Source organism: Heteronotia binoei, chromosome 1, assembly GCF_032191835.1.
Source record: "Heteronotia binoei isolate CCM8104 ecotype False Entrance Well chromosome 1, APGP_CSIRO_Hbin_v1, whole genome shotgun sequence".
Taxonomy (NCBI): Eukaryota; Metazoa; Chordata; class Lepidosauria; order Squamata; family Gekkonidae; genus Heteronotia; species Heteronotia binoei.
In genome coordinates, this window is record NC_083223.1 from 177,959,392 (window position 1) to 178,064,492 (window position 105,101).

Below are 105,101 nucleotides of genomic sequence, written 5' to 3' on the forward strand. Positions count from 1 at the left end.
TTGGCCAGTCCCGGCACATGTGCCGTGGCTCATGACAGTCAGGGATGGGGAGAGGCAGCCCCAAAGAGGCTGATAGCCATCCCCAACCTGCCCCCAAACATAGAACAGATGGCCCACCAACACGGGGAGGGAACAGGAGTGAGGCTGGGCATGCGCTCCAGACACCTGGCTTGGTGGCGGGGTGGGGGTGAGACAGGCCCACATGGGACCACAGAGAAGCCATCAATCCCCGCACACCCTCCCGCTGTCTGAGACTCTGCCAATGGCAGAGGTACCAAGCAGGAAATACCAAGTGCAGGAGCTCACTGTCATAGACAGAGGCTGGAATGTGTGTCTGGGAGTGAGCAGCCCAGCAGCAGACACCCCCCCATCCAGAGACCCCCTGTGTTGCCCTGACGCCCCCTGCCATGTGCACGGAACACCTCCCCCGGGGGCCACGGAACTCAGAGTGCGAGTGCATCAGCCGCAGAACTCTGAGTCTACTTCATCAGCTTCCCCCCTTAGTGCCCTATGCACAACAGCTTTTTGGGGTCGGGTAGGCTGTCAATCCGGGCAGGCTGAGGGGCGGCACTCCCCCTGCCCTGTCCAGCCACATAGGGGACAGCGTGGCGGCTCATAGACCCAACCAAGTACCCCCCCCCAACCAAGTCTGCCCACCCTCCCAGGCATTCCCTCAGAGAGGTCACTGATGGGGGGGGGGGGGGTTGCCCAGGGAACGTGCAGCAGATGCTAAGCAGGAGAGAGAACAGAGGGAACAGCTCAGACTTTATTTTTCCCGGAACAGAGTGCAACAGTCTCCCTGGTGCGCACTGGGCAGTCTCGCCGTGGGCGGGGCTCCATTCCAAGCGGTGGGCAGAAACAGCTGAGTTGGGGGGGGTGGAGTGGCACACGCAGAAGCCTCTGTGTTGGAGTCCCACCTGCAAAACGGAGATAGAGATCAGGAGCACCTTTGGGAGCGGCAGCTGGAAGAGCAAGCTGCGTTTCAGCCGGGCACTCTCTTAAAGGGACAGTCTCTGACCCACCTCCCCGCAACGGAGCAGCCGTCACACACACACACCCCGTGCCCTGCCAGGAGTTGGGAACGCGGCAGAGGACAAACCAAGGGCAGGGAGCAGGCGGCAGCACAGGGGAGTGGGGTCAGCAAATGCCCCCTGCCGGAGCCCACTGCCTGGTTCAAGTGCCAGTGACTCTCGCACACGAGTGGTCAAGAGCGAGGGGAGGGGGAGGCTGGGGGGGCAGTGGAACTTACCCAGCCATGGGCGACAGTCCTCGCATGCAGAGCCTCCAGGAGCCCAGAACCTGTGGAGACCTGGAAACAAGAGCAGTTAGCCCCGGGGGAGAGACCTCTCTCTCCCCCTTGCAAGGCAAAGATACTGTCAAAGCAACCGCGAGGTGCAAAATGCGTCACCAACGTGCCTGCCTGTTTCTCACTCTAAGTCTATATGGCCGGGAGCTTGCCGGCAGAACTTCCCTCCATGCGCTCCTTTCCCAAACAACTGAGTTGTGCGAGGCCAGAACAGAAGTATTTCTAGGAGAGGAGAGACCGTGATTGGGTGATGGGGAGGGAGCTCATCAGCCCGAAGCGCAAGAGAATTGGTGAGGTAATCACGCTGCTTCCTAAGGGGTTTGTGAGCTTCTGCAGCGGTGGCGCTGACCTTTGTTTTTGGTTTCAACGAGTGCCTATGGGGCATGCCGCTGTTTTTGCGGGCGTCAAGTTGCGCCTCTCGGGGGGGGTCGTGTCATGGGCCAAATTGCTCAGGAAGCCGCCTAAGCTCTGCCGCACTTCTGCCCACGCTTGGGCACAGCCCTCAGGCGGTGCTGCCCTCGGGTGGGGCGCCGCTCAGGCGGCCCCCTGTTCACGTACCTCCCCTCTGCTCTGGCGGTGCATGTCGTACGTCGGCGCAAAACTTCCTGCACCCATGTACCGGCTCGTCTGCTTCCAAAAGACTTTCCTCCCTCCCCCTCTGGATTGTGCTCTAAATAAGTTTTCAGAAGACTGATAGGGGGGAAATGAAGGGGTAGCCCCTGAATAATTAATTAATACCCCCAATAATAATAATAATATTTGTCATATTGAGTAAAAATGTGCTTTGTCTTCAAACTAAGGGGTCTGTTGTAAAATTGCCATTAGAAACTGACTCTACTGCCCAGTGGGTGTGAGCTCCAGCTGTAGATTAGATAAGGGAACAGCCTCCTACAGGCAACTTGCTGTAAATAGATAGCATAGAGGCATCGTCTCATGGAATTTTACCAGGGGGAATTTAGTGGAGGCGGGGCTCTTTGAAATTAGATAAGGTTGTGTGCCTGCCTGCTGCTTTTCTGTGTGAATAAAACTGTCTGTATGTAGAATGATTTTAACTCAGTCATTTTGGGGGCCCATGCTTGACTGGGTTCTGCTTATGGTACCATAAAGTAAACCTCACTTCAAACCAGTAAGTCTGTCCAGACCTCGTTATTTCTCTGCTTCACCCCCATCCTAATTACTACTACTAGAGTGATAATAATAACTTTGATCATTATATTTTCTTGATCTTTGATGGTTTACATATACCCTGATGATTATTTCTCCTAGGATATCTTACCTTGTGATAATAGATTTGCCAGATTTCAATAGAACCACATTCTTATAGTGGTAATACTAGCTGGTGGAACAAGCCCACAGTGGAGATCAGGGCCCTGCAGAATTCCGCAGGGTCTGTAAAACAGAGCAGTTCCACCAGGTTTAAGGTGGTGGACACCACACTATCTGGCCTCCCTGCTCAAAACAGCCCCTCTCTTTGCCCACAGTACCATTAAGATCATGCAGAAGCAATTTTATCTGAGCTGCCTTTTCCAGCTGTGAGGTCTTATGTGGGATAACAGTTTGTCATCATGATAATTTAAACTGATATTTTAATATATATTCTAATTGATAATTAATTTTATTGTTAAATGGTTTAAGTTTTTGGTTTCCCCCCCTACTTGTTGTTACTTGCCCTGAGCCCATTTGTGGGGAAGGCAGGATAGAAATAGAAGAAAATAAATAAATAAAATCCCTGACAGAATACAAGTGCTCATGGCAGTGTTTATACAGGTATATTTTGTATTCAGAAGGCAAGCATTAATTGTAGTAGGTTAATTATATTAACAGCTTATTTGAAAAGGAAAACTAGGGTCAGCATGAAGTGGTTAACCTAAGAAAAGGAGAGCGGAGGGGGCTGCAGTTTAAGTGTGCCTGGCCAGATTTTTGTAGTTCTTGGTGCCAAGGGAAGTGCCAGCTATACATGCTCAAGTGCAAGCTGTGCCAAGGCTGACCTATGATCTTGGAATCAAGTTTTAGGACTGAGTCCACATTTCAATTTAAATTACTTAAACTCACATTGCCAAGGCTGAGACCACAGGTGAGGTTTTTTTGGGGGGGGGGGGGGGAAGGGGGAGGGTGAAGTTTGAAGAGCCATGTCAAAATAACCCCTAACAGCAAGGCAAGAACATAGACAACAGAATATAAAAGAGAGCTTGTTTCTCAGCTGTTTTAAAGATGCTGCCAATGCCACTCAAATTTCTGCAATAATAAATAAATCTTGGCATCTCCTCTTGCCAGTTTAGCAAGCACTGGGAGAGGCCCCATGGTTTATGAAAGCAGGGGAAAGGTCTTTGTGCCTGACAGGAGGCTCCAGAATCATTTTAAGATTCAACCCCATGCCTGGCTTGTGTTTGCAAGTACCAATGACCCACTTTGTAGTCTGGGATCCTGAGTGGCAGTAGTGACCCTGGCGCAGGAATCTAGAGCACTTTGAGGGGGAAGCAAAGAAGTGCCAGGCAGATAAATGAGATGAGAAATTGTGCCAAGGAGGGTGGGGGGATCTTCCTTGGAAGGACAGGAGCGCCCAGAGGGCGTCAAGAAGACTCCGATGCTGCAGTATCAGTCACGCCTCTATGCATGGGACCTGCTTCCAGAAAGACATTTACGACTGAGGTACAAGGTAGCGTGGAGATGACCAGTGGGATCCCAGGCATTTTATTCAAAAGCAAAGAAAGTCCCAAGTTCTCACGTGTGCGTGTAGCCTTACTTTCAGTCCAGCTCAATCAGGGAATACGTGCCAAATGCTCCTGCGCGGCTACACAATGCGCTTCTTTGCTGGCGTCTACCCACAACCCGAAATAGTAGGCGGGGCCTCAGAGCTGTCCCGGGCACGCGAGAAGGCCGGTTGCCAAGTAAGGGCTGGGAGGCGGAGGCGGCTGCTTCCTGACTAAGCCAAGCTGCATGAATGGTCGGCGAGACAGGCAGTGGGAGGGGCCATGCGGCTGCGGGGCGGGAAGGTGGAGCTGACTCGGCACCGGGCGTTGTAAATGAATGCCCACGAGGCAGTTGTGAAACCGGAGAAGGAAAAGCTGCTCGTGGGGGCAACGGCACAGAAGCAGGCGGAGCAGGTGGGTGAGGCTGGCGCCGGGCATGGGAGTACTGCTGAAGGTTTTCGAGGGGGGGGGGCGCGCTGGAAGACAGCGGAGCGGCCGGGCAGAGAGCAAAGTGGTTATGAGCAATGTTCCCTCTAAGCTGTAGAGTATTGTGAGCAAAAATTCTACTTTGTGAGCTACTGGGCATTAAAGTTGTGAGCTACTGCATAAATTATTGTGCTCTGGGACCATTTTTCCTGTGCTAAGACAAAAATGTGTGAACTGGAGGCTAAAAAAATGTACGCTAGCTCACGCTAACTCAGCTTAGAGGGAACACTGGTTATGAGCCATGTGCTGTTGAGAGCAGCTTTCCTCTCTGTGCTGACAAAGGGAGAGCGTGTCTTGCGGAGCAAATAGCCGACCCGGCGGCTTGTCGGGACGGTTCCCGCGCGCGGGAGGACTTGCGGGGGGAGGGAGAGGCTTCCCTTTTGGCGCCTTCCTGTGCCTGGAGTTCTGATGCCAGCTGGCGCCCCAGCCCTTGGTGCGTCTCCAACCTCTCTGGTAGGCAGGTCGAGTGGCCTGCCTGAGGATGCGCTGTGCCTGAGGATGCTGCGGCCAAGCGGACTTTCTGCAAGTCGACCTTAAATGCGGCTGGGGAGCATCGGGCCGCTGGTCGTTTGTGAGCGGGCGGTTGTTGCCTACACCAAGAAGAGGGGATAGAGTTTCAGCTATTTTTGCAGGCGGTTTTCATTTCTGAATTTATAACTTGGCGCCTAGCGATGCCAGAGTGTGACTGTTGGTTGAAAGCCAGAGGGCAGGCGGCTCCGGAAGAGGGAGGTGCAGCTCTGGCTTTGTTTTGGGGGTTTTGCTCCTCTTTTAGAACAGTGGAGGCAAAGCCTCCCTCCACTACCACTTGCATTGTGGAAATTTAAGAGCATCAACTAACGAAAAAGGGTCGTTTCTCCTGTTATGCATTCCCTTATTGTAAGTTACTCAGGTGTAAGAAATAGCCTGAAACCACCATGTGAAATGTGTGTGAGCTGCCTACTGTAGAAAATTCTACAAGTATATCAAATAGATCCAGGTGGGCAGCCGTGTTGGTCTGAAGCAATAGAACAGAGTTGGAGTCCAGTAGCACTCAAAACCTTACATTCTCAATAAAACTTTGTTGTTCTTAAAGGTGCTACTGAACTCCAACTTCGTATATAGAATAGTTGCCACACAACAGTATTATTTTGGGAGGTATCTGATGAAGGGAGCTTTGATTGGAAAGCTTACACCTTGAAAATCTTGGTGGTACTGGACTCAAATCTGGTTCTGAAAAATACTGTATCAGAAGAAGTATTTTATGAAATTTCCAGTGCTGTTAAATTGATGGTTGCAGATTTACACATGCAGATTGTAACTTGATCTAGCAGTTGTCACACAGAATGCTTGTATAATTTTGAGTGTCATTCAGTTTTCTCAGGAAATGAGTAACTTGAAAAGTTTACTGAAAATGCTGAATGACTAGGTGACATTCATTAGGACACTGCTCTCTCATTTCTAAGACCTCTATATCAGCTTCTTTAACAGCTTTTCTTTATATCCATGAGGAGAAATCTCAGAGGGCGAGCTGTGTTATTTGATTTTATTTCTATTTAAAGTCTGTCTTCCTCAGTGAAACTCAAGGCAGATTACACAGTGTAGCTCCATATAATCAACAAAACATGCCATCCTGTTGCATGGGCAATGCAATATGATTAGCTCTGCAGAAATCTGAGGAAGCAGTAATCTGAAACAGAGTTGAAACAAAACTTAAGTATTTACATGACTTGTTTAGCAGTGTAGAAATTATGTAGAATCATATGTACAGCAAGAGATAGTACATACTATACACAGTAGTACAGTTCATATACCCTGGAAAATGTCAGTCTTTAAGATGCTGCTGAACTAGAATGTGTTATAGCAAAAACCAAAAGAAGTTGTGAGGCACCTTACATTTCTTTCCATGCACATTAGACATGTTATAAATAAATACACTTGCCTTCCTACTAAAACTGATTCTCCATTTTTGAGGTCTCTGCTTTTATTAGCTTTTGAGCAACCCCCCCTCCTTTTTGTAGATGTATATTTTCTCTACCCTTGTAACACGTGGTGCTAAATATAGCAAAATGGAATAGAACAATTATTTGTCTTGTGCTTTTGCAGTTGCTCATAAACCTCTGGGCAGCAAGCTTTGGGAGTGTTCCAGTAGTGAAACTCGAGTAGGTAAAAGAGTGAAGGAAGTGAAGACTGAGAATAAGGAAGTAACATACTGAGAATAAGGCCCATTGTGGGGGGAAATATAGTGGGCTCTAGAAAGAGGCTCCAGGCGAGTGAAAAAGAAGAGATTGGATTTATACTCTGCCCTTCACTACTTGAAGGTGTCTCAGAGTGTCTTACAATCTCCTTCCCTTCCCCACAAAAGACACCCTGTGAGGTAGGTGGGGCTGAGAGAGCTCTCACAGAACTGCTCTTGAGCAGAACAGCTCTGAGGGAATTTGTGGCTGATCCAAGGTCACATCAGCAGGTGCATGTGGAGGTGTGGGGAATCAAACCTGATTCTCCCCAGATAAGAGTCAGTGCACTTAACCATTACATCAAACCTGGCTCACACCCTTGCTGTCTTCCCACCAACTCCACAGCTGAAGCATGCTGGCTTCCCCCACCCACGTGTGTATGTGTCGTCTCTGTGTCTGTGGTGGCTCAAAGCCTTGAAATAGGCACAGAATTGAGAGAAGGAAGAATAATTATTGGGGGTTCTGGGGGGAGCATGATGACAGTCACACAGATGCTGAAGTGCGGTATTCCTTTTGTTTGCACTGGATTGTTGCCACCTTTTCCAGTCATATTCAGACCTTGTGGTGTTTAGCATCAGTGTGAGTTTATGGCATGATCTGTCTTTTTTTGGCCTGGCATGGTTGTGTTATGGTATACCATAGAGTTGCACCCCGAAGGCATTTTCACCAGGGGAGCTGATCTCTGCCATCTGGAGAACTGTTGCAATTCTGAGTGATCTCCAGCCCTCACCTGGAGACTGGCAAACATGGTTCTCCAGGGAGAAATGGCTGGTTTGGAGGGTGGAGTCTATTGTACCTATTTAAGGCCCTCCACCCCCTCCTCAGGCTCCACTCCTCAAATCTCCAGTAATTTCCCAATCTGGGGTTGGCAACCTTATCTCCTTTTCAGGCAGATAAGGCTTTTCAGGCTATCAACCAACATTTGTTGACCATCTCCCCCCCCCCCCCCCCCCCCCGAGTTCAGCTTCCCAGTGGTTCTACCTAGGAAAAGTGCAGTCTTTCTCAAAAGTGGGGACCAAAACAGCTGACATCATTCTCTTCTCTCCCTTTTGATCTTCACAGCAAACCTGTGAGGTAGGTTAGGCTAAATCTCTGTGACTTGTCCAAATCAGCCAGCCAGCTTCCACAGCAAAAATCTGGGTCTGGCAGACCCTGCTCTTAAGCACTAACTGGTATGTCACACTGGCTGTTATAGGGGGGTTGCTGCTGAACAGTAGGAAGCAGCTAGGTCTAGAGTAGCCAACCTCCAGGTGGAGCCTGACAATCTCCTGGTATCACAACTGAACTCCAGACAACAGATCTGTCTTCCCCTGGAGAAAACAACTGCACTGGAGGGTGGACTCTGTGGCATTATATTCAACTGAGGCCTTTTCCTTCTCCAAATTCAGGCTGTCTTAGACTCCACCACAAAAACTTCAAGAATTTCTCACTAACCTGAGCTGGCAGCCCTAGGCAGAGGACTGGGCCCAATGAGATCTCCTTTAAAGGCCCTGTTACTGACAAAACCTAGCTGGCTTCTATTGACAGAAGCAATCTTGGTTGCCTAGGAACAGGCACTGCCTAACAGCTTCCCCAGTGGCCCTGCAGGCGGGAGAGAGGAACAAACTGAACCAATGGGAGGTAAGTAGAGTTGACTGGCGGAAGACGTACGAAAGGCTGTTGTGATACACACCACAGCCAATGGGAGAGCTGGAAAATGGCAGCACTCAAGGCTTTTATATAGATAGGATAGGATGCGTCCCTCTCCCCCCCTCTTCCTACTAGGCTTCTTTGGAAACCTGATTTTACTGTCAGTTCTGACCCTTCTGGTGACACTATTTCTCTTCCATAAGCATGAGAAATCATAGCTCCAGTGCAATGTCATGACTAATGAAAAAACCCACACTGTATATTCAGTAAGACAGTATGGAAAATATTGCATGTGAAATGGATGTTCTATCTAATTTCCTCTGAGAAGATGTAGCTGTTACTTTGAATCTTGAAATTATCCTATTAAAAGCTAATTTCTTTGAGATGTGCAGAAATAACGCTGTATCCTTTAAAGCAACTAAATTAAATCCAGTCCAGCAGTAAAGAGCAAATTCTATAGCAACAGAAACATATCTGAGGTCCATTTTATGGATATTTTAATACCCCTGGCTTGTATAATGGTGTCACAAGCAGGGGACCCTGGAGGGCCTTCCACTGACTGCCACCACTCTGGCAAGGGTCTGTTGGAAAGGCCCAGAGCACCCACCCCCAACCCCTGTCTTCTTTCTTAACAAAGCACCTATCCGGACCGTGACTGAAGAGAGGACCCAGGCAGTATAACAACAACAGGTTTATTATATGTGCTCAAAAAGAAACAAGTGGGATGTAGAAACTTTTAATACAAGAGTGAATATGAAAACAGTAAAGGTGGCACAAACCAGAAATAAAAGCTCTGATGCAACTAGCTATACGCTCCTTTCATCAATGCCAGCAGACTCACCACTCCTTGGGTGTGGGAACCCTCCTGCTGCAGCCTTTCCAAAGAGAACCCTCCTGACTGCAGGCTCCCCAGAGAGAACATTTCCCTGTCTCTGGCTTGGCCTTTTCTTCTTTCTTCTCCAGTCCACCCCTCTGCACTTCATGGGGCAAGTTTTCCCTCCTAAACTTTTGCCCAACCAGTCAGAGGAACAGAAGGGATCCTGGGAAATGTGGGCCCTGTAGCTACTTTAATGAGGCTTTCCTGGAGCCTGTAGGTGTCACTTGGCCTAGGATCATGACAAATGGGTTCTTTTGTTTTTTATCAATAATTTATATTGATTTTATTTATGAGCCACCTCAAGCAGGACTCTGGATAGGCAGCATAAAAACATTCTAAATGACCAATTCGGCAGTGGAGTGTGACAACCAAAATACAGCTCTTTTCCTCTGGCAGCTTACAGTATAAATTTAAAGAAAGGCAGAGAGGATCCTTGCTCCATTCTCAGCTCAGTAGAAAATCTCCCATTTTTGAGGATAGGAAGTTCTTCTGTCTCTTACAATAAAAACAGACATGCAGGTAATTCTGCTGGCAACCCAGTTACAATGTTCAGGTATCCTTTTCATCATAAGAACACTGGAAATGCATACTACAGGAAAGTGTAGTTGATCTCAGCTGCCTAGTGTGTGTTCCTGTATCAGGTATACCTGATGTGTGAAAGTGTAGTTGCGTATAATGTGTGACAAGCAGCAATTTGTTCTGCACGTACTACAGTAACATTTAAGACTTGGGCAACCACTGCTCTTTTCTGTCAATTTGTGCATTTTGGAGTTGTGGCCAGTTGCTCTGTGCCAGTCTTGAGTTTCCTGCTGCCAGAGCTGTACTACTCTCTCCTCCTACTCATTATTTGCCGCATAATAGTTTTGCCACTAGTGTGCCAGGCAGGCTTGGAAACAGCAGCCACAGAAGATGAGGGGGCTGGGGGTAGAAAAAGAACAAGATGTTACAGAGATATTGAAATCCATGAGTCACAGGTTCCCTGGAACACGTATTTCCATGTGGTGACTGTTCAGCTCTCTCATAGCTTTTCACAATCTGAAAAGTGATCAGCTGGAATAACTACAGAGAAGGAAACTAGTGGTCATTTTATGAGAAACCTGAGATCCAGCTTGAAACTGCGTCTTTGTTATCTACAGTCATATTGTGATGATGTAATGCTAGGGAATTACTGAACCAAGGGATTCCTAGGGATTTGTCATTACTATTGTTTTCTTGGGGCTGTGCGCAATATAGAAATAGCTCTGCCCTCCAAGCAGCATTCTTAAAATGTTTTTCTGATTTTTATCTCTCACAGTTGACTTCATGTATCTCCAGTTCCTCCAAATAGAAAGGCATACTTCCCACTAAAGTAACACCAGATTTGCACCATCATACTTATTCTCATACTTTTTTTGTTTGTTGTTAATTTGAATTCCACCCTTTCCCGCAAGCGGGCTCAGGGTGGATAGCAACAAAAGTTAAAATAATTAAAACTACAAGTTAAACCATAAAATACAATAAAACAAATAGCATATATGTCACAGGTGGTGGTTTCCATTGGGTGCATTCTATATATCAGTACAGCAGTAGGCCCAAAGATGGAATAATAGATTAAGATAAGATAATATAGTTTCATGACAAGTAAGGGAGGCCAAGCAGGAAATAAGGATGTTCACTGCCTCAATCGAAGGCCTGGTGGAATAGCTCCATCTTGCAGGCCTTATGAAATGGCATCAAATCGGGTAGGGCCCGGATATCCACAGGGAGCTGATTCCACCAGGCTGGGGCCAAGGCCAAAAAGGCCCTGGCCCTGGTCAAGGCAAGTTGAACATCCTTCGGGTCAGGGACAGTCACTTCGGGCTGCGAAGTGGAATGCAGTGATCTCTGGGGCACATACTGGGAGAGGCAGTCCTGCAGGTATGTCAGTCCAAGGCTGTGTAAGGCATCAGATGTAGTGTGCCCCAAACAAGGAGAAAGAAGAAAGGATAATAAAGTAGCCAGGATTAGCTTTAGCAGGAAATGAAAGAGGAATTTAATTAATTTTCAGTCATCATAAGTGATGTTTGAGAACCTGTTACACATTCTGAAGGATAAAATGTTAATGCTTTTCTTGGAATATGGTTTAATTTGTATATTGCACATTCAAATATTCTCCCATAAAACCACATTTCCATATAGAACACGAGCCTATCAAGGAGCAAGTACATTGAACCCTTCTCCCTAACAAATTATTTTCTAGTGCAGACACTTTAAAATGGTGGACAATTCACATACAATCCCCATCTTCCCCAGTGCACCTGAACAGGTTCATTTAATTACCACGCAGTTCTGCCAATTATATAAATTGGAGGAAGAAGTCAGCCCACCTGGAAAACAAGTTTTTAAAAAGTGGGGCATGTTCAGTGCTCTGGCTCTACTTGAGAAGCATGTCAGCATCTTCAGATCCTTGTTCAGCAGGTCAGTGTTTTTAAGTGTTGGTTTCCCACTCTTCAAAAAGGGTGGCATACAATGGCATCTGTAATCCTGGTGAATACAGGGATTCTTAGTATTTCTATTGGAATGAACATGTGTTTTCACTTGTGCATGAGAGCTGTTACGTTCAGGAACACGATTTAAATGATTATAAAATGGGATACTTCTAAATGCAAAGTTTTTATTGAGTGATATTACCCCTAAAGTTCCTACAAATTTACAAGATTTGATATATAAGAATTATGGGCATGATGGTGTATGCTAAATATTGCAAAATGCCTTACAAACAATAATTGTTTTATAAAATCTGGGATTTTTATCACAGGCCTTGAAAAATTTATATGGCTCCAAAAGCCAGCTCAGAAATTCAGGAGTCAAATTCTTATGTTAGCCATCCGGGTTATATATGATAATAATTTCTAATTATTGTTACCACAAAAAAATACTTGGCACTACAATGACATTTCTAGGCACTGTGGTGATCTGGTGCCTGGAATTTGTAGAGCCTTTAGTTGACCCTTGACTTTCAATGAGCAAGGAGGAGGAAGCAAATTTTGATAGTCTGATAACACTCTGAGGTTGTCTGCTCTGGATCCCTTGATATAATTTATTTATCTCTCAACATATTTTAACATCAGTGTTTGTATTAAAATCAAACTAATTCAACTGTTGATTCTAGATCAAACTAATTTAAATGTTGATTCTAGCTCAAACTAATTCAAATGTTGATTCTAGATTATCTCTTTCTCCAAGACCCAAGGGATCCAAAGCAGCTTACAAAAATGCCAAAATATAGTTTAAATAAACAATTGTAACCTGCAAAAGACCATTTAAGTAAGCAAATAAAAAAAACCCACCATGAAACTATATTCTGGCAAGGTCCTGATTCACAGAACTGGATCATGCTTGCCAGGGTGTGAGCTAAGAGCCAAGAACCAAGAGTACTTTGGCTTTTGCCAAAAGGCTCCCACTTATGGCTACACCCTGGTTGAAGACCTGCAGACAGAACTACAACAAACTAAGCCCAGCTGTTATTCAATTTCTGCTAACATGTTGTTCCCACTCCCTCCCTTCTGCTCAACATATAGGTAGATTGTTAACTACCTGACTGATGTGTAGATGTCAGCAATTTCTACAATAAAAACACTTTCTGTGTTAATTGGTATAGAATAAAAAGGCATGATCTTAAAGGGCCTCCATTATAGAAGATCATAGGTGTACAGATGGGCCATAGGTTTGGTTATAACCTAGAGTTAGGTTCTTCTTCTGCAATACTGCACTGCTGCCTGACCCCCAGTACTGTAATGTGTGTAAGAATTTGTGCTTGGTTTTTTGCATGTTTGTCCAAAAGATTGGCCATTATTGTATGATATAATGCACATTGTTATAGCTACAACTGGACATTAGCATTGGAGCCAAAACTATGTATACCAGAGCCACATGTGCCTCTTTCACACATATTATGTGGCTCTCGAAGTCCCCTACCAGTCAGCCAGCTTGGAGAAGGCATTTGTCTCGTGAAATCACTTCTCAAAACCAACTGGCAGCTTGAAGAATGCATTTAAAGTTGCTTTCTTTCTACCTCCCATCTATTTGCTTTCTTTCCACCTTTCCATCCTTCCTTTCTTGTAGCTGTCAAATATCTGATGTTCATGTCTTGTGACTCTCAAACATCTGACATTTATTCTATGTGACTCTTATGTTAGGCAAGTTTGACCACCCCTGGTGTATACATAGACTTTGGTGCTGCAGGTCTTTTCAACATAAGGGTTGGTCACCCTAGAACAGTAATCAGTGTGTTTTCTAGTGCCCCCTTCTTCTCCATAGCAAAGAGCCATTCCTGGCTTTCCTCTTACCTCATTGGAGTAAGAGGCCAGAATGCTTCAGAAGAGCCCAGGAAGCATCATCATTGTGTGTGCAAGGAAAACCCATTCAGAAATAGATACTTAAACTTAGAATCTCCTAACATTTTGTGGTTGGCTCCAACACCTAATGGCAGTCATTTTAAGGTGGTGTCCATTTCCTTTTCTCAATATTCCAAAAGCATACACAGACTCAACTAATCTGGGAATCCCTGCTCCAGGTGGCAGAGAAGTGCAGTAAGCTAGATAATATTAACCTGGGATGGGTTACCTACATGCAGCAGCATCTTAAATAAGCCTTCTCATGTGCTACAACATGTACTAGCCTGCAAGATGTACAGACTCTACCTGGATACATATGGGGAATGCTGATAATTTGATATATTGGCAGATGTCCCTAGAATGCTGATTGTGATTAGTATTTTGTCCAGATCCTCATCTTCCCTGGCCTGTTTCCTTGCTGAATCCCATGCAATAAATCTGAGGACATGTCAGAGCTTTTTGCATGCAACTAATTGTTCCTAATGTCTTTTGTTAATCTTTTAAAAAGGTAAAGGTAGTCCTCTGTGCAAGCACCAGTCGTTTACAACTCTGGGGTGACGTAGCTTTCACAGCATTTTCACGGCAGACTTTTTATGGGGTGGTTTGCCTTTGCCTTCCCCAGTCATCTACATTTCCCCCCCAGCAAGCTGGGTACTCATTTTACCAACCTCAGAAGGATGGAAGGCTGAGTCAACCTGGAGCTGGCTACCTGAACCCAGCTTCTGCTGAAATCAAACTCGGGTCGTGAGCATAGGGCTCCGACTGCAGTACTGCAGCTTTACCACTCTGCGCCGCGGGGCTCTTTTGTTAACCTTACATGAAAACTAATCTACATGATCAAATTCAGAGGAAGAACGTGTAGACCAGCGGTGACGAACATTACGTCCATGGGATGGAAGTGGCCCATGCAGGACTCAAATTTGTGTGTTCCCCCCCGCCCGAGCAACTTCCTTCTCCTGCATCCTCTTCCAGGGCTGCTGCTGCATGCTAGCTTGCTTTTCCCACCAGCTCCCTAGTGACTCTTTGCTTCCTTCCTCTTGCTTCCCTTTCCCTCCCTCCCTCACACACACATGCACACAGAGAGTTCCATGGCTGCTTCCTGCAGGAGAGATGCAAAGACAAGCCTCTTTCTCTCTCCCTCTTCTGCTTCCTTCTCTGGGGTTGCACCTCATCTTTTGGAGAGGAAGTGAGGGGGAGAAAAGAGAAAAGTTGGAGTCTTTGGCAGCTTCCAGACCAACGTTTTATTCTGGGTATAAGCTTTTGTGTACAAGCGCACTTCTTCAGAGGGTGGGTATATTGAGAAATGTACATTGAGGAAATTATTTTGGCTTATTCTGAAAAGTTTTTTAAAAATTGGATTTTTCTGTTCCTATCTGAATTTATTTTCTTTCAAAAAGACCCTGATTAGGAATTGGACCATCTTGGAGAGTGGGGTGATTTCAGAAGCCAAATTATTAAAGCACGCATTGGTAAGGAGACAGGAAAACTAGCTCTCAGTTTAGTCCTGGAGAATGCGTTGTCTTGAGCTTCATTATCAATTGCAATTCAGCAGTCTCTCTTTCTATTCCCCCTTAGAAATTCCTTTGTAAGAGCACTGCCGCTCTTAGGACAGCAACTGAATGTTGTGGTTTCTAATGTCCATTTATTCTTTGTACCCTCCTGGAATCTTTCTGGATGGAATTTGAGACTTAGGTTTCCTGTCTCATTACCAGTGCTGGTATCTCCACGCCTAGTACCCCTCTGCATATCACATCTAATCCAATCAAATCTGCTATTATCATTCACCTGTTATTGCTATTTGACATCTGAAATCACCTTTATAAAGTTTATATCTCTGGTACCTTGTGTTATGGCATGCATGGCCCGGCCCAACAAAGTGGCATTTATGTCAGATCCAGCCCTTGTAACAAATGAGTTTGACACCTCTAATAGACTATAGTATAGGTGAAATAAAAGCTATTTGAATGGGAAGAATTAGGATCTACAACAGGTGTAGCTCCCAACAAAATCTGGTCACAAACCTCTTGTCAGTGCTTTATTTAAAAAATGAAGAGTGCCTGATCTTAGTTCTGGCATGAATTCCCTTATCTCCAGTTCTAGGTATATGGAGTAGGTTGTGTTCACTCAGTTATAACAGAAAAAAAATCTTTGTCTAAGTGTGCTTAAATATACCTAGTCAGTGTTGTGCTCTGTGGACTACTTTCCTCATATTGACCTTATGCCTAAGATAGTCATATCTCCACTCCTGAACAAAAGACAGTTCCTGGACTGCTGGGGCCCATGCTGGGGCAGACCAATAGCTAATCTAGTTCAGTATCCTGCTTCCAGCAGTAGCCAGTGACATGCTGTGGACTGCTTGGTAGCAGCATCAAAGCACAAGGCAGCCAGTGATACAGATACCTCAAGTGGCACAGGTACAAGGGATTGTTGCTATCCTGGATGACAGGAGGAAGATCTATGAACTTGATAGTTTGTACTGTAATACAGGAATGGTAACATCTTATACTTGACCTATGGCATCCTTGCCAGATACAGATATTCTTTTGGATCTTTATATTTTGACATGCTGTTCCAGTTAAATCTAGGCAGCTGCACCCAACACTGAAATCCTCTTAGCATCAAAGTTCTTCATCTCCATAGGGATCCCATGCTGCAGACATTCCAATTAATGGTACCTAGCCAGCTTTTAAGATCACACCTACACCAAAAGTTTCTGGGAGGAGCCGGTTTCTGAGGATGGTTGCGGGAACAAGTTCTTGGTCCAACAAGCTTTGCTTCCTTTTGGAATTACTGAAAGGAGAGCCAGTCTATAATCTTGAGACAAAGCAAGAGAAGAAGTTGATCATTGTCAACTTTGATAAAAAGAGCAGTGATTTCTCTGGTCAGTGGAGTTTTGAGACTCAAGGATTATGATGAGTGGATAGCCTCCCCAATAGCCTCATCTTGTTCTAGCTGTAGAATCATGTTACTTTGGAGATGAGTTTCTGCCATTTCTTGCATCTGAAACCAAGACTAGGTTTATCCCAGTTTGTGTTACATCCAGTTGATGAGCTGCCTATCCGTTGTAAATTACATGAAAACTGTCTTTGGAAATTTACTCCCACTTAAATTATATTATCTCATAAGCACCTGTAATAAATTTTACTGCTGTTGATTGTTAGAGTTCATGGGTGGGGGGGGGAGGCCTTATTTACAAAAGAGACAATACATGGACACAAGAGTGTTAAACTGTCAGGATGTTGCAAGAGCTGGCTGTGGAAATCTGTTAAAGCTGGCTTTCCTCCCAATTCATAACGTGTTGTCCTGCCCTGCTTTGATACTGAGGGAAAAATTCACTGGCAGTTCTTTTCCAGATAGTTTGTTGAGCTGATTGAGTATCCAAGCCACATATACTCATTGAAAATCCAAAAGCAATTTGTGCAAGTGCTTGAATCTCAGCCGTACTGCAATTTTATGTTGCTTCCTTTTTTAAAACAAAACTGGAGCTGTTTCAGTAGAAACTTGATTATAATTACCAGCTGTTCAGCTGTTGGTCTTTGCTTATATACTGTTTGAAGAACAGTCAGGCTCCACTCCAAAGGTGGCTGAGTTAACTAATCAGCAAAAGGATGAACAGATTTCTGATTACACAGCTGGAAATGTATCATTTTTAATGAGCACCCTTCTAGTATTTCTGGATGCAGACACGACCTTAGTTTGTAGACTCAGAGGCTTTCAGCTTTCACCCAGGTATTTCTGGGCTAGTACACCATATTGTTTTCTAGCTCTGGAGTACTCACATAATGGTACTTATCTTTAACAAATATTGCCTTTTGTATAGATAATTGAATTGAAACCATATTAAGAGCAAAAGAGAAGGAAGGATTTATGTATGTCCACTGATTCCTTACTTGTGTTTTATTTGTCATTTTAACACTATTGTTACTACTACTGATAAATCTTTGAAGTGTGTTTGCAGTACAGATGTTTAAATTTGTTGTACTACCCTAGAATTTTGGTAAATACTTGTGAGGAATTCTCTAATAGATAGCACTGTTACAAAGCTACAATTCTTAAGGTTGTTTCAGAGATGCTACCACAGGGAAACAGTTTAAATTTGTAACGTGTGTATATTCAGCCCACATTTACTTCACCAGCAACTGTAAACCAGCTTTACATCATTTTAAACCTTATATTCCTACATGAATTTTTGCATTGTCTATTTGTTATAGTGGTGACGATTTTGTCCTCTGCCTTCATGGACCTATCATTCTACAGATATCCTGAGCTGCAAACAATGACAAATCAGTTTTGCGTCTGCAGTACAGAAGTACTCTTAAAGAAGCCTTTCCTGAGAATCATTCGAGGATTTGGATGGTTAAAAGAAGTTTGCATGTAGCTAGAGAGTAGAAAGCAGTTTTCACACTGTCAGTTGATGAAAATATTCCCCCCCCCCCAATCATCTTGTTGTAAAGCTTTCAATATTGGCGGTACAGGCCTGTCAAACTCTTGTGTGGTCAATTTCGCCAGTGTAGCATATTTTGATAGGTGATCTTATTGAGGACGAATATTTTTCTGGGCCTTCCTCTGAGGATTGCAGGATTCTTCCAGATTGTGCAGCTAAGCAAGGTGTAACAACAATTTCTGTGTATCCAGTCAGGTAACTCTAAGATACACCTGATGCAACAATAGGCTCTATCTGCCTCTTGTTGTGTACAAATTCACCACACCCTCAGTGCTTTGGCACTGCTGCCAGCTGAAGACTTGCATGGGCAGGGTTGCAGGGCGACATGCAGTTAGATGCTGACACTTAACTCTTGCTTTTCTCACAGGCTTGTATATAACAAATACTGGGGGTGGGGGTGGGGAGAAAAGATCCGGGCAGATGGGGCTTGTATGAGGAGATATGCCAGTCTGGTGTATTGGATAGATTGGGTTTGGGAAGATCTTAAGATTCAAATTCCTACTCACCATGAAAAGTTTACTGCATGAACTTGAGCCTAACCTACCTTTATAGGATTGTTGTGAGGATAAAAAGAGTGAGACATGAATGTTTCTGAGGATTCTCAAGAGTAGGATAAAAATAAAATAATAAATAGCTTCAAGGTAAGTAGCGTACAGAGTGCCACTTCGATTCTTCAGTTGTGGTGTGCTGCTAGTGGCTCTGAGTTTAATTTACTTTTGATGAGAGAGACTTTTGACATTTTTGTAATATTTGTTGTTTACAGATATACAAACAGAGCATAAGTGGAGGCAAAGAGGCCCTCCAACAAGGCAGCGTATTTCCAGTGAGAGGATTTTCCTGTCAGCCAACTCACAGCTATCAAGATGTGTGTCTGTCTCTCTCTGAGCTGAAAAGCTGTTCTTTTCCACAAACATCTACTAGGCAGGTATCTGAGGCTCCACCCCTGCAGGTGAATTGCCCATTGAGGGAAACATGGCCCACTATTAAACAATAACAACAGCTATGTCAGAGGCCCAACTCCAATTAGAATGGGGGTGGGGAGAAAAGATCCAGGCAGATGGGGCTTGTATGAGGAGATATGCCAGTCTGGTGTATTGGATAGATTAGGTTTGGGAAGATCTTAAGATTCAAATTCCTACTCACCATGAAAAGTTTACTGCATGAACTTGAGCCTAACCTACCTTTATAGGATTGTTGTTTCATAAAAATTGCAGGGAGAAACTTATTGACAGTAATCATGGAAAACTTGCCATATAATGAAATGAGAAGAAATTAGCCTGAAGTAATTACAGGATTTTATGAAAAGGCAAGAGTCATCAGAAAAGACAATAATAATACTAGACAATAATAATACTAGAAAGACCTGAAGGCAGCAAGAAAAGAGGAAGATCTAACATGAGATTCAGTAACTCAATAAAGGAAGCCATGGCCCTCATTTTGCAAGACCCGAGCAAAGCTGTTAATGAAAAGACGTTTTGGAGATCATTAATTCATAGAGTCACCATAAAATGAAAGTGACTTGACAGCACTTAACACACCCACAATTACAGGATTATACCTTTGGGACAAACATTAGGGAGGAAGGAGTGAATTTACCATCTCTTAACTTATAATAGTCCCCTCCAAAAGTTCCCACTTCCTGATTCACAGAGTTCCTTTGGCAGGAAGGGAGTTATGTTTGGAAACTGCAAGAAGAGGATGCAGAACAACATGATCAAACATTTTAAAGCACAGAAATTTGCCAACAATCAGCAACTAATTTTAACATTACTTAGTTCACTATACTTGTGTTGCATAAAACAGACATGGAAGGAGATTTCAGTTAAAGTTCCTATTCTTTCAAAACAAATATCATTCCATAGTTATTCTGGTATGAAATAAATTAGCACGTGATATATTCACATTGTCAGCTTCCTGAATAGTTCCAGGACTATATACCTAGGACTACATATCTCCCTGTTCAACCTACATGCAAACTGTGGACTTCAAAACAGTTCCTTTTTGTGGGGTTTGCCCACTTATGTGGCATGTTCTACCTCCATCTGTTCCCAGATTTTTAGATTGCTGCCCTGTATTGAGGAACGGTCAACATTCCTCTAACCGCTATACCAAACTGTATAGTTAATTCCATGGTTTGTAGCAGATTCTCCATTAAGTTGGAAAGAAGGGTCTGTACAGATTACAGAAAAATCCTGCTGCACTCAAGGCTCTCAGTCCTATTACAATTTAGCTCTTCCAGCGCTATCAGTTATTTGTAAATATTGCCTCCTGATTTTAGGAAACTTACCGTGTCATATGATGAAAGAAGAGTCCTGCTCTAGTTGTAGAAGACTTTAATATGTGCATGAAATGTTTGCTAAGAACTGGAGGTATTTTCGATTTATTTACTGATCTGATGGAGTTGAGTAGCTAGTCTGGTACCTCTGTTTCTTAGTTGGATAGCACATTCTGTCATTGAAGGTGGGTCCCCAGCAAGACACAGTTGCAATGGTACATTGTAGTGCATATATATCTTTTCTTTTTCACTTGCATTTCTGTACCTTCTGTCATCGGTAGGAGAGCTTTACTCTCTTCTCCTTTATGACTCAGCTTTTTATCAGTTGTTCCTGGCCTCCAGAATTGACTATTCCACTCCCCCAGTCTCTTTTTAACTGTTCCTGTACCACTGTCTGCGCCACCCTCATCATATGCCAGTCCATGGCATCGTCTGTATTCCTCTCTTGGTTGTCTGTAATAACAACGTGCCATCTGTAATCAAACCTTTCCCATATTCTATAGTGTGTATTGCCTACCATTGAGCCTGAGAAGCATCACTAGGACTCTGGTTCCCAACATTTCTCTTGACAAGCTCCTTTGGTCAGAACCATCTGAACCTACCCTTACTTATCAAGCGGTGGTGAAAGAAAGCTCAGCGAGGATATACTATAGTCTCCCAGCCTTCATCACTTAATTGTCATTCAAACACATTGTTGGTATTGCAGTAATGCTAGATAGTGGCTTTATTTTTTACCATTCCCTTCTTTTTCCTGTTTCTCTCTCCTTTCTGGTCAGACATGTTGCTTTGACTCATTCTACTTTGGGGTTACACCACTATAAAGTTTTTTGTTATCTATCACTAGTGCAGTTCAATGCTGTTTTGTCCATTCCTTTACTTTTTTTAGGACTGTTCTGCTATATACATAGAGCATATTATTTTAGTTTGACCGGAGAAGCAGAAGTGTTAAAGCAAAGACTGAGGGTGATCATCAGGTATTTCCAGCCCTCTCAAAACCATGGAGTGGGTGGGAGGGGACAGTAATCTCTTATATTGTTTGTATAAATTATGCTTCCCTGTAGGTCTTGCCTCTGTGGCTGAAAGAAGCTTTCACTAAGACAAAATGCAGTCCTACTAAATCTTTCCACTGTCTAAACACACACAAAACTTGTTCTGTGGTGCTTTTTATGTGCCAGAGAGCCATTAATTAAGCAGGGCTCAGCTAGCAGACCCTTCATCTCATCTCAGCTGGTAAACATGCATGCAAATACAAAGGCTTCAGAGACACTGTTGGGGGAACTGAATGGCAGCCAGTCTTGAGGAGGGAGAATCTGGCTTTCTGTCGTGCCCAGAGAACAGCTTACTATATTTCTCATCTCTGCCATTAAGGAGGTTGAAGCCAACTGGTACCAAAAATGCTGCTGTGCATATTGTTTTGAACTCCTTGGAAGAAGAGAGCAGGATTAGATACCAGGGTAACAAGAAAACAAACATTATACATGGAAATACAATTTACTGCAGGATCATGAATAGCCTTTCGCCCATTTTTTATGGTCAGGTCAGAATTACCTGCCTGACCTGGATGACCCAGGTTAGCCTGATCTTGTCAGATTTTGGAAGCTAAGCAGGTTCAGCCCTGGTTAGTACTAGGGTGGGATACCACCAGTAAATTCCAGGGTTGCTATGCAGAGACAAACATTGGTAAACCACCTGTGTTAGTCTCTTGCCTTGAAAACCCTATGGGACCGTCATAACGGCTGCTACTTGATGGCACTTTACATCACCAAGAATTACTTCCATATGGCCAGGTGTGGAAGCACAAGTGCAAATTGGAAGAAAGTTGGTACTTTTTCTTGCTTTTGTTTTAAAATTAATTTCAAGCTACCAATGATTCAAACTGGCTATGTAGGTGTACAGGCTAGTAGTGTTTGTGAATTTACTTGCTGATTTAGCTTCCATGAGGAGCCTCAGTTTTTATACCCACAAAACACTAGTAAGGTAGAACAAAGTTTGAGTCCTTTTAAGACCAACAAAATTTAGTTCTGGGTATAAGCTTTTGTGTGCATGCACACTTCATCAGATACCTGAACTATGCATGCACATGAAAGCTTATACCCAGAATTAAACTTTGTGGTCTTAAAGGTGCCATTGGACTCAAACTTTGTTCTGTTGCTTCAGACCAACATGGTTACCCATCTGAAACCTAGCAAGGTAAGTTACTAAGAGAGAGCTGCGGACAGCTGTTGCTAAGGAAGAGAAGTAGTGTCCCTGGAAAGGTCAGAACTGACAGTAAAATGAGGTTTCCAAAGCAGCCTAGTATGGAGAGAGGGGAAGAGGACACATCCTATATATATATTATATATATATATATAATATAGCCTTGCATGCTGGCATTTTCCAGCTCTCCCATTGGCTGTGGTACATACCACATCAGCAACTGCCATGTCATCCACCAAACAATTGTACTTTCCTCCCATTGGTTCAGTCTGTTCCTCTCTCCCACTTGTTGGGCCACTGAGAAAGTTGTTAGGCAGTAGCTGTTCCTAGGCAACCAAGTTTGTTTCTGTGAGTAAAAGCCAACTAAATTTGGTTTTGACAGTAGCGGGGGGAGGCCCTTTCTAGGCCTTTTTTGGCCTTTGAGGGAGAACTCATTGGGCCAAGTCTTCCTGAGTAGGGCTGCCAGCTCCAAGTCGGTGGGAAATTCCTGAAGATTTTGTGGTGGAGTTTAAGGAAGCCTGAGTTTGGGGAGGTGAGCCCTCAGCTGAATATAATGCCATAGAGTCCACCCTCCAGTGCAGTTGTTTTCTCCAGGGGAAGACAGATCTGTTGTCTGGAGTTCAGTTGTGATACCAGGAGATCTTCAGGCTCCACTTGGAGGTTGGCTACCCTATGCCCAGCTGCTTGCTACTACTGAGGAGATAGAGTTGCCAACTCTAGGTTGGAAACTCCTGGAGATTTGAGGGATGGAGCCTGGAGAGGATGGGGTGTGAGGAGGGGTGGGACCTTAGGTAGGTACAATGTCATAGACTCCACCCTCCAAACCTGCCATTTCCTCCTGGAGAACCATTGCTGCCAATTTCCAGGTGAGGGCTGGAGATAACTCAGAATTACTTCTCCAGATGGCAGATATCAGGTCCCCTGGAGAAAATGGCTGCTTTGCAGGGTGGACTCTGTGTCATTATACCCTGCTGAGATCGCTTCCCTTGTGTTTTAGTCCATGCTGTGATTTTGAAAACCAACAGAGAATTGCGGAAAAATGGAGCAGCAAAAAGGTAAACCAGCCTCGAAAATAATTACAAATTATATCAGTGCTTTATGAATAGAAACAAAACAAAAGTATAAAGTGAAATCAATCACTACAGACAAGCAACAACCACACCCGGCCCAAGACTCTCAAAAGGCAAATCAACGCCAAATGTATCCAATCATGTAGTCCAGGTTGTTGTAGAGGTAGGTTATTCTTTTTAGGAGTCCAACGTCCCAAGATGTCTTCACAGATATTTGGATGAAACAGTTCTGTGCAGCAAGGCACATAAAACGTGACGGCTGTACTAGATTCCCTGTTTCACAAACAAGCTTCATAATACCATCATACATTCTTGAGAAGAGCATAGCTTCAGAGTTCTTAGTAACAAAGAACTACCGTAAGTTACCTTTTTGCTGCTCTGTGATTTTGAAGACAACAAGGGTGGGAGGGCACTTGTTCACAGTCTCTTTCTAGAACCCATTGTATTTTCCACCACAATGGGCCTTATTCCTAGTTTGGTATAACTCCTTTAGCATTCTCTCATGTTGCTGCTTGATTATGGTTCTGTGTGAAATATTTTTCTAGTGATTTGTATCTCTTCGTCAGGGGTGACTGCTGATTGACCTGGCTATATTCTGTCCCCTGGTCCAATGCAGTGTGGATGGATAACTAGGCAAATTGATCTGAAATAGACCTAATATTTTAATAGCCCAAGGATAGAATGAAGAGGGTTTTTTAAACCAAAGAAAGTGGTTGACATTCAATACATGCAATGTTTTGTGCTGAATATTGGCTTTGGCTGGATTCCCTCTAAATTGGAACAAGCTGCAAGTTTTGCTTAGACTCCTAAGTTGAGAAGACCAGATGTCACCTAAATATAGCTGAATTGGAGCAGATGGGCAATGAAAATAGCTTCCATAAAATGGAGTGGAGACATTTGTATGTGTGGCACATAGCAAGTCTCTTTGCACCAAAGTTTCTTTATATCAGAGTTCAGAACTACTTTCATGTTGTATTATCTCCAAATCATGTTATCAACCAGCTTTTGATAGCTGTTTGGATGAATAATTTTCTGAGCCATTCTAGGAGTATCTGTATGCAGCACCTGAGAAGTAATAACTTAAGCATTTCTGGTGTCAAAGAGCCACTCAGTTGAACAACCCGAGTAAGTAAAACTTACCTCACAGTCCTAAAGCAAGTCTTTCTTCTCTAGTTTTAAAAAACTAGTGATACACAGAACCATAGATTCATAAAATTGGAATGGGCCATATAGGCCATCTAGTCCAACTCCTGCTCAATGCAGGATCAGCCTAGAGCATCTCTGACCAGTGTTCATCCAGCCACTGCTTAAAGATTGCCAGTGAGGGGGGAGCTCACCACCTCCCTCGGTAGCTGATTCCACTGTCGAACAACTCTTACTGTAAAACATTTTTTCCTGATATCCTTCCCACCCTTAATTTAAACCCATTATTATGAGTTCTCTCTGCTGCCAACAGGAACAGCTCCCTGCCCTTCTCTGACAACCCTTCAAAGACTTAAAGAGAGCAATCGTCCCCCTTCAGCCTCCTCTTCTCCAGACTGAACATTTCCAAGTCCCTCAGCCTTTCCTCATAGGCTTTGGTCTCCAGGTCCGATTATCCTCGTTGCTCTCCTCTGCACCTGCTCCAATCTGTCCACATCCTTCTCAAAGAGTAGAAGTTAACACACAGCTGCATTCACAGACTCTTCCTTTGTTACTGGAAAGTAGTAACATAGGAATAGAACATTGGGCTGAGGTGGCCTGTGTTCAGGTCTTCGTTCAGCCAAGAAGCTCAGTGAGTGACTGTAACCATATCTTCAGCATAGTCTTCTTGTGATGAGTACCATATCAGCTCTTTGGAGGAAGGGCAGAACAAGTTATTATTCAGTACCTCCAATTAGCAGCAACTTATCTACTGTTTAGTGTGGTCACATGCTTGCCAACAAGATTGTTAATTGCTTAACAGTGTCTATAACTGTAAGATAACATTTAAGTAAATTGCTGCTGCATAGGTCATACATGAACAGGGTTTTTTTTTCCCTAGGGGAACACGGAATGGAGTTCTGGAACCTCTTTGTGGAAACAATATTCTCAAAAAATGTTTAAAAGTTCATGAAGGGCACCCATGTGTTTCTCTTCACTTTCCTCTTGAGAGTTTCAGCACCTCTTTTTCCAGAAAGAAAAGCCCTGTACATGAGAGCCAGGTGGTGTAGGAGCTAAAGTGAATTAGGATCTATTGGTATTTGGCCATCTGTATCAAGTTCTTCAATAAGTAATACCTTTTGTTAGGCCATCCCAGTGACACAAAACAGTGGGAAAAGTTTCCAGTTCACTAGAACGCTTTATCTGCCAGATGTTACAAAATAAAAAAGTTATGGTGGATCTTCTGACTGGCAAAGAAAAAGCAGACTTCAAGTTGCTGTAGGCCAGGGGCCACAAAAACAAGAGGTAGTAAATCAACTAAACTCCCTCTTTGAGAATCCAAGTGCCTTTTGGGAACAGACGACAGAATTCCTTTGGAGGTCCTTGTAAACTCAAGAGACAAGTTTATGATGTTGCAAGGTAAATGAAGCCAAATTACCTCACATTGCATTTTCTGCTTCTGAAGAAGTAAAACATCTTGCAAAGCTAACAAAACTGAATAGGTTTGAAGAATATTCTGTATGGTTTATATACTTGTCACATGCAAGATAGTTCCTGTGGCCCTTTGCCTCTACTCCAGGGATGATCGGATCTTGAAGCAAAGTTTTGGGCTCTGGGTTTGAGTCCAGCAGTGAACAAACAGACAAAAAAACAGAACAAAAAACCCAAAATAAAACTATTGAAACTACTTATGCATCCTCAGTAACCTTGTTCACCCCATGTTAGATAGGCGAAATCTAAGAGCTGCAGGCAAGCACTGCTTGAGGATGATAAGGGACGGTGGAACTCTGCCCTCATTGCATGTGTAGTACTAGAGCAGAAAAGCTGCCATGATGATGGAAAGTAGAATTCTTCTCTTGATTGGAAAATAGAACTCTCCTTGACAAGTCAAACCCTTCCCTTCCCTGTTCCTCCTCTCTCTCTCATCTTTATAGGGCTGGTGATATAATGCTCTTGGAGACCCTTATCTGCTGTGTCTTCACTTCTCTAGTCCTTCCCCCTTAGACTCCAAAATGTAGGTGCATGCAGTTCTTGCTAGTTATCAGATTTAGAAGCAGACATATACGCATTTACTGAAGCATTTCATAGAGCACAATCTATTAGCAACCATATGAGACATGCAAGCTGTATTCTATATCTGACACACCAGCCTCTTTTAAACCCTTCTGTGTTTTCTCTCCATTCTAACCATAGCGTTCTGAGAGAGTCCTGGAGAATTATGGGAAATGGCATATGTCCAAGGAGCTTTTGTTATTCACATATGGCCTCTTGATTCTGCATTGTTTTTAGCTTTGTCCTTTTCCAAAACAGCAAGAAGAAAATGTCAGAACCTGTAATGTGTGATAGGATTTCTGGGCATTGCAAGTGGTACCTTTGAAAAACTGTAACTGGACAATGTTTCCTTAGAAACCTTTTTGTTGCATAATGTTGCAATGGTAACATGAATTTTTTTAATCCACTGTCCTCCCCAGTGTTTTGGGCTTGGTGGGAGTTGTGAATATTTGACATGAGTTATAGAAGTTTTTCTAGACACAATTGTATTCCAGATTTGCTCACAGTCTATAATTTAAACAACCAAAAGTCCTGTGGCATCTTAAAGACTAAAATTTATTGTGGCTTAAGCTTTAATAGACTGGAGCCTCCATTGTCAGATTAACAAGGTGGTATATTTAGTGGGCAGACATGGGTATTAAGAAAAAAAAATTGTGAGGCCAAAAATATCATGAGATGGAAAAAGACTTTTGCCTTCCCTGTTTACAAGCTTTTCCCCCTCTGTACCCATGTGTATATATGCCGGTCAAGTTAAGATAACACTTCATGCATCTTATGAAGTGGGCTGTAGTCCATGAATGCTTTTGTCACAAGAAATCTGTTTGTCTTTAAGGTACCCCTGGACTTTTTGGGTTTGTAAAAACAGGATAACATAGTTATTCCTCTGAAAAAACAAATAACCAAGGAGTTCAGAAAATAACAAAGGAAAGACTCAGAAACTTAAGTACACGCACACACAGACATATTGTAAACCACAAACATCCAACTTGCAGCAAGAATAGTTTTGACAAATGTGGCCAGGAGAAGTGTGAGTTGTTGGACCTGGATTTGGCAGAATCTGAGCTAGTTCTGATACACAATGCTGTTGTCTGCTTTCCAGCTCAGTAGACGATGTAAATCCGTACTAAGACCCATATGTACTATAGCGTGCTCTAGAGTAACAGTTCAGTCTTTAGATTTTATGGCATAAATTCTTGCCAAGAAAAAAATTATAAGTATTGAGTCTTAATTTTGTTAACAGCCAAGCCTCCTAAGCTTCTGTCTGTGACCACACACCAGACTCTTTTGTCGAGAGCTATAAGATACAGAATACTCTCTAGTCATTTTCGGTTGTTGTATTTTACCAAACACACAGAGAGAGCACACTACACACAACCCTCCTGATAGCATGATCACTATGTTGTCCTGAAGACTAAATGACAGCTCCGTGTTCAGAGGCAGTTCAGTTGAGAAAACCACTGGGAAGGGAACAATGAGGTCAAACTTTGGCCTCCACTTCCTGCTTGTAGTCCTTCTGATGGCATCTGGTTGGCCACTGTGGAAAATACTGCTGGAGTATATGGACCTTTGTTCTGGTTCAGCTAGGGCATTGCTGTGTATTCTTACTTGATGAAGTTCATAAACTCTTTGAAAGTAACATCACTTCTGTGTTACAAATGTAGTTGTATTCTGATGTAGTTGGTGAACATATTTGCAGTATTAGTTGATTCTGTGGGATTTGGATTCACAGTGTTTACAGCTGTATGAAAACCACTAGCTTGGTCCCTAGTCCACTTGCTTTCAAATTACAATTTGCCCCAAAGCTTGACACACATGTGGGAAAGACAGGGGTGGGAATGCAGTTGATTTGGTGCCCTGTGCCTGTTGTTTTTCTCTGCATTAATGTGGAAATCATAAGAGGTCAAGAACAACCTTCCCATTCTGTCTAGCCAGAGAACTTCCTCTAGGCCGAAACAGCATCACTTGCTTCAATGGGAGGGCAAAAGGAGAGGTTCTGTGAATTAAGAGCAAGTCAGCATCCTGGGCCTAGAGCAAATTCCACTTTTTGCCCATGGGAGAAAGGGGCTTTGTTATCTGTGTCAAGGAATAAAAAGTAAACAGTTCTCTGAGCCTGAGATTGACCTTGGGAAAGCCTCTCTTAGCGCAGCCTTACAACTTTCATTTGTAAATTATGTCCCAGTTTTAAAGAGAAGGGAATGTAACTTCCACAACCATTCTTACTGCCAGGTCCCTGTAGCATGAAGCCAAAGTGGAACGTGGCAAGAAAAAAACAAAATACACACATTATTTTGAATGGAAATTATCAAAATTGTTCCTAGGGAAGATATGTGGTTTTCCCCACCATTTTGAATGTTCCCTCCACACAGTTCTCCTTTGTAATGTACTTTCTCTGCCCCATGCCATCTTTTCTCATGTTGCAGTGATGAACATTTGATCTCAGAAGTACCATCTGCAGAGAACAATAGAGCTATTGGATTGGCTGGCCCTTGATGTCCTGCAGCCTTTGTTGAGTAAATGTCCTCCATGCTTACCATTTTGAACAGATGACTTATTTTATATAAATGTTTCCTATTCCTCAGGATGGACTTTAGCATTTTTAATGTTTCAGATTCAAAAGGGTGTTACAGATAAATGATTTTTTAAAAATCCTTGCTTTTCATCAGCCTCTAAATTTATGAAATGATCTTCCATAAACTGGAAATTCTGGAGTTGGGGAGCAACTGCAAGACACACTCTCTGTGTCTTCTCATCATTCTTGTGCAGGAAATTGTCTATGAAAGAAGCTGTCAAGAGGCTCTGGATTAACTATGATGGGACCCAGATTAGGAGATGATGAGAGATGGAAGTTCTAAGTCTGCTAGGCAAACTGAAAGCCAACATCTGCAGGTCTAGATGGCATATACCCAAGGGTTCTTAAAGAGCTCAACTGCAGAATTGTTGATCTAACAATTTTTTTGTAACTCTTGTGTCTTGCGATTCAGTCCCTGAATTTACAACACAGCGTGGCTACGAGCGCTGAGGTGAGCAGCAGGAAACCATGGGTCACCTGACAGATGCTAACCACCTATGAAGATCTGTGGCGGGAAGTTTAAAGGGTCAGGATTGGACCTGACTGAGAAGTGGGTTGTTCCGAGTAATGTATATAATCGGGGACCCGGCCCCACCATATTGTCTTGTGCTGTACTAGCAAATAAAGCATGTTGACTGTAATTCATATCCAAACCCAGTACATTACAGTAACTTACTGCTAAAATCAGCCTCCATGCTGTGTGACTCCCCACCCTGCTTTTGAAAAGGGGTCCAGAGGGGATGCAGGAAATTACAGGCTAGTTGGCCTAACATCTGTCCCAAATAAATTAGTAGAAACTTATTAAAGAGAGAATTATTAAGCATATCAAGGAACAGGGGAGGGACGGTGGCTCAGTGGTAGAGCATCTGCTTAGGAAGCAGAAGGTCCCAGGTTCAATCCCTGGCATCTCCAAAAAAGGGTCCAGGCAAATAGGTGTGAAAAAACTTCAGCTTGAGACCTTGGAGAGCCACTGCCAGTCTGAGAAGACAATACTGACTTTGATGGACCAAAGGTCTGATTCAGTATAAGGCAGCTTCATATGTTCATATGTTCAACAAAGTCTGCTAAGGGAAAATCCACATGGCTTCTGCAAAGGGTCATCCTGCCTCACTGATAACTTGTGGTTCTTTGAGCAGGTGTGAAGCATGTGGTTAAGGACAAATCCAGTAGATATCATATACTTGGACTTCCAAAAGATTTTTGAAGAAGTACCTATCAAATGCGCTCATTTCTGTCACGCCATTTTCTAGATGGAGAGCAGATTACCAGCTCTCCATTTCTCCCCCCCCCCTCCTTATTTACAGCCAACGGGCAAGTAATAAATCCATCTGGTCCTGGGATGTTTATGCTACAAGACTGGCTGCTATTACCTTCAAGTCGCCTCTCCCACGTTTTCACACAGACAACCCTTATCTCTTCCCAAAGAAGTGTGAGAAGGTTTGATGTTTCCAATAGCCAAAATTCCTTAGTAATAAAATAGATAGTTGCTTAGTAACCTTTGAACCCGTGACTCTAAGTATGCATCTGTAGTGTAACCTTTGATGATATCCTATATAGCAACTGTGTAACTGTTTGTACTCCATTACTCCCAAGGCTTGTGTCCTTGGTAAAGCTCCTGAGTTTCTAACAATAAACCTACTTTTGATTCAAAAAGAACTGGTTATTGGGAAACATTGACAGTACCTCACCAAAGACTCAAGAGTAAGTTTAGCAGCCATGGGATAAGAGGATGCGTCCTCTTATGAATTAAAAATTGTTTAAGTGAAGCAGAGAATAGGAATGAATGGACAGTTCTTGCAATGGAGAGAACTGAGCAATGAGGTGCAATAAAAGTTGGGCTGATTCCTCACAAGCAGTTGCTGTACCCCGGGTTTCTGCTTTCCCTGGCTCAAGCAATCAATTCCCCACCAGTTGCTGTGCTTTTTTTGTGGTGGGGGGGGGAGGAGGAGAGCAAGAAACCATGCGTGGATTAAAATGCACCCTTACAGGAACTGGTGGGGAATTGATCGCTTGAGCTGGGGAAAGCAGAAGCCCAGGGGTGGAGCAACTGCTAATGAGGAATTGTTCTCAGTAGTGGGACTGGTACTATTTAATTTGTTCATAAATTATGTGGAATTGGGCTAAGCAGTGTAGTAGTGGCCAAATTTGCAGATGAAACCACATTATTCAGGATGGGAAAACAAACATGGATTGTAAAAAACTGGGAGGATCTCTCTAAAGTGGGTGAATGGGCAACAGTGCAGCAAATGAAATTCAAGTTTGATTGTTTGAAGGTTGACATTCAAAGTTTAAAGTGATGCATATTGGAACAAAAAATTCCAAGTTTAAATGTTTGCTGATGGTGTCTGAACTGACTGAGGCTGAAAGATGTCTGGGTTATTGTGAAAGGTGCCATGAAAATGTTTTATCTAGTGTGACATGACAGAGAAAGTGGATAGGGGGGGACTTTTTCTCTCTCCCATAACACATGAATCCTGATTATGGGAAGCAGGATAAAAATACAGAAACCACTTTCAGCAATTCATGGAATGGGCTTATTAGTTTGCATTAGTTCCATTCTTCAGTTTTCCTTCCTGATCTAGACTACTGCTTTACAATAGTCCATGCTGACTCTCTACCTAGCTACACAAAGTGTATTTTCACAAAGTGTATTAGTGGGCTGACATTCCACAGCAAGTCTCTACATAACTATTTAAATCAGAAAAAAAATAAAGGGGCCCCTTCATCTCTCTGAAAGAGAATATTATTCATGTTGCAATTAAACCATGGGCTTCATCTGGAATTATACACACAGTTGATGTACTCAAATAAAAATTAAAATTTGCAGCAATAAATTCTGAACATTATTTTCAAACAAATATTTTTGCAGTGCTTTGAATATATTGGCAAGAGTTAGGGTACTGTAAGCCATGGTGTTGGGAGCATAGGGATGGTAAGCAAAATGGAATTAAGAGGAGCTGAAACTATGTCTATTATTAAAATATTTTACAGGTCAGCCAAAAGCACATTTTGGTCAGAAGTTAGTCCTGTTGATCACAGTTTAAGTGTATTTTAAAACTGCAGCTTTGTAACACAGTCTATGCAGGTTTACTTGGAATTAAACCCAAATTAGTTCAATGGGGCTTTCTTTCAGAACAGCATATTTAGGATAACCAAGTGCTTTACAATGTTTGTATATAATGCCTACAAGCTGTGATGTGCAGGCACTATCATTCCTATTGTACAGATGGGAAACCAGGGTGGAGAGAATGAAGACTAAGGCCTTCTAAATGATCTAGGGGAGGAATGAACCTAACTCAGATCCAAGGCCAGCTGTTTCCACAGGATCACACCAGAACAGAAGTACTACCAATTGATTCTTGAGTCTTCAGGTGGCCCTGATGTGATTCACTTTCAAATGTTTTATGGAACACAGATGCTGTACCGACTTGCAAACTGGTACACATCCCGGATAAAATAATATTCTGCTGAAAGTCCCACAAAATTCCCCTATGACATATTTCTTCCTTGGGTTTTGGAATTCTCTATTACCAGAAAGATTTACTGAAACAGAACTTACAATGTCAGATTCTTGAATTCTGCTGGAGCTGTATTGCCAGAATTCACATGCCAAAAAGAAATACAAACAAAATAATTAAAACATGTCACTTGACAATTTGGTAGAAAAATATCCCTTGTTTAGACAGTTATTGCATAAAACATGTTGCCTTCTTGCTTTCCTCACAGGGAGTCACAAAATGTGTTGTGGCTTTAAGAAAGGGCCCCCAGCTGAATCCTTATCTATGTTGCCTGCCACATGAAATCTGCCATCAGCAGGTGGATTGACGCAGATTCCATGTCTGTTTTTTGGTTCATTCATGGACTGCCATCTAGCAAAGCTCTCAGCATGTGCTGCCTAAAGGAGTTGACTGGCCAGCTTATGCTGTGGGTATTTCTACGTTCAGTGTTATCTTGAGGTCTAAAGGAGAAGAAAGGACTTATATGCATGAACTTGCCAGTTTTCAGCAGGAGGATCTGGATTCTGAAGCCTTGGTTTAGCCAATAGCTCAATTTCCACCAGGATGGAAAGGGGTTGCTTCTGACTGCCTTGTGACTGGGTGTAATGGAGGCCCCCAGTGTTTGCTTGGATGGTAAGAAGGTGTCAGTTAATTTTGGGCACTGCAGGGTTCTGTGCAGCATTATCTCTCTAATTGATGATTGTGTATATTTCTCTACATATTACAGGCTCAGGAGAAGAATGCAAACAGCTCATTAGTCTTGGGGGTATTGGCGGTTCCAAGGGAGGTTGACTTGGGCCTTTTTGAGGATTAGAGGAATGAATTATGTTTGGGTCTGTATTTCGAATGCTGCCTTCTGCAAAACTATATAATTGCTGTCATTTAGAGGAGTGCATATGCAGAACACGTCCTAGGTTAGGTTTTCCAAGGAAACAAATTTAGATACTTAAAAGGCTAGTCTGGCAAAGTCAGGACCAGCCACTGAGGCTTATAAGTACATGTGGAAACAAGAAACTGTATGAATAACTCTGCTTTGCCACATATATTGATGGGCAGTCGCAAGTTCTTTAGGACAGGGCATTGCAGGTGAGTGGGTGTCACAGAAGTGTTTATGACAAGTTACTTTTAGCACTGAATTACTATTTACTATCCTTTTGCTTATAATGTCAATAACCTGAAAATTCCATCCTTCTAGTCTGCTTGATGGAAAACTGTATTAATGTCTGCAATTGTGAGGTAGTTGAGAAAGTTAATGACTCATAGCACATTTCAGCTCTATGATTCTTACCTTCCCCATTTCTCTCCAAGGTTAGGAGGCAACTGAACAGAACTTATATCAGATTCTTGAGTTATTCTGGAGCTGTATCACATGAATTCACAAGCCAAAAAGAAATACAAACAAAATAATTTAAAACAATTCCTATCCATAGTGCTTGTCAATTCAGTAGAAAAGTATCCCATGCTCAGACAGTTATTGTATAAAACGTGTTGCCTTCTTGCTTTCCTCAAAGGGAGTCACAAAATGTGTTGTGGCTTTAAGAAAGGGGCTCCAGCTGAATCCTTATCTATGTTGCCTGCCACATGAAATCTGCCATCAGCAGGTTGATTGACACAGATCACATGTCTGCCTTTTGGTTCATACATGGACTGCCATCTAGCAAAGCTCTCAGTATGTGCTGCCTAAAGCAGGTGTGTCTCTGGGCCAGATCTGACATAAATGAGACCTTGTCAGACTGGGCTAGGCCATGTTGGACTGGGCCATGTGTGTACCTATTTAAGATTAGCTAGCAGAGAGATAAACTTTTATAAGGACATGACTAAAGATTTAAACAAACCTTAAAATAAAACATGCTTAAAACATTAGCACTCATTGGTTTTAAAGGTGCTTTCTTTGTATGTCTCCCATGGGATCCAGGGAACTGGGCAAAGGAAGCTTTGACTCTTTCCCTCCCTAGGGGGACCAGGAGGGGGAGGAGCCTCAGCCAATGGAGAAAATAGAAGCTTTGCTCTGTAGTTCCTGTGCAATTGAGCAAGCCTTGCAAAGCAAACTGAGATGCAGAAGGAAGCAAGAGAGAGGAAGGAGGAAGCAGACAAGAGCTAGTTGCTCAGGGGGCTGATAGGAGCCTTCCGGAGGCCTGATTCAGCCCCTGAGCTACATGTTTGACACCCCTGGCCTAAAGGATTTGTAGAGTTGACTGGCCAGCTTATGCTACATTCAGTGTTATCTTGAGATCTAAAGGGGAAGAAAAGACTTGTATAGATGAATTTGCCAGTTGTTTCCAGCAGCAGGATCTGGGTTCTAAAGTTGTGGTTTAGCCAATAGCTCAATTTCCAGCAGGTTGGGAAGGGGTTTCCTCTGACTGACTTGTGTCTGGGTGTAATGGAGGCCCCCAGTGTTTGCTTGAATGATAAGAAGGTGTCATTACTGGTGCAGTTAATTTCAGGCACTGCAGGGTTCTGTGCAGCATTTTCTCTCTAATTGATGATTGTGTACATATTACAGAAGAAGAATGCAAACAGCCCATTAGCCTTGGGGTATTTCCCCATTTGTCTCTAAGGTCAGGTGGCAACTGAAATAACAAAAATGGTATGGTTTTAGAGAAGTAACCATTCTACACATACCTCCCACTTTCTTGCATATCTCTTTTTTGTTTGTTTTTGTTTCATGTGGCATTCTCATGTCTCTCCAGGGCTTCATGTGGAAAGGGAGGAAGAGCTATATCACATCTCAGTATGTGTGTGTTTTCATTACTGGGACTATATGTTGCTTCTTTGTGCTTGTCTGCAGAGGACAATGGATTGTACTGAACTCAGCCCTGCAATTTGATTTTAGTGTCAGCTCTCAGCTCTGAGACACATAAAGGAGGAACCATTAAAATAGCCTCTAAGAATGTATAGGAAGCACTTCCCTCAATAGCTACAGCCTACCCCAATACATGTATGACTAGAATACAAGTCTCCCGTGTCAGAAGTTGAAATTTCCAGGCAGTTTGTACTTTGGCACTCTTCTAGAAATTAACTGCAGGTTACCACTGAAGGGAGTGTAAATTTTTATGAAAAGTAGATAATATTTGGCCACAGCAAACTAGACTCTTTTCTTTGGAGACAAAGTGATTTATCACAGAAGGAATGTTCCTTTCTGTAATAACCTTATCAGTCAACCCTGGTCAGAGTAGTGGAACTAGCTTTCAGTTTCCTCATCCTCTCTATGGTAGCTTTTCCACATCAAGGCAATAACGATAGAGTTAACAGATGCTCTGGTAGCTGGTGGCATGGAACTCTCCATATGTTGAACACAGTCTGTTTAGCAAATTATTCTCCACATTATGGCAAACACAAAGCAACATAAGTGCCATGCTAGATCAGACTAATCATCTGTCTATTCCATTACAGTGGCTAACCATATGTCTTAGAAGACCCACATTCAGGGTGCAAAGGCCAAAGCCTCTCCTAGTTTTTGCCTCCTAAAAACTGCTGTTTGGATGCATAAACTGGATTGTCTGAGAAATCCTGGTGTTGGCAATAAATTGAAAACCCTACCCCACAAAATGTCCCTTCCCAGGAATCTTTAACCTCTCAAGGATTGATCAGGCTGATTTCTCCTCTCCCCTCCCTCTTTTCTACTCCTCCCTCTTTTCTATTCAACTGGTATCAACATGCCATGCTCCTAGAGAATATTTAGTCCTCATCAGATTGCTTTTTTAGTTTTTCCTTTGGTTAATTTACAAAGTCATATTTTTCTTCATGCCTGGAAAGTCCATAGGTGGACTCGTGTTGTCTATATGTGACATGATTTTGCTGTTTTCATTATTTACACAGAAGCCAACCAGTTTATTACCAGGTATAGCGACACTGCTTCTGAATGTGGAGATTTTGCAATGATGCCAATCAGTAGACCTCTCCTCCATCTTAGAGATCAGAAATCTCTGATGGAAAGGTACCAAATTCTAATGCATTTCAAGATGGAGCATTCTGTCAGGGGATTATTAGAAACAAGAAACAATTTTTAACACAGTTCTTTGGTAGAATGATGAATGTTTGTCCCTTTAAATATGTAGCAAAGAAGCCACCCTGTGGAAGCTGTCTGAAGTGACAACAGACCAGATCAGATTTTCATCAGGCCATGAAAAACCCTTAGTGCCAGACAGAAGGAAAGTCTGTCCAAAGAATTGCAAACAAAGACTCTCCTAGTGTAAAATTCTTCCAACTCTTCTTTTATTCTCCTACCATCTTTATGTCAAGGGATCAAGTACTGTGCACCTAGGTAGATAGGCTTCAGTTGCACGAGGACATCAAAGGAGACAGCTGTTCATGCCCTCTTGAACAGAGAGGAGCTTGTTGGCTCAAAAACAGTGAAGGCAGGAAGGAAAGAGAGGGAGGAAGGAGCAACAGATCAAGGTGACTTTGGTATTCATTTGATGTTTCAAAAATGTTTATCTCAGAAACATGAGTTACACATTTCCATGCTCTCTTGATACAAGTGGATTCCTACAAAAGAGAGAAGGGAGCTAACTATAAGAGCAAAAAAATGCTTGTTTGATAATTGCAGTGTGCTGTGGACCAATTTTATGTTAGGAAATATGACTATCATGGAGTAGCTGCTTGTTTACAATACCAGGTCTACAAAAATTTTGGTAGCCTAGGAATAAGGCCCATTGTGGGGGGAAATGCAACGGGCTCTAGAAAGAGGCTCTGGGTGAGTGTTCTGACCTTGGGCGCTCAGCATCAATTTGCTGTAACATCATAGCATGATGACAATCATGCAGATGCTGAAGCTTAGCATTCCTTTCATTTGAAGTGCATTGTTGCCATCTTTTCCCATAGTATTTCTGTGGCATTTAGCATCAGTGTGTGCTTGTGGTGTGATCTGGGTTTTTTTTTTGGCCTGGCATGCTTGTGTTATGGTATACCATAGAGTTTGGGCCTCAAGGTGGCCATTTTCTGAAGGGGAATTAATTTGACTTTAGCTTTCCATCTCTTCCCCCTTCTCTACAGCCTCTGTGTAGGAAAAATTTTCTCCACAGTGGGGACCAAAGCAGGAAGGAAGCGATCTCAGTAGAGTATAATGACACAGAATCCACCTGGCAAAGCAGCCATTTTCTCCAAGGGAAGTAGTCTCTGCCATCTGGAGAGCAGTTGTAATTCTGAGTGATCTCCAGCCCTCACCTGGAGATTGGTAACAATGGTTCCCCAGGAGGAAATGGCTGGTTTAGAGGGTGGAATCTATGGCATTGTACCTGTCTGAAGTCCCACCTCTCCTCAAACACCACCCCCTCCATGTTCCACCCCTCAGATCTCCAGGAATTTCCCAAACTAGAGTTGGCAATCCTATCTCCTTCCCAGCCAACCATCAACCTACCTTGAACTTCCCCTCTTACTACAGCTTTCCATCTCCCCCCCCCTTCCAGCAGCCTCTACCTAGGAAAAGGGCAGTCTTTCTTTACAGTGGGAACCAAAGCAGCTTACATAACTCTCCTCTCCCTCTTTGGATCTGCACAACAACCTTGTGAGGGAAGAAGAAGAATTGCAGATTTATATCCCGCCCTTCTCCCTGAATCAGAGACTCAGAGTGGCTAACAATCTCTTATGTCTTCTCCCCCGACAACAGACACCTTGAGGGCTCTCACAGCAGCTGCCCTTTCAAGGACAGCTCCTGTGACAGCTATGGCTAATCCAAGGCCATTCCAGCAGGTGCAAGTGGAGGAGTGGGGAATCAAACCTGGTTCTCCCACACACTTAACCACTATACCAAACCAAACTGGCTCTCTTTCAGTTAGACTGAATGTCTGTGACTGGTCAAAAATCACCCACTCAGCTTCCATAGCAAGAACCTGGATCTGGGAGATCCTATTCTGAAGCACTAACCACTTACCACACTGATTGTCATGGGGGGTTGCTGCTGAACAGTAACAAGCATCCGGGCCTAGTTAAGTCATGCCAGTCAGGTGGTGTCAAGTCACCCAGAGGGTGCTGTCAGGCAGGCCTAGGGTAGGAAACTTCCAGTTGAAGCCTGAAGATCTCCTAGTATTACAACTGAACTTTCAAAAACAGATCTCTCTCCCCCTGGAGAAAATAACTGCTTTGGAGAGTGGACTTTATGGCATTATATTAATCTGAAGCCTCTCCCTTCCCCAAACTCAGGGTTGCTATACAGAGGCAGGCAATGGCCTATGCATTGATGTTTTACCTTGCTTTCACCATGCATAGCTTTCTTTGTCTTTCTGCATTCCCTTTGCTTTCACTGTGCACATCCATGTTTTTGTTGTTCTGCATTTTTTTCCCTCCCTTCCGCACTCAGTTTGCTGTTTACTCAGGTCTTCTGAGAGTGGTTTAATGGCAAGTTTTCCCCTTGTTTTGCTTTCAAGCTGAAGATAATTAAAAAGTGTACAGATTCCATTGAATTTTTCTCCCTTGCCCCTCCTCCTCTGCCCACATTGAGGGCATTCCTCCCAGTCCTTATTGGTCTTGTTTCTTGAAATAGGAGATTCTTCAATCTGTATTTACTCTTGTATAGTCATCTTACAGCAAAACAGTGGTTCTCCCTCGCACTGTACAAATTCTACTATTGTTAGGTTTTCCATCTTTTCAGTAGTTTTAACAAGCATGCTTAGTCTGGCTATTGCTGGAGATTTAAAAAACCATTGGCAGGGAATACTTTAAAGGTTTGGCTAGAGGTAGCGTGTGTGTGTGTGTGTGCAGTTAAACATTTTAAAAGATCTGTGCCCTCAACTTTAGCTAGAGCACTTTAATCTATTCCTGGAATGGCCAGCCAAGGTTCATCCATTCCTGCTCTGCTGCTCACTTCTCCATGTCCGCCGCTGTGCCCCAGCAAGGCAGTGACAGGAGGAGTGGCAGGAGCCTCAGCAGAAGCCCACAAAGGCACTCGGGGGGTGATGGACCCCAGCAGGCAGCACTGCTATTGCGCTCCTCATGGAGAAAATGGCACTCCTCACCATAGAAGCATGTCTATGTTCAAAGTTAAAATGGAGGTCTTCCCCAACAAATGATTGCCTGGCCACCCTCTGAACCTTTCACCACTACTTTCCCCATGATCAGGGCACTTGCACACATGATTTCTTCCCCCTCCTTTTTGCACTTTGGACCCTAGGAGCCTCAACTTCCATGCCTCTGGGCACCCCCACCCCCGGCTTAGAATCTTCAGCTGCCCGTGCTGTACCTGCCTCTTGTCTTGATTTTCCAGTTTTCCACATCCACTCTTGTGCCAGACCTCTCATTGGATTTTCACATGGCTCTGTGTGTTGTGCTGGCCAATCAGCCTGTCAGCGGGCTTCTATCACAGCTTGGCACCCCTCTCCACTAGAGCTTGGTAATAAGAAAAGGGAGCTTCACAGCTTTGAAAACAGTTCTCTATGGAAGGGGGAAACTGGCATCGGGTCGACTCCTACCCTTTTTTCACAGAGGCTGATAACACAACAGGGAATAAGAAAAGGGAATTTAGCAGCTGCTCTAGACAGTTCCGTTCATAGAACTGAACAAGGAAGATTTAAATGGAAGGTGGTTACTGGACACCACTGTGCAGTTGCAATAGGGCAACTGCATAAATTTTTAAAAACCCTTTGGACTTCATCTCCCACATGTCACAAGTGACATTCCCGCCCCAATTAAGCAAAAAGAAGAAGCAGGTTTTGGTTGCAGGTGCAGAATAAATGCACAGATTACAGAATAAATGCACCAGAAAAAACAGAATGGTGCATGTGGGAGGCTATAACAGCGCGACTCGCGGTCTCACTGGATCGCTTCTATATGCGGATTATGGCTACCCCAGCCCCTCTTCAGCCTCAGTTCTTCCTTTAAAATTTTACCTCATGACTATAGAACTTGAGGGGTGGGTATACTATGGATTTCTCAATACTCATCTCTTCGGAGTTTTTGTTTTGCTTTCAGATGGATATAAACTCAGTTTGTAGGGGACCACAGCAGCTTTGATAGTTTTCCCAACATACTGGCACCAGAGAACTTTAAAGTAAACCACAGAAATTTATTAACGTACACACATCGTCTTCAACTGGGGAATGGGAAATATATACATGGGCTATATTATATCTCAAGCAGTTAACAGTTTCTTCATAGTTCAGGCTTTATAATATCAATTTCGCTTAGGTCTTTCAGGTTTCACAGATCATATAGATTTCACTCTCCAACACTATTCTAGGTTGGCCTCTCGGGTATAATGTGCCAAGTCCCTTAAGTCGACTGGTGTCTCTTCTCCCAGACCTTCTGACTTCTAGACCCACATCTTTCCCTCAACCACCTCTTCAGCTCTTAAGAGAAGTGTATCTTTGTCTGTGACCTCTCAGGTCTTTTACTGTGACTCTTCTCTAGTCACACACAGCCCCTTGGCTGTCTTTATAGAGTGAACAGTGAGCTTTGCTTCTTTCGAAGACTCTCCTCAGCTCCTGTCTCAGCTCCTTCTTAGACCAACTGCTCTCTTCAGCAGTCTCCCTCAGACTCTGTCAGACACTAACTGCCCATAGCCGTTAGCTGTCAATCACCTCCGAGAGTTCTGAGCACACTGGCCCCCACCCTCAGATCACCTGACACAGGCTCTATGCGTCCTTAGTTTTCTTGTTAACCCGTTCATTACCGTCACAGAGGCATACAAATCTGAAGTCTAGTTTAAGGCTTGGCTGCTAAGATTCTCTGGAATAAGCTGTTAGTGCACAATGGGCCCGTCTCTTGCCTTGAGAACTCTAAAAAGTCATGAACTGGCTGCAATTTAACTGCACTTTACAGACATTGTAGGGTTTGGGACTGACGATAATAGAGGTGTGCCTAAATTTGCTGAGTTCATGGCTGAGGGGAGACTTCCCTGCATAAACTCACACTCATCAGTTTAATAAAACAGCTATCAGGCGATCAGAGGACTTCTGTTGCCTGTCTGCTTTTGTTTTCACTTTCTGTACTTCACAATTTACTTCAACCCAAAGCAGACAGTCAGATTGGGACTTCTTAGTTGATTAAACATGCAGTGTGATTAATTTAGGGGGGTGGGCTCCCTCTAGGTATCCTACCCCCCAGGGAAAGTGTATGCGCAATACATAGCCTCTCCTCTCCCGGTGTAGTGAATGCCGCGTGGTCACTGTCTGGCTGTGCCTGGCAGATGGTCACTGCAATGGCCTTTCCTGCATTACTGCATCCGTAGCAACACCTTCTTGCTGGTCCCCACCATTTTTCACAGAGTTTGCTACGTCATGGTGTGACCAAATTGTCCGGCGGTATAACCGGATGGGCAGGCTGGGCCCACCAACCTTGCCAGCCTAAGAGAAGGAAAACTCTAACATCAAACCCGGGCAGATAGAGCTCGTTAATGTAACACCTACCACCTGGAGGACTCGCTGCCGGCGTCCCGGCTTACTGGGCCATGGCAGATGACCCCCAGGTGAAAGGGTGGAGCCAGTACCGCGCACACTGGGCTTCACCTAAAAAATTCCTCTGCGCAGGCCTGAAGGGCATATCCACATACACAACCCACAACGCATCAAGTCCTGCAGTGATGGGCAAGGGGCGAAACGGCAGGTGGAAGGTGCCACTGGAAGCCACAGTCCCGATCCTGCATGTAGGCGGTTCAGGGTATTGGTCGCCTGATGCTAACCCGGAGACGAAAGCATTTTTCGGCAGCACCCTGAACGACCAAGCAGCCTTATCTAGGGACAGCACTGCTTGCTCCACACGGAGAGGGGCCTAGAAAAGGTGGCCTAAACAAAGCTCGTCTCCACCCCAGTTGGCTAGCCGCGGTCAACGGGCATCTTTACTTGCGGTCAAAAAATAACAACAAAGAAAAGGCATGCACCTGCCTCACAAAGTGTGCAAAGACTAAAGCTTGCGTGTTGGAACATCAGAACCATGCTTGACACAGTAGACAGTGGTCACCCTGAACGACGCTCTGCTCTAGTTGCCCACAAACTTCTCAGGTTGAATATCGACATAGCAGCTCTCAGTGAGGTCCGTTTCCCTGAGGAAGGTAGTCTTCAAGAACACGGTGCTGGCTATACCCTCTACTGGTCAGGTAAGTCAAAGGCTGAGAGCCGCCTTTCTGGCGTTGGCTTCATGGTCAGGAACTCCATTGCCTCCAAACTCGAAAACCTGCCAACAGGTCACTCAGATCGCATCATGTCCATGCGCCTCCCACTTCAAAACAAGCAGCATGCAACACTCTTCAGTGTGTATGCCCCAACCCTTCAAGCAGATCCTGCAGAAAAGAACAAGTTCTATGCTGATCTACACAACCTCGTACGGAAGACCCCTACAGAGGACAAGGTGATCATCCTTGGCGACTTCAATGCCAGAGTAGGTAAAGACTCGGAAGCCTGGAAAGGAGTACTTGGCAAACACGGCATTGGCAACTGCAATGACAACAGACGCCTCCTGCTAGAATTCTGCATGGAGCACCAGCTCACCATCACCAACACTATCTTCCAGCAGAAGAACAGTCTGAAGACAACCTGGATGCACCCACGGTCCAAGCACTGGCACCTTATCGACTACATTCTGGTGCGCCAGAGAGACCTTCGAGATGTCTTACACACCCGAGTAATGCCCAGTGCAGAATGTCATACGGATCATCGTCTTGTACGCTGCAATCTCCGTCTTCACTTTAAACCCACACCCAGGAGAGGAGGTATCCCTCAGAGGAAGTTTCAGGTTGGCAGTCTCCAGTCAGCCGAAGTTAAAGCTGCCTTCCAGGCAAAACTCCAGTCAAGAATTGAGGACCCCAGTTGCCCCACAGACCCTTCTCCAGAAGCACTCTGGGAACACCTAAAAACTACCGTCCTGCAGATCTCTGAAGAAGTCCTCGGGTTCTCCACAAGGAAGAACAAGGACTGGTTTGATGAGAACAATCAAGAGATCCAAGATTTACTGGCGAAAAAGAGATCTGCCTACCAAGCACATCTTGCTCAGCCCTCCTGTCCTGGGAAAAAAGCAACCTTTCGCGCTGCATGTAGCAACCTCCAGCGCAAGCTTCGAGACATTCAGAACGATTGGTGGACCAAGCTTGCAGAGAGAACCCAGCTGTGTGCAGACACTGGTGATTTAAGAGGGTTCTACGAAGCCCTGAAGGCAGTATATGGTCCGTCATATCAGGCTCAGAGTCCCTTGCGTAGTGCAGACGGCCAAGTGCTCCTCACAGACAAGGCATCCATACTGAACCAGTGGTCGGAGTATTTTCAGGTTCTCTTCAGTGCCAACCGCGTAGTTCAAGATTCAGCAATTCACCTCACCCCACTTCAACCAGTGAAAACAGAGTTGGATGAGATCCCCACTCTAGAAGAGACTGTTAAAGCCATCAAGCAACTGAAAAGTGGCAAGGCAGCAGGAGTTGATGGAATTCCACCAGAGATCTGGAAGCATGGGGGCACAGTACTACATAGCTCACTTCACAAAGTACTTGTCACCTGCTGGGAACAAGGCAAATTACCACAGGACTTTCGCGATGCAATCATCATCACCCTATACAAGAACAAAGGGGAAAAGTCAGACTGCTCCAACTACCGGGGGATAACCCTGCTCTCCATCGCAGGCAAAATCCTTGCCAGAATACTCCTGAACAGACTGGTGCCCGCCATTGCAGAAGAACTCCTCCCAGAGAGCCAGTGCGGCTTCAGAGCTAACAGGAGCACCACCGACATGGTATTTGTTCTCAGGCAGCTCCAAGAGAAATGCAGGGAACAGAACAAGGCTCTGTATGTGACTTTTGTCGACCTTACCAAAGCTTTCGATACCGTTAGCAGGAAAGGCCTGTGGCAAATCTTGGAACGTTTAGGATGTCCCCCAAGGTTCCTCAGCATGATCATCCAGCTACACGAAGACCAACGAGGCCAAGTCAGACACTGCAACGACCTCTCGGAGACCTTCCCAATAGGCACAGGTGTAAAGCAAGGCTGCGTTCTCGCGCCAACTCTCTTTACGATCTTCTTTAGCATGATGCTTCAAAGAGCCGCAGTAGATCTAGATGATGACGATGGTGTCTACATCCGCTATCGCACCGATGGCAGCCTGTTCAACCTGAGGCGACTAAAAGCCCACTCCAAGACGATGGAAAAACTCATCCGAGAGCTACTGTTTGCTGATGATGCTGCACTCGTCTCCCACTCGGTATCAGCTCTGCAGCATATGACGTCCTGCTTTGCAGAGGCTGCCAAGCTATTCGGTCTAGAAGTTAGTCTGAAGAAGACAGAAGTTCTCCACCAGCCTGCACCCCAGGAAGATTATCACCTTCCCTGCATCACTGTGGGTGAATCAGTTCTGAAGACAGTCCAGCAGTTCAGCTACCTGGGGTGCATCATCTCCTCAGATGCTAAGATCGACAAGGAGATCGACAACAGGCTGGCAAAGGCAAACCGTGCCTTTGGCCGACTGCACAAAAGAGTGTGGAGCAACAAGCATCTGAAAAAAGGCACAAAGATCAATGTTTACAAAGCGGTTGTGATGACAACCCTCATCTACGGCTTCGAATCGTGGGTTTTATACCGTCATCACCTGCGACTCCTTGAGCGCTTTCATCAGCGCTGCCTTCGCACCATCCTCAACATCCACTGGAGTGACTTTGTGACCAACACTGAAGTTCTCAAGCGGGCGGAGGTTACCAGCATCGAGGCACTGCTGTTGAAGACGCAGCTGCGCTGGGCAGGGCATATTTCTAGGATGGAAAACCACCGCCTTCCCAAGATTGCCCTGTATGGCGAACTCTCCCCCGGCCATCGAAATAGAGGGGCACCAAAGAAGAGGTACAAGGACTCCTTGAAGAAATCCCTTGGCACCTGTTGCATCAACCATCACCAGTGGTCTGACGTAGCTTCAGATCGCAAAGCATGGAGGCACACCATCTACCAGGCTGTCTCTTCTTTTGAGAACGCATGCATAGCTGGTCTTGAGGATAAAAGGAGATTGAGGAAGAATCGCACTGCTACAGCACCAACCCTAAATCAGACTTTTCCCTGCAGCCACTGTGGCCGGACCTGCCTGTCCCGCATTGGTCTTGTCAGCCACCAGCGAGCCAGCAGCAGACGTGGACTATTGCACCCTTCTTAAATCTTCGTCCACGAAGCCAAGCCGAGAGAGAGAGAGAGAGTGATTAATTTAATGTCTATATTTGAAAAATTGACATATGGTAGAATTGTTTTGAATAAAAAACATACTAACTTACATATTTACATGATGCAAATATGTGTTGCAGAATCCACCATCTGAGTTGGATTCTGTAAGTGCAAGAAGAATGCTTTTTTCCACTGAAGATGCCTTCTTGTATTGATATTAATATCAATTAGCATTTTTAAAGTTGCCCAGTTAATAGGGTGCACTGTTTAATAATCAGTACAATGCAACAGATTGACCTGGATTAATTTAGCATTTCAGCTTTAATAAATGTAGTCCATTCATACAGCTGATGAGGGAGCTGATGAACGTTTATGCCATGGAATCTGTTAATTTTGTGTCTATATACCATGGCTAGTATGTGTCAGATGTAAATTCTGGTGGGTGATTTGTAGCCATTATCAGCATTAAAAGTTTCCAGCTGTGGGATTACACTGAATTCAAGGAAGTTTGGCTGGTATTGCAGTATCAGGTGGGGTGAGACTGCATTCATCATTAAGAACAGCCTGCTTCTCTGTTACCACTGAGGCCAGGAACCACTGCTTTAGGCTACCAAATTCCTGTCTCCTTTCAAGAAGGAGCTGCTATACTCTAGAAGTAAAAATTGTCTCTTCTGCTTTTTTTCCAGATATCTACAAAGTTCCAATTAGGAGCCTAACAGTGCTGTCCTGAGCAGGGTCTAACTCTGCTCTTCAACTCACAAGGGTGGCACCCTGACTCACAGAGGAATAAAAGCTAAAGTCAACAGTCATGCACAATGTTGGGGTTCTGTGGGCACAGTTCCAGAATCCAATACTTCTTGGAATGTTTGCCCATGGAAACAGGACACAGCATTTATATTCTCATCCCAGTTGCTTTTGCATCATGTTTTTCCAAAGAAAGCTGTGCTGTGTTGATGGAAAGTGAGATAGTGACAACAGTTGTGGTGTTGGGGGGAATTAGGCATTTATTTAAGCAACCTTATAATAAACAAGACTAATTCACCTGTCACAAACTAGGGGATTATATATTTGAAGGGAGCACTTAGTTCTTAGGTGTGTGTCACTCTGAGCTTCTTGGAGAAACAGAAGGATAAACTTTGGATAGCTAAATGGATCTGCTCCTGAGAACCCCTCCTCTCTTAACTTCCTTTGGTTTTCTCTTTTCAACACATCTGCTCCCTTTCCTCTGTTGCTTTCTAGCACGCCTTCCCTGGAAATAGTTATTCCCTTGTGTTTGGAAGCTGGTTCCCTCTCCCTTTTCAAGTCTCCACTTAAAAGTCATCATTTTACAGGGCCTCTCCAGGTCTTCAAGAACTTCATGTTGTCAGCAGTGTCTGTCAGCTCTGTTTTTCTTCAGCCTTGCTAATCTTTTATCAGTTATGTTCTTTCATCTTTGTCCTAGTTGTCCAACTTGAGGACTTAACTACATGTTACATGGAAATTCATGTAATGAAGTGGCGTCCACGGCTTTTCTGTCCCTTTTAAAAAGTTTTTTTTTCCTCCTGGACTTCGCCAAAATTAATTCAAAGCATATAATCCAATAGATTTCACCTTTTAATGATGATATCTGCCGGCTCCACTATTTTTTAAAGTCCCGTTTTCTTTTAATTAATTTTTAAAGTTTTGACCTTCGTTTAATGGCCGCCAGTGCTTTTCTATGATTTATAGTCCTAGAGAGGGCTGGAAGGCTTGCAATTTTCCCGTCTCGTAATGACCTCTTCCTTCCTTTCTTGCCACGAAGTCTAGTTTTCAATGGTTAAGAAGTCTCGCGTTGTTTCTATGACGCCACTTCCTGTGACGTCTTCACCAAGTCAGCAGTTCTATTTCGGAGGGGGTTGTCTGACCCGACCACAGGTATTCAAAACAAAGTTTGTTTTTCCTCTTTTAACCTTATTTCTCCAATTTCATTAGTCCCAAATTTACCCCATCCTTTACCTTCCTTAATTTAAGATGACGTAGTTGGATCCAGACCTTTGTTTTTATTTTAAATTAGTCTTATTTTTGTCCCAGAGTGATAGATAAAGATCTTTTACCTTTAAAGCCGCTATCCTTCTGAACACTGCTCTTTTCAAAGACAGATGTTAATCAGTTCCAAAGAAGCCTTGAATCCTGGTGAATTTAAGTCAATTTAATGACCGCAGAAATCCTCTGTAGACGTTAGAATGCAATCCTTCTCCGGGGACTCTTCAAAGCCAAAAAGGAACCCCACTGGAATTCCTCGTCAGCCAAAGTAAATCCCCTCAGAATTTCATATGCATGTATTGGCCTTCTCCCTGCCTGGAAGAAGTAGGCAGCAGGTGTTAAGATCACCTTCTTTGCCCAGAACACAGGCTCTGGTCTGCTCCTCAGCTGAGAAGCAGCTCAATCCTCCATGACCAAAGCCCGAAAGTCCTGACGCCACTTCGAAGAAATTAAAACTTAAAAAAATTAATATCTGGACTCAGGAGCCTCAGGGAACGGCGATTTTGGGCTCATATAAAAGGGCATGGTCCAATCTACAAGACTGTGTAACTGAAAATTAAATTTGTGAGGTCAACTTTGGAGCCTATTTAAGCAATGGGCAGGCAGTGATGTCAGTGCAAAAATCAGGAGCAAAGCAGATTCGAGCGAGGGCTGGGTCACTTGAAGAAGCAAAAATGGCTAAATGGCAGGAGGCAATGGATGCTATGGAGGCAAGATTGGTAAAAATAATAAAGGAATCATTAACAGAAAGTAAGAAGGAAATAAAAAGACACTGAATCCAGTGCAGAGGAAATTAAGAAATTGAAGATCTCAGAAAAGACTCTCAAGCAGGGTTAAAAAAAGTTCAGGAGGTGGAAGAAAAGGTGAAAGGCCAAGACTTAAGAATAGACACAGTGGATTCCACTATACAAAAAATGCAGGAGAAAGCATTGCTACACGACTGTAAACTAATGGAAAATCAGATACGGTTGAGAGGGGTGCCTGAATCTGCTGAGACTGATTTAAGAACATATATAATAAAAATCATTGCTGAATTCTTGGATGAAGACCCAGATGAAACCAGCTATTTTTATGACTACATTTACAGGGTAAATTCGGACTATGCCAGAAAAAACAAACTACCAAGAGATGTGGTAATAAGATTTGTGACAAGAGATATGGTGGGAAAGATTCTGAGTAAACAATTTGAAAATACATTGGAGGTGGATGGCAGCAGCGTAAGAATTATGAAAGAATTACCAAGGAAAGTCATCAACGACAGGAGACTGTAAAAAAATTGACAGAAAAGCTGAGAGAAAATGAAATGAGATATAGATGGATACTTCCAGAGGGTTTAAGTTTTAAATACAAAGGAAAGAGATTCATAATTACAAGCACTCAGAAAATGACAAAGTTCTTGGACGATCATAAGGAATTTAGGAGTACAGATTAAGAATAAAAAACCATTATGGATTACAAACTAATATCTTGGAATGTAAATGGACTAAATTCACCACAAAAAAGAAGAGCAATCTTTCATTGGATTGGGAAACAAAAATGTAATATTATCTGCCTGCGAGAAGTACACATTAAACAAACGGATTACAAATTTTGATGGAATAAACAATTTGGTACAGAATTTTGTTCATTGGCCAAGGAGAAAAAAAGGGGTGTCGTTTTTTATGTCAAGCAGAATTAGACCCAAAATTGATTTTTAAAGACGATGATGGCAGATATATTGTGGTGGAAGTAATGCAAAATTACAAAAGAACTTGGTTATTGGGATTGTATGCCTCAAATGGAGCAAAAGACTCTTTCTTTAAAGACATTATGCAACAATTAGACCAAGTGGCATATGAGCAAATTATGATAATGGGAGATTTTAACGGAACAGTTAAAAATATTTTGGACAGATATGGGAAAAAAAATAATGAAGGGAAACGACCAAAGTCATTTTTTGATTTGGTAAAACGAGAGAGTTTGAAAGACATATGGAGGGAATTTAACCCCAAAGAATGTGATTATATTTTCTTTTCAGCAAGGCATAATTCTTTCTCAATAATTGATATGTTATGGATTACAAAAGATCTTGGACTTTTAACAAAAAAAATAGAGATTCTTCCTAAAATAGGGGCAGACCACAATCCAATAATGTGGTCTGCAAAACCTGTGAAAAAGACACTAAGATGGCGGATAAATGAAGATTTGCTACAGAAACAGGAGGTATTCAAATAAATGAAAATGAGGACACTCAATTTCAAATTGTGTGGGATGCATATAAAGTGGTAATGAGTGGCATCTTAATTACACTGAACAATAAAGATAAAAGAGCCAAAAATAAACAAATGATGGACATTCAGAAAGAAATTGGCAAAAAGGAGGAGCTTAAAAAGCGACCTGGGAAAAGAAAATCATAAGGGAGATTACAATATTACAAAGCCAATTGAGACATTTGTTGAATAAAGAAGTGGAATGGAACTTAAAAAGACTTCAACAGAAATTTTTTGAAGGAGCGAATAAACCTGAAAAATATTTGGCCTGGAAAATGAAAAAAAAAAAGGGAGAATAAAGTTAGGGTTTGTAGAATCTTTCGGGCTCAAGTGCCATGTTCTACCGAATGCACAGCAGCCAAGGTCAGAGCGCCTGCTCCGGCTGCAATGCCACTGAGGATGTTCGCAGCTGAGAACGAAACGTCTGGAAGGAAAACTTTCTCCAGTAGAACACGGCACTTGAGCCCAAAAGATTCTACAAACCCTAATGATGTTACCAGCCGTGAAAACCTGAAATCTTTGAGAATAAAGCTATTAATAAAATTGTATCGGGAGGTAAGGACATTGTCAATCAGGAAGGAATTAAAAGAGAATTTTATAAATATTATGCCAAGCTATTTAAAAGTCAAAAGGTGGATAGAAAAAAAATTGATGCATATTTACAGAAAATTAAAGTAAATCCCTTAACAGAAAATACGGAGAAGGTATTAAATGAACCAATTGGAAAAGGAGAAATAGAGACGGCAATTAATTAAATGAAATTAGGGAAAGCACCCAGTCCAGATGGTTTTACGGCAAAATTTTATAAAGTCTTCGTGGAGGCACTATTACCAAAACGTCAGAAATTGATGAATATTATAAGAATAGATGGGAAAATCCCTAACACATGGAAAGAAGCAGTAATTTCATTGATACCGAAAGAAGACAGAGACGCTATGAATGTAAATTGCCTAATTTAAAGTTGTATCATGATGCAGTATGCCTGGTGTGGATTAAGGAATGGATGACATTACTAATCAGAACATTACTAGCATTAGAAGGTCATGGAAATGTTTTTGGTTGGCATGCTTACATGTACTACGGGAAAAATAAGATGGATGGTTTTTTTCGCATCATTATATAAGAAATCATCTGTTAAATACTTGGTCAAAATATAAAAGATATGGGGATGAGAGGAAAACGCTTTGGATTGTGCCAACAGAAGTAATAAAATTATATTCAGGCACTAAAGAAGAGAAGTGGTTATCATATAAACAGCTTTTAAAAATATATGGAGGAAAGGTGGAATTAAAATCGGCTGAAGAATTACAATATAAATATAATTGGTTTCAATTGCAACAAATTAAGAGTTTGCTTGAACAGGACATTAAGAATGATGGAATAAGACAAGAACAAACAGAATTGGAGAGAATGCTGTTAGGTGAAAATGAAAAATTGATCTCAAGAATTTATAAACTATTGTTGAAATGGTCTATGGAAGATGAAGTAGTTAAATCTCAAATGATAAAATGGGCAATAAATATAAATAAGGAAATGCAGATGGAGTCATGAGAATACTTATGGAAGAACTCTATGAAAATATCAACATGTTACAATATTAAAGAAAATTGTTTTAAAATGTTGTATAGGTGGTATATGATACCTAAGAAACTAGCAAAAATGAACAATCAGGTGTTGAATAGATGTTAGAAATGTAAAAAACAAGAAGGATCTTTCTACCATATGTGGTGGACTTGTGAAAAGGCGAAACAGTTTTGGCAAATGATTCAGCAAGAGATTTCAAAAATTTTGGGATATAATATCAAGAAGGCACCAGACATTTTTCTATTGGGATTACAAATGGAAAAATTTCCAAAACAAGATAAAACGATAATTTGGTATATGCTTTCAGCTGCTCAGATATTATATGCGCAGATGTGGAAGCAAGACAAAATACCAGAAAAGTGGGAATGGACTCCAAAAGTTATGCATTGGAGTGAAATGGACAAGCTTACAAGAATCTTAAAAGAACATGATTTAGGGAAGTTCAAAAATGAGTGGGGAAAATTTCAAAAATATGTTGAAAAACAATGGAATGTAAAGGGATATTTGGTGATCTTTGATAATGATTAAATTCTAAAGAAACGTTAAATGGATTATAGTAGAAAAACAAGACTATTGGAATATATCTCTTTTTGTTCTTTTGATAATGACTAAAGGATTACTATGAAGATGGATTATAATTATAACATGGTTTTTCTTTTCTCTTTTTGCTTTCTGATGCTTTCTTTTTTATGAAGATTCTTAAACAGAATAAATTGATTACCTTTTTTAGCAATTTAATTAAAATACACTGCTGGGGGTCACCAAAAGGGGGGGAGAGGAGAAAATGTAATGTATATGTATTAATTTTTACTAACAAATGATAAGTGTTATTACAATATGTTACAGTATAATAAATTGTTTTAAACCGTAGAAATCTAAAAGGTTAATATGCAATTAAAGGGCCGAACATTAAAAACAAAGTGTAAAAAAAAGAAATTCATGTAATGAAGTATTGGTGGCTTCTTTTTTGTGAAAAAGCTGCTTCAGGAGGGTTGATTTTCAGCAGAAAAATGGTCCATATGTGTATCTATGCTTAGTCTTTTCCCTTCGATCCTCCAAATTATTCCTATCAGCTTTTCTCTGCTGACTCGTGTTTGTAATTATAAACACACATCTGGATCTCACAGGACAGAGCCAGTTGGAGGAGGAGATTTGGAGCAGAAAAAAATGGGCTGCAGGCTGCGTATATAGATGTTTCTCTTCTCAAAATTGTCCCTTCTTGAAGTGGCTTTTCTTAAAATAATAAAAAAAAATCTTCAGGGCTTTGCTACACATGCTTCCTCATAACTGGCTATTAGCTGTGACAACTAAATAGACCGTCATTTTGGAGGCGGCATACCTCTGATTACCAAATGCAAGAGACAAGTAAGATGGCCACAACCCATGTGCCATGCTTGTGAACATCTCTGGCATTAGTTTTTGTTCACTGCTTAGTTTCTCCCTGTCATTGGCTTCTCATTCAAGAACTTTTGATCACAGAAAAAAGTCCAGGTGATACAAGGACATTCTTAGTGTTGGAAAGACATATGTCCTCATTTTAAAAAACCACATTCTGCTATTTTTATTTATTTATTTAAATAAAATTCTACTGTTTGTCATAGGTCAAGTTGACATACAAATCACAATGCAAAACACTGCAATTTGAAAGCAACAAACAACCCCTCCCAAATAATCTCCCAGTGATATCTGCAATTTATATTCTGACAAAAAAATGGCCTTGAGTATATTATCATGGAAAGAGAAGAAGATGATGATGATATTGGATTTATATCCCACCCTCCACTCCATTGAGTCTCAGAGCGGCTCACAATCTCCTTTACCTTCCTCCCCCACAACAGACACCCTGTGAGGTGGGTGGTGCTGAGAGAGCTCTCACAGCAGCTGCCCTTTCAAGGACAACCTCTAAGGCCATGCTAGCAGGTGCAAGTGGAGGAGTGGGGAATCAAACCCAATTTTCCCAGATAAGAGTCTGCACACTTAACCATTAACCAAACTGACTCTCCATATTGGGTTGGATCCAGTGGAAGAGTTAATGGAAGGTATCTGTGGAGCAGATCTTTCCCCTTGCTCAAGCAGCCTTGAGTAGTCCAGACTGTGCTGAAGAGCAGGAGAAGCTCATAAGTTGGGGTGGGATATGTGCTGTAGCAAGAAGGGGGAGTCAGATAAAATCACCTCTTTTTTTTCTCTGTCTGCTGGCACAAGCCATGAGCAGAACAGGGAAGAAGAAGCAATTTTACTTGGTTCCTCATTGCTCACATTTTGCTTGTGAACAAGCGAGACTCTCTAATCCTCAGAGAGGAGTTCTGGGACAAATGACAAGATGATTGAAGAATGGGAAGGTGGGAAGAGATCCTCTCCTCAAGTGTGAACTTTTCCAACCTGTTTTCCCTTTTTAGAAACTATTTTATGGATCATTACTGATAGGTAGAAACTATCATTTTCCCATTTTCTGAAGTCCTGAAAATGTCATGAAATTAACTCATGAAATGGCCCCAGGCATGGCATCAAGAAAAGGGCCAGTCAAAATGATCATAGTCTATCCATGGACTGCATATTTACAAATCATCTTTTGCAAACTGCCTTTTGGGAGTGAGAGCCAGCTTCATTGTGTGGAGACATTTGGAAAAGTGTCCAGATTTGTAGTTTGGCTCACTGCTAATTCTTAAGGGTGTGTGTGTTGCTATTAAATGACTTGTTTAGTATGCAGGGTCACCCTAAGGTTCAGGTTTGTATACATTTGCCTGTCACAGACCAGCTATCTGAATTTTGGAGCTGTGCCTTACTCTTGTCTGTGACAACTAAATTACTTTTGTGTATTGAGTGGTTGCTTATAAAAGTTAGATGCGCAAGTCTTCCCTACTTCCCTTGCCTGCTGTCATTGACACTGGTTCACAACACATCAACACAGTGCTGGATTCTTCTGAAAGGACTTAAATTTATCTTAAATGTGATGGTGAACAGAATGAAAGAAATGACCTCTAACTTTGCACACCTTATTTAAACGGTGTTGTCAGCCACTATGTATACAACAGGCACCTGCCAGAGATCTGCAGTGGGAGGTGTGTTACCTCTTATTGCAGGGTAGCTGCTTTACACCCATAGCAACCCAGTTTCAGCAAAATGATGTGCATATGCTAAGTCACACAGTCCATTGCTATGGCCTGTTTCATGGGCAAACTTTCCAAACCACTGGATTTAAACAAAGTCCTTGAGAGGGTTAACAAGCATGTGGGCAGGAACGATGTAGACACTATATATGTGGACTTCGAAAAAACTTTTGGCAAATATATTTGAGTAAACATAGCAATCGGGGAATAAAAGGACAGGTTCTCTTATGGATTAGAAACCTGTTAAATGAGAGGAAGCAGAAAGCAGGAGCAAATTCACGTTTTTCACAATAGAAGGAGGTAAACACCAGGGTTCCACAGGGTCGTGTTCAGACTGGTGCCATGTAATGTATCTATAAATTATTTAAAATTGGGTGTGAGCAGCAAGTGGCCAAGTTTGCAGGTGATGTTAACTCAATGTGCAACAGCAGTTTAAAATGGTCAAGTTGGGGCTAGGGGTTAGGAAAAGAACTGAAAATAAAATGTTCAGTACTGTAATGCCTGCGTATAGATCTGTGGTCCAATCACATTTTGAATACTTTGTACATTTCTGGTCATTTCATCTCAAAAGGTATTGTTCAAGTTATCAGCTCTAGCTTGGAAAATTCCTGGAGATTTGGGGGTGGTGCCTGGGGAGGGGAGAGAGCTCAACGGGGGTGTGATGCCACTGAGTCCACCCAACCCCCCAAAGTTGTAGCTTCCTCCAGGGGAACTGTTCTCTGTAGTCTAGAGATCAGTTGTAATTCCTGGAGAACTCCAGGCCCCATGCTGATGTTGATAATAGCACCAGAAGAGTGCAGAAGGTGGCAACCAAAATAATTTAGGGGTTGGAGTACTTTCCCTATGAGGAATGCCTTTTGGAGCTTTCTAGGTTTAGAAAAGAGGTGTAAGTTGTAGGGGAGGACATGATAGAAATTTGTGAAAGTATGTATTAGTGCAGTAAATGAACTCCCTCTTGCACAAGACAGTTGACTTTCAGCAGATTCAGAACAGTCAAAAAGAAACACATCTTCATTCCTGGGTGATTGGCTTGTGGAATCCATTTCCATAGGCAGTAGTGATGATCACTAGTTTAGTTGGCTTTAAAAATGGAATTAGTCAAATTCATGAAAAGACAGTGATAAATGGCTATTAGGCACAATGACTAAATGAAACTGTCATGTTCAGAGACATTAATATTCTGAATAGCAGTGCTGTAACAGAGTTGTTTGTAGGTTTTCTGGGGGCATCTCGTTGGCCGTAGAACTATGTCATGCATGACTGAAGAATTTAATTTTTGTTCCCCAGTCTTTGTGTTGGCTATTTAGTTATAACTATGCTGGAAAGAAGAACAAATGTTTCTCTTAGAGGTGTCACAAAGTTTTCATGGTATTAGAAAAGTGAAAGGACTATGCGCTGTCTTCAGGAGGTCACCGTAGATTTAGACAGGTCAGGACACACACAGCATTCTTTCTTTCCTGTTATTCAATCCAATCCTTTTGAACTAGATTGTTATTCTTAGGGACACCTTTCCTTGTTTCCAGCTTGACACATCACTCACACACACACACAAAAGGAGGAGCTTTGCCCTCCATCTTTGGAACAATAGATGTAGGTCACTTTCCCCTTGCATCCACACACATCATAGTTAGATAGCTTAGATTCTGTCTGTCTCATCTATACTGTCTAGAATTGAGTTCCATATAATAAAGGACTCTTATTAGTTTTGAATCTGATTAATGGTTCTGTGTAACTTTGTAAGCTTGCTAGCACATTCAGTACCATGTATTAAAACTGGAGGATCCAAACCTTGGAAGATGATTGGAATTGGCTAGCCCAGAGCAATGCACTTCACATAGGAAATGAAATTCCTGTGCTCCTTATAGGACCAGGGAGGCAGAAGCCACTGTTAATGATGAATGCATGCTGGTTCACCCCAGCTGATACTGCAACCACGATTATCTTTTCTGACCTGGCCAAGCTTTCTTCAGTTGCATAAAATCCCAGTGCTGGCAGCTTCAGCTGTTGCTAATATTCCAGCCCCTCTGGAAAATCCATTTCTCCAGCAGTGATCTCAAGCCACCCAACAGATGTTGTATTTGGCACCACCCTGACTGTGGCAGAGATGTACTCATGACTGCAGTGTGGGCTAACCTCAGAGAGGGAGGCAGAATATAGGAGTTATATATTTGGGGAAAAACAGGCCTGACATAGTGCTTGACTCACCTCCTGAGATTTGATCAGCTGTGAGCACCAAGGTATGTGTGCTTCCCTTCTTAACATGTTAATGGCTCAAGAGTTCAGCGGTTTGTAGGCTGTATTGAAAAGGAGGGCTTTCACAGACCCTTGTCTTTGTCTTGGGCTTTGTACATCCCAATTTCCATTTAGCCTGGTAGGATTTCTTACATCTATGTGATCGGAAGGAATGGTATGCTTTAGCTAAATTGGTCTGGTAGGGAAGGTTAGGAAGTGATATGAAAGACCACCTCTACTTGAGAGCTGCTGCCTGTCAGACAATACTGATCTTCACAGACTCTATGAGGCAGATTCATGTTGTTCAATAGAAGTGATGTCATGGTGATGACAACAGTCATTAAATGTTACTTCACAGATGAGTGCAGCAAATACAGGATATCAACGGTAAATACATTAGAGCAGGGGTGTAGAACTCATTTGTTATGAGGGATGGATCTGACATAAATAAGACCTTGTCGGGTCGGGCCATGTGTGTCATATAAAATGTAATTCCAGGTAGCAGAGCTATAAACTGTATAAAGGAAACAGACAAACATAACTAAATATTTTTTTAAAAATACTTAAAATAAACCATGCTTAAAACATTAGCACTCGTTGGCCTTAAAGGTGCTTTCTTTAAAGGGGTAAAAGGATTACTGAAGGAGGATAGGGAAATGGCTGAGAAGCTGAATGCATTTTTTGCCTCAGTCTTCACTGTGGAAGATGAGAAGTGTTTGCCCGCTCCAGAACCACTAATTTTGGAAGGGGGACTGCACCATATGGTATCAGATGCTATAAGCCTGTGTGTCAGCTGGGAGTATTTCTTGCTGACTCCACAGGCCCACAGTATAGTCTTGTTTTTGGGATCCCATGCACCAAGGGCACTTACTAGCAGACCTTGGATGGAGACCTCCATAGTCCTGCCACCTGCTAAGAGAACTTCTGTAAGACAGAGATGTTCTGCCAGGCCTTTGGTTGAGGGCAGCAATAGTTTATCTTTGACTGGCTCCCCCCCCCCCCCCACCGCCCAATGCTTTGTAAATTTTCTCCCCCCACACGCAATATGATGTCTGGTAATCCAGAATGTGCACAGAATAACTCATAGGATGCCATGAGAAGGAGGAGGAGAATAATATAATCTTTATATCAGTCCTCTTTGTTGGAGGGGAGGGTGGTTTTGTTTTTTAAATCCTGGCTCCCCATTAATTGCATTTTTTTGTTTCACTCTTCAGGGTGCTAGCGGTGAAGTGAAGCAGTGAAAATCCACCAAAATGAAAGAGTCCTACACACTTGCACAGGGTGCTGTGATGACGGGCAGCAGCCCCCAGGACAGGTATGGTTAAGGCATAAGGGCAGGAAGGAAGATGGGCAGATGCAGGCAAGATGTGCTTTCCGACTACAATATTTGCTAAACACTGTACAGAACTTTGGGGAGAAGTTCTGAAGATACTACTTTTCCCCTACATGGACATCATCCTCCCATAAAGGAAAAAAAGTTATACTTGATAACTTAGAAAGTATATGTTGTGAATGTTTTGGGACCCCAGTGTTACTGGGGCTGAGTGGAGACTGCATTGCCAGGGAAACCTCCTACCCCCCACCCCCAATATATGCTGATATACATCATTACCCGAGCAGCAGGAACAAGATAGGGAGTGGGACATGTCATGGCACTTCCATTCCTCCTCCTCCTTCTCTTAGGCTTTGCCCTTAACACAGGCAGGCACTGTGCCACCAGAGGGAAGCAAAATGCTTAGCAGCAGGAGCCCTGCAGAAGCGTTTTTTAAAATTCTTCTGTGTCTTGTCACGGAGGGGCCCAAACACAAAAAGTTACAAAACTTGCAAAACACCTTAAGTGCCCCACTTTCCTCTAGAATTTGGCCTCTGCTGTGCCTGGGCTGTGGTTGTGATTACCATCTAGCCCCCTTCTTTACCACAAACATGTGACCTGTTCTCATAGGTTTCAAGGAAGGGTTTTATGGACAGCCACCAGTGGGTGCAGCAAGTGCCTTCCTGCTCTACTCCTTTGTGATGGTGACAGAATGTAGCAAGGGGGAGGAGTCCTGTCAGTTTATAGCCTCCATGCATCCTGACAGCTTACTGTTCAGGCTCCTAATTTGCATTTAATTTGCCGATCTTTGTACCAATAAATGGTATGGTCCAGCTGCACACTTTCCTAACCTTCTGAAAAAGGTCTCCTACAGCATTTAACACACTCTTATTTGTTTACTGATCTGGACTTTTATTATTATGTTTATCGATCCCTCACTTTTCTCTCCAATGGGGACCCAAAATGGCTTATCATATTATCCTTCCTTCTTCCATTTTATCCTCACAACCAACCATGTGAGGTAGGTTAGGCTGAGAGTTTGTGACTGGCTCAGTGGCATCCAGCAATCTTCCATAGCACAGTGGGAATTTGAATCGGAGTCTCTTAGACCCTAAGTTGACAGTCTAATCCAGAGGTCCCCAATATGACACCTGTGGGCACCATGGCACTTGCCAGTACCTTTCTTGGTGCCTGACACGTTTTTAGAAAGTGATCAGGGCCGGGTCAGGCTTTTACTCAACAAGCCTTCAAGTTGTCCGTTGGTGATTTTAGGGTGCAACCACAGCACAAAGATCTTCACTACATGATTGAAGATAAGCTGTATGTATGAAATCAAATAGTTTGTAAAAATATGTTCATTTTTTTAAAAATCCCATTAAACAGAACTTCTGCCTGAAATATTTAAGAGTTCATGTAGAGTTATGCATAAGCTAAATCCCTGACATCTTGTGGTTGGCTCTATCTCCCTGTGGCCATTTTGTGGTTGTGTCCACTACCCTGTGTCAGCGTTCCAAAGATGCTTGCAGGCTTTAAAATGTTGGGGACCCCTACTGTAACCAATATTTATCCCAAGTTCTGAAGATGGGTTATTGGAATTGTTCTTTTGGGATGTGAGAACGAGCACTCTAATGATTGCAGGTATGTACATTTCAAAGGAATGTAGATAACTGATATTAATCTCAGTGTTTACATAATCCCACTTGCTTTATGTAGCAAGTGTCCAGTGCTGCTGGATTTCCCTTCTCTCCTCCCCGCTGCGCTGCCATGCAAATGGTAAGTGCCAAGCCATTACTCCCTCCAAAGACACAAACTGGTGCCAGGAAGCTCAGTTCTGTCCGACGTCTGACTGATGTGAGCTTGGGAGTGGCCTTCCTTTATACCCTCTTGTTGGCTGTCCAGAGGCGTTGGTTGGCCACTGTGTGAGACAGGATGCTGGACCAGATGGATTATTCAGATGATCCAGCAGAGCTGTTTTAGGTTTCTTCTCTTCCCTCCCTTCTGGTTTCTGTAACCTGTTTGAAAAACTGTCTTGACTGCAGGCTACAGAAAATAATAAAATGGCAATGGTGGGGAAGTGCTGTGCATTGGAAGAAAACCAGAGCAGCCAGTGAGCCCCCTTTTCTGCAGGGGTCATATGACTTGCTTGGCATCTTCTCCAGGATAGGAGTAGCAATAGAAGATAATTGTGACAACTGAACATCACCCTCTAGTCTAAGGGTCCATCTTAGACCCCATGGATATTCTTTTTTTTATTGCAGGTATAAGGTTGTTTGGCTGATCTTTTTCATACTCGGCCTGGGGACTCTCTTGCCATGGAATTTTTTCATGACAGCTACGATGGTAAGTTCACAAGTGTTGGGAATAATGTTGTCCTCCCCAGGTTAAGAGATTTGCTGAGATGGGTATATCACACTAAAGAATACTAGTGAGCTGCATAAAAGATTTGAGAAATTTAGCCATATGTAGGCTGTATCCATCAGCCCAATGCTCTTTTGAGCATGGAGTTCTGCACAGCATTGATCCCTCCTTCTCTTTTAATAAATGAGCAATTTCTCTTTCAGTAAATGGGCAATACCATATTTTTCGGACCATAAGACGTACTTTTTCCCCAAAAAAAGGGGGGGAAGTGTGTGCGTCTTATGGAGCGAAGGGACGATAGGACGTACCTTCCTCCGGGGGGTGGGATCCGCTGCCTCCGCCTCCGATCCCGGCACTTCCCCCGCACCTGCCTGGCTCCAGCTCTGCTTCCAGCAAGCGCTGGATCGCTCCACGCTGCCCCCACTGCAAACCCAGCGCTTCGCGACCGCTGTCTGCCTGGCTCCAGCTCTGACGCTTACAGCAAGCGCCAGGATCGCGCCCTCTGATCCCGGCGCTTGCTTTAAGCATCAGAGCTGGAGCCAGGCAGACAGGCACGGAGGAAGCACCCGCCCCCTCCGCAAACCCAGCACTTCGCGAGCACCGGTTGCGGAGGGGGGTGGCGTGCTTCCTCCGTGCCTGTCTGCCTGGCTCCAGCTCTGATGCTTAAAGCAAGCGCCGGGATCGGAGGGCGGAGGGAGCGATCCTGGCGCTTGCTGTAAGCTTCAGAGCTGGAGCCAGGCAGACAGGCATGGAGGAAGCACGCTGCCCCCTCCGCAGCCGGCGCTCGCGAAGCGCTGGGTTTGCAGTGGGGGCAGCATGGAGCGATCCCAGCACTTGCTGGAAGCAGAGCTGGAACCAGGCAGGCAGGCGCGGGGGAAGCGCCAGGATCAGAGGTGGAGGCAGCGGATCGCCCCCCAGGAGGAAGGTGCGTCCTATGGTCCAGAGCGTCTTATGGACCGAAAAATACGGTAAGTGGTTCAGCTTGCACTGTAGCCAATAAGTGAAGTCCTAGAAGTTAGTCCATAACCTGAGCACTGTTAAGTCTTCCATATCAGTAGGGCTTAGAAGCAACCAACATAGTCTGGACCAGGACTTTTTTTGTAGGAGGAACTCTTGCATATTAGGCCACACACCCCTGATGTAGCCAGTCTTCCTGGAGCTAACAGTAGGCCCTGTACTAAGAGCCCTGTATGCTCTTGGAGGATTGGCTACATCAGGGGTGTGGCATCATATGCAAAGGAGTTCCTCTTATTAAAAAGCCCTCATCTTGGCTATGTCTATTGCCCTACATGTCTTGCATCTGACAAATTCTAGCTGACTTCTGGTGGCTGAAAGATTGAGGGAGTTGAGAGATGTGGCAAAAGGAGACTTTGGAAAGGGAAGGTGGGACTATTAAGAAATGAAAGATATAGGTGGCCCTTTTTCATGGGTATGATTGAGAAGAGGGGCATTGCACTGATCATGTGATAAATGAATACCAGATGCAATTAACACTGTTCAAGTAATTAGTAGCATAATGCTGCCCAGCTCTTTTGTCAGTGAAGTTTGTTTCCTTCATGTTGTTTTCTCTGACCATTATTCAGTACTTTACCAGCCGCCTGGGGGAATCCCAGAACATATCCTCTGTCGACCGTCTTGCTAATATGAATGTGACAGAGATGGCAGGAGATCCTCCTTTCACGTACTTGCAGTCCATATTCAACAATGTGATGACACTCTGTGCCATGTTGCCTCTACTGATCTTCACCTGCCTCAACTCCTTCATCCATCAGAGGTGAGTTTTCTGCAGCTTCCTCAAAAACGAGTCCCACACTTCCTGTCTCTTCCCTGCTTTGTCCCTACTCCCCTTTCTAGCCCAGCCTTTATCTTTGTAGATTTAGGATCCAGGCCAAACCTAACCTCAGGGGGACTCAGTTCCAAGATATGCCCACAGTGTTTCTTTGGGTTTCTTTTTTACATTTAGCAAGTTGTGGGTGCACAGTTATCTAGACGTAAAAATAAATATTATTATTATCATCAGTATTAGTATTCATAATTAGCATCGTCAATTTAACATCTTTTTGTTCTCAGAGATGTCAGTAATTATTTTACTATTACCTAAAGCAGAACCAAAGCTGACATTTGCCAAGGCAGGTTTGTTCATGTATGAACCAGAAGTCAAACTTATTTCTTTTAGGTCCAAATATTTTTCTATTGGTTTTTTTCACATAGTGGGTGGTGCTTATATATGTAATTAGAAGCCACTGAACCTTGCTAGCTGAAGTATTCGTTTCAAAAAGATGAAACAGTTCATTACATCCAACAACATGATGAAAGATACCCCGAGATCTTTGGAGGGCAAGTAGGGATAAAAAATGCTGATCCCTTCACAGGGATAGCCTAGCTGGGCATTTAGGTTTCTACAGTGAGTTTTCCTCTTCGTTTCTGTTCCTTTTCACATTAGGATACCTCAGCAAGTACGGATCCTTAGCAGCTTAGTTGCCATCTTCTTGGTCTTCATGGTAACAGCTATCCTGGTAAAGGTCTCAATGGAGCCATTGCCTTTCTTCACCATCACTATGATCAAGATAGTCTTCATCAATTGTAAGTAGAGTCCCATGTTGATTTACTTATTTACAGGATTTATGACCCAATCAAAGTCACCAGGTTGGCTAATAACAAAAAATAGAGCCTCTGTTGTTGTGCCTCTAGTATTAATTAGACTATTGATCACATTTTGATATTTTGTGAGCAACAATCTTCATTGTGACAATTTTGCATTTGCCCCATTTGGAGCAACTATCAACTTGCCATTGAATCCTTTCTTTTTTGTTGACTGATATTAGTCATGCAGTTACACAATCCATGGCCAAGTTCTTGTCTATTATAATATCTCTGAGAAACTCCTGCTAAGTTTTAATGGGAGAATCCCACAATTTTATTAGTGACATAATTTATCAGTCATTCTGTAATGGTTATTTATATCTGAACTGTGATTTTATTGTATGCCTCAAGACCTGTGACAAAGGATCTTATTGTTAATAAAGGAAAGGAAAACAAAAGTTAAAACCAAAACTAGAGAGTGTGTGTACAGCAACACAGAAACATCAATTAAAACATAAGGCAGGAAGAAGGGGTCATTGAGGGAATGAATGCCAGACAAAAGAAAGAAAGAAAGAAAGGCTTTCACCTACTGGCAGAAGACAGTGTTAGAATGTTGGTTTGGGAGGGGTGAAAGGAATTATAAAGCCAGTTTACAGTGGTGTCATATAAAGTCTTTCCCTTCTGAGGAACTACAGTCTTTAGCACAAGCTGAAGAAGGTGAGTACTGAGTATGCTATTGCAATACCCCATGCTAAATTTGGGGGGAATGGATATGTCAGAATTCACAGCTGTTCCTTTCCTCACTGAAGGTGTTGCAGGGTCTAGGACACAAATGGAGTCAAAAAGCAAAAAGTTTAACTGCATCTCCAGCTGTTGCTTGCCCAAAGGAAACATAGGAGTGTGTGGAATCATTGGCTCTTCAGTGCATGAACCGTGATGATACACTGCACATACAGCCAATCACCTGTGTATTTCCCTGTGAGCATTCATATGTCTGCCTTTTCTCTTGACAGCTTTTGGTGCCATTCTTCAAGGCAGCCTCTTTGGATTGGCGGGGCTTCTACCTGCTACTTATACAGCTCCTATTATGAGCGGCCAGGGCCTTGCAGGGACATTTGCAGCTTTGGCCATGATCTGTGCTATCGCCAGTGAGTAATCCTCTTTTACTGTGTGGTAATTGCTGTGTAGCTACCTACCACTAGGGGTGTGCCAAGAAGCCTGGTATGTTTTGGATTCAGGTATCTTGAACCTGAAAAATGTTGTTATTTACCAATGTTTCCTCTAAGCTCCACAAATGTTGTGAGCAAAAATTATACCTTGGGGGGCTGGGTGGGGGTGGGCTGGTATCATTAATGTTGTGAGTCTACATTTGACTAGCATGAAAATTAGTTTTTTAAAAGATTATTTCCATAACCTTGTAAAAATCTCAGAATGAATTCTTTAAAACTATATTTTAATAATAATTTAAATATTATAAAATAAAAAAAGAATCAAGTCAAATTCCATGAAAGAAAACATCCTCTTCAGGGATAACCAGGCCTCTGGAGAATAGGTCTACCTGCCCCTTTCCACTATATTGGTAGACCTGGCCTTGGACTGTCACCCAGTGCTGAGCCTTAGAAAACATACTAGTACTTAGGAGAGAAAAAACCTCTTGTCTGCTTTTTTTTTTAGTGAAATGTGAAAATGTCAAGACAGTGTGCAATTGCAATAAAAAAAGACAAACACTGTGCTGGGGATTACTAGGAAGGGAATTGAAAACAAAACAGCCAGTATCATAATGCCCCTGTATAAATTGATGGAATTTGGAATACTGCGTACAATTCTGGTCACCACACTTCAAAAAAGATACTATAGCACTGGAAAAAGTACAGAAAAGGGCAACTAGAATGGTTAAAGGGTTGGAACACTTTCCCTATGAAGAAAGGTTAAAGCACTTGGGGCTTTTTAGCTTGGAGAAATGACAACTGAGGGGTGATACGAGAGGGGTTTACAAGATTATGCATGGAACAGAGAAGGTAGAGAAATTTTTTTTTTTAATATATGAATATATTTATTGTTTTAGTCATTTACATTGAGCTTATCCTTTTTCTCATACAGAGTATACATCTGAATCTCTATCTCCCTTTACAAAGTATTCTTGCTCGGTCCTTTTAGTTTAAATGTTCTTATATCAGTCCATATTGAGGTCTTCTTGCTTCCAAGTAGTACCGTCGTTCTTTAGTCTTCTCCTTCTAGGCCTTATTAAGTCCATTTTCTCTTTCACCTTCATATTCTTGTCACTTCCGAGCTTTTCCTGCCCTGACGATAGGGATGAGAATGTTTTAATACATAGGATTTGATTTCCTATCACATTCATCAATCTATTTTTCTCTTCCCTAATCCCTCCCTCCCTCCCTTGCGTGCTCAACTTTCTAGCCAGGGGCACAAATTAAGAAGCTTCCACCGAATGTCCCGCCGTTGACCTTCTAGTGACCACTTTAAATATGGAAACCATTTCTCCTTTATCCTTTTTGTTTTTGACCCCCATTGTTCATCACGATTAAGCATAGCTATAATGTCCGACTGAACATATTCAGATAAATAATTATGCCAGTTTTGCTCCGTCCATTTGGTTTTATCCTTCCAGCCAAAGGCTATTACAGCCTTGCCAGCTAGCACCATTGCTTTGAATAAATCCAGCCCTTCTTTATTGATTCCGTATTTATTTAATATGCTCCCGAACATTAAATCTAGATCTATCGTTGGTCTTATAGCAAAAAAGTTATGGATATGCTCTATTACCTTTTCCCAAAAGGGTTTAACTTCTGAGCATTCCCACCACATGTGGGAATACCATCCTTTTTTCTTTCCACAGTGCCAACAGTTAGAATTCAAACCCTGGAACATATTGGCTAATGTTGCTGGTGTTCTGTACCATTTTGTGAGGAACTTTAACTCCAGTTCTCTAAATTTATGCATTTTGAGCTGATGTATACCTTTCTTGAGACTGTCAAATACATTATCTGCTAAGTTGGTTTCAGAGCTCCATTTTTTTTAACTAAATTTTTTATCTCCTCCTTATCCGTCGTCATTTTCCTATATATCCTTCCTACTGTCCCTTTCTTTGTTTTTATCATCCCTTTTAACAACTCCTCCATTGGTTCTCCTTCAGTCACCAATCTGTCTTCTATTGTCTTCCTAATTCTGTTATATAATCCTGTTATTTTCAGCCAATATTTCCTACCTATTTCATCGTATAGCGTTTGCAATGGTTTGAGTGTCTGCCCAACTAACATATCTTGTAGCTTGTTATACCCTTTTTTACTGAGTAATCTCCACCATCCTTTATCGTCATTCTTTTCATCCAAGGCCTCTAATGGGGTTTGTTTAGATGTTCCCTTTAACCATTTTAATTGCCATTTTCTCCAAATCATTAGTGCTGTTTTCCTCGGTCCTGTTTCTAATATGTTAACTTTGATCTTGCTTCCAGTGAAAACCCCTAAATTCCCTATTCCATTATTTGCCTCATTCTCTACTCTTACCCACTTCCTCTCCCTTTCCTCTCCTATTTCCATTAATGCTTTTAATTGAAATGACTCATAATAACTCCTCAGATCTGGGGCCCCCCAACCCATGTTTGTATTATGCGCATATATGAAATGCCTTGAAACTCTACTTTTTTTGCTACCAAATATCCATTCTTTTATTTTCGCGTTCCAACTATCGAGTTTTTGTTTTTTAATTTCTAAAGGTATCGTTTGGAATAAGTACAATAGTTTCGAAGTCCAAAACATTTTCGCTATATTAATCTTGGTTGTTATGTTTGACATCTTCTTGCCCCATCTCTTCATATCTTTTACTATCGTACTCCATATTCTGTTATAATTCTTTTCTACCAACTTTTTAACATTTTTGACTAAGTCTATTCCTAAATATCTGATTTTCTTGACCCCTAGTCCTATCCCCGTTCGTTCATGAATCTCTTTCCTTTCCTCTTTTTTTACATTAATGTACATTATTTCTGATTTTGCCATATTGATTTTTAGTCCTGAGTTTGATTCAAAGTCCTCTAATATAATCTGTATCTCCTTTACTGCTTCTTTTGGATTAACCATGACTATAATCAGATCGTCTGCAAACAAGTTCAACTTAATTTCTTCCTTGCCTAAATGACATCCTTCAATTCTCCCCGAGTTTCTAAGACGTTGGGCTAACTGTTCCATTGCCATTATGAAGAAAAAGGGGGAGATCGGGCATCCCTGCCTAACTCCCCTCTGGATTGCAAATTGTGCTGTGTGTTCTCCATTAAGTCTAACTACAGCTGTACCTTCTCTATATATCTCCTTAAATGCCCTTATTGTTGATTGACTTATCCCATATTTATCCATAACTGTCCACAAAAAATTATGTGACAATGTATCAAAGGCTTTATAAACATCTAACTTCAATAACGCCAATTTCCCGGACTTGTTATGGCTCAAGACATTTATTATGTTTCGGATTGGATGTGCAATGTTCCTGCCTTCTACAAAACCATATTGATCTTCCTTTATAACTTTTTGTATAATATTTTTAAGCCTATTGGCCATTACTTTGGCAAAAATTTTATAATCCTGATTCAATAGGCTAATTGGTCTGTATGATCCTACTTCTTGAGGATCTTTTTGGGGTTTTAAAATCACTGTGATTTCTGCCTTTCTCCATGTGTCTGGAGCTATGCCCCCTTTAAGTATATTATTAAATACTTCTTGCAATTCTGGTACTAATATTTCTCTCATTTCCTTATAAAATTCTGCTGAGAATCCATCCAGTCCAGGAGATTTTCCTACCTTTAAACTATCTATCACTCTTTCAATCTCTTGTCTTGTTATATTGTCCTCTAATCCTCTCTGCTCTGTATCTGTCAACCTTACTCCTATCTCTTCTTGAAAATCCTTCACTCCTTTTTCTCCATATAAGTCTTTATAAAAAGTCTCAAATGCTGCTTTTATTTCCTCTGAATTCTGTGTTAGCTTTTTATCCACTCTGATACTTCTCACACTTTGCCTTTGTTTCTTATTTTTTAGAAAATTTGCTAGTCTCTTAGCTGAGTTAAGAGTATTTCTCTGGTATTCATTTTTTACCATGACCTGTTTCCTCCATAATGCCATAGAGTCTAGATCATCTAGTTTTTTCTGTAAATCCCTAATTAACTTGTGTCTAATGGGGCAAAACTTCTGAACTTGGTCTTTTTGCAGTTTACCTAATTCTTGAAGCCTGCCTTCTCTGTCTGCATACCATTTTTTCTTTATCTCCTTTTCTTTCATAATACATTGTCCTCTGATCACCGCCTTAGCTGCGTCCCATAAGATATTTGTTCCCACTGTACCTCTATTCTCTTGAAAGAATAGCTTCGTTTGTTCCATAATATGTTTTTTATCCTTATCCTTAACCATAACCATATTATTGTATCTCCATATTCTTTTGGTTTGCTTATATGTTGTTTTAAATTCTACACTTATCGGGGCATGATCCGATATCCATATTGGGTGGGTAATAACTTTTTTAATTTCCCAGTTGCATGTTCTATTAATTAATACATAATCTAAACATGAAGTCGTTTTATATCTCCCTGAGAAGTATGTGGGTTCAGGTACCAATTTAAGAGCTTTATATACTTCAATAAAGTTCCATTGTCTCCAATTTATTATTTTATCCTTATTAACATCCTTATTAAAGTCACCCGCTAATATCACCTCCCCTTCAATAAATTTACTAGCTTTTTTTAGAACTTTTAATAAAAAGGTTTTCTGTCCTGTATTTGGAGCATATATATTTATCAATGATGTTAACCTATTTTCAATCAAACACTTAACCATGACAAATCTCCCTTCAGCATCTCTTATCACCTCTATTGTTCTTATATCATACCTTTTATGAGTTAGGATTGCTACCCCCCTTGCTTTATTTGATCCCCGTGCCTCTGCCAAAATTTCCCAATTTGGGTCACTAATCAAGGGTCTTTTATCTCTTTTAGATTTATGAGTTTCCTGGAGCCAAACTATGTCTATATTTTGTTGTTTAAGGAATCTAGAGAGCTTGTATCTCTTTAAGTCTGATCCCAAGCCATTGACATTCAGTGTCAGCATCCTTAATGTTTTATCCATATTTAGATCGAAAACTACCATTCTTTTGTACCCCTGGCTGAATACCTAGTTTACTTTTGTACCCCTTCCCATTCCCAAATACCTCTTCCCTCCCCTTCCCCATCTCTCCCCCCCCTTGGTGTAGAGCCATAGACTGAGGATGATCACTCATCCCTTCTCTACACCTTGAGCAAGCGCACTCCCCCCCCTCCCGGGTTATGTTACTACTTATTTAACCATTTTGTTTTTATTTGGATACTTCCCTTAATATGTCTCAGTCTCGAGACAGTCTTATCCTTTTCTCCGATCGAGTGGATGCTCCTTCCCCTGGGTCCTGCTCCTGTGACTGGGGTTGGTGAGGTTCCTCCGTAAGCATTGGTTCACTGCTCCTCTCATCTGCTCCCAATGTCTTTAATAGCTCCCGTGCCTCTTCAGGGTGCCGTGCACAAAGTCTTCTTCCATCCTGGTAGATAACTAAAGACGCTGGATATGCCCAGCTAAATTTAATGCCGCTTTGATTAAGTTTCTGTGCATAGGGTTTCATTTGAGACCTTTGGTGTAATGTTTCTTTACAAAAGTCTTCTTTCACATAAACTTTTCTGCCTTTAAAAGTTAAGTCTTTGGCTTTTTTAAGTGTTTTGAGGACTCTTTGCTGCAGTTTCTCTCTTGCTAGTTTCATTATAACTGGGCGGGGCGCCCCGCCCTGCCTTCTTGCTTGAAGTCTGTGAGCACGTTCTACTTCTTCTAGTTGTATCTCCATGCCCTGGTCTAATAACAAATCCACCAGTGTTTGCTCTAAATCGCAAGACTTAACTTCTTCTGAAATGCCAAAGAAGATAACATTCTTCCTCCTGCTTCGGTCTGAAAGTTCTGTGGATTGTTTTTTCAAAAGGTCAATTTCCCCTTTATTTTGCAGTGAAAGAGCCTTTGCCTCTGTCGCAATACCAGCGACTGTCTTAAGTTCTGCGCCTAAGCTCTGCATCTGTGTTGTTAAATCAGCCAACGTTGCATGTACTTTAGCTTGAGAATCAAGCATTAAAGTTTGGAACTGTGCTAATTGCTCTGAGAGGCTTTTCACAGTGACCGACATGTTATCTCAGCTTCCTCAGCCTCCCCTCCTTTTCTTTGATATTATTGCTTATTTAAGCTTACTTATCTTTAAGCCACTTATCTTTTCACTCTGCTCCTCCTTATGTTAGACGTCTCGCAGCCAGTTTCGATGGCTCCCGCTTTTAATTACGTTCTTTTACAGCTTGTATCTTTGTTTTCTTAGGGAGAGTGGGGACGAGGCGTCCGAGTCCTAGCGCGTGCGCATTGCTCTTCCTGTAGTTTTGAGAAGGTAGAGAAATAAGTACTTTTCTCCCTTTCTCACAGTACAAGAACTCTTGGGCATTTAATGAAATTGCCGAGCAGTAGGGTTAGAATGGATAAAAGGAAGCACTTCTTCACCCAAAGAGTGGTTAACACATGGAATTCACTGCCACAGGAGGTGGTGGCAGCTATATGCATAGATGGCTTCAAGAGGGGATTGGATAAACATGTGGAGCAGAGGTCCATCAGTGACTATTAGCCACAAGGTATAGATGGAACTCTCTGTCTGGGGCAAGTGATGCTCTGAGAGCCAGTTTGGTGTAGTGGTTAAGTGCATGGACTCTTATCTGGGAGAACCGGGTTTGATTCCCCACTCCTCCACTTGCACCTGCTGGAATGGCCTTGGGTCAGCCATAGCTCTGGCAGAGGTTGTCCTTGAAAGGGCAGCTGCTGAGAGTCCTCTCAGCCCCACCCATCTCAGAGGGTGTCTGTTGTGGGGGGAGAAGATATAGGAGATTGTAAGCCACTCTGAGTCTCTGATTCAGGGAGAAGGGCGGGGTATAAATCTGCAATTCTTCTTCTTGGTACTTGGAGGGGGCAACAGTGTGAGGGCTTCTAATATCCTGGCCCCACTGATGGGCCTCCTGATGGCACCTGTGGTTTTTTTTGTGACTGTGTGACAGAGTGTTGGACTGGGTAGGCCATTGGCCTGATCCAGCATGGCTTCTCTTATGTTCTTAACCAGCATTACATGTCAAGTATAACCAGGGCTTTTTTTGAGCAGGAACACAGTTCCAGCTGGCTCGGTGTCAGGGTGTGTGGCCTAATATGCAAATGAGTTCTTGCTGAACTTTTTAAAACAAAAAGCCCCATGTGAAACAATTCTGACATCAGGGGTGTGGCCTAATATGCAAGTGACATCAGGGGGTGTGGCCAGCTGGTTTTTTCTACAAAAAAGCCCTGAGTATAACAGGAGGAACAATCACTGTCAGAACCCTGCTTAACATAAAAGCAAGAAATTGCTTAAATGCTATCAAGCTGCCCAAACTACTTATTTATTTAGATATTTATATCTCACTTTTCCGTATGACTCAAGGCACCTTACAAATCATACTAAGTAAAAAGCATAATAGGGATGTGCAAAAAAAAGTGATTTTTTTCTTGCTCCATTATAGCCTATGGGGATCATTGTAGTCAATGAGCCTTATAAACTATAATAGAGAATTGATCCAAGAGTGTTTGGGGATTTGGGGAGGCTGTTTTTTGAGGCTGAGGTCAGATTTGCAGCATACCTCTTCTCAACCCCTCCCCCCGCAGCCCCACTCCAAGTCTCAAAAAGATTTGACTAGAGAGTCCAATTCTGTGGGCCCCAAAAGCAGGTGCTCCCATCCTCGTTTCCAGTGAAGGGGGAGATGCCTACTCATGGGCTGAGGCAAAAATCCTTGCACTGCTGGCTACAATTTTGTATGCCAGTGCCCCTATCACAGCTTAGAGGAAACTTTGGTATTTACTGGTATCCCCAAATTCCAATATCAGTATGGTATTTGGATTTGGGATATATTTGGGATTCCTGATTTTTTTTCGGGTCCTGTCACAGTGAACCTAAGAAGAAAAAAAATGAGGCAATTAGCTGGGGCAGTGGGAGCTCTCAGCTCTGTGCTGCCCTGGCTGATTTTGGACTGGCTCCTCTTTGCAGCTTAGTTAAAACCAAGCTTCAAAGAGGATCCAACCCCAGCCGAAGCATCTCCCCACAGGCTCTGCTGGGCAGCCCAGTTTAAACTGGACTGCCCAATAGAGCCTACCAAAGAGCTGATCCTGCAGGGGGAGTTCTTCCCACAGGTTCTGTTGGGTCTCTTGTGGGCAGTCCGGTTTACATTGGATTTCCCAACAGAGCCATCCCCATCCTCCATTGTTTCCAGTGTGGGGGGGAGGTATTTAAAGGGACTGTGTTCCCTTTAAATGTTTTTTGCAAGCTGTGAGTGTGCTTTAACTGCGACAACCTGGTGGTCCCAAAAAACAACAAATATTTTTGGGAATTTTCAGCGCAGCCATTTTTGGATAGCCAAATCTGTAGGCCACTTAATAACCAGCTGAGAAAATACCCGATAAATACCGATAAAAGTATTTATTGGATATTTTCCTATTTAGTTAATACTTGAACACACACCCCTACCCACCACCCCTCAGGGTACTCAGAAGCACAGTTCCCTTGGAGGTATTGGTGGCTGCCTCCATTCCATTCTAAATTAAGTGTGGAGAGAAGCTTCCACCATTACCACTTCTCTCCATATCTCTTCCAGGTGGCTCTGAAATAGCAGATTGTGCCTTTGGTTATTTCATCACAGCCTGCGTAGTGATCCTGCTTGCCATTGGGTCCTATATGGTGTTGCCTCATCTGGTAATGATTCTGTTTTCTCTTGATGGGGGTCTCATGGTGGGTACCAATTTCCAGGGCAGGGCAGCCTCTCCTGAGGCATTTTCCCATCCTCATCCCAGTCTACCTAGAAGGACCCCCCCAATCAATGTTAATATGAGTTACATGCCCTGACTCTCTACAGGACTTCTTCCGTTGCTACTCAATGAAAGACAAGACAGAGTATCAGGCCCATGAGAACCCTTCTGAGCTGGAAACCAAGGTTGATCTTATCAGGAAAGGTAAATGCCAGTGTGAAAGAGAATTTAGGCAGGATGTATACATGTATAGCTGATTCAACGCAGGTGGGTGACCTTAGCAGGGCCTACCTTCAGTCAAAAATGCTGTTGTTTTACATAGTTCCCTTTCCTTACAGGTGAGCCCAATGATGTAGAACTAAAGAACCCTACAAATGGAGATTCCCATGTGCCACACCACGAGCCCTCAGTTCTCAGCATCTTCAGAAAGGTACTTGAGATGCAGATTTGGCCTTAGAATGGACTTTCCCATACCCATCCTTAAACAGGGGCATCTGAGGTTGCCTTGGCTTTATTTGTCCTTATTATGTATGCTTGTGTCCTCCTCCCCAGATCTGGGTCATGGCTGTATGCGTCTGCTTAGTCTTTACCATCACTATTGGAGTCTTCCCAGCTGTCACTGTTGATGTAAAGTCAACCATTGCTGGGGACACAATCTGGGGTAAGTAAAACTTCATGTTCGTAAATAGCCATACCATACCAAACCTTTAATGGCATAACAAGTGCAAATGAGAATTTTGTAAACAGCTAGGGTCAAGACTAGTGACACTCAGAGCATGTAAGAGGGTGGGCAGGTAGGGTTTTGGATTTTTTTTAATCCCTTCTGTTGGAAAATTCAGAACAGTTTACATGATGGTCCTCACGCAGTGTCCAATCTACTAACAGCCCTGGCTGACATTTGTTTGGCTTGAACACAGTAATATTTATGTATTTATTTTTAAAAGTTATAACCTGCCTTACCTCTTTAGATTGAAGGTGGCTGACAAAGCAACAGCAAGTTGCAAATGTATAAACACAATATAGCAGTCCAGTAACAAGGTAAAAACAATATAGAAGATAAACACAGGATTACACAGCCAGACCTACCAAAACAATTTACCTTCAGCCCTATGCCCTCAGAAATACAACCATCTTATATGCCATCCAGAATGCAGAAAATGAGTGTCCTCCACACTCACTCTGGTAACAACACCATGTGCCTTTGACCATTGTATAGACTCTAACTGTGGGAAGGAATCGAACTACAAAGGGATGTGCAAGAGTAGGAGAGAAGTGGATGGGGAGGAAGGGCAGGTCTAGTCTGGTGGTGAGGAGACTGGGAAGGGAGAACAATTTGCGAAAAGAAGCGTTTTTTATTTTGGGTTTCTGACAGTGATTAGAATAGGAGTTTGAAGGCCCAGTTGAGTCCTTCCATGTGGGACACTGCCATGTGTCATTTGGACAAAACATGCTTTTCCTGTTCATCCCCACCTATGCTGGATATACATCTTGCAAATTTCTGCAATGTCCATGCCCTTATATGTGAGGAAGGAAATCACAAGGAATGGTTGTAATCAGTGTGTGTTATATGGATCAGCCACTCCGAAGACTGATGGTGGAAAGTAGCCAGAGTGGAATCAGAAGAGGCAGGAAAGTGTGCAGAGAAGAATTTGGAGGCTGGCACAGGAGTGAGGGGAGAATTTATGAGGATATGGGATCAACCCTTGCTGAAGACAGACTTTTTCAGTGAGAAATTGAAAGGGGAGAATAAAGCTATTTCTTGGACCATTCAGTCCTGCATACAATATGATTTTTTTAGTCCTATATCTGCCATCATGTTACTGCTCTCACCAATTTCGTTACTTGCATGTCTTTTGAAAGAATCAGGGTTTTTCCCACTAGCTTGACAGGCCCCAAGTGCTTCAGTAATGACTGAGTATAATTACAGTCCCTACTCAGAATCAGGAGCCTAGCTCCTTTCATGTTTATTGAATTACACACTTGTGGAAGATGAGAGAGTATGAGTATAAGTGACTCACAGAAGGACAAAATTTTCAGCCTCATCCTAATGATTACCTAAGTTGCTCTGTTGAATATAGCAGTAACCAAAGATTCTGGCACTGATCACTCATCTTCTCCATTCTTTTCTCAGCTGGATATTTCACCCCAGTCTCTTGTTTCCTGGTGTTTAATGTCTTTGACTGGGCTGGACGGAGCCTGACAGCTGTTTGCATGTGGGTGAGTGCAGGGGTGTGAGGTGTTAATAATACTCAATTCACCTGAGTCTCCTTTTACTAATATGCATTCAACAAGCCAGCTTCACACTTTGTGCTGAGAAATCGCAGCAAGAGTTGGGGAAGGATGTGGAGAGATCCTGAGCTCAAGCTGTGTGTGGAGAATCAGAATCCTTGCAATCAGGCTTCTAGGGACCATGACCTAAAGAGCAATAGAGAGGGCAGAGGTGGAGGAGACATGAAAATAGAAAGGAAAGGGAAATGGTGGGGAACTTGATTGCTGAAGTTTACCAGAAACACAGGCAGCAGTAGAGAGATGAAATGCAGAAATGAAACAACACAAGGATGTTTCACTATTTTCCTTGGCCCAAGTAAGCATGGGTTTGGGTAGAATTGGTTTGTTTTTCATGTGCTTCTGGTTAAACGTTCTGATGTCCCTCTATTTCTTCAGCTCATCTGCATGGCTTGGATGAAGATACCTCACTAATTTAACTTGGCTCTTCTTGCCAAGTTCCTGAACCATATCCCAAGTGGAGAGACAAACTTATAACAGAATGTTTTGAGAACAACTATGTGGAAAGTTTGACGCCAAAGGCTCTGTGTATGCATGCCTGTGTGTGTGGTTTGTGCCAGACGCCTTTCCTCAAGCAAGTCTGTTTTCTTGCTGCCTCCTCACTTGGCAAAAAGAAAACTGCTTTTGTTTGTATCTGACTATGTGGTTAAAACCAAATTGGGCGGAGGTATGTTTCCTCCCCCATTGACAACATTGGCTGTGCTCCCACAGCTGACCAAAGCTAGGTTGATAATAAAGGCATAGTTCAGTTTAATTCAGTTCTTGGTGATTTCATTACCCAGTCACAGTGGAAATTTTCCTGGTAAAGAAGCTGATCTGTTTTTTGTGCCAAACGATACTGCCTTTTTAGAGGATTCTTTTCTCCATTTTGCAGAAGTTTGGAGAGACTCATGGTGTCATAAGAATGGCTTGGGATTGGACTAATATTGTAAACCATAGATGGAGAGGAGGGAAAGGCAGTTGAGTCCAAGCCCCTGATCTGGTTCAGAGCTGCAGATCAAGCTACATAATCCAGTAGACCAGGGTTTCCCAAACTTCCGCACCCCCCCCCCCCGGCCCAGTTATTTTTACACTTCTCCTTCATGGCCCACTAAAATTTGGGGGTGGAGCCAGGAGATGTTGGGGGTGGAGACAGGAGACAGGAAAGCTTGTCTCTTTCTTCTATAGTGGTCTCCAAGGAAAATGGAACTCAGGCTTTGCAGCATATGTCAGTCTTCAAGCCTACCTTTTATCTGCACAACACAGACACATTGGGGGATGGAAAGAAGAAAAACGGAGCTCAGGCTTTGCAGCCTGTGTCAGTCTTCAAGCCTAGCTTTTCTCTGCACAACAAAGAGATGGGAAAAGAAGGAAGCAGAGCAGAGCTCATGCTTTGCTGGGGGCGGGGCTAGCTTTGGCTTTTCTTGTGACCTGGTATTGAGGCTTCCACGGCCCGGTACCGGGTCGCGACCCTGCAAATGGGAAATGCTGCAGTAGACTACACAAGTCAATCCACTACAGTAAGATACCACTAGTGAGCCAGTGTGGTATAGTGGTTAGAGAGTTGCACTAGGATTTGACAAACTCAGGATTGAATCCGCACCCTGCCATGGAAGCTTGCTGTGTGAACTTGGGCCAGTCATGCACTCTCATCCAAACATCACAAGGTTGTTGTGAGGATAAAATGGAGAGAACAATCTAAAGCAGTCTGGATCCAAACTGAGTAAAAAGGTAGGGTTTAAATAAATGAATAAAACTAGGACCAAGTTAAGCAAGTGAGCCCAGCCACATACTGCAGGAGCAGGCAAAATAAATACATCCACACACTTCAAGATGACATCTCTGAAAAAAAAGAAAATGTTTGTGATTTTAGCTGATTATTGAACAAAAGAAGGAAATTTAAATCACAAGGGTTATCCAACCTGTTTCAGTCAAGGGAGGGTATATATACAACTGGCATAAACTTTGTGTTTATGTCTTGGGTTCTTCAGTTAAAGAAACTTAAGACTGGGAAACAGCTGAATTTAAATGGAATAAACTGTTGCCAGCCAGGACTGGAGATTTTCCAGATCTAGATTATTTTCCCCCCTGATGTTGATGCCTTTAAGCAATTAAAGTGCACCTAGGTGTGGGGTAAAGAAAATGACTACTAAGTCAAATGGAGGTTAGTGTAAGTGTTACAACCTGTTAAAAGATTTGCCAGGTCCTCTTGCCACAGCTGAGGGCAGGTCATAATGTTTCACAGTGTGTCATGTTTGCATGGGTAGCTTTTCCCTCTTGAAACATGCCAGCAATCCAGTTAACCCAAGCCAGATGGGAACAACTGTTCTTCTGGACATTCATCTTGCTTTGACAAGGGTGAATAGAACCTATCTGTGGTTCTTTCTCCTGCCTTGGTAGGAAGAAGAGTCTCAAGATTAAGGAAGATGTGAAACTTTTGCCTTACTTTCAGATGTCCTTTATGACCCCCCATAGAGAAGCCAGGATCTGTTCATCCCTATCTGTTGCAATGGGTACAGGAATTGGCTGCAGGGTGTTGCCAGGTTTGAGCTGACAGCTCAGCAGGGTGGCTGTTGAGAATCCAAGAATGCGTGTGAGGAACAAACTGTTCCGTAATTATGTGTCATTTGAACCAGATACTGAACCACAGCAGCAAATGACTAAATGAGGCAATATGTGAATGATGGGCAAATCTTGTTTGAACAATTCATTGCCTTCACACAGATGAGTAGATTATAAACTCCTTGAGGCAGGGACCTGAATTGTTTTACATTGCTCTGTGATACTGTGTATATACAGTGGTGCTAAAATAAATGCCCTTCCACACATCTTTTGTTGGAAGACATTTAGAGAGCCAACATGAAACTCTGGGTCACTGTCTGACCAGGTGTCTGTGTGGCGCATCCACATAATACTTGTATGTTATGGTGGAGCTGAGAGGTGTCTATATCACTGCCATCATTTGAGTTCTGAGCTCTGAGACTGAGTGGAGGGTAGAATATATATCCAATGTCATCGTCTTCTTCCCTTTGTGCCCTGTGCACAACAGCCTTGTGGGGTCGGATAGGCTCTCAGCCCAGCCAGGCTGAGGGGCGGCAACTCCCCTTCCCCTGTCCAGTCACGCAGAGGCAGTGTGACGGTTCATAGCCCTCTCCCCACCCACCCCCAAGAACCAAGTGTGCCCACCCTCCCAGGCATTCCCTCGGAGAGGCCACTGACTTAGTGGCGGGGGAGGTGCCCAGGGAACATGCAGCAGATGCCAAGCAGGAGAGACCAAGGGAAGGGAGCCAGCAGCAGCACAGGGGAGCAGGGCCAGCAATCGCCCCCTGCCTGAGCCCACTGCCTGGTTCAAGTGCCAGAGGTGCTTGTACACTACCCGGTCTTGAGTGAAGGGAGGAGGAGGACAGTGGGGGTGCACAGCTGCTCTTACCCAGCCATGGGCGACTGTCCTCGCATGCTGAGCCTCTGGGAGCCAGACCTGTGGAGACCTGGAAATGAGCAGTTAGCCCCAGGAGAGAGACCTCGTTCTTCCCTTCACAAGTCTAAGATGCTGTTTAAGCAATTGCGCAGTACAGTGCCCGTCACCAACGTGTCTGTCCCTTGCTCTAAGTCTGTGTGGCAGAGAGCTCCCCAGCAGAGCCCCTCACCACGAGCAGCTGTCCCTAACAAATGAGTTGTGCAAGGCCAGAGCGAAAGTACTTCTAGGAGGGGGAGGACTGCGGTTGGGTGTTGAGGAGGGGGCTCACCCAACCCAGGGTGTGAGGGGATTGGTGAGGCAATTATACCGCTCCCTAAGGGGTTTGTAAGCTCCCACGGTGGCGGGAGCAACCTTTGTTTTCGGTCTCAACGAGTGCCTATGGGATACACCACCATTTCCATGTAACTTTATGCCTCTCGGGGGGGGGGGGGGCATGTCATGGCCCAATGTCCTTAGGGAGCTGCCTAAGCCTGGCCGCGCCCCCGACTCCACCCCCTCCTGCACCGGAGCGACTCTTGGGCGAGGCAGTGCTTTGGTGGCCCCACGCCCACGTAAGTCCCCTCCGCCGTGGTGCAACTGGACTTACACGAACGCAAATGCTACTTGCACCAACATAGGGGATTGTCTCTCCCAAAGCACTTTCGCCCCCCCCCCCCCCCCAGGATTGTGTTCTAAATGCTTTTACATAAATAAAACATATTCCTAACCTAAAACTGCCCAATTTGTGACCCAATTTCAGCCCCACTGGGAGCTAAACAAAACTGCCTGCCTGGAACTGCAAAAGTAGGCAGCCAAGCTCAGTGGAGCATTCTGTTCAAAACTCCATCTCTGGCAAGTCCTGTAGGGTCTTTCCCAAAATCCATTGAAATTCCCCCCAAACTTAGCTGACCATTACAGCTCAGCAACATTCTGCCTTGAAATCTCAATTTTGACAAAGTTTTGCAAACCTCCAGATGGAGTTGTCATAGAAGAGAAAATAAAAGTCATACTGCAGTCTTGGTGAGAAATCCATCATGGGATGAGAAAATCCAAGCTGTATGTCTCAGAAAAGAAGAAATGGCAGAAAGCAAAATATGACATGATGCTTTGTGAGTTGCACAGTGGGATTCCTCCTCCCAGCCTAATACTTGGGACAGGGTAATACTTGAGCAAACAGGGGACTACAACTTCCAGTTTGAAAAGTACAAATCTACCATTGGAGCTGGAAGCCCAGCTGACCCACTCCTACATCCTCAAGACAGGCACAGGAAAAAATAGCTAGTGAATGGGGAGATTCATCTAGGCACATGCTGTGTCAGCTGATCACCTACTCATGTGGCAAGTACTAATTATAACAGTGTATAAAGAAAAGCAATTATCTCTTCTCCACCATCTGCAGCCTGGAAAGGACAGCTCTCTGCTACCATTGATGGTGATTTTCCGTGTGATCTTCATCCCCCTCTTCATACTGTGTAATGTGCAACCCCGCAGGAACCTGCCTGTCTTCTTTGCCCATGATGCTTGGTACATCGTCTTCATGATTTTCTTCTCTGTCTCCAATGGATACCTGGCCAGCCTCTGCATGTGTTTCGGGCCCAAGTGAGTATTGCCTGAGAGGGAAAGTTTGAGCAAGCTTGCACCCCATCCAGCCTCTGCTTCTCCTGCTCCATAAGCACTGGTAGGTCATTCATATGGAAGGTGGTGATTAGGGTGTACAAATCCCCCCACAAACCACAGTATTTTTCATGTTTAGATATATTGAACCAGAAAAATAGCAGTATTTCCTGATATTCCAGAATCTCAGCACTGGTATGCTATTCAAATTCAGGAAATATTTGGGATTGCCAAATTTTTTCAGCTCTGTTACACCCTATGGGGACCATTATAGTCAATGGTCCCCATAGGCTATAATGGAGAGTCGGGGGTTCTGGAGGGATTGTTTTATTGAGGTAGAGGCACCAAATTTGCAGCATAGCTGCTAGTGCCATTCATCAAACACACCCCCACCCCAAGTTTCAAAAAGATTGGTCCAAGGAGTCAAATCCTATGAGTCACAGAAGGTGGTGTCCCCATCCTCCATTGTTTCCAATCAAGGGGGGAAAGGCATTGAAATGGAATGTGGTCCCTTTAAATGCCTTTTGTGAACCACGCAGTAAGTGAACTCCAAAGGTGTACCCCTGGCTCGATTCTCCATTATAGCCTATGTGGGGACCATTGACTATAACGGTCTTTATAGGGTATAATGGAGAACTCACTGCTTGGAGTTCATTCGCAGCACGGCTTGCAAAAAGCCATGCCACAAGTGAACTCTGAAGTGGTGAGTTCACCTGAAAGGTGTTTAAAGGAAGGAAATTATTTTAAACACCAGCTATGCAGTAGTCCTAAAAAGTTCTGGATATTTTCAGGATGGCCATTTTTGGATAGCCGAACCAGCAGCCCACTTGGTAATCAGCGTGAAAATCATGTAATTTTTCAACTTGGTTTATACCAAGTGCCACACCCTTAGTAGTGATTGTTACAATACTGATTGTTACAATACTGGTCAGCAAGCACTAGTTGGTCTTGTCTCTTGCACTTTCCCTTTGGCCATCCATGAGCAGAAGTACCTTCCTGACAGCTAGAGACTCTGTGTTCTCAGCCTCAGCAGCCAACAGAAAATCTTGGGTTTTGTCTCATCTTAAGCCACTGTTTGGAGCCATGAATACACAAAGCATATGAGGAGGGAAAAGACAGCCAACTATAGACCACTGGTCTTTATAGAGAGCGTAGCAGAGGAAGTTGCTCCCGGCATGGGAGACAGGAATTCTGCAAAGGGTCTGTATCTTGCCAGGCTACCTCCATGCATACATGTGTTGCGATGTAGCCCTTATCCTGGCATGGAACATTCTCTTCCTAGAAGGCCATTAATTCAGCATTGGGCACTTAGCACAGAGGAGGAGGGCATTGTGGCATCAGAAAGCGTTGCCTCTTCAGAAAGGACAAGGAGCTGCCTAGAATTAGAAGCGCAGCTATCCTGAAATGAGGCAAAACAGGCTAAGAAATCTACCCCTACCCCCCATTTTTGAAAGAAATTATCTCTTTCAGACTAAGCCTTCCTCAAGCTACAATAACCTCATGGCCAAAGGAAAAAATACATCAAAACCTTTAAACTTAGCATAAAATTAAATACAGAAGACTATGACCGATTCCCCAGTAGATTCGTTCTGGCATCTTCCCAGCCCCCACACTTCCATCGAATTTCACACAAGCTGCCCTGGGGCTGCAACTTGGCCTGCCTCTTTCCCACGGGAAGCAAAAACTGGTTTTCAGAGGATCTTGCTTGCTGTGGGAAAGAGGCAGGCCAAGTCACTGCAGCGCTGCAGCTTGTGTGAAATCGGACAGAAGTGTTGGAGGAAAAAGAGCTCCAACGTCAGAACAAGACTATCAGTCTGATATTTAATTCATTAGTATGAACACATAGGTATGCTTTCTTTTGGCTTCTGATAATATATGACATGCATAGCCTGATCAAGTTTGACACAAGGCTGCACATGAACCTGGCAATTAGTTTGGAGTGGCTGTTGCTGCTAAGTTGACCAGCCTCTTTCTTCTTTTTCCCTTGCTAGGAAGGTGTTGCCACATGAAGCAGAAACTGCTGGAGCCATCATGGCATTCTTCCTTTCACTAGGCCTGGCTTTGGGAGCTGTCTCCTCCTTCCTGTTCAGACATGTAATCTAGCAGGATGCTCAGAACATCTTGGACAAGAGAGGCAGAGGATGAGTGCCTACTTTCCAAGAACTCATTGCCTTAGCTGATGTGTGTAGCACGTGACTTGGAGTCTGGCTGTTTCCTTATTGCACCGATGACTCAGCTCCTCTTGTGTGCGATTTTTACCTTCATCAGTAATGTTTGACCTCTACCAAATCCAGCGTTATACAATTTTGCTCTCTAGGGTACATCTGAATGTTTCCATTTTTGTGCCTGCCAAGGCCAAGCTCATTCATTCTCTGTGCTTGAGCCAGGGGCTGCTTGCAATGCTCTGTCCTTTTTTCCCCCCCCCCATGTGTTTTCTACTGCCAGACAGAAGGGATTTATTCCCCTGCACCAGTGCTGCCTCAGTATTGCAGCTGGCTTCTGCTTATATAGAACGAGTGGTGTAGTGATTAAAAGCATGATGAGAGCCAGCATGGTATAGTGGTTCAGAGTGGCAGACTCTAATCTGGAGAACCAGGTTTGATTCCCCACATGAAGCCTACTGGGTGACCTTGGGCTAGTCACAGTTCTCGAGCTCTCTCAGCCCCACCTATCCCACAGGGTGTCTGTTGTGGGGAGAGGAAGGGAAAGCGATTGTAAGCCGCTCTGAGACTCCTTCAGGTAGTGAAAAGCGGGGCATAACAACCAACTCTTCTTATTCCTCAGTCTTTACCCAAGATTTATCAGTATCTGCTGCTGCATCAGAAGGAAAGTATCTCTACATTATTGCACAGCCTGTGGGCAGCTCTGAAACAACCAAGAGCTCCATCAAGCTAGTGTGGTGCCTCACTCCTCAATGACACAGCTGTCCTCTTGGGGAACATTTCTGGCATATTCCAGCCACATGGCTGTGCAGGTCATACCTAGTCTCCATGCTGGAAAACAATAAGGCAGAGGCCTAGCCACTTCTTTCCCAGTCTCCCCTAACAGGAGGTCTTGCAGCGGGTGCTTACAGACTAAGCAAGCCAGTGATGGCGAGTATTGCTTTGGCAAATTAACTCTTTGTCATTCCTCAAACTTTCAGGTAGTTATCCTGCTCGAATTTATGCCATGTTACTTTGTAAATATATATATATGTACAGCTGCTATTGTGTATAGACTGCCAACATCCCTGACATTTAACCCTGTCTTCCCCCTGCTTTCATAAGATTTCTACCCTGCTTTGTCATTAGGAGGTTGCAACAGAAAATGGGTCCTGAGGGCTGTCCCTCAACATTAATCATGGAGTCCTAGAAAGGCTGAGCCCTTTACCCCATTGCCACCACTAGCTCAAGGCCTGGTCTTAAGGGGCTAAAATTGATTTATTTTATGGTTGCTCAAAGCAGTCAGTCAATTTATTGTATGTGGATTGTAAACCTCAGGATTTGTTATTTTCTTTGAACTTTGATTTTTTTTTTGGAAAAAAAAATCACAAACATTGCTATTTTTTAAAGTGGAAATAATAAAAAATTGCTATTTTTTAAAGGAAGGTTGTAGACCTCCAAGAAGTAGATGAGCATATATGTCTGTTTTAAACCAGAAAGCAAATTAAATATAGGAGTTTTTTTCTAAGTAACATCTGAAGTCTTATCTCAAGAGATAGTACTGGTTAGCAAGCCTCATTTTGGCAGGACTCACAGGAGCAGAGCTCCGGAATCTCTACATTGTATTGTGTTCTTTCTTTCTTACCCCCCTCCCCCCCCCAAAAAAAAATTGCTTCTGGGGTCCATTGTTCAACCCCCCTGTGAGAATTTTGCTGAACTCTAAGATTTGACAAACTTCCTAACATTTTTCCCCACAAAAAATGTGGAAATAACCAAAACACATAAAGCAGACAGATGGAAATCTTCATCATGCCACTGTGGCCACATAGGAGAAAGTAATTTTAAAAGTATAATGGGAGTAAGATTTTATTATGACAACTAGGAGGAAGGCCTGTTGTGAAGAAAAATACAACGGGCTCTAGAAGGAGGCTCTGGGCAAGTGCCTGCCTCCCTTGCTGTCTTCCCACCCAAGTGAAGGCATTGACTCCCCCCCCCCCCCAGCTCAAGTGGTGCTGATCTCTACCATCTAGAGAGCAGTTCTCCACTGGTTCCCTAGGAGGAAATGGCATTGTACCTGTCTGAGGTCCCATCCCTCCTCAAACCTCACCCTCTCCAGGTTCCACCCCTTAAATATCCAGGGATTTCCTAACCTGGAGTTGGCAACCCTATCTCCTTCCCTTTATCTGCCCCCTCTAACTTCAGCTTTCCATTGCCTTTCCCTCTGCCTACAGCCTCTATACTGTCTTTCTTCACAGTGTGGGGCGGGGAAACCAAAGCAGCTTGCATCCTTCTCTCACAACCCTGTGAGGCGGGGTAGGCTGGAAGTCTAACTGCTCCAAAATCACCCAGTCAGCTACCACAGTAAGGACCTGGGTCCAGCAGACCCCACTCTGAAGCCCTAACACCTATGCCCTCCTCAAACTCCACCACAGAACATCCAGGAATTTCCCACCAACCTGGAACTGACAACCATGGACAGGAGTGTTCGCAATGAGTTCTGCCTCAGAGGCCTGTAGTGAGACCTTCAGACCAACAATCTTTTACAGACTTTTTAATAGGAAGGAGTCCTCAATCATTACATCAGTTTACATCATTCTTCATCCCCTCCCTTTGATATGAACAACAACCCTATGAGGCAGGTTAGGCTGAAAGTCTGTGACCGATTTGAAATCACCCAGTCAGCTTCTACAGCCCTCACCTGGAGATTGGCAACAGTGGTTCCAGAATGAAAGGCCTCTCCTTTCATTCAGAGCCAGTTTGGTGTAGTGGTTAAGTGTGCGGACTCTTATCTGGGAGAACCGGGTTTGATCACCTGCTGGCATGGCCTTGGGTCAGCCATAGCTCTGGCAGAGGTTGTCCTTGAAAGGGCAGCTGCTGTGAGAGCCCTCTCCAGCCCCACCCACCTCACAGGGTGTCTGTTGTGGGGGAGGAAGATAAAGGAGATTGTGAGCCGCTCAGAGACTCTTCGGAGTGTAGGGCGGGATATAAATCCAATATCTTCTTCTTCCTTCAGAGGCAGGCATGGTGCTAGGGCCTCTGGTGCTCCAGGCTGGCACTTGCCCAGCGTCCCCCTTGCACCTGCCCTGTGGCCACACCCCACCCACAGGGAGAGCAGGCACAGTGGAGTGGAAGGAGGGCTGGGCAGACTCCGGCACTGCAGAGGTGTTCTCCAAGCGAGGGAAGCCTGGCTCAAGATGAGAAGAAACTGCTATTGTTTTGTCTTATGAACATGTCTCTCACAGTTTACTGTTTACTTCACCATTTGCTTTGCAGCAGCATTGTTTGTTTGGGGGTGGGGAGAGAGAATGGATGGTCCTGGACTTCCTTCAACAGGCCCTGAGGAGAGATAGTACTGATCAGTAAGCCCCCGGGAGAATACTGTGTGCAGTTCTGGTCGCCGCACCTCAAAAAAGATATTATGGCATTGGAGAAAGTCCAGAAAAGGGCAACTAGAATGATTAAAGGGCTGGAACACTTTCCCTATGAAGAAAGGTTGAAACACTTGAGACTCTTTAGCTTGGAGAAACGTCAACTGCGGGGTGACATGATAGAGGTTTACAAGATATTGCATGGGATGGAGAAAGTAGAGAAAGAAGTACTTTTCTCCCTTTCTCACAATACAAGAACTCGTGGGCATTCGATGAAATTGCTGAGCAGACAGGTTAAAACGGATAAAAGGAAGTACTTCTTCACCCAAAGGGTGATTAACATGTGGAATTCACTGCCACAGGAGGTGGTGGCAGCCACAAGCATAGCCATCTTCAAGAGGGGTTTAGATAAAAATATGGAGCAGAGGTCCATCAGTGGCTATTAGCCACAGTGTGTGTGTGTGTGTGTGTGTGTGTGTATATATGTGTGTATATATATATAAATTTTTTGGCCACTGTGTGACACAGAGTGTTGGACTGGATGGGCCATTGGCCTGATCTAACATGGCTTCTCTTATGTTCTTATGAGAATCTGTCAGCAGAGAACTGTCTCACTCAATGGTCAGTGGCCTTCTGGTGGGGTTTTTGCCTGACGGGGCCAGTGGTGGAGAGCAGAATCAGCCAATGGCACGCTAGAGACTGTGTGAGCCAATCCTGTGTAGGCCACATCCAACAAATGAAAATTCTCAGATTTGCCACCACGGTTGGGCTTTTAAAAAATTATCATTATTATTATTCAAGAAGCATTTTAAGGTAAATGCTAAACTCATACACCTTCTGGTGGTGCCAGGGGTGTGTGGCATATGCACATGAGCTGTGCTAGTGAGCTCTGGCACCTCTTTTTCTACAAAATAACCCCTGCTGGGTAGTAAAAGTCAGGGTTTAAAAGTACTTAGTGTTGCTAATTGTGAGGACATGTTTCAGAAGCACAGATACAGCAACAGTGACGCTTGAGTGGTAGCCAACACTTGACCAAAAGCAGAAGGCCACACTACTATGAGATTGTGGAATGCTTTAAAGCAGGGTTTCCCAAACTTTTCTTTCCCGTGGCCTGGTTATTTTTACACTTTTCCTTCATGGCCCACTAAAATTTGGGGGTGGAGTCGGGAGACAGGAATGATGTCATTTCCTGTGGTGTCAAGGACCACTTCTGGGGCACACTGAACAAAAATTCCACCTTTTCCTGTGATGTCACTTCCAGGACATTCCCCCAAACCTGCCTCTTCAGAAGTAAATTCATTTTCAGAAAAATCTCTCTGAAACTCATGCTGAGCCAAAATGGGGGTGGAAAGTGGGCGGTCCTCTCTTTTCACCCCCACACCTGCATGCACCTATCTGTGTATTCTTCTCCAGCTTGCGAGCACTCCTAATGCCCATGTTCAATTGCCTGCACCACCTACACATCCCTTCCTCAACAGCACTGGCCAGTGTATGCAGTTGGGACTGCTGTTGCCATTGCCATCAGGAATGCCAGCACTATGTACCACCCACACTGGGCCCTGGCAGCTGCTGTACCTCAAAATATGCTGGCATATTTAGTAAGCCCTTCCTTCAGCTGCTACTACTGGAACCCTGCCTCAAGCTACAACCAAGCTTGCTTGGTTTCAAGAAAATCTTTTGACAGCTATTTTTCATTCTTTGGTTGAAACACGGGGAAATTGCTGTGAAAGATAGCAAAGAATTGTACTACAATTAATGAATTAATTTCAAGTTATATAATAATAATAATAATAATATTTTATTTTTATATCCCGCCCTCCCCGCTAGGCGGGCTCAGGGCGGCTAACAGACATGGGAGTCCCATGATTCACATTAAACAATATAACAGACATGGGAGTCCCATGATTCGCATAAAACATAGCAATTTAAGCATTAATTACAAATAAGTTATTTAAAATACATAAAACATATAAAATAGGTGCTAAAATGATATAGTCCTGATGTATATAAGATGGCTAAGTATCTGTTCGTTCGTTAATCAGGTTCTGTCTCAAATACCACAAGATGTCTCAAATACCAACTGAAAAAGAAATGTTTTGCAAGCCCTGCGGAATTGGTTCAGGTCCCGCAGGGCTCGCACCATCTCTGGAAGGTCATTCCACCAACGAGGGGCTATCACCGAGAAGGCCTGCTCCCTAGTGGCCTTCAACCTAACTTCTTTTGGCCCAAGGATTGTTAATAAATTCTGGGAACCAGATCTCAGTGCTCTCCGGGGTACATATGGGGAGAGGCGGTCCTTTAGGTAGGCAGGTCCTCGGCCATATAGGGCTTTAAAGGTAATAACCAGCACCTTATAGCGAACACGGTAGACAACCGGCAGCCAGTGCAGATTGCGCAGCCCAGGCCGTGCAGGCTCCCACCGTGGTAGCCCCTCCAACAGCCTGGCCGCCGCGTTCTGGACTACCTGGAGTCTCCGTGTTCGGTACAAGGGCAGCCCCATGTAGAGGGCATTGCAGTAGTCTAACCTCGAAGTGACCGTTGCGTGGATCACAGTTGCTAGGTCGACGCGCTCCAGGAAGGGAGCCAACTGCCTCGCCCTCTTAAGATGGAAGAAGGCGGATCTAGCAGTGGCAGCTACTTGGGCCTCCATTGATAGGGAGGACTCCAGTAGCACTCCCAGGCTCTTGACTCTGCGTACCGGTACCAGTGGCGCACCGTCAAAGGCCGGTAAAGTAGTCTCCCCTCCCGGTCCGCCGCGGCCCACGCAAAGGACCTCAGTCTTCGCCGGATTCAACTTCAGCCCGCTCAGCCTGAGCCAGTCAGCCACGGCTTGTAGTGCCCGGTCCAAATTTGCTGGGACATCACCAGCCCGGTCGCCCATCAATAGATAGAGCTGAGTGTCATCTGCATATTGATGGCAACCCAGCCCATACCTCCGTGCAATCTGGGCAAGGGGGCACATAAAGATGTTAAACAGCATCGGGGAGAGGACTGCTCCCTGGGGCACTCCACAATGAAGTGGGTACCTCTGAGACAGTTCCCCCCCAATTGCCACCCATTGTCCCCGACCCTCAAGAAAGGAGGAGAGCCACTGTAAGGCTAGCCCCCGAATTCCTGCATCGGCGAGGCGGCGGGTCAGCAGCCGGTGGTCGACCATATTGAACGCCGCCGACAGGTCTAACAACAGCAATACTGCCGAGCCGCCTCGATTCAGTTGCCGTCGGAGGTCATCCATGAGGGCGACCAGGACTGTTTCTGTCCCATGGCCCGGGCGGAAGCCGGACTGGCATGGGTCTAGGACGGAAGCGTCCTCCAGAAATTCCTGTAACTGCACTGCCACGGCCCTCTCAATATGAAGTTCATACACGCTTTTCTGCAGTTATCCCAAAAAGGATATTTATGAGGGACTTGCAGCTTTTTATTGGCTGTGTTCCCCATGCCTTTAAAAGCAACCTGTTGTGCAGATACTTAGCCAGAGAACTACTTTCATCCTTTTTAATATCTACAGGAGTTTAATTTTGGTGTCAGACAGCTGTTAAAAGCTGAACCAGTAAAATGGTGCCAAGTTCATCGTACCATCTCTTCCAGTGCTGTTGAGATATACCGCAGTAATCTCCAATAATCTCTTTCTGCCCCACACCTCTTACTCTCACTCACCCACACAGAAATCTTATAGAAGGCCACCTGGCTACAACTGGGGGTGCCAACTTTTCATTAGCAGAGCTCCTATGTCTGCAACAGCAGTATGATGAACAGAAAAGTTTCATCCAGTAAAAATGGAAGGAAAGAAAGAAAGAAAGAAAGAAAGAAAGAAAGAAAGAAAGAAAGAAAGAAAGGGAAAGAATGAAATGGAAGGAAAGGAAAGGAAAGGAAAGACTTGAAAAGAAAGAACATAAACATAAGGAGAGCCAGTTTGGTGTAGTGGTTAAGTGTGCGGACTCTTATCTGGGAGAACCGGGTTTGATTCCCCACTCCTCCACTTGCACCTGCTGGAATGGCCTTGGGTCAGCCATAGCCCTGGCAGAAGTTGTCCTTGAAAGGGCAGCTGCTGTGAGAGCCCTCTCCAGCCCCACCTGTTGTGGGGGAGGGAGATAAAGGAGATTGTGAGCCACTCTGAGACTCTTGGGAGTGGAGGGCGGGATATAAATCCAATATCTTCTTCTTCTAAGAGGAGCCATGTTGGATCAGGCCAGTGGACTATCCAGTCCAAAATTCCCTCATACAATGCCCCAAAAGCACCAGAATGTCCACCAGTGGGGCCAGGGCACTAGAAGCCCTCCCACTGTTGCTTCCCCCCCCCCCCCAACACCAGGAATACAGACAAAGCATCACTTGCAGGGAAAGAAAGGAAGGAAGGGGGGCAAAGAAAAAAAAAGCCTTCCTCACCATCAGATGACCCCAGCCAGCAAAAATTCTGCCTTGGGGTCATTTGGTAAAAAAAATAGCTACTGGAATGCCCACTCCTCGCCACTCCTGACTGGAAAAAACACACACCCCGTTCTTTGCCACCCAAGGCACATGAAAGCTCATACCTTGAAGAACACTTCATGGGTCTAAAGTGCCGGTGGATGCTAGCTTTTCTCTCAAACACTGGGAGCGGGGAAGAATGAAGGAGAGGCAGCCCAGCTCTTCTCTGCACAACACAGCGATAGGGCGGGGCTAGCTTTAGCTTTTCTTGTGAGCCAGTAGTGAGCCTTCTGTGGCCTGGTACCGGGTCACGACCCTGCAAATGGAAACACTGCTTTAAAGGGTTGATGGTTTGGAAATGCTGAAGGGAGCCACAGTAGGTCTTCTGGCTTTCAAGAACATGGAACAAGAAGCACCAAGGCTGGGACTAAGTAGACAAAGGTCAATGCAGAATCCTCACCATTATGTTTCCACCTCAACAACAGGGACAAAGGCTTTGCAGTAAATAAACAGGTTGGAGGATGTGCTTGCCCCCCTCCTCCCTTAATTACTGTCCTCTGTTTGCCAGCCTCTACTTCCCCCTCAAAAAAAAAAAAATCTGGAACATCACACGGAGAATCTAGGGTGTACATGTTTGGGTTGGGGAATATCATGGTAAAAGGTTAAGCATGAATACACACCTCTATCCTGCCTGCCTCAAACTGGGCTCCCCTGCAGTTGCTTTGTAATAGAGAAGTCACAGCAAGGAACCTGTGATAGCCACCAAAGTTCCAGCTTAAGATAGGCAGTTAATTCAAGTTAATTATTTGCTACCTACTGTATATGCACTTACTGCACATTCAGCTCCAGTAAAACAGCTCTGCATATTTCTAAAATACCCGTTCTGAAACCTGGTTAACCAAGGGTGTGTATTGTCACAGGATCTGAGGCTTCACTCAAAACCACTTTCAAAGAACTCCAGCCAGAATGGTTTCTAAAAGCTATGGTGGAGCCACAGTGCCATCTTTTGGCCATATCTCTTCACTGCAACACCACACCAGCCGAGGCATACTACAACATAAACTTCATTCATACAACTGCACCTGTCTTCCCAACAGGGACTCATAGCCGTATACATTGTTTGTTCCTCCATTTTATCCTCTCAGCAATCCTATCAGGTTAAGCACCTTTAAGAAATCAGAACCAGTATAGAATCAGAGTTGGAAGGGACCTCTAGGGTCATCTAGTCCAATTCTGCACAATGCAGGAAACTCACAAACACCTCTCCCTAAATTCACAGGATCTTTATTGCTGTCAATGGCCATCTAGCCTCTGTTTAAAAACCTCCAAGGAAGGAGAGCCCACCACCTCCTGAGGAAGCGGTGGGCTCTCCTTCGTTGGAAAGAGTACAGTACAGCAAATAAATCTACACAATTCTAGAACAAGGACAAGGCATACTTCTGTTGGTTTCAATTCCAACTTGCTGGTGATTTCTTTGAACTAGTAAAAAAGTTACTGTTGTTTAAATTCTAAGGTATTTACAATTGTGGAGACTGTGGGTTTCAAGTTGCTGGACAGTGTAGCTCACATTACAGTAATAAACTATTCCTAACAGTACAAGCAGACAACACAGTCTTAGTTGCTATCATAGCTCAGTGCCTTGACCTGTTTCACCTTCCTTGTACGGGATGCTGACATGTGATCACAGCACTGCGCCTCTTTTCAAAACACACAAGCTAAGGGAATAATTTTTTTAAAAAATTGTTTTGAGTTTGGATGATTGCCTTTAGCAATACGAAATCCATCTGTAATTCTTATTTAAATCTGAGACATTCCATCAGATTTATTATTAATAAATTCCACAACCTTATGAGGCTGCCACTGCAACTTGATGATGTGTGCGTGGGGGGGTCTTCCTGAAGATTCACAAGTAAATGTATTATTTTCCCTTTCTAAACCAACAGCAGCCTGTTGAAAGTCTCCCAACCACCAGGCTAGGGAACAGACAGAGTGTTCAGGACATCTGCAAAACTCTCGCCATAAAAGAAACATTCTTAAGGGTTACATATCTAGATGAAGATATAAATACACATAGTTTATTCAAAAACCATCGTGAACATCTGAAGAGTATAGTAAATGTTATTGTTTTAATCTGTATTATATAAACTGCCCCTAGGAGAAACATAAGCACTTGCATAGGCTGAACCCCTTTGTCTAAAACTTTTTGTTATAGAAAATAAATGCGGTTCCCAGTCTTATGGCTGAAACCACTTTGCCCAGTCCTTGTCTTTCACTCATGGTCCACATTCTATCCCTACACATTTCTTGCTCATTTTTTCTATGACTCTAATCCCCACTGCCAAAACCACAAAATCCTGGACACAAATAGAAACTATGCACTTCTGGGGGGGATTACAAAAAGGAGGAAGTCAGATGCAATTCATGGAGCATCAGGAAACTTCCTGGCATGTATCTAGCTTCGTATTATGTGGGAGGAAGTCTCTAAGGAGGCTTCCTCCCACATAAGTAGTTTTTGTTGGAGGAAGAGCCACTTAAACTGGAGGAAAGTTTCCACTTTTACTCAGTGGGGTAGTACATGGAGGCCATGAGGTTCCAAAGTGCCCACAGCTGCTGGTGGCATATAAATGGTGACGCATCTGGCTGTAGATGAAACATAATCCTGTTCCCTGGGTAGCCAAGTGGAGCCACCCACCTCCTTTCAGAGACTGGTTGCTGAACTATGAGATCAGGAAGCAATAAACATCCAGACTTTCATATATACAGAGTAGAAGTCCTCTCTAGTTCAGTCCATGATATGGAAACAGATAAGATAGGTCAGTGTTTGGATGGGAGACCTCCAAGGAGTACCATGGTCACTGTGTGGAGAGCCAGGCATTGGTAAACCACCTGCAAGTACCTGTCTGCCCTGAAAACCTTATGAGGCTGCCCCTGCAACTTGATGGTGTGTGTGGGGATCTTCCTGAAGATTCACAACTAAATGTATTATTTTCCTTTTCTAAACCAGAAAGTTTATCACCTCTATAAACCAATTTCTCTCAAGGAATTCATTTGCATTTGGGGGGGGGGGGTATCAAATCCTCCCCCCCCCCCCCATTTCTTGTTTGTCTTAATTGCAATCAGGGCATTAAGAGTTTGCAAAAGCCCTTAGCTCATTTTTAGTGTTTTTTTCATAACTGGGAAAGCAAGCTTAGTCTTGGTGTAGGGGTGGGGCAAGCACACTATGGCCATGCAACCATCTTCTAGAGCAGAGGTGGCCAAACTTGCTTAACATAAAAGCTACATAGAATATATGTCAGATGTTTGAGAGCCACAAGATATGAACGTCAGATGTTTGAGAGCCACAAGGAAGGAAGGAAAATAGATGGGGGAAAGAGAGGTGAAAAGAAAGCAATTTTAACTTTAAATGCATTCTCCAAGCTGCTGGCTGGCTTGGAGAAGGGATTTAAAGAGAGAAATGCCTTCTCCAATTTGGCCAACAGGGTGGGGGTGGGAGCTCCGAGCCTCAGTTTGGCCACCCCTGTTCTAGAGCATAGAACTTCTGCACTCAGTTTCCTGCAATGATTCTTGCAAAAAAAGAAAAATACCTTGACATTTTGGAACTTGTACATTGAAAAATGATCCATCAATTGACAGCTTCCTCTGTATAATCTCCAGGATAGCTCCAAGGAAAGCAGTCACTTTGACCAGCACCTGCAGCTTTGATGTGGGATTAAGGAAAATGAAATATTTTTTAAAAAAAATAGGTCCCTCAATGGAAGTTTTTAAATAACTTCATTCAGCACTGTGGCACAGAACAATGCAGACTTTTGTCACACTTGTCTCAAAAGGTGTTCCATCCAGGGGTGCTGTAATACCCAAAGTTGCTTCAAGGCTAATCCACACTGCACTCAGAGGCATAACATTTCCTAGGCTGTTCTAGATCTTTGTATCATTTTGCCATTAAAGTTTCACAGCAGGCTCCAGTTTGAGTAGACTTTCAGAAAAACCTGGGAATTCCTGAAAGGCCATTGTACAAGGTGAACCAACATCTTCATCCTCCATCTTCATGCTGAATTTGTAATGTAGTTCAAGGGCACACTTCAAGGACAGAACTGCTTGTACTTCTAGGTTTTCTAGTCAAATCCATACTCATTCTGCTTCAGTGTTTAGAGCTTCAAGATGCAGGAAATACATCTTCAGTCTATTTCATGCTTCAAGCATGTGAATTACCATTTTGTGCAACCTCAGTCATCATGGGCAAGCACTATTGTATTGAAAGGTAGTACTATGTCAAACAATTCATAGTCCCTGGGGAATGCTTTCTCCTGGGAGCTGGAAAAAACAGCAGTGAACATCAGAAATCAGTTCCTTGACAGTTACAGGCAGGGTGTGCATTGCTGCATTCTGCTGAATAACAGAAGGAGCCAATATAGAAAGAACCACTTTGCCCATACAGTCTGCATTTCCAGGGATGACAAGGTGATCATATTCTCATATGGCATACTAAACTGGATCTTTCAAATGTATTCATATCCAGACCACACCACCACTCTTCAGTGGTATTTCCTACCTTCTAACATCATGACAGTTCCCCAGCTCACTTTGATGCTACAGAAAACAAACAGTTGTCCCCAATGGCTATCCATTATCTTCATGCCAGCTGTCCGGGAAGAAACTATATGGCCTCTGTTTCTTCTCCTATGTACCTATACTGTTGGCTTCTGGGTTATTTCTTCTACTGCTCCTTATGGGTTTGATCACTAGAGACTGTACTTCTATCAAGAGTGATGGAGTGTGTCTAAAACAATCTGGGCTATTTTCAAAGCTCCTTCAGCTTTCACTGCATATGGTCAGGCAGCACTGACACAGGAAAACTTGTTTTCTGAGGTTCGCCAAGATTAACAGAGTATCATTACAGTGTTTTATGTGATCGAGTTTACTGGTCTCTTCCAGAGCTGCAATTACTTGCCTTGTGTTTGCTCTGGCTACTGCTTCCTCCAGCCAATGGAGCTCCCAGCCTGCCCATGCCTCCAGCTATGGTTTTAGCCCTCTCTTCATCAGACTTTACTTCATTAGGATTGTCTCTGCAAGTATTCTCATGCTTACTTTCACTTGTGGTCTCAATATCTGTGAGAGACACTACAGCACAGTTTAGACTTGGACATCAGAGACTAGGAAATCTCAGACAGGGGAATTAGTGGTGAGATATGTCTGTGATGGGTGTATAGGCCACAAATATTATCAGCTCACCTCATCAGTCTATAACGCAGAGGTCTCCAACAGGGAATTCATGAGCTACCAGTAGTTTGCCAGCTGCTAGAGTAGCTCATGCTGCCCCAGGAAAGGAATGCAGAAAGAGAATTCTGGGATCTATCATCTTGGCTTTAGAGTTGCTTGCAGATCATCTCTCTGCAGCAACTCTGAGTCTGGCCGTTGGAGGCCCATAGAATAAACCCGGAGTGGCTTTTTCTTCAGCATGGGACCTTTACGGGGGTAGAGGGGGCCAGCGGCAGCTGCCCTTTGTGCTCTCTCTCCGTCCTGAAGCTCTGTGGCCATGAAAGCTGGCATATCAGCAGAAAAAGAAGAACGCCTGGCCGCTTTTTTGCTTTCACTTTCTCCAGTACGTCTTTGAAGCAGCATTTTTCTACTCCTAAAGCGATGACTCTACTTACAAGTAGGTGTTTTTTCCAATTCTACTCCCTGATGGGTCACTCTGCATAACTTCAAAAGACCAGCTCAAAACATTTAGAAGAGGCCTCGAAATGTCACCAGCAGTCTTACCTACTTAAACTGGATTGAATATAATCTCTAAAATTGACCCGGACTATAATTGGACATACATCAAAGAGTTTACTAAGAAGTTGCAATATGATATGAGCACAAAGGAGTTATACTGCAGAGAGTTCTGTCTCTATCGCCTGACTGTATCTGAAAGAATGGTTTCTAAAACTTCAAGTGGAGCTGTTGCAGAACGGGGATTAATAGGAGCTTGAAGCGAATTTACAATCTGATTTAAGTGATATTAAAAATGGCACCATTTAATGAAATGTCACATGGAAAAGATATTTGTTAAAATCTCATTTCTCTTAAGGAAAATCTTATCTCATTTATGCAGCTCCTTAAAGACCAAATTGAATGTTTTATGCTGACAGCTAATGAAACTGTAAACCTACAGGGGTCCGATACTAAAAAGAGTGTACTGATGGCAGTGAAAGTGGAAGGGGAAAGTGATACTCTCCAAAATAAACAAAGGAAAAGTAAGATGGTCTCTTGTGATGCGTTTTCAAAACTAGACCAGAAATCAAGATGCAGTGAAATCAAGCTGAAAGGGGAAAATAGCGATGAATTCTTCCCCCTGTTGTTGAGGGGGCAGGCCATGTTGAGAAGAGAAAAGCTGCACTCCAATCAACAAATCAGGATTTGGAATGCCTTTCGCAAAAAGGATTTGGGATTTTTTTCCCTCTGCTTTGGTGACCAGCTGGACAAGGAACTCTGACTAAAAAGTGAAATGTGATATCAAAAGACAAACTGTGATTAAATGGGCTGCCTTGAATGCAATATGGGTGCAGAAATCAAAGGAAAAAAGTTTTTAATCTTTGGAAAGGACTCTGGAATCTGGGTTTTTTTTCTTTCCCTTGTGAATAAATAAATAAACATGTAATCATTAATAATGAACAGATGTTAGATTCTAAAAGAAAAAGGGAGATTTTGAAGATGAGTGCAGTTAACATATTTCTCTATATAGTAGATGTATTTACAGTTTGCCTATTTAGTGAGATTGTTTATAATGATATAAGAATAAGATCAAAGGTTGAAAAGGCAGATAGCATAATTGCTGCAGAATTTGGGAGACTTGGTAATTTGGCAGACTTGCTTTTAATATGTTATCAGGAGAAATGGTTTATATGGAAAGAGACAAAACATTTAGTTGTATTTTATATAATTTGCTAAGGACAAATAAATGATTTTATGTGCTTCTTTTAATAAGGATTTTGCTAAATCAACAATCTAATTTGTGCTTATAATAGGCTTAAGTTAAATTAGATAAAATTGGTGTTGAGACAGTTTTGAAAGAAAAAATCTTTTTTTCTTAACTGGTCATATTTAATTTGTGTTTAAGAAGTGTTTAGATTTACATTCCTTTACTAGTTTATTAAAAGAAAGTATTCCTTTTTTATTCTGGTAAAGGGAGAAAGGAAGGTAATATTTAAGGAGATTTTTATACTTGTAGGTAGAATGATCTGAGCCTTTTATTGGGAAGTGGAATTATAATTGATACATTTGTACTGGTTTCTGTTTCTGTTTTCCCCATTCTGTCAAGGCCCCTTGTCCCCTTTTATGTATCTGCAATGCTTCTTTCTTTTGTAGTTTAAATCAATAAATCTTTTTAAAAAGAAAAGGAATGCAGGAAGATCTGCTCTAGGCTATTCCTCCCCCCCCACCCCCCGCCCCAGGCTCTTGCTTCATAGAATTTTTCTCTGTGCTGCTTAGTTGACAGCTTCATTTCTAGTACTCTTCATGTTCTGTGTCTACGGCAGAACAAAACTTGGTAATACACTGGGAGAAGGGAGAGCAGCCCAAGACTTTTTTCATTACTCAGAAGCAGCTCTTATTAAAGGGTTGGAGACCCCAGGAATAATGGCTGTCTCTGCTCTGAGGAAAGGAATGTTGCATACTTGAACAAGCCAGCTGGGGAAACAGATGTACTGATGCTATTCTTATCAAATTTGTATCTTCTCTTGTCCTCTATGACGCTCCAGGTAGTCCTTTCCTCTTATCAGTGCAGCAACCTTAGGAGGTCATTTCAGTCATGAATCTATGGTTATGTGATAGGTTCCAGAGACTCAAAGCTTAGAGCTCTCGTGGCCCTACAAATGGATATGCACTCTTTTTCATCCTGCTATGGTCTCTAGCCACACAGGTTTTGCAAAGCTCTGAAGCACTACAAAAATCTGCAAAGCCTGCTTAAGTAAAGGCTGCCTGAAACCCCCTATACAGCTGCTGTCAGTCAGAGCAGGTAAAAATTGTCGGAGTCCAGCCCCAACAATATAATGGTGTGAAGAAGAAAGGTAGACAGGAGACAGATTTAAAGATTGCAAAGCATGCTCGAGTACAGCTGCACAGGGAATGAATGATCCCTCAGCCTCTCCAGCACCTCCTTTTATTTCCTCATACACGTCATACCCCTTAACCAATAAGGCATCGAGTACAATCTGCTCAACAACAAGGAGCACATGCATTCTGTACTTCTAGTTACATAGTATCCAATTATACCAACTGCCAAACCTTACACATAACTTCCCACATCTCCTCCCTTTATATTTATTTTTTGTTGACAAACTTTGCCAATTATATATATTCAAAAATAAAGACTTCTGGAAAGGCGGCCTATGGCCAACCCATCTACTGTATTCTTCTGTGGGAAAGGCCTGATACTGTAATTAAAAGGCTCGCTTACAAGCCACCAAGGCCACGGAAGGAGGTTTAAATCCACAACACTAAAAAACATAAAACAATGAAAAAATATGTTGAATAAAACAACATCATACTATTAATATGAACAAACCTAACATTAAAATTGTACAATATTACTGCAACCATCCCACATCTGGAAGCCATTTCTACAGTACAGACCACCAACTGTCAACAGATAGGGAGCCTGTACCAAAAGGAGCATTATGAGTAGATTCTTCCATATGATGGATGGTTGTTGTTATCTTCCCAGTAACCTAAGTCTGCTCTAAATCCAAATCTAAATCCTTCAATAAGATTCACGATGTAGGAAGTCCACGCCATGGCCGAATACAACGAGCTGGGACCCACAAAGGTCCTTTTTCTTGGTTTAGAAGCATTTGCGGTGGACAATGGAAGGTCCGGATTCATCGTACTCTTGCCTGCTGATCCACATCTGCTGGAAGGTGGATAGGGAGGTGAGGATGGAGCCTCCAATCCAGACAGAGTATTTGCGCTCTGGGGGGGCAATGATCTTGATTTTCATTGTACTGGGTGCCAGGGCTGTGATTTCCTTCTGCATTCTGTCAGCAATACCAGGGTACATTGTGGTACCACCGGATAGGACAGTGTTGGCATACAGGTCCTTACGGATGTCGACGTCACACTTCATGATTGAATTGAAGGTGGTTTCATGGATACCGCAGGATTCCATTCCTAAGAAAGATGGCTGGAAGAGAGCTTCCGGGCACCTGAACCTCTAGTTTCCGATGGTGATCACCTGGCCGTCGGGAAGCTCGTAACTCTTCCCCAGGGACGAACTGGACGCGGCGGTGGTGGTGAAACTGTAGCCTCTCTCGGTCAAGATCTTCATGAGGTAGTCGGTCAAGTCGCAGCCAGCCAGGTCCAGACGGAGGATGGCGTGGGGCAAGGCGTAACCTTCATAGATGGGCACAGTATGGGTGACACCATCCCCAGAGTCCATCACAATACCAGTGGTACGGCCAGAGGCGTAGAGGGACAGCACGGCTTGGATGGCGACGTACATGGCTGGGGTGTTGAAGGTCTCATACATGATCTGTGTCATTTTTTCTCTGTTGGCTTTGGGGTTCAGGGGAGCTTCTGTTAGCAGCACAGGGTGTTCTTCGGGGGCAACTCTCAGCTCATTGTAGAAGGTGTGGTGCCAGATCTTCTCCATGTCATCCCAGTTGGTGACAATGCCGTGTTCAATCGGGTACTTCAGAGTCAGGATACCTCTTTTGCTCTGTGCCTCATCACCGACATAGCTGTCCTTCTGGCCCATTCCGACCATCACACCCTGGTGCCTGGGGCGACCCACGATGGAGGGGAACACAGCACAGGGAGCGTCATCCCCAGCAAAACCAGCTTTGCACATTCCAGAGCCATTGTCAATGACAAGTGCGGCAATATCATCATCCATGGCGATAGTAATGTCCCCTTCTTCCAGGACTGCGGCGGAAACAGCTGCTGCAAAGGCGGCTGAGTGGTCCGGCTGTATGACGGGGGCTAAGGGAAACCCAGGGTCCTCAGTGTCCGTATCATGATCATCAGGTGGTTTGCGAGACGCAAAATGCCGCTCATCCGTTTTTAAAGATGGGGCATAAGGTGGCGCGGAGGCGGGCGGCAAAAGTCGCGGCAGCAAAGCCATAGGTGACGGGTGTGCCTCCATTTGCTGATTAAACAAAATATTGTTCGGTGTAAGGCCTTTCAAACATGCTCGGACCTTGGACCATGTAAACAGAACTCTGGCCGTCACCCGAGGGTGATCTTGGAAATGGCCGCCAATTTTCACCCAGTCCTTCAACTTAAGGGTTCCTCTTTCAGGGACCCATGGATATACATCATCAATAGCTTTTACTAAATCTTCAACCTCCTTCTTTGTAACAGAGTGTCCTTCTTTAGTGAGTAAAAAGAGGAGGTCTTGAGAAAAGGCTTGTTGTTCAATGGACAGTGAGGAACCCATAGTTGCTGATGTGTTCTATCTTGACCAGTCACACTCACCCGGGATCCGAAGATGTGTGGCGCGCCTGAAACCCTTGCCGGGCGTGGCTGGTGGACGAACAGAGTCTAAAAGATTGCTCTCTTGGAAGCCTCACACGAAGCACCACTTGTCGGAGTCCAGCCCCAACAATATAATGGTGTGAAGAAGAAAGGTAGACAGGAGACAGATTTAAAGATTGCAAAGCATGCTCGAGTACAGCTGCACAGGGAATGAATGATCCCTCAGCCTCTCCAGCACCTCCTTTTATTTCCTCATACACGTCATACCCCTTAACCAATAAGGCATCGAGTACAATCTGCTCAACAACAAGGAGCACATGCATTCTGTACTTCTAGTTACATAGTATCCAATTATACCAACTGCCAAACCTTACACATAACTTCCCACAAAAAATCACCTTGACAGACCAACAGCCTGACTCAGTTTAAGGCAACTTCCTGTGTTCAAGGTTATATCTTATTGAATTCTTCTCAGATAAAGGTAATAAGTATCTCAGAAAAATGCTGCAACTACAGGTTTCTTCTAGTAATCTCAGTGCAGCTATTGTGATTAAAGGTATTTTGAAGATATCTATCAAGCGAACTGTGTATATACATGGTTAGCTGAAGAAAGTCCCACTGAGTTTAACAGGGCTGATATTAGTAACAATCTTGACCATTAGTAACAGGGCTGATATTAGTAACATTTTCGTTCTACAAGGCTGCACTTAAGAAGGTAAGAAAAGCCAAGAACTATCAGACCAAGTTTCACTCCCCTTCAGTAACATCTGTCCATCATTCTGCTAATCACATACCCAAATGGCTGACAGCACACACACACAGAGGTCAAAGCTTTCCTTCAGTGTTGACCTTCAGAAACCAACATCTGTGTAATCATGGATGGTCCATTTAGACATTCTAATAGCAATGATGATAATTCCAGATGGACAGATGTTATTTTGTAGTAACAAAAAAAAAGTCCAGTGACACCTTAGAGACGAAGAGAATTTATTCCCAGATTATTTTGACTAACAAGCACTGCTGAGCTATCCTCAAATAATTTGTCTCTTAAAGCCTTTGGAACCAGCTGCCATCACTAATGTTGACACCCCTCCCCCTTCCTAGCAATATAGCAGTAACTATACCTTTAGGGCTGGGGAGATTTGCTAAGAGAGAGGATGGTTTAAAGTCTGAACAGAACACGGTCTAGATGGGATGAATCGTTAGTGGATGCTGTGCCAAGTTCTCCTGAGGAAGAATGGTGATGTAACAAATGAGCAACACACACACCCTTTGTGTTGCTCAGAGCTGGAAGCCACATGTTCCAATCCCCATATGAGCATGGGCAAAGTCCTGAAAGAGGGAAGCTCCTAGGGATGCCAGCCTCCAGGTGGCACCTGGGGAACCCCCCAGAATAACAACTCTAGACTACAGAGATCAGTTCTTCTGGAGAAAATGGATGCTTGGCGTGTAGTCTCTATGGCATTGTACCCCACTGTGGTACTGAAGCAGAGAAATAACGAGGTCTGCACTCTTACTGTGTTGAAAATGAGTTTACTTTCACACCAAAGCAGAACTTAGCCGGCCATAAGCCTCCAAATTGACTAAAAGTTATTCTCATTCAGACCGTTTTTATTCACACCCCAAAACAAGCAGGCAGGTCGCCCAAGCTTATCTAACTCAACATTCTCCACCCTCCTTGCTCTCCATGCGTTATCAGCTTTAGCAAGAAGCTTCTCTGAGGCCTCTTTGTTATCCATTTTACAACCTTGAATCTGCACCCACTGAGGCTATCTGGCCTCTAACGGACAGTTGCTTCAAACATTGCATCAGACATTCTCTTCTGAAGGCAAAAACATATTTTCATTTATTATTATAGGGGTATTCATTAATTATTCAGGAGTCCCTCTTCAGTATCCTCACCAGGTTCCATTCCTAAATCTCCAGGGGCGTTTTCGCACTGACCTTAATCAGCAGCGACGCCCCTCTTCACCACGCAGGATTGGCGCGGATTTCGCACTAACTGCCGCGGAGCACCCGGAAGAGCTGGAAAGTCCCACGGCTTTTGCAGCGCAAATGGAAACTGGTTTTTGGCAGTTTCCGTTTGCGCCGCAAAAGCCGCGGGACTTTCCGGCTCTTCCGGGTGCTCTGCGGCAATTAGTGCGAAATTTATTTATTACTTTACATTTATATCCCACCCTCTCCGCAAGCGGACTCAGGGCGGCTTACAGTATCATAAAAACAATCAATTCCATAAAACATATAAAACCATAATACATTTATCAGTTTAAAACTATTACGCTATCTCAATCCAGTCTGGCGGTATTGGGTTCTGACTATGACCACCAGCTTCTGTAGGGTGTCCGGTGGCAGCCCATTTTCAGTCAACCAGAAAAGCCTGTCTAAACAGTTCCGTCTTACGCCGATCCTGCGCGGTGAAGAGGGGTGTCACTGCTGATGGATATAACAACCCTAACCCCCCTCCCAATCCCTGCCGGTGAACAGGAGAGACCTGGCAACCTTATCTACAAAACTCAGATGGTTTAAATCCGATCTGCACAGCAGCCGTATATTAAGGCTACTTTCATGTTCAGTATTTGAGAAGACTCCAGTGCTTGCAGTTTTTACGCATAATCCGGCGAGCAAAACTACGTCTGCAACGGGGGCGGGCAGCCGCTGAGCTGCATTGGAGGTTTCAGGTTCCCAAGCAAAGAGCGGGAAAACTAGCGGGAGATGAAAGGAAACCAACTGCTGAAAAGAATCAGAGAGGTAGGGAAGGGACTAGAAGCCTTCCAAGACGGAGGCAAAGCCCAGCCGCCTGTCTCCCTCCGCTACCTCGCAAAGTATCTGGGGAAATAGTTCCCCTCCCGCCTTCCTCCCCTTCCCCAGCAAAGCCGGTTGCAGCAGCAGCTTCTTCCCGCCACTTCTGCCAAAAAGAAAAAAAAGCAAGCAAGCCGAAGCGGAGGTGCTTCAGAGGGCGCCGCTTGCTTCTACTATTTGAGACCGCCTCCCTAGGCGTCAGCCTCAGAAGATATAGGGCACGCCAACGTTTAGGCTGGGAAGGAAAATGGTAGCCTTGAACATGCGTAGAGTTCCCTTGTTTCCTCCTTCCCCCGAGGTCATGCATGCTGGGAAATAGGGGAGCTGGCTGCCAAAGCAGAGGTTGTCCCTCAACGGCTAAAGAATTTCCTTACCTTGTTCAGCCAGCCCCACCTTCGCAAAATTATAATAAGGCTATTAAAAGAAAGGGATGGGAAGGAATGAACTTCCCTCCAGCCGGAACTTTTCCGCTCCTAGCTTTCACTTAAAAGGGCAAGCTGTTGTGGGGGCGCCAGAGTGTTAGCTAGCTGTATAATATGCCGGGTATCCTGTTCTGTTCAGGCGGAGAGCAGCACAATTTGCAGTCGTGACTGTAAAAAGCACCTAAAACAGGTTTCACCTAAAACGGGAATACAAAATTCCGCTAATTTATGTTTTTTTCAAGCTGCGTTCGTTTCATAAAGCGCCTAGCACGAGTATACTAATTTCTTTACTGCTTCAGTTTGAGCCCTTCACATGAATAAACATGAAGCTGCCTTGTACTGAATCAGACCATTGGTCCACCAATGTGAGTATTGTCTGCTCAGGCTAGCAGCGGATCTCCCTAGTTTCAGCTTGTTTACATTACCTATTGCCTCCTACTTTTAAAACGGGAGATGCCTGGGACTGAATCCTGAGACCTTCTCCATGCATAAATATCAGTTCACCTGGAAAAAAATGGCCACTTTGGAAGTTGAAACTCTATGGCAGAGATGTCAAACTCATTTTTTATAAGAGCCGGATCTGACATAAATGAGACCTTGTTGGGCCAGGCCATGTCAGGCTGAGCCATGTGTTTACCTATTTAAGATTAGGTAGCAGAGATATAAATTTTATAAAGAACACAAACACAAATATATATATTTGTATTTTTTATTTATAGATATATATATATATATTAAATTAAACATGCTTAAAACATTAGCACTCATCAGTCTTAAAGATGCTTTCTTTGTATCTCTCCCATGGGATCCAGGGAACTGGGAAAGGAAGCTCTGGCTCTTTCCTTCCTTCCCCAAGGGATGGGGAGGGGAGTCTCAACCAATAGAAGGAAGAGAGGCTTGGTTCAGTAGCTCCGCTGTGATTGAGAGAGCTTGGCAAAGCAAGCTCTCCCCCCTTTCTCCCCAGTGGAGGAGCCTCAGCCAATAGAGAAAATAGACGTTTTGGTCTGTAGCTCCTGTGCAATTGAGCAAGCGTTGCAAAGCAAGC

At 43.5% G+C, this 105,101-nt stretch overlaps 1 protein-coding gene, 1 non-coding gene and 1 pseudogene across 2 annotated transcripts; 2 read left to right on the forward strand and 1 right to left on the reverse strand.

Moving 5' to 3' along the window:
• The first annotated feature begins 4,168 nt into the window (after nt 1–4,168).
• On the forward strand, nt 4,169–84,140 carry SLC29A1 (solute carrier family 29 member 1 (Augustine blood group)). The gene is made up of 13 exons (XM_060244698.1): nt 4,169–4,410; nt 58,224–58,324; nt 60,580–60,661; nt 62,263–62,453; nt 63,123–63,262; nt 64,276–64,410; nt 72,981–73,078; nt 73,239–73,335; nt 73,470–73,561; nt 73,684–73,792; nt 75,263–75,348; nt 80,253–80,452; nt 82,459–84,140. Exons 2-13 carry the CDS (start codon nt 58,263–58,265, stop codon nt 82,568–82,570), a joined length of 1,404 nt encoding a protein of 467 aa, XP_060100681.1. The 5' UTR covers nt 4,169–4,410; nt 58,224–58,262; the 3' UTR covers nt 82,571–84,140.
• On the forward strand, nt 30,130–30,196 carry TRNAP-AGG (transfer RNA proline (anticodon AGG)). Its single transcript has one exon. It is a non-coding gene; the product is annotated as a tRNA-Pro (tRNA).
• A 15,063-nt stretch (nt 84,141–99,203) lies between the features above and the next one.
• LOC132575995 (actin, cytoplasmic 1-like) lies at nt 99,204–100,263 on the reverse strand (annotated as a pseudogene).
• Nucleotides 100,264–105,101: the final 4,838 nt, after the last annotated feature.

What these genes read in the sequence shown, in the direction of transcription:
- SLC29A1 (XM_060244698.1), top strand. Translation starts at nt 58,263, where the DNA reads ATGAAAGAGTCCTACACACTTGCACAGGGTGCTGTGATGACGGGCAGC. An exon ending in CAAGATAGTCTTCATCAATT is followed by an intron (nt 63,263 to 64,275) that starts GTAAGTAGAGTC and finishes TTCTCTTGACAG; the next exon opens with CTTTTGGTGCCATTCTTCAA. An exon ending in TGACAGCTGTTTGCATGTGG is followed by an intron (nt 75,349 to 80,252) that starts GTGAGTGCAGGG and finishes CACCATCTGCAG; the next exon opens with CCTGGAAAGGACAGCTCTCT.